Below are 121,835 nucleotides of genomic sequence, written 5' to 3'. Positions count from 1 at the left end.
TTAAGAGTTTAATAAAAAGCAATCCAATCGCAACAACAAATTTATTTTTTATTCTCGTAACCAGTTTTGGTCTACAAGACAATCATCAGACTAAAGGTTCCAGATGACATGAGCCAGTTCACAGAGAAGTGCCCAGCAGTTGTGACAAGTACCAGTAGGTACGACTCACCAGCTCTGTGAACTGGCTGCTCTTGTCATCTGAAACCACTGGCCTGAAGGTATAGACTGAAACTGGTTACCAGACTAAAAAATAAATAAGTTATTGCAAATTGGGCTGCTGTTTATTAAAATTTATGTGTAAAGTTGTAAACTGATTTAGTGTTAATTCTCAAACCACCTCAGCAGAACCCTCTATCCAAAAGGCCCCAGTGGAAACTAACACATGACTGTGGACAACACATTCTTCAGATTCTGAAGGATGTAAGATCTATTTCTTTTACAACTAGAATAATTTATCAGATTGAGGAAGTATCCATTACACCATGGGAATCACCAGCACTTAATTATTGGTGTGTGTGTGTGTGTGTTTTGGGGAGGGGGGAAGGGGAGAAAGAGGGGGGCGAGAGACAGTAGATAGGGTATAGATCACAATGGGGTCCAAACAGGAGATCCCCCTGGAAAAAGTTGAAAAAATCAGGATGTAATACCACTTTTGAAGCATTTTGAGTGCCTAAGACCATATATTTCAGTTGTGCTTAAAACTCTTAGTGTGCCAATTTAAGCCTGGATTAAAATGTATGTTGTGACCACAGAGTATAAAGGTAGCAGACAAAGACATCTACATTTTTAAATACTATATTAGACTGATTATTGAAACCAGTTTAAGAAAGTGGAAATAAACCACCAAAAAGAAAAACAATGTATTTCATAGTTTAAAGTACAGCCCCATGGTTTTGAAAAATGGTAGAGGCAGGAAGCCTATCATTTTGCAAGAGTACCCCCTAAAAATTCACTATGCATAGTTTTCTTTTACTGAGTAAAGCAGGCAAAGCTGCAGCAGGTGAGTTGCTAGTTTATAATAAACTTCTGTGTTGGGAAGAATCGAGAAAAAATAATATCTGTAGAACATAAAAGGCTATGTGCTATATTTGGGACATCTTAAAAACAGTTGATAAATTCCTATAAAGTATGTATTCTACTATGTTGAAGTGATAAAATTGAGTAAATTGGAATACATTTGGTAAGAAATACAGTGTAACTTCGATTTTACATTCTGATTTTATGTTCTCCGATTTTACATTTTTCACGATTCTACACTGTAAATTCATAGCCCCTGTGAAAAACCCAAGACCCATAAGATCAATGCTAACCATGGACCTTGCCATTGGTGAGCAGGCTTGTGTGCCTCAACGATACAGATAGCCGTACCCTAGGTGCAACCACAACGGAGGGGTATCTGTTGAGAGGCCAGACAAACGTGTGGTTCCTGAAGAGGGGCAGCAGCTTTTTCAGTAGTTGCAGGGGCAACAGTCTGGATGATTGACTGATCTGGCCCTGTAACACTAACCAAAACGGCCTTGCTGTTGTGGTACTGCGAACGGCTGAAAGCAAGGGGAAACTACAGCCGTAATTTTTCCCGAGGGCATGCAGCTTTACTGTATGATTAAATGATGGTGGCATTCTCTTGGGTAAAATATTCCGGAGGTAAAATAGTCCCCCATTCGGATCTCCGGGCGGGGACTACTCAGGAGGACGTCGTTATCAGGAGAAAGAAAACTGGCGTTCTACAGATCGGAGCGTGGATGTCAGATCCCTTAATCGGGCAGGTAGGTCAGAAAATTTAAAATGAGAAATGGATAGGTTAAAGTTAGATATAGTGGGAATTAGTGAAGTTCGGTGGCAGGAGGAACAAGACTTTTGGTCAGGCGAATACAGGGTTATAAATACAAAATCAAATAGGGGTAGTAGGTTTAATAATGAATAAAAAAATAGGAGTGCGGGTAAGCTACTACAAACAGCATAGTGAACGCATTATTGTGCCCAAGATAGACATGAAGCCCATGCCTACTACAGTAGTACAAGTTTATATGCCAACTAGCTCTCCAGATGATGAAGAAATTGATGAAATGTATGATGAGATAAAAGAAATTATGCACATAGTGAAGGGAGACGAAAATTTAATAGTCATGGGTGACTGGAATTCGACAGTAGGAAAAGGAAGAGAAGGAAACGTAGTAGGTGAATATGGATTGGGGCTAAGAAGTGAAAAAGGAAGCCGCCTGGTAGAATTTTGCACAGAGCATAACTTAATCATAGCTAACACTTGGTTCAAGAATCATGAAAGAAGGTTGTATACATGGAAGAACCCTGGAGATACTAAAAGGTTTCAGATAGATTATATAATGGTAAGACAGAGATTTAGGAACCAGATTTTAAATTGTAAGACATTTGCAGGGGCAGATGTGGACTCTGACCACAATCTATTGGTTATGAACTGTAGATTAAAACTGAAGAAACTGCAAAAAGGTGGGAATTTAAGGAGATGGGACCTGGATAAACTGAAAGAACCAGATGAATTGGGGAGAAGAGGAGTTTGTGGCAGAACTTGACTAGAAGAAGGGATCGGTTGGTAGGACATGTTCTGAGGCATCAAAGGATCACCAATTTGGTACTGGAGGGCAGCGTGGAGGGTAAAAATTGTAGAGGTAGACCAAGAGATGAATACACTAAGCAGATTCAGAAGGATGTAGGCTGCAGTATGTACTGGGAGATGAAGAAGCTTGCACAGCATAGAGTAGCATGGAGAGCTGCATCAAACCAGTCTCAGGACTGAAGACCACAACAACAACACGATTTATCTTGATTCTAAGTTCTCACTTGATGTCTCACTTGACTTCATGCTGTTTTCTCCCTATTGATATTAGATGTGACTGATCAAGCTATAAGTGACACACAAGGCAGATGTATTGCACCACAGGTGGTGGCAGAGTTAATGGAATATTTTAGGCCATTTTGGAGGAAATGATGATGTAATCCATGATCAGTGTTGCCAACAAAACTTGCAACATTTAGCTCTACTGTGCAGTTATGATACAACTACTGCTAGGTTGCAATGGTAATGGAAAAACAAGACAGTCGACGTGAAGTTTTCCGGATTGAGGAAATACGAACAGGCCCAGCCACCCCCTTTTCTTGTGACACTTATAAATGAGTTTCATCTTTCTGTATGTATTTCCAATGTATTGTATTCAGCAAAAATATCAATCATCAACCTCTTAAATTCAGACACAGAGTCTCAAAGAATATGCTTGGTCATAATCAAGGAAAGTCCTCCACTTCCGGCTTGTGAACTTTTACTGAATGGTGACTTCTTAAGCCACCCAATAGCCAGTGCAGCCTCCACACCACACTAACTCATGCAAAAGGAGCTCACCTACTGGATGTGTGGACAGGAGTAGTGACCCTTCAATGACGGGAGTACAGGTAGAGGGGGAAGCGTTTTGTGGAGTGCTGAAAATATACTTTTCGTGCAGATGTGCTATGACAGAGATTTAATATGAAAGTAGAACAAGGGTTTTGCGATAAGGCATTTTAAAGACTTTCATGTTCAAATCTGAAAACACAGTTGCAAAAACTACATACACTATCCACATATAAACTTTGCACCACAGACACCACATACTGTAGATTGTAAGGATTGGCAGCAGTGATAGAGGGCATGAACCGAAACTGTAGCACCTGAGCTTTCTTTCACATCTATATTTTACACAGTGCGCTGAAATTCAGAGCAGACTTGTAATAAGCTTATAATGTCAACTGGGGAAGGAAACTCATTTTTTCATGTCTCTGTTTCTCTCATCAAGCCTAAAATAAAACTTTAAATGGTGGTGAGCATATGAAGTGTAGCTTGTACGAAAAGCATTAAACAGTAACAGCAATTGGACAAAGTTTGTTATTAAGCAGATGTTTGCATTTATGCTTATGGTTTAACCACGTAGCTGTTGTGATGTTTTTGGTTTACGAGGGTCACTCCAAAAGAAATGCACACTATTTTTGTAAAAATACAGTTTTCATTCTGCATGTGTGAAAGTTTTACAGTGTGTAGATACATCCTTCCCGCTTGTTTTCAAACTTAGTTCAACCTGTTCCCATGAGTGGCGCCGTCACAGCATGTCTTCAAGATGGCTGCTTCACTTGACGTTAATCAGAAGCAATGTGCTGTTATAAAATTACTGTGCTGTGAAAATGAGACAGTGGGAAACATCCACAAGAGGTGGAAGAAGGTGTATGGAGGTGCTGCTGTCGATTGCAGTACAGTTGTCGATGGGCAAGCAGGTTGCGTGATGAAAGCGGGCACGGCAATATTGAGGATTGTCCTCGCAGCGGCAGGTCTCGTACTGCATACACTCCAGACAATGTGCAGAGAGTTAACGAATTGGTGACTGCTGACAGACGCATCACAGTGAACAAATTGTCACATTACGTTGGGATGGGGGAAGGAAGTGTTTGCAGAATACTGAAAGTGTTGGCATTAAAAGAGGTTTGTGCCAGGTGGGTTCCCAGGATGTTGGCAGTGCCTCACAAAGAAACGAGAAAAACAGTATGCAGTGAACTTTTGGAACAGTACAAGAATGGTGGAGGTGAATTTCTTGGAAGAATTGTGACAGGTGATGAAACATGGCTCCATCATTTTTCACCAGAGATGAAGAGGCAATCAATGGAGTGGCATCATGCAAATTCACCCAAGAAAAAAAAAAAAAAAAAATTCAAAACCAACACTGAAACAGCGGCTTTACAATCCTGACCTGGCTCCATGTGACTATCATCTCTTTGGGAAACTGAAAGACTCTCTTCGTGGAACAAGGTTTGAAGATGATGACTCCCTTGTGCACACTGCCAAACAGTGTTTCCAACAGGTTGGTCCAGAATTTTACTGTGCGTGTATACAGGCGCTGGTTCCAAGATGGTGTAAGGCAGTTGAGAGGGATGGAAATTATGTGGAGAAATGAAAATATTGTTCCTAAAGGATGTATCTACAAACTGTAAAACTTTCAAACATTTAGAATAAAAGATGGATTTAAAAAAAAAAATAGTGTGCTTTTCTTTTGGACTGACCCTCGTAATTTAACATGTTCATCAATTTTTTCTGAGTGAGCACAAAGGATGATCACTCGAAAAAGAGTGTTTTGAGTGTATCATTTGTGGTTGTAACATGTCGGAAAATAGCTCGATTACCTCGTAGACAAATACCAGTTTCAACTTTTTGATGAGTTTTTACTTGCTGTTACACATCTGTTACTTTTTAAATACTGATGAAATTCATTACCCAAATTATTGTAGAAACATTGTATTGTACATTTAATTTTTTTCACTTGGCAGATTTTATACAAAGTATTGGAGAGGATTGCAATTTTTAATCATATATGCCAATTACATGTAGTTTTGCTTGTATTTTGTGAGTTTTAACATTTTACTCAATTCTGCAATTTCCTCAATTTCATGTTTTTAAAGTCTGGATTGCTCGAAAAGGTAAAACATGGATTTCACTGTATTTACTTACCATTACTCCTTTGCCTTTCGAGAAGTAAGATATTGATTGCATTAACTCTCTTCATAGCAATTCCTTTTGATACGTGCACTGGTTGTAACTTTATTACTATTCCAGCACCAGACTGGAAGTGATTGTCATGTGGCATTCGATTTAGCCATCTGCCTCCTGGCCACCCTTCCTTCAAGCTTACAGTACAACCAAGCAGATTAGTACTTTACCCCCGTCCTTCATCACTCGTAGTTGTACCAACACAGTTCTTTGAAACTTATTTTTAGTGGATAATAATGATTTGATTTACTGGCACGTTAGCAAATCCTGCAAACCATTAATTTTTACCAAGCAAGAGCTTTTATAATGTCTAATTAGTTAAGCTTGAATATGTTTGTTCAACAATGTCATTTTTGTCAACCCCCATCGGTGGTAACGCCACACATCACACAAAGAATATACCAGTTTACCTCTAATTATGTAAAACTTTTTTTTTATAATTTTGTGTACAAATTCATCCCACACTCAAAGTTGTTATTGCCCAAAAAGAAGTGGTCACAATTATACACGTTGCTGGCCACTTAAACTGTAATGCAACAAAGACAGCATGCAACAGACAACAAACTAGCACAAAGTATACTTTAATGCTTGGATATGCAGATGATTGGCGTTCCAGTGCAGCTGCACAAATCAGGTGGAAAAGTGCCATCTTCATCCCGTATATGACAAAATATTTCACCTTGTGTTTCTCATTCAGAAATCTTATTGAAATGAAATGCTTTTTGTGAGGAGTAGGAGGAGGAGGAGCCTCTACTAGCCTCAGAGTTTGACAACAGCATGATCACAGCCTATCAAGATTGCAATTTCTTATTCTGTGATATTGTTGCTTGTGTTGATTGGGATTGCATGAGTGTCACACTGAATGTAGAACTGATGGGTTTCGAAAGGCTTGTAGGGTGTGCACAGAATAATGTGACTGGTAGATGCCAGTCAGCATGGCACACATGGGAAGAGCAGTCGTCGTGAGGGTTGTGGGCAGGTGCTGTAGGTGAAATGTCGAGTGCTGGAGGGGAAGTGACATTCTAAACTCAAGCCTACACTCACATTTTTTTATAAATGGCAAATGAAGCCCCATAATGCCCTCACCTGAATGGTGATCACTTAAAAACATCTTCTGTCACCTCTGCTTTGGTTAAAATCTAAAAAAATTCCACTGAAAATGCAACAAAAGCAGCAATTTATTTTTGCCTGGCTTGTAAATCAATTGTAAGTTTCAGATAAACATCATGAGTGGCAAATTTTGAGTAAAACACAGTTTTCTCTTGTTGCCATGTTAAAATGAGCTTTTTTTGGCAAAACAAAATGGAGTTTACACAATGTCACCTCACTAATGTGTTGTTCAGGCTCAATTGTGAGCGAATTCTGAAACAGTGGTTTATTAAATTTATAGCACGAGACTTAGGAAAAGTAAGGCCAATAGCTTATGAAAAAGCACATCCTCTGTACAAAAATAGACACTTGCCAAATCTCATTTCAATATCTCAAATGAGTGTATTATGTAAGATCAATTTTCACGAGATTGGTGACAGAGACCTTCACCCAAGAAAAATTCAATATGTTAGCTAAGTTTTGTATACAGCCATAACGTAACAAGCACCAAAAACAAAATCATAGTGACCCCCTATTTTTCATTGCAAACTTTTTCTAATTCCGGGCAGTGTTGTACTTTCACAAATATAACAGTAACTATGGCCAGTAATGAAATGATGATCATGTCATCATGAAGGTGACATAGAAAGCTACAAGTAACACAAAAATGAAGTTTTTCAAACAAATAGTTTCTGTAAAATAGTTTGAGAAATGTTGCAGTGTGTGCACCTAGATTCTGTCACCGGCCATCCAAAAGCAGGTAAACGATGTCAACCTCCCCCTCCGGACAAATGAATGAACTTTCCTAGTGCTTCTGATGAATACTGATCAGTGTGCAGCAGCCACCATATCCTCCTGCACATACTCTACTTCATGTAGAATCTCAATAACCCAGCACAACCAGCACTTGAGGGGACTGATATACCGTTCACTCACTTGTGCAGGATCATATAACCACGTCATTTACCATGAGTAAGGAAATGGGCTTGTTTGCAGCTAGAGCGTCTATACAGAAAGTGCAACAATGTCTGGAATACCACTGACTGACACCATGGGGACTATCGTTGCAGCTTCCTTTGTTGTGGCAACAGTGGTGTGGCCAATGACAACATAGAAATGGCATGAAGTCATCTTTTCCAACAAGTTCCAGTTCTGCATAAAACACCATAATGAACGAATCCATATGCGGAGTCTCCAAGGAGAACAAACATTGTCACATCATTCATCATTGCCATATGGGCTCGGCACCTGGTATAATGGTATGAGTGCTGAACTTGATGTCCTTTGGCTCATTTAGTCTGTAATATTTTTGATGTGTGAAGGCCAGTGGCTGTGCCCTTTGTGTAAGATCTCCATGATGTTACCTTTAAACAAGATTATGCAAGACCACACGTTGCCCATGCTGTCCTGACCAATACAGAGGCTGTTAGACTGCTGCCCTGGCCAGCACATTCTCCAGATCTCTCACTCATTGAAAACTTCTGGTCATAGGCTGCCAAGAACCTTAGACTGATGAACTCTGCCATTGAGTTCAAGCAGCATGGAAGGGCAAACTGCGTCTGCCAACGGAGGTCAGTTAAACTCAGTGCTCAGCCGCAATATCATACCACGTATACTCCCAAATTATCTAAGAATTTAAAAACATATCCTCCCTACTGTATATCCACTATAATTAAAATTTCTTATTCTTCCCACTGTTGCAATCTGAATGGCCAGTAAAATAAAGCTTTCATCAGAAGACACAGCAGACCTCCACCCTGCCTTCAAGTGAACTCTCGCTTGAGACCACTGACATTGCAAATGGCAGTGGTTCGGGGTCAGTGGAATGCACATTGCAAGGTGTCTGGCTCAGAGATATCCTTGAAGTAATCTATTTATAACAGTGTGTTGTGGTGCTGACTGCTGCTGCAGATGCACTATGATGCCCAAGAGCCATATGCTAAGCACAATGGTCTTCCCCATCAGTAGGTGCCACGTGGCTGTCTAGAGCCCAGTTTTCCAGCAATCGTACATTCTTGTGGCCACTGCTACCAGCAAATATGTACAGTGGCTGCATTCCTGTCAAATCTTTTCTACAATATCGCAGAAGAATCATCCAGCTTCTTTTAGCCCTATTACATTGCTTTCAAACTCAGTTGAGCTGCTGATAATGGGATCTTTGTCCCCTTAAAGGCATTCTTGATTAACATCAACTCACCACAGCCAATCTCAGCATGTATGTAAAGCAAACCTATTCAGCCTCCTCATAGTGGCGCTACTACTGCCACTCTTATGTGACTGATGTGAAATTTGAATAGACATCATCTTTCACGTGTAGAAACACACCTATCAACTTTCGTTTGTCATACAGCTCCCTCGTGTTGCAATTTTTTTTTTTTCATCCCCCCATCAGTGTAATTGTTTCTAGCAACAGATGCACATGGCAAAATTTGTGATAAAAGCTTCACCACTACTGGAATACAAAAATTGCTACTATCATTTATCGTGCTGAATGTCATGTAGCTTTCTTTTTAGAAGCCCTAGTGAAACACTCAGCATGTTTTTTTCTCTTAGCTTGTGACCTATTTTCATTCCAATATGCTGTGAAATCTGAGTAGGGTTTGCCCCAAAAATTTCAAAGGTAAAAGTCTCTAGGGAATGGGAAAGGCTACAGTGATGTGTTTTTATAGGGAAGAGTGGTTGGTGTGTGATGGCTAACAAATGCAACTTGGCTCATTCGCCTCTGGGTAGTGACAAAATGAGGATCACATATTGTGCATAGTGTATTTTGGTGACCCAATGAGATTCGAGATGCAGCAGTTAATTGGCAAGCGATATGCAATCAAATTTTTTGTTAAACTCTAAAAATTGGGCTCTGAAATAATGCACCTAATTCAGACAGCCTTCAGGAATGAAGCTACGTCCCAGCCGAGAATTTGAGAATGGCACAAGATGTTCTTGGAGGACTGAGAAAGTGTCGCTGAGTACGAGTGATTCAGGCATTTATCAGCATCCCAAAGGCTACAAATGTGGAGAAAGTGTGAAAAGCTTTCAACAGGGTTCTGCCTGAGCATAAGAATGATAGCAGATGACTGAATATGCTGAAATTGAATGTTTACTGCATTCTTAGAGACGAATTAAGGTTGAGAAAGGTGTGCGCAAATGGTCATAAAAGTACTGAGCGATGAACTGAAAAGGAAATTGGTGAGCTGAAGTGTTACAAGTAGTTTAGCACCACAAAAGCAAACCTAATTTTTTGGACATAACAGGCAATGACAAAACAGATTTTCACATTAAACCACTTTTCTTTATTTTGGTCAAAGTGCTGGACAAAATAATTGCTCTCCAACAGTTTTAATCTGGCGTTTAGGAAGAATATAATTTCACAATGTACAGGAAGGTGACCAGAACTGTAGTCTCTTAGAAAATGGGCAACAAGATACATGTACATCTAACAATTACCTTATGCTAGTTAAATACATGAGGAATGCTATTTCACCTTCCCCATAAAATATCATCATACATAATAACAGATTAAGAATATAATATCCACATTAAAAACAAGACTTCATAATTTTTTTGCTAGGAATTCAAATGTGTATGCCACCTTTGATTCTTATCCTTTTTTTTATGTTCAATTTGTCTTATTGACCTAAATGTGGTTCTAGAATATTGAGGGTATTCACAATATAATCAGCTATTTCTTCTGCATCACTACCATAGATTGATATAAATGTACTTGCAAACAGAACTAATGAAGAATTTGTATTTACAGGGAAGTGATGATGTATTCTATACACATTAAGGTGACAATTCATGGTATGGTGATATATAAATGGCAGCAGTATCATGTACACAAGGTGTAAAAGGGCACACGTTGGTGGAGCTGTCTTTTGTACTCAGGTGATTAATGTGGAAAGGTGTCCAAGATGATTACGGCTGCATGATGGGAATTAACAGACTTTGAATGCAAATGGTGGTTGAAGCTAGACACACGGGAATTCAACATACTGAGATCCTCAGTGTCAAGACTGTGCCGAGAATACCAAATTTCAGGCATTACCTCTCACCATGGACAATGGCCTCCACTTAACGAGTGAGAGCAGCAGCATTTGTGTAGAGTTGTCAATGCTAACAGACAAGCAAAACTGCGTGGAATATCTGCAGAAATCAATGTGGGGCAGTGAGGCAAAATTTGGCATTAATGGGCTATGGCAGCAGACAACCCATATGAGTGCTTTTGCTAAAAGCACATCGCCTGCAGCGTATCTCCTGACCTCCTGACCGCATCAGTCGGACCCCAGATGACTGGAAGACTGTGGCCTGATCAGGTGAGTACTGTTTTCAGTTGGAAAGAGCTGATGGTAGGGTTCAAGTATGACGCAACACAAGTTGTCAACAAGGCACTGTGCGACCTGGTGGTGGCTCCATTATGGCATGGGCTGTGTTTACACAGCAAGGACTTTTTCCCATGGTTCGACTGAACCAGTCGTTGACTGGAGCAGACAATTTGCAGCTGTTCATGGAATTCATGTTCCCAAACAACGATGGAAATTTGATGGATGACAGTGCCCCATGTCACTGGACCACAATTGATTGCGAACAGTTTGAAGAACATTCTGGATAACTTGAGCGAATTATTTTGCCATCCAGATCAACTGACCCAAATCCCACTGAACACTTATGGGACATAATCAAGAAGTCGCTTTGTGCATAATATCCTGCACTACCAACGCTTTCACAATTATAGATGACGATAGAGGCAGTATGGCTCCATATTTCTGCAGGAAACTTCCAACAAATTGCTAAGTCCATGCCACATCGATTCGCTGCACTACGCTGGGCAAAAGGAGGTCCGACTCGATATTAGGATGTATCCCATGACTTTCACCATTTTAGGGATACTAATCATTTCAGGTATATGGTGTATATCTGGATTTCAATGTAACATTGGTTATAATTTTGATACTTCCACAACTGTGAACAGTGTAGCACTTTTGTGCCTTTATAGAACATGCAGTCAATAAATAAGTGAATAAAAGTGGTCCTTGAAGGAAGGCTCATGAAGTGCAGTAACTCCATCCTGTCATTAGCCATGTAGACAGTTCTGTGATGATGTGGCCCAGTGATTTAATTTTGGTCATATATTGATACTATCCGAAATCATATTGCTGTCAAGTATTATTCAAGCACTTTGGTTACCAGGTCCGTCATATGGTATGTATGTTGATGCCCAACAAGAACATTGCCTTTTGAAATAACTTTTAAATTTTTAGTTGTGGCTCACAGTGGGTCAAGCCATCCAGTTGTCAACACTTAGTATTTTATGTGTCACATATCTTAAATTTAACTGTTTTGGTTTAGGCAATTGTGACGATTTTGTGTGGAGTGTCATGAGCTTGTGTTGTTTATGTGTGAAAGATGTAAACAGAATTTTTAAAAAACGAACAACACTTCAGAGTAGCAGATCTGTTCACACTTAATTTGGTGAACAGACATGAACTCATTACCTGCCTAGATGTGCCAGCCATTTTATTTTAACTATGTCAAAAACGCACGGTCTGTTTTAGAGCCAAAAATCTTATGTTGACTCAGTGTTCATTGTTACAGAGGAAATTAAGTGTTTCGCTGCATTACAACGTTACAAAAGTACTCTGGAAAGTATTCATGACTGGAAGTAGTGTGTCATTATTTAACAGTATGTTGATGAAATGCAATGTGTAGCAAAATGGTGTAAGAATTATGTTACATTTCCATTATTTTGATTACCAGCTTTATCTTTAAAAACTATATACATAGCCAAAATAAGTGGCTTCATAAAAACATCTCCCTTTCAGATGCAAGACCAATGAAATGAATTACAGAGAACTACCATTTCAATTAAGAAAAACTGGAAAAGATCTCACGGAAGTACGTATCAATTATAAAATCTGATTTTGGTTTGCTGAAGAGGATAGGGTGTTGTAGTGTTCAACACTACTGTTAAAGGCTTGTAGTAGTTTTCTGAGAAATATCTGGGAGCCTAATTGTGTTACTTTATCATACCAAGCATAGTCCCCCCCGCCTTGGAATCTAATGTACAGGTTTTCTTATAGTAGAATTATCAAGAACATCTGAAAATGATTGTGATTTTTCCAGAGTCACAGTTTTAAGCTATTCTGGAATTTATGTAGCCAAATGTGATTGGAAGCATTGTGTCTTTAGCAATTGCTGCATGACTTACATTTGTTTGGTTACCTGCTTATGTTAATCTGTCATTTTGCTCTGCATTAGTTTGGTATCATCCTACAGTGAAGTCTGGCACAAACCTTACTTCTTTGAACATGTCGTCATCAAGTTGCAGAAGAGGACCAGTCCAGCAACTAGTGTGTAGTATCAGTCATCAATTCCCTGGATATCCCTTTTCTTCCACACCACCACAGCATAAACATAGCTGTAGTATACTCAGCCAACGTTCATTTCCAGTTCCCAGAAGGATGCCCCTCCTCTGTACCGCTTAATCCCAGCAATAGGAGACCTTTTGTCTGTGGACCATCTAGACCTTTGAAGATCAGTAGGCTTCTTTCAGTTTAACATGACAGAGCAACTGTAGTGGACCCTGAAGAACTTGGTCATTTACTACAGTAGGTGTACTCTCAAACACTGCAAAGTAGTCCAGGGTGGAATAACAACAGTATTATGAAAAGGATAGATTGCTCATATATAGAGCAGAGATTGAGTTGCAGACTGGCACACCAAATAGACTGCTGTACACTTACGTAAGCTTTCAGCTAAAAGACCTTCCAGACAGACACACACACACACACACACACACACACATCATGTGTACTTTGTACAATATGTGATCCACAGGATAAATAAATAAATACAAATGCAATACAATACACACAAAAGATCGCTGTCTCTAGCCATTGTGGCCACTGAAGCCAGAGACAGTGGACTGTGTGTGTGTGTGTGTGTGTGTGTGTGTGTGTGTGTGTGTGTGTGTGTGTTTTGGAAGACCTTTCAGCTAAAAGCTTAAATGTACAGCAGTCTATTCGGTGTGCCAGTCTTCAACTCAACTTCTCCTGTATATGGTGAATAGCAACATATCCTTCTCATAATATTGTTTGTAAGTGTGCTTTCCTATGCTTATCTGTGGAGTGCAGCAGTTGGAAATAGAACATTCCATTTTCTGTAATAATACCAGTGAAATAACTCTCTTCGAAGAACTCAGCCATGTAATACAGCAAGTGTACCATCCTATGTTTATCTGTGGAATGCGTCAGTTGAATGTAGATCATGCCATCTCCTGTGATAATTGCCAATCAATGATCTTTTTTTTCAAATTTCTGAATTTGAAACTAATAACAAAAGTTAAAAATCACCTCTACAGATCATGCACTTGGGATGTCGCACACTTACAGACACCACTTCTTGGTGTCAAATGGTTCTTCCATGATACTTCCGTGAAATGGCTCTACATTGAGAGTGGTTGCTGGATAAACCAAAATTTTGTCTTTGGTATACCCTCAGATAATACTCATGATCACTGAATGTGGGGAAAATGTGAGTCAATGGAACAGGTCCTCCTGTACTACTCCATCTGCATTGTAGGGCATCTTGAACAATGGTACTGAAGACTGCTTTAGCCCCATCATATATGAACCATTTGTTTCCTCTTATTTTCTGGGGGTTGTTTTGTAGCAAATTTGGAAGTGTGTGCTTAATAAACATCTAGTAGAAAGCACCTGATTACCTGTTGGGAGAACAGATGGTTCCACCAGAGTGTGACCGACAAATTCAGCCTGCTACTTACATTAAACCTGGATTTTACCAGTAGGATTTTAATCCAGCCACAGTTAGTAGTGGTAGTAAAAATTTGCTGTTCCATCTCTAGCAATATGGGTACGGGAACATTAAAAAGTAACATTTTATGGCCTTTTATCTTAACTTGGTAGCCTTTTATTTGATACTTTCTGGATTTATTTGTATAAGAGTATAATTCAGGTCATTAAGTCAAATCAAAGTACTTAGTAATATCAATACCATAAAAAGTGTACTTGACATGATTCTGTGTGTACCTGCCTACAAAAAATACTCGGATAACTGTCATCCTTTAGAATATCAGATTTTTCTTGTATTGCCTTAAAATTTTGTTCTTGATTTATTTGTACATGATTGATGTGGGATACCTCTTGGGACTGGATAAAGCACTTAAAAAGAAGCAAAATATTTCATATATACATAGGGTCTTTTTTTTTTCTTAGTTACTGGCCCTGCTTTGTTGTTACAATGCATTACCACCTCCGTTTCCTCTGTAAGCAAGAACAGTTTTAAACCTGTGTTTCCCAGATAAATTACGGAACAGCAACGCCTTGGCCTGCTCAGTCTCCTGGTCTCAGTCCATTGTATCTTTATTTTGTGAGCATTTAATGAACGTAGTGTATTCAAGGCCTATTGCAAATGTTGGCATACCTTACCAGCATGTGCAATATGGATTTCGGCAGATCTAGCAGTTACCTGCAGTTATGAGAGTGAGTATGACAATCTATGATGTGGCATTTAGAAGGTTATGTTGGATCTAATGGTGGATTTTTTAGCATTTCGTTTAGCCATCAGACAATGTCATCTGGAAAGGAAAAAAAAATACCTGTATAACCAACCTGTGTATTTGGAAACAAATAGAAATGAAGCAATCACGTAAGAGCAAAGTGTAACTACAAGAATAAAAACAATTGACCATACGTATATCGGTATATAAACTTTTTTGTTTTTCTTTAAGTCCTCTATTCATTTCCCAGAGGTTTCCACATACTATATTTGACACCCTGAATGAAAAGAGCATTTTTTAAAAACTTCCCTCAGCCTCCTCTACTACAAAATTTCCATGCAGGCCGACGGTCACACGACTTTCCTTGGTCTGTAAGGTATGGGTCGCAGAGTACCCGAGGACATTAAAAAGAAACCAACAAGGTAATTACATTAGTTTGTAGGCTACACGCTGTCAGTTTCCTAGGCATATAGTGAAACGATTCTCTGAACTGTCAGTAGTAGTAGTAGTAGTAGCAGTAGTAGTAGTAGTAGTCAAGGAACAGAATACCGAGTATATGATACTGTAAGCATGCACGAGGCATCGGTTAAAAGATGTATACGGAAATCGGTTATTAGCGGAATGACAATAAAATCCAAGCCCACGTTCGGCAAGAGTCGCTAAAATGAGTACCACACAACTGGCTGACATCGGTCGTTTTCGTTGGGGTAGCCCGAGGGCTAGGTTTAAGGATGATAATTTGCTTTACAGTTTTCAAAGCCAACGAATAGGAATGCCAAATACAGGTTGTGGTTACAAATTAACCTATTCCGTAGCCTATGTTAGGTTTTGCGCCTTATTTAATCGGTCGATTTCAGACGAACGCCAATGTACCGTAACAGTCTTCGTTGCTTGTAAGTCGGCGAGTAAGAATCGATTCAAGTTTTATCGATGCAGTTCCAACAACCAATCAGTGGCCAAGACATGAGTGCTCAGTTTTGATATCGGATCAAATAGACAACCAGTTTCTTTCAAGTAATTGTGAAATCGTATTGGAGCTTGTCAGTTCACGTGTTAGTGATTCCTGCAATAACTCATATCATGTGGGGAATCACCAGCTTTTGTTGCTTTGAATTATCTGCTCGGGACTTTAGCAATGAGGTCGATAATATTAAATCAAAACCGTGATCAGTTTTAAAGTTATAAAAGTATGAAGCGGAACAAAAAAATGTTGTATACTTGTGGCCGTCGAAAACCTAACGGGAATTCAGATTAGACAATACACAACTGGCTTGGAGAGCAAAGAACGCTGAACTTTACTTAACCCTAGAACACTAAAGGGGGCCAAATGTTACCTCGCTACTAAATCATCGTAAAGTTAATTACTCCACATTTTATTCAAAGGAAGTAGTAATTTATATGTTATGCATTAGTTAATTACAATTATTATATTTCCAACGGTGTGTTACATACCAAATTAAGTACAAAATGTCCTGTTTTATACCTTACTGCAATCGTAAGCTTTGACGAGCGTTTAATACTCTAGGTTTAACAGAATCCATATACGACCACCCTCCCGTACAGCTATCTCAGGTTGTGTTTTTTTATCAGATTCCAAACCGCTCCACGTATTATATTTGGTCATACCTTTGCCCATACTTCGTTCTGCAAAGTCACTAAGTACACTTAGTCTTTCATATCGTGTGGATAAAGAAGAGAACATTCTCTAGAGAAGATTGTTAGAGCAAAAGAACGTTATCTGAGAAAGTTCTCAATTTGGCATGAATTTAAAAAATCGAAGCACATTCTCTTACGAGGCAGTTAATTCTCAATTGTGTTGTTACTACCACCCCTCCTCCTTGAGAAGGTTCCCAGTGAATGTCGTTTGCCGCGTCCGGCACAGAAAACACGCGTAATCTTACATTTCATTCAACCTGCTGAAACAGGCGAACTATTCAGTTTACTATGTTTCGATTTTACTTTTACGTGCGGTAACAATTTATTATGACGATTACGGATAGTTGTCAAAAAAGCATTTTGTTGCAGTGGTAGAGGATTTTCGATAGGCGGGGAACATTTATGTTTCTGAAGTTTGGTGAACACATTATGCGAACGAAATCTTAAGGTTACATGACATTTTTATCTACTCAAAACTGGAACTCTTGTCACAATTTTCTTATACGAGATAATTTTAATTAAATATGACGCATAATGGTCTACTCGCGGGTCAAGTACGTAAGCGGTCTCCCGTATGGTTTCGTTAAGAGAAGCAGATCGCTGGCTTTGTAATAAGCCTGTTATTAGTTTTTCTGATCCGCCTACTTTTTTCTAACATTACGCGATACCAAATTTAGGCCGTGAGAAAACATGATGAGCATCTGAAAATGTCAGTGACACAGCTGAGTACATTCTCAAGTAGAATATATTCTCCGATTCGTTTTATTCATACAAACCTGAGAATGTTCTCTGAAATTCGAAGAATAAAGTACATTCTCTATTTTATTCATACGACGCTTTTGTTACATAGCTTGAAGTTCTGAGCGTGACGTAAGCGTAATTATTCCGATTATTTGTTAAAAATCAGCAGAGTATTAAACCCCAAGATTAAACCAATGAGTTTACTTTCGCTGATAAATTGAGGAAAAGTATGTTTTACTTATTTGTACATCCAACCAGAACAAATGCGCGTCATCTGAAAAATGCACTGAGCCGAAAAGTTGGATGTTCGACAAGCCGGCCGTGCGATGTGCATCCACTGGCTGGCTGTGTCACTGGCTGCACTGTGTTTAGAGAAAACATGTAAACCCTTGATTCTTTAAAGTATCGAAAAATCCCATGTATAAAACAGCTTAAACATCTGATTATACACACATCAAAAATGTTTTGTATCCCCTCGATTCCTAGAGTTTCGGAACCTGTACAGAAAATTGGAATAGAGATCAACATAAGCATCATCTCCGCCCCTTTTATTACTCATGAAAACCACGCATTGCATGTTGTAACACCACACAGCGAGATCTCCAGAGATGGTGGTCCAGATTGCCGTAACACCGGTACCTCTAATACCCAATAGCACGTCCTCTTGCGTTGATGCATGCCTGTATTCGTCGTGGCATATTATCAACGAGTTCATCAAGGCACTCTTGGTCCAGATTGTCCCACTGCTCAACGGCGATTCGACGTAGATCCCTCAGAAAGGTTGGCGGGTCACGTCGTGCATAAACAGCCCTTCTCAATCTATCCCATGCATGTTTGATAGGGTTCATGTCTGAAGAACATGCTGGCCACTGTAGTTGAGCGATGTCGTTCACAAGATGTGCACGATGGGGGTGCGAATTGTCGTCCATGAAGACGAATACCTCGCTAACATGTTGTATTCGGTCAGAGGATGGCATTCACGTATCGTAACGCCGTTACGGCGCCTTCCATGACCACCAGCGGCGTACGTCGGCCCCACATAATGCTACCCCGAAACAGCAACGAACCTTCACCTTGCTGCAGTCGCTGGACAGTGTGTCTAAGGCGTTCAGCCTGACCGTGTTACATCCAAACACGTCTCCGACGACTGTCTGGTTGTAGGCATATGCGATACTCGTCGGTGAAGAGAACGTGATGTCAATCCTGAGCGGTCCATTTGGCATGTTGTTGGGCTCATCTGTACTGCGCGGCATGGTGTCGTTGTTGCAAAGATGGACCTCGACATGGACGTCGGGAGTGAAGTTAAGCATTATGTAGCTTACTGCACACAGTTAGAGTCGTAACACAACGCCCCGTGGCTGCACGAAAAGCATTATTCAACATGGTGGCGTTGCTGTCAGGGTCCCTCCGAGCCGTAATCCGTAGGTAGCAGTCATACGCTGCAGTAGTAGTCCTTGGGCAACCTGAGCGAGGTTTGTCATCCACAGTTCCTGTCTCTCTGGATCTCCTCCATGTCCGAACAACATCGCCTTGGTTCAGTCTGAGACGCCTGGGCACTTCCTTTGTTGAGAGCCCTTCTCGGCACAAAGTAACAATGCGGCCGCGATCGAACCGCGGTATTGACCGTGTAGGCATGGTTGAACTACAGACAACACGAGCCGTGTACCTTCTTCCTGGTGGAATGACTGGAACTGATCGGCTGTCGGACCTCCTCCGTCAAATAGGTGCTGCTCATGAATGGTTGTTTACATCTTTGGACGGGTTTAGTGACATCTCTGAACAGTGGAAATGAAACTCTTCGCTGGCCATCGTAAGAAAGGTATGGATTTGACTTGGAGTACTGTGATGAAGAGTATGTCCAGTCGTAAGGAAGGTGCAGATATTTCCATTTCCAGAGCCACTGCCGACAGCAGGGTGCGAGAGCACACAGACATCGTAAAGACTTTTCAAACTATTTCGCAGATTCATAGGATGAGGAATCATAAAATCGATTTAAAAGGATCCAACTATTTGGTTATTCACAACCAGGCAGAAGAAGCAAGACTGCGCAGTGTACTATTTAGTTGTGCACAATTCAGGCCAAAGGAGCAAGACTGTTATAATCCATAGTGCCGATCAAGATACTAACGAAAGAACATGTTTTTCACTAGCTCAATGCGTGCCTTGCTGTTGATATTCCAGTATCATCTCTGTTTGCAGTGTTGCCATGACAGTGTACGTTGCACTACAACAGACGAAATCAAATTGTCTTTAGATACGAATCTACTTGACACGGGCGTGGCGATGGTTGTGTACATGTTTGGAGGCCTCACAGTGAGTTCTCATATCCAGCGCCCCACTGCTCTGTGCAGCCATCTCAGAATTGACGGACACTCTTAACGATGAAAATGAGGGCCGTGACAAAGCAACGTTATATGAAGGACAAACACATTTATTTAGGGTATGGCTCATAACATCACAGTAAAAAACACATATCAAGTATGTTGGGTCTAAAATTAGTTCCCAGGAGGAGAACAGCGGAACAAAGTATGGCCACATGGAGCGAGGGCGTCGGGAGAGTGCCTCTCTGGCCTTCTACACTGTCTGCTCACTCTCCATACATGTGTCAGATCGTTTGGGTCGCCAACTGAAGCGATTCCATTTAGTACAGAATAAAGAGCTCGAATTGTATATAAAAATAGATGGTGATAAAGAAGTGATGAGAAAGTCTATGTGAAACTTACCAGTAGGGGCAATGTAACAGAGCAAGCTGTATAAAATTTCAGAGGTTTCAACCACTTCTTTTCGATTCACCGGTACTTTGAAAACTGTGTAATCCACTGCACATAGAGGTATATAGGATATAGTTAGAAGCCTTCGGTGCGACTATCAATTATTTTTCTTCTTCATCGTCATCTTTTTCCCTAGTTATTAATCTGAGTCTTCTGACTACCTACTACACACAAATCCCTTGATAAACGTGTTTACCTGTTCTAATATTCATCAAGTTGTACATCTTTTGCCAGCTACCGCTCCTTTCAGTGCCAGGTGCCTGTATAATGTCATTAATGTTGATAAGATATAGTGCGCTATTGCGGGAAGAGAACCTTGTGGCTAAAGAGAATTGTGTATTTGTGCAATACATTCGTTCATGTAAAGCTCGTGTGGTATTTCTAGACATTTATCGGTACTACAGCAGTAGGGCCAACTGCCTGCATTTCGTTGATCTGTATCTATCTGCGCCCTCAATTACCTCTCTTTCAGGGCCATTTTTTCCTACTATATAAAGTCTGGATTTTCATTATTAAATGCAGAGTGTGGAGGAATAACATCACGTCGATACGAAGTCATAAGGGATGTTAAATGCAAAAACAATATTGCATAGGATAATTGATTAATAACAGTTTCACGACCTTGGAAAGGTGTTACAAAAAGGTACGGCCAAACTTTCAGGAAACATTCCTCACACACAAAGAAAGAAAATGTTATGTGGACATGTGTCCGGAAACGCTTACTTTCCATGTTAGAGCTCATTTTATTACTTCTCTTCAAATCACATTAATCATGGAATGGAAACACACAGCAACAGAACGTACCAGCGTGACTTCAAACACTTTGTTACAGGAAATGTTCAAAATGTCCTCCGTTAGCGATGATACATGCATCCACCCTCCGTCGCATGGAATCCCTGATGCGCTGATGCAGCCCTGGAGAATGGCGTATAGTATCACAGCCGTCCACAATACGAGCACGAAGAGTCTCTACATTTGATACCGGGGTTGCGTAGACAAGAGCTTTCAAATGCTCCCTTAAATGAAAGTCAAGAGGGTTGAGGTCAGGAGAGCGTCGAGGCCATGGAATTGGTCCGCCTCTACCAATCCATCGGTCACCGAATCTGTTGTTGAGAAGTGTACGAACACTTCGACTGAAATGTGCAGGAGCTCCATCGTGCATGAACCACATGTTGTGTCGTACTTGTAAAGGCACATGTTCTAGCAGCACAGGTAGAGTATCCCGTATGAAATCATGATAACGTGCTCCATTGAGCGTAGGTGGAAGAACGAAACTAAAATGAGCTCTAACATGGAAATTAAGCGTTTCCGGACACATGTCCACATAACATCTTTTCTTTATTTGTGTGTGAGGAATGTTTCCTGAAAGTTTGGCCGTACCTTTTTGTAACACCCTGTATACGTTACAGAAATAATAAGTTTGATACATGGGACTAAATTCCTGTGCACACAAAAGTTCAAGCGCCTTCAAAGACATTCATTGCAGTAATAGATGTAAGAATTTTATTTTTTAAAAATATCCTTCGTAGGCATATGTGAAAAGACACACTCTCTCACGCAGAAAAAGAGGCTCTTTGTTCACTGCGACAGCCAGTTGCCCGGAACTTACTGACAGGAAGATTACGTAGCCACAAAATTATTCCAGTGATGAACTAGAAACATGCAGAAGCCTTTTCGTTACTTAAGTGAGGAAAGAATTGTGTCTGAGGTCTGGAAGCTAACGCTGGTGAAACAAAGATTTGGAATTGGATCTCAGTTCGGTAATATAATTTTTATGGGCTACTACCACTTCGTATTTACGAATAACAGCAAATCGGTCTGTTGTTTGGATTCCACAGTAAACATCCCACTCACTGACTTGGTGAGCTGGTTGTCGGATAGCAGGATGACTAGGTCAAATCGTTTCTATCTCAACTATTATATTTGTACAAAACTGAGATATTCTATCATTTACAGCACAACGGAATATACTGTTTGCCCGATACGATAACGGTACATAGTGGATTATACTGTGTATGACTATTATTACTAATGAAGTATCGCTTGGAGTGGTCGAAAATGTCTCACCACTTCTGACGGTGCAGTGTAGCACAGGTTGTTCCAAAGCCTTTGTGTCAAATGTCTATGGGTGACAGTAACGTCATGTGGAACAACTTTCATTGCAGACAAAATGTCAGCTGACGCTCTCCAGTGAAGCTAGGCATCCTTTAGTATTCGCCAGCCCTGGGGTGAAGAGAATTCTCGGAACTAGCAGAGCCTAACAACCACGTGTGCTGCATACTGCCTAACTCAGTAAACTGACAGTTACCTTCAACTTGAAAACCTTAAGAACAAGTGTCTCTAAGGGAAGAAAGATGTTTTAGAAGCGGACCAGGAACATTAATTTTGCTGGGCCTATCCCCTTTCGTTCGGAGCAGATGACTGGACTATAGGCAATAAATAAGGCATACACATGTCACAGAGTGCTTACTCCCTGCCACCTCTCATGGGAATAAGCAACACTAAAAGGGCGCCTAGAGTTGCCAGGGAGCATAGTTAACATTTCTTTTCTAGCAAAAGTTGGTCTCCGTGGCGTGATCTAACATCCCTAGACGTTTGATGCAAAGACTCTGAAACACCCTGCATTCCATCTCTTCGTGCAACCATGACCGGCCTCTTAAGGATAAGTCTATATTCCTTTTTTTTTTTTCTTTTCATTCAAACGTTGTTCGAGAATGCTGGACCATCAGGATTAAAAGGGTGGAGCGATTGACTGAGCTGAGCTTGGATCACACGTTTTACATAAAACATTTACTGCAACTTTTATTAAATTTAGCATTAACATGTTTCAACATCTCAAAGAAATATGAATTTAAGAACAAGTCAAGACTGTTTAAAAGACTTAATCTTTTACTTACATGGATCATTTAAAAAAACATTACAGCAAATAACCTCTCAACAAGACAGCTTTAACCGAAATGTCTTTCAATTATTTAAACAGATTTGACAGTAACGGTGAATTCAGAAAACACAATATTAGAAAAAAGAAAGGCTGGCACATAATGGAACAGTCAAAAAAATTCTTATCTGAAGAAAGAATTTATGCTTTAGTTATCAACAAACTGACGACTAATACTTAACTGTGCCGTATAACCCACAACGTCCTTGAGGAAGATATACTTTGGTTAAGACAAGCCGGAAAGTGCGGCTTAGTTGTAAAAGGGTAAACTAAAAACCAGGCAATACATACATGCAACCATAACTACCAAAGGAAACTTTTGATCATATGGTCCTCTTCCGTACATTAATACACAAACATAGGGAACGAAGCTGCTTAGAGACTGTTACATAAATCACAAGGAAAACAATTTTCGACACGTCCAATTATTATTAGAAAATGCTGTTATAATAAATACGGTACATTCATGATAATAGACTATAAGGCAAAACAACGTTAGCTTCCCTTGTTCACTAAGTGCTGTATCGGCGTCATTCTCCTTTTGACGTTTGGCACGAATTTAGCACATCGATTGTTTCAAGTAATAAAGAGAGAGGAAATCGAACCTGCAACAGACTATAATAAATAGCCGGTTATCACTGTTCTTAACATCAAGGCAATTCAATACTTTTTTCCTTTTACTTCAGCTGCTGACCAGCGTAAATATCAGCACACATCCCAGTAGCTGATAGTTAATCATGTGAGTGGAACTCAGTTTCAGAAAATAGCAAGCAGAAGCGACAGCGCCCAAAGAAACGCTATGTGCCTTAATACAGTTACACGGTCATTCGGCGGACTCATTGCAGCTCACAGCCGTCCAAGACGGAACTCAGCATGTATGACAGTACCTTTTAGCACATAGAGTAACCGCAGCCCATGCTCGCACACACGCCACACATTCTCATTCTTCCATCGTACAGGCCCAGCATGATACAGACGTCCAGTACGCAGTCTTTCAGAACATAAACTTAGACACATGCCAGGGCAGCTGCGGACGCCTGTTTACTAGACAAGCCGTCACAACTGTCTGCATCCTCCTCCCGCCCCGTACCGTCGCTGTCCATTTCCTCATTGCTGGCTTACAGATAAACATTCTTTCTGGCAGCGGTCTCGTAAATCGCCAACGTAGGTCATGCGTTGGAACAGTGCCAACCATAGTACAACCTATACTAAGTTATCTACACTCAGTTTTACACATATAGGTGAATCTTGGTTCACGATAAAAACTTTCTTTATGCGACATATTATTAACTTTTTAGGCCTCAAAAATAATTTTGGTGCAGATCGTGAACTTGTCGTTCCATTTACCGCATTGTGCAATGAAGCATGTGCTCTTCAGCATCGTACTCCACTGTGAATTGCTTCTTTTATGGTTTCTACAGTGCTGGTAAATCATGGCTTTAGCAGTGTTGGATAATGCATGGACATCCAACACCTCGTTGTCCATTTCTGGTATATACTTAACAACAACAGAATTCACCCAGCCTACCGGTTTCTGTGGTATTTTTTGTCAGGATTTACTCTCGGTCAAATGCGTTGAAATCAACATCTGACTTGATCCCTAGTGCTGAACATCTCCTGTAAATATGACCTTTCTGTGTCAAGCATTTAAACATGAACTGATGCACATTTCTTTAGGAACTAGTTTGCTAACTGCTTTCGACGTGGGAAGTCCACTGGCTGCAATGTGTGTACCTTTCAAGGATGATACGGATGGAATTACAGTGGGTGAATCGGAAACAACCTAAGACTTAGAATGCGCATTCTTTGGCGAAATAACTCAATACTGTGGACTGATTAGACTTCCTCTCGACACCCATAATGACAGGTGAGCTCACTGCAGTCTTAGACTGTTGCTGCTACTCGTATTTCAAAGGAGTCCAGCACAGTAACTTCATCTCATTCCTTTATTCACAGCGTCCATTACAGTTTCAGTTGCTGTTATACACACACGTTGCAGATTTTTCACAGCACAGATGGCATAAGAGTCTCTTATTCCCCGACATCCTCCCACCCCCGTTCAACCTCAAGGAGGATGACGTGTTGGACCAGTCGACAGATCTTGTGCCAACATCTGACTGCCAGAGAATGATGCATCTTATTTTGTTGTCTCTGCCGTACCGCACCTCTTCCGCCACTGTTCTCTTCCATAAATGCCATGGTTTGATATCCTCCTGAAGTAGAACGACTTCCCTAACTCTTGGTTTCATTCTTTATGGATGTCCCTTCACCTTGTGGTAGCTTCATAACATCAGGAGGTATTCGTTTTCCATCCTACACGAAATGTCCTCATTGACCTTTTGTCTTAGAACACCGTGGCAAGATCCCTCCTAGTTGCTGGTTCTGGCCCACATGGAATAGTTACTATTTTGGTACTATTTAAGAATTTAAGAAGTGGGCTGGCGTCAGTGCCACATTGCTCTCTCCATGAATGAAGGATCTCGAGTTTACTGTAGCTTCTATTCCTATCAAAATGGTGTTTACGACCTCTTCCTCCACCTGACAGCGACTAAGCACATACCTCAAGCAACACTCGAAGGAGCATATCATTTGTTCCCACCAGCTTCCGCACCAAACGGCCCTTGGTGGTATGTACCTCCAGGTGAGTCCATGGTGGACACAGTAATACTGTGCGTCAGTATGCTGGACAGTTTAGAAGACCTCAGACGTTTCTGTCTTGGCACATGGAATGTTGGAGCATTGTCTGAGTAAACAGTGAGCGGTAGGCTTCTCAATCCTGCAAAGTACTGTATGGCCATCAAAAATCTACCTGTGGACATACCGGTGACAACTTGAATGAGAATTTTACGTGTTGTGGCGCATGAGAATAGGACCATGTAGGATTTGTGTGTGTGTGTGTGTGTGTGTGTGTGTGTGTGTGTGTGTAATGGCCCAGCGAAATCAATGCTTGTTACTACAAATGGTCTTGCAGACTGAACACTGTTCATTGTCGGTGGAGCCTCCATTCCTTCATATCGACGGCTCCTCGCAGTTCCCTTAGAAGAATGCGTACGCTGAGATGGTGCAGTTTTACATGTGTGCGTTTGCTGAGAAGCTCCGTGAGATGATGAGGTCTGTCCAGGATAATGGGATGCTTCTCCTAGTTGGACAGAGCAGCGTATTGTACCACTGAGTTTGTAATGTTGAACAGGGGTTCGGTGATAGTAACCAGAGTGACATTTTCTGTATTTTGGCTTCTGACATTGATTTAGGTGGAGCAGTGATGTCCAATCGCCCTGACTGCTTGTCTTCTGAAAGCCATGGTGGACCACAGCAACAGATGTCAAGTGTTACTAGTAGATCTGCTTCTATTCCCCGTGAGAGATGATCTGCAGGATTTTGACTTCCAGGACAGTGTCTCCATTGACTAGGTGCAGTATAGGTAAGTGTCTCTGTCACCTGATTGCAAATGAATGTTTTCCATTTGCTTCGATCATTTCGTATCCATTCCAAGGTGACTGTTGAGTCGCTCTACAAAGTAGCTTTGTTGGCATCAAACCCTGTTTCCGGGCAGAACTAACAAAACAGTCATGCACCAACCAATGCGAAAAATCATTCCAAGCTAGGAAAGATTACTGTCTTGATTGGTGCCAAGCTGTTCTTCTTGCAAACAATATGTGCTGTGTAACTGACTTCAGTTGTAGTCTATACATGCAAAACAGTACCACAGGCTCTTTACGATGCATCACAGAACACATACATCTCTACAGTGTTACTTGTGTCTGCTTGAGTTTGCAAAAATCGACCCATATAGGAATGTGCAACGATGACAAATGAGGCCCAAGAGTGCCACCAATGTGCAAGATCTGTGAGCAAAACTTCCTTCCTTGCAAGAACCTCTCAGCCACGAGTTTTGGAAGTTGAGTTTATTATTAATCCCAATTGGTGTGAACAGACAAAGAAAGTCATAGAAGTGAATGATTGCTCGAAGAACATTTCTCTCGGTTACCAATTTGTCACTCAGGGCTTCAGCTGTTCTTTGGTAGTCAGTGGAAAGAAGAATCGTCTTGTGTTCCAACTGATTCCCAAGACTTGCGTTTTGGGATTGGTTTCAAAGCCTTTGGCATACCACATTGGCTTCAGTTCTTTCGAATTAGCCACCCATTTGGAAAGTGGGAGGCTTATTTGCAGAAAGAGGCTGTCGTATCATCACCGTCTCTCATACTAACTACAAAATCGTCCACGAATACAGAATTATCGATGAGTGCTATTTAGTCACTATTTAGTGTTGCTAGCCCCTTACTGTAGCTGACAAAAGTAATGGTCTTTACCAAGTCCAAATGGCAAACGCTTGAAGCAATATGTGATCCCGTCATCTGTGCTGGTGTCTGCACTATTCTCATCTTGTTCACCACGGTACCAAAAAACCTAGTCAGATCTCTGTCCTCTTCATTCAAGGTCAACTGAAGGAAGGGTTGGTCCACATCAAACACTAGTCCCATAGGAAGTTTGCGGAATCGTAGCAAGGTTGCGAGGATGCCTGGCAGTAAAGTTGTCCTGTTTCGAGGGCATCATTCAAAGACAGGAAGTCCTGATCGTGTGATGATGCATCAAACAAGTTCCTGTATTTGATGCTTCTACTGCTGTCTTTCTTCACTATGCAGTGTGGCAGGTAAAATACTGTGGTGTCCTCTGGTGCAACTTCAACTTGATCCCTCTTAATGTAATTTGATGTGATCCCATGATAAATGTACTTCAATTCTTCATTCCCTTGCAACTTGTTTTGTAATGAGTGGAGAAATGCTTCAGCAGCAGTGAGGCTGCTGGAGAAAAGTATATCCCCCTTCCGAGACAGGCATACAGCTCTGCGGCCAGTCTCTATGCAGTATGGCCCTCAGAACTCTTGCCAGATGGTGGTGCATGGGTGTGAATGCTCGCTCTTGATGCTCAGTTGTGCCGATTGTCTCCAAGTCCCAAAAACAGCACACTGACTCATCAGACACATCACTCAAGCTTACCTGACAGTTGCCTTACTAACTGAAGTACCAGTTCTGTTTCCAAAAAAATGGTTCAAATGGCTCTGAGCGCTATGGGACTCAACATCTTAGGTCATAAGTCCCCTAGAACTTAGAACTACTTAAACCTAACTAACCTAAGGACATCACACACACCAATGCCCGAGGCAGGATTCGAACCTGCGACCGTAGCAGTCCCGCGGTTCCGGACTGCAGCGCCAGAACCGCACGGCCACCGCGGCCGGCTTCTGTTTCCACTGAGAGCATAACCGAAGATTGTGGGAAAGGGAACCAATGAAGGTCATACTTTAATTGGTTGTTTCAAGTGTCGTGTTCCCGGTACAAACTACCAAATGGAAAGTAGGAATTAACTGCAACTTGCAATATTTACTCTGAAAACATGGTGAAACATAACTCAGCGTAATCACTCGTGTCCAGGTCCGTAGCCGAAGTTCATCTCCCGTAAGCACTATCACAACAACAGCGTCACGACTGAGAGGAGACCTGCTCCGTACTCCAGGAAGCCCACCAGACGACGCCCCCCTCAGGGCCGCGACGACGCGACTTAAACACGTGGGGTTGCATCCTGACTGGCTCCTTCGACTCCAGCGGTACGACTGCCGCATCCCTTGTAGCTCCCTCACTGTGAACACTTTGAGGTAAGCCACCCTGCTGCCACTGTAGCGTTGGCACACGGTGCTAGAGAAGGCGGTGGCCGCGTCTTACGTGAGGTGGCCGTGCTGTATGAACGCACCGCACAACACCAGGGTCACAACTTTCTAGCCGGCCGCGGTGGTCTAGCGGTTCTGGCGCTGCAGTCTGGAACCGCGGGACTGCTACGGTCGCAGGTTCGAATCCTGCCTCGGGCATGGGTGTGTGTAATGTCCTTAGGTTAGTTAGGTTTAAGTAGTTCTAAGTTCTAGGGGACTTATGACCTAAGATGTTGAGTCCCATAGTGCTCAGAGCCATTTGAACCACAACTTTCTATTATTAATCTGCGCCATTCAGAACTTCAATAGGAGGATGACACGCATAAAGCTGAAATACTAAACACCTTTTTCCAAAGCTGTTTCACAGAGGAAGACCACACTGCAGTTCCTTCTCTAAATCCTCGCACAAACGAAAAAATGGCTGACATCGAAATAAGTGTCCAATTAATAGAAAAGCAACTGAAATCACTCAACAGAGGAAAGTCCACTGGACCTGACGGGATACCAATACGACTCTACACAGAGTACGCGAAAGAACTTGCCCCTCTTCTAACAGCCGTCTACCGCAAGTCTCTAGAGGAACGAAAGGTTCCAAATGATTGGAAAAGAGCACAGGTAGTTCCAGTTTTCAAGAAGGGTCGTCGAGCAGATGCGCAAAACTATAGACCTATATCTCTGACATCGATCTGTTGTAGAATTTTAGAATATGTTTTTTGCTCGCGTATCATATCATTTCTGGAAACCCAGAATCTATTCTGTAGGAATCAAGATGGATTCCGGAAACAGCGATCGTGTGAGTCACAACTCGCTTTATTTGCTCATGAGATCCAGAAAATATTAGATATAGGCTCCCAGGTAGATGCCATTTTCCTTGACTTCCGGAAGGCGTTCGATACATTTCCGCACTGTCGCCTAATAAACAAAGTAAGAGCCTACGGAATATCAAACCAGCTGTGTGGCTGGATTGAAGAGTTTTTAGCAAACAGAACACAGCACGTTGTTCTCAATGGAGAGACGTCTACAGACGTTAAAGTAACCTCTGGCGTGCCACAGGGGAGTGTTATGGGACCATTGCTTTTCACAATATATATAAATGACCTAGTAGATAGTGTCGGAAGTTCCATGCGGCTTTTTGCGGATGATGCCGTAGTATACAGAGAAGTTGCAGAATTAGAAAATTGCAGCGGAATGCAAGAAGATCTGCAGCGGATAGGCACTTGGTGCAGGGAGTGGCAACTGACCGTTAACATAGACAAATGTAATGTATTGCGAATACATAGAAAGAAGGATCCTTTATTGTATGATTATATGATAGCGGAACAAACACTGGTAGCAGTTACTTCTGTAAAATATCTGGGAGTATGCGTGCGGAACGATTTGAAGTGGAATGATCATATAAAATTAATTGTTGGTAAGGCGGGTACCAGGTTGAGATTCATTGGGAGAGTCCTTAGAAAATGTAGTCCATCAACAAAGGAGGTGGAGCTACAGAACACTCGTTCGACCTATACTTGAGTATTGCTCATCAGTGTGGGATCCGTACCAGGTTGGGTTGACACAGGAGATAGAGAAGATCCAAAGAAGAGCGGCGCGTTTCGTCACAGGGTTGTTTGGTAAGCGTGATAGCGTTACGGAGATGTATAGCAAACTCAAGTGGCAGACTCTGCAAGAGAGGCGCTCTGCATCGCGGTGTAGCTTGCTGTCCAGGTTTCGAGAGGGTGCGCTTCTGAATAAGGTATCGAATATATTGCTTCCCCCTATTTATACCTCCCGAGGAGATCACGAATGTAAAATTGGAGAGATTCGAGCGCGCACGGAGGCTTTCCGGCAGTCGTTCTTCCCGCGAACCATACGCGACTGGAAGAGGAAAGGGAGGTAATGACAGTGGCACGTAAAATGCCCTCCGCGACACACCGTTGGGTGGCTCGCGGAGTATAAATGTAGATGTAGATGTAGGTAGATCCTCAGTACCTCCTCTTAGCTATGCCAGCCGTGTACCCTCAGCCGTGTACCCTCTCTCAAGGCCGTATCTCCTACATCTTGTGGTACCGTCGGTTGATGAAAGAATTTGTTGCTACTATCGAAAGCTGTAACTGAATGTGGGGGTTGGTAGAGTATCCCATCATATCAAAAAAATTCTTTCTCCTTGACAGGGATGATTTGGAGGGTGACACAAATGTCTTTAACTCCTAAGTTCTTGTTCCAGTGGCACTGAGATAGAAAGATTCGATCAGCGAAGGTAGATAAAACTTGACTGATTCCCTGCGTCTAGGATGGTACGCGTCAGCTAACTCCTACCAGTTGGTCCTCGAATACTGACACGAGCAATTTATAAGAGTGTAAAGTTAGAAGTCGTCGTTTCAGTCTTGTTGGCTGTCGTGAGGTGGTTTTACAGATGGAAGTCTAGCGCACAGCCTTACACCTCGCACAGGATGCCTTTCCCGGTTTTTTTTTTTTTCTGACCGTGTCTAAGGCATAGAAAGTGGAGGTTCATTTTCAAATGGTTTAAATGGCTCTGAGCACTATGGGACTTAACATCTGAGGTCATCAGTCCCCTAAAACTTAGAACTAATTAAACCTAACTAACCTAAGGACATCACACACATCCATGCCCGAGGCAGGATTCGAACCTGCGACCGTAGCGGTCGTGCGGTTCCAGACTGAAGCGCCTAGAACCGCTCGACCACACCGGCCGGCGTTTCATTTTCTTTAGGGTATCTATTCTATTCTGCAAGCTCGCAACCTTTTGGCAATCTTGGCTCCAGTGCCGCCTTTCTTCGCAATACACACATCATGGGTCTGAATTTTGTAGTTTCTTCTTCTAGTCACCCTTCATTTTAACCTTGGTGTGAAGGGCAGAAGCAGTGCGTACATAATTCTCTTGCGGAACAGTGTCTACAAGTATCCTGCATGCGATGATGGCTCCACCTCTTCGTTGACAAACTCCAATGCTTGTGTGAGACCCCCTTTCCGGATCATTGGTCTTCTTGCTTGGATAAACCAGTTTCTGCAAATTTCTTCTGGGTGATGCCCTAGTGGTAAGTTCCTGTGGGACCAAACTGCTGAGGTCATCGGCCCCTAGGCTTACACACTACTTAGTCTAAGTTAAACTAACAGGCTAAGGACTAAACCCACACCCATGCCCGAGGGAGGATTCGAACCTCCGACGGGGGAAGTCGCGCAAACAGTGGCATGGCGCCATAGACCACACGGCTATCCCACCCGACTTTCTTCTGCGAATGCGCGTAGAAGTTTGAGGGCAAGCACACCCCCATAAGAGTCCTCATCCTCCCCTAATGATCGTAGCGCTTGAATTCTCTTATGGCAGTCAGTGTAGGTGGTGTTGAGAGGCTCTGGACTGCCTGAAGTCGGCGCGTTAAGGTTCTCCAAGAAGTGAAAGTGGATTTGGATGATTTTATTCATATCCCCATATTCAGATTTCAGAATTTGATTCGTTTGTTCATGTGTGTCTGCTGTAACAGCAATCCCATCGTCGCACGCTAAGGCCATTCATTACGCAACAACGGCGACGCAATGTCAGAAGAGAAAAAATGTTCCGTGTTTGCTGCAGAGACAGTTCTGTTGCGGCATGGATTACAGGTGCGTTACAGTATGTGACTGAAATGGCCCATCAACTGGAAACGTACTCCAGAGTTGAAATACACGGCACAGTATGATGCTTGTGGGCAGAACGTCTAAACTGCACTCAAATTCACCGTGAAATTTTAACGGTGTGGGGACAGAATACTGTGTCGTGCCCAGCCGTATTGAAATGGTGTCAACAATCTGAGCAAGGCTGCACAGACTTGGGTGATGCTGATCAGGAAAGAAGGCCATTGACGCTGACATCGATCACAGACGACGATGTCCAGCCAAATCGAGAAACTGTTTCGCAGCAACTACAGGTTTTCCGGAGATGAGGACGTTTGCACGCGGTTCTCGAATGGCACCGTGACCAAGAAGCAGATTTCTGTCGTCGAGGAACTGAACTGTTGGTAGCACGTTCCGAATGTTGTTGACAAAGACCCGGTGACTATGTTGAAAAATAGTATCTTGTATATGTGTCGCTCTGAAGTGTAGTACAACATTCAATAAAAGTTACTTTGTTCGTCATAATAATGTTTAAATCTCTAGAAATTCTTCCAATCCATCTGTGGCATGAATTATCAAACCCATTATGCTAACTACTTAAGCCCCATCTTATTCTATTATTTGCTCCTGTGAACGTGTACGCGTTATGCAGGTCTTGGAGTCACTCACGTCCATCTAGAAAGTGCACTACTGGCCATTAAAATTGCTACACCAAGAAGAAATGCAGATGATAAACGGGTATTCATTGGACAAATATATTATACTAGAACTGACATGTGATTACATTTTCGCGCCATTTGGGTGCATAGAGCCTGAGGAATCAGTACCCAGAACAACCACCTCTGACCGTAATAACGGCCTTGATACGCCTGGACATTGAGTCAAACAGAGCTTGGATGGCGTGTACAAGTACAGCTGCCCACGCAGATTCAACACGATACCACAGTTCATCAAGAGTAGTGACTGACGTATTGTGACGAGCCAATTGCTCGGCCACCATTGACCAGACGTTTTCAGTTGGTGAGGGATCTGGAGAATGTGCTGGCCAGGGCAGCAGTCGAACATTTTCTGTGTCCAGAAAGGCCCGTACAGGACCTGCAACATGCGGTCGTGCATTATCCTGCTGAAATGTATGGTTTCGCAGGGATCGAATGATGCCGGCCGAAGTGGCCGTGCGGTTAAAGGCGCTGCAGTCTGGAACCGCGAGACCGCTACGGTCGCAGGTTCGAATCCTGCCTCGGGCATGGATGTTTGTGATGTCCTTAGGTTAGTTAGGTTTAACTAGTTCTAAGTTCTAGGGGACTAATGACCTCAGCAGTTGAGTCCCATAGTGCTCAGAGCCATTTGAACCATTTGGATAGAATGAAGGGTAGAGCCATGGGTCGTAACACATCTGAAATGTAACGTCCACTGTTCAAAGTGCCGTCAATGCGAACAAGAGGTGACCGAGACATGTAACCAATGGCACCCCATACCATCATGTCGGGTGATACGCCAGTATGGCGATGACGAATACACGCTTCCAATGTGCGTTCACCGCGATGTCGCAAAACACGGATGCGACCATCATGATGCTGTAAACAGAACCTGGATTCATCCGAAAAAGGACGTTTTGTTATTCGTGCACCCTGGTTCGTCGTTGAGTACACCATCGCAGGCGCTCTTGTCTGTGATGCAGCGTCAAGGGTAACCGCAGCCATGGTCTCCGAGATGATAGCCCATGCTGCTGCAAACGTCGTCGAACTGCTCGTGCAGATGGTTGTTGTCTTGCAAACGTCCCCATCTGTTGACTCAGGGATCGAGACGTGGCTGCACGACCCGTTACAGCCATGCGGATAAGATGCCTGTCATCTCGACTGCTACTGATACGAGGCCGTTGGGATCCAGCACAGCGTTCCGTATTACCCTCCTGAACCCACCGATTCCATATTCTGCTAACAGTCATTGGATCTGGACCAACGGGAGCAGCAATGTCGTGATACGATAAACCGCAATCGCGATCGGCTACAAAACGACCTTTATCAAAGTCGGAAACGTGATGGTACGCATTTCTCCTCCTTACACGAGGCATCAGAACAACGTTTCACCAGGAAACGCCGGTCAACTGCTGTTTGTGTATGAGAAATCGATTGGAAACTTTCCTCATGTCAGTACGTTGTAGGTGTCGCCACCGGCGCCAACCTTGTGTGAATGCTCTGAAAAGCTGATCATTTGCATATCACAGCATCTTCTTCCTGTCGGTTAAATTTCGCATCTGTAACACTTCATCTTCGTGGTGTAGCAATTTTAATGGGCAGTAGGGTATTTACTGAGGTTAACGAAGGCGATGTTGGCCTGATGTATTCGACGATGCCCTTTAGCTACACTGTCTAAAGGATCGTCCAAAGAAATACCAAATTGAGATCAGCCTGAAGATGCCTAAATAAGGCGAAACGCGTAGTTGATAAAAAAAAAACTTAAATTCCAAGCCGGCCGCAGTGACCGTGCGGTTCTAGGCGCTTCAGTCCGGAACCGCGGGACTGCTACGGTCGCATGTTCGAATCCTGCCTCGGGCATGGATGTGTGTGATGTCCTTAGGTTAGTTAGGTTTAAGTAGTTCTAAGTTCTAGGGGACTGATGACCTAACATGTTAAGTCCCATAGTGCTCAGAGCCATTTGAACCATTTTTTTTTAAATTCCAACAAAGATTGTTTTCAACTAATAATAGTGCTAAATCTCTTTTTGAAGCTCTCTTGTAAGTCTCAAGACAAGCCTGTACAGTACATAAGTGAGGTTGAGAGAAAAAAGGCAAAAGGTCATTTCAGCTGTTCCGTCAAAATCGAGTCAGTGGGAAGCATTTTTAGCGTTTATTCGTGTTCTTTCTGAGTAAACTCCATATAATTGCTGACTATTAGCCCACGGTCTTGCCTCGTTCAATACGTGGGTTCTCGTCAGATCCTCAAACTTAGGGTACGCCATGTGCTGTTGACTGCTTGGAGGAGGGATGGTGGTGTAAGTTTCCTGATCACCAGACTCTGCGCCAGCGCCCTGAATTAAATTCCAGGAATCTCCGCGCTGTCTCATGAAGTGAAGGTAATCTGGGATGTTAAGCTCGGAGGCGTCTTTGGCACTATCGAGAGTAGTAGGCTATGTGCCGGCACTGGGTTCTACCCTCTCCCTTCTCTCATCAACCGTCTACACAAACACACATCCATTACAGTCTCCTTCAGTTATCGGAGACACTTCACTCTTCGCGAATGAAAGGTGACACTGAGCACGAAGGACAGATAAACCTGTCCAATTAGGCGTCTGACACTGAATGTCGGAGTATGCTGGCAAACAATGCCATACGACTTTACTCTCATGACTCCTTAAACAGAAAACACAGTTTGCAAACAGCTAATAAATGATTCTTCTCAAACTGATTGTCACCGCGCGAGGTGGTTCAGTGGTTACCACACTGGTCTCGCATTCGGGAGGACGACAACTCAAATCCACGTCCGACTATCCAGATTTAGATTTTTAGTGGTTTCCCCAAAATCTTTCGAGGCAAATGCCAGGGTAGTTCCAAAAATGGTCACAGCCGACTTCAGTCACCGTGCTTTCGCAATCCGAGCTTGTGCTCCGTCTCTAATGACCTCGTTGTCGACTGGACGTTAAACTCTATTCTTCCTTCTCTTAACTTAAAAGAGAGAAAAGGAGAAGGAGGAAGAATAAGAAATAGAGGGGGGGGGGGGGAGTTGGAAGAAATTGCATATACAAGTTAAGCGTAAATCACCACACTTAAAATAATAAAGGTAGCTTAAGTTGAATGTCAAAGAAAGTAATGTAAATAAATGGTCAGTGTGTTGGCACTTTTCACTGGGGGACTATTACAGTCGTCAACTAACTAGCAAGCTTTGCCACAGATGACAGAGGTGGGCTGCCAGCAGCTCGTGGTCTTGCGATTAGCACTGCTGACTCTTGATAACGGCCCCTCGAATTTGATTCCCGACCGGGTAGGGGATTTTCTTCGCTCGGGACTGAGTGTTTGTCTTGTCTTCATTTCATCATCAACGACGCGCAATTCGCCGAATTGGCATCAGATAAAAGAAGACTTGCACTAAGCAGCCGAACATCCCGGATTGAGTCTCCTGGACAATAATGCCACACCATCATTTCATTTGTGGGTTAACTGCGGCTGGGCTAAGAGCAAGAAAATCGAGGAAAACTGAATTGGTGTTGTTTTGAGTAGACTGTTCCATTGAAATATTTTTAGGCAGTATTTTCTACTACCGAATAAGTATTTGATGTTTCGCTACTCTCATAAAACCACTGAACACTGCACATTATTAATGTCATTGCGCTCTGACCGTCAGCAGTGGAATCTGCTATCGAGTATGGAACTCAAATTTTATTGAATTCAGTTTCCGGTACAGAGAGTCTCCCATATGCCTTGCTTATCAAAATAAAAAATGTCTCAATCAAGTGTTGTTTAGCTACGTTGGGAACATTAACCAGCACGACTGCCTTTCTTGTAATTATGTTCCTTATAATTTTGTTCCTTAGGAAGACAATTTTTTAAAAAAATTCTTTTTTAATTTTTTCAAAATTCTTTTTTAAGTAGCACTCTGTATTTTTTCAGTAATCCACTTCCTTTCCTCAAGACCCGTTCAAAAATGTATCAGAGTGTACAATTCACGTAAACGTGACGTTATTACAAATGGAACATAATCTTGACTCTGACTTCCCCGTACTAGCGCACAGTGCAGGTAGCCGGAGTAACGTAACCCATCCACTTGCTGGCGATGACAGTAAACAAACGGAGACGCAAGGAAAATGGGTACCAGTCGTTTATTCCCATTTATCTTCACCACCCCAAACGATTGCATTTTTACCTACTCTTCGTTGGTGTACACTGAGTCAAAGTCAGCTCTGTGTTACGTTTTTAATAACGTCAAGTGCACGTGAACGATACACTGCGGTAAGTTTTTGAACAGCTCTTGAAGAAAGAAAGTGGATTATCGAATAAAAAAAATGCAGCGTGCTACTTGAAAAAGACGTACTGCCTTTCATATCTTCGTAACGAAAAGTCACAAGAAAAGCAGTTATTGTGGTTACGTTTCTCTGGTAGACATTTGTTTGATACATTTTTCATTTTGCTTCTGGACAAAAAGTAATGAAGAGTGGTCAAAATAAATGGGACACCCTCTACAGATTACACTGAGATGACAAAAGTCACGGGATATCTTCTAATACCGTGTCGGATCTCCTTCCGCTCGGCGTTGTGCAGTAACTCGCTATAGCATGGACTCAACAAGCCATTGGAAACTCCCTGCAGAAATATTGAGTCCTCTCCATAATTGCAAAAATGATGCCGGTGCAGGATACTGTGCACGAATGACCTCTCGATTCTGTCCCATAAAAGTTAGATGGGACTCACGTCCGTCGATCTGATATGGCCAAATCATTCGCTTGAACTATCCAGTACATTGTTCAAACTAATCGCGAACAATTGTGGCCCAGTGAGATGATGCATTGCCAACCACAAAAATTCCATCGTTGTGAAGTCCATGAATGGCTGCAATGGCCTCCAACGTGCCGGTCATAACCATTTCCAGTCAGTGATCGGTTCAGGTGAACCAGAGGATCTGGTCCACACTACCACCACCAGCTTGCACAGTGCCTTGTTGACAATTTGGGTCCGTGGGTTTGTGGAACCTGCGTCACTCTCGAATCCTGCCATCAGCTCTTACCAACTGAAATCGGGACTCATCTGACCAGGCCACGTTTTTCCAGTAGTCTAGGGTCGAACCGATATGCTCACGAGACCAGGAGAGGCGCTGCAAACGATGTCGTGCTGTTAGCGAAGGCACTCGCGTCAGTCGTCTGCTGCCATAGCCCACTGACGCCAAATTTCGCCTCACTGTCCTAACGGATACGTTTGTTGTACCTGCCACATTTATTTCTGTGGTTATATGACGCAGTGTTGCTTGTCTGTTAGCACGACAACTCTACGCAAACGTCGCTGCTCTCTGTCGTTAAGTGAAGGCCGTCGGCCACTGCGTTGTCCGTGGTGAGAGGTAACGCCTGAAATTAGGTATCTCGGTGCACTCTTGACACTGTGGATCTAGGAATGCTGAATTACCTAACGATTTCCGAAATGGAACGTCCCATGCGTGTAGCTCCAACTACCGTTCCGCGTTCAAAGTTTGCTAATTCCCGTCGTGCCGCCATAATCATGTCGGAAACCTTTTCACACGAATCACTGTATTACAAATGACAGCTCCGACAAAGCACTGCCCTTTTATACCTTTTTTTTCATATCGCTACCCCATGAGTTGTGTCACCTCAGTGTATATGGTCGATAAAGTACTGCATGCAATGCAGAGTCTACTAAAATACGCACGATTTTTAATTTTTACTTTAACAGAATCACTACACCGTATCGGTACACCGAGATAAAGACTTTTTCCTGGCGTCTTTCCTCGTTTCAAGTGGCATTTGAAGTTTAAGTAAACATATTTTATGTGTGACCGGAAAAAGAAAAAAAGCGGAGGGAAGGGGAAAAAATAAACATGGATATATCCAGCATGACGTTAAAATTAGCGGCATTTGTGTCAGAGGTGACTGGCATTAACTGTAGCCTGATCTCTCTGTTGTTACATGCAGTAATCTTTTTAATACGCGTTGTTCTAGCTATAACAAATAAATGGTCAAATTAATTTTCTGAAACATGAAAGAGGACTCCCTTAAAATTCAGACAGTGGAATAATCTTCTAAGCCAACGATATAAAGGAGCGATTCCCGTTTTGATACCAGTGTACGCCTGCAACTAATACTAGATGTACGTTTTAAAAGAGGATGGTGTTTTATTCTGATGGAGAAGTACTACGACGCATTGATATGAGGCCAGCAAAAAAATAATACCAATATCGAGATATCGTTTCTCTTCAATTTATGAGACATAACGAACACACAAAATAAATCAGCTAGCCAACAATGCGTAGAATGTTGGAGATGTTTCATTAAAATTCCCTTCCTAAGTAGGGGCTGGCAAACATCCGCAAATGTTTTCCACGGTATACGTATCGCCTATGAAAGTGCAAGTCACTGTCTGCTAGTTAACTGATGTACACGCAGACGCAAGCGAAAGCAAGTGTATGTGTGCGCGCGCGAGAGTTCCTATGTGTGTAAGCGCGCTCTTTTGGAATGTCAGCGACACGTCCCATTGCTGATAAGGAGATAAGCAAGAGCGTTCCACTTCCCGAGTTTTTTGGTCACAAACCTATCACCTGCTTTCGAGTTGAGAACGCAGAGGTCATTATCTTTCCCAGTGCAAACAGTTTTATCGGTAAAAAAAAGAGAGTTTAACGTTGCAGTTACAGCGTCGTTAGCTGCTGCCTTTGTAAATGATAAGGCCACAGCGCTATAAAAGTCGTGTTTCTCTGCTAGCAGAACGTCCCTCCCAAATGTGGTGCTCCTGCGAGTCACAACTGGACTCTCGCTACCTGGAACACTAAATCCGAAGCGTACATCTTAGACAGTTAAACTTCCACCGTTTCGCATTTGCTTCTACGTCGATTTGTTTCCTACTGGTCAGATACTTAGTTTTCACGGTATGGCGAATATTTATGAACGATGCGTGAAAGAGCACAGCCACATTTTTATTATTCTTTCATGTGGATGGGGTGTTCAATTCTATGGAAAAACGCAATTTTTTCCGTAGTTCTTACTGTCTTATTTCGAAATTTGTTTCAACAATAAAAAAAAACATTCGTTATAGACGTTCCTTTTTACTTAAAATTATACATTTCGTCTCAGTACGACAAAGCCAGCAACTGTCAAGTTTTGATCCACCCCGTATAGTGGAACCTTATCGAATTTATAAAACGGGCATTTAATTTCTGGAAAATAATCCAGTACCATCATTTATAAGACTTGTTTGTTGTGAACCTATTATTAGTACTCATGGCCAATCAATATAATGCCGTCCCGTCGTCAGATGGGACCACAATTTAAAAAAAAAAAAATGTTCATATGTTACAGATTGGCCTGTGTGTCTTCATCTAATAAACATCTAACCAGATGCATACTTCAGCCTTAATACGTAAAATCTCGCATGTAAAATAACCTCTTTGCGGATGGTACATTCGTAAAATTTCTGTCGTCACAGAGGGTTTTTTTCTGTGAGACCGTTCTGGATGCGTACGGACATGTTCCTCGACCATGTTTCATGCACACAGGGGATCACTGGAATAGCATTAAATAAACGATCAAAATCACTAATGTAATTATTTACTACGATGTCCTCGCTTTTAACTAAAATACTTTTTTTGTATATCGAAATTTCTTTTCAAAATGTGTAAGATGTTTATTTTATTATTCGGTATGGACCCAATAAGACCACCCAAGGTACGATCCATCAATGTTATTTTTGACTGTTGGCCTTCCTTTGTGTCCAAATTTGTTTCATCTTTTCAGAATGAAGTCTCTTTCTTTCATCAGGCCACGGTGTTCCAGTCCGTTTTCTAATTTCCCTTTGACCGACTTTCCAAGCAAATATCTTTTGCCTGAACGTTTTTCTGTCTGTAACGTCTGCCTGAGTTATACCGGCTTCTTTAAGATACTCCCTAATCGCAGCGATCCATTTAATTGGCTCAGTTTTGGCCTTACTTCTGTTTTCATAGAATTCTACTATTTGTTTTGTCAACCTAGTGGGCGCCATTTTTTTAATGTGCCCATAAAATTAAGTCTCCGTTTTCTCATGTCACCATGTATGTCTGTGTATTCTTCTATTTCCTGGTTACTTCTCAGTCTACAAGTTTCTCCATCAGTAATTTCGGGACCTAATATTTTCCTAATAATATTTCTTTCTTTCTTTTGAATTTCTTCAGTATCCCTATTTCTATTTAAAATTAAAGTTTCTGCTCCATAAAGACATTCGTGTTTGATTACAATGCTGTAATGCTTAAGTTTACTGAACTTAGAAAGTGATTTTTTATTATAAATATTATGTGTTAATCAGAATGCAGTTGTCATTTTTTGACAGCGATCATCGTTTTCAGCTTTTTTCAGACCGTTTTCATGTATGATTTCCTCCAAGTATTTAACTGAGAAACCCTTTTCATTTTTCCATATTTTGTGTTCAAAAACTTTGGTGCTTGTTAGTTGCAAGTCATATGTTCAATTTTTTCGAATGATAATTGTAGTACAACTTTTTCCGCAACTTCTTTAAGAATTTCAATTTGTGTTTGAGTTGTGGTAACATCCCTAGTTAAAATCGCCAGATCATCTACAAAGTCGAGGCAATCTACTCTAATATTATTTCTGCCTAACTTTATTGATTGATCTATATTTTGACTCGACTTTTGTTCTCGCCATTCTGTAATCACCTTTTCCAAAACACAGTTAAACAATAATGGGGAGAGTCCATCTCCCTGTCTAACACCAGTCTTTATATCAAATGGTTCAGAAATTTCTCCCATGAATTTAACTTTAGAGCTAGTGTCAGTTAACGTTTCCTTAATCACAGTTTTATTATCTAGCCCCTGCTCCTCTTTATTTATTTATTTGTTGTTCCGTGGGACTAAATTAAGGAGAAGTCTCTATGGTCATGGAACGAGTCAATACATGAAATTAAAACACGATAGTAGAAACAAATAAAATGAAATACAAGAAACGTATTCAGGCGACAATTCGTAAGTTTAAATAAAGAAAATCAACAATGTAACAATGGAATTTGCTTAATTTTTCAGCTCTTCCAGGAGCTCCTCGACAGAATAGAAGGAGTGAGCCATGAGGAAACTCTTCAGTTTGGACTTAAAAGCGTTTGGGCTACTGCTAAGATTTTTGAGTTCTTGTGGTAGCTTATTGAAAATGGATGCAGCAGAATAGTGCACTCCTTTCTGCACAAGAGTCAAGGAAGTGCATTCCACATGCAGATTTGATTTCTGCCTAGTATTAACTGAGTGAAAGCTGCTAACTCTTGGGAATAAGCTAATATTGCTAACAACAAACGACATTAAAGAAAATATATACTGTGAGGGCAATGTCAGAATTCCCAGACTATTGAATAGGGGTCGACAAGAGGTTCTCGAACTTACACTACATATAGCTCGAACAGCTCATTTTTGAGCCAAAAATACCCTTTTTTGAATCAGAAGAATTACCCCAAAAAATAATACCATACGACATAAGCGTATGAAAATATGTGAAGTAGACTACTTTTCGTGTTGAACTGTCACTTATTTCAGATACTGTTCTAATGGTAAATAAAGCAGCATTTAGTTTCTGAACAAGATCCTGAACATGGGCTTTCCACAACAGCTTACCATCCATACGAGCGCCTAGGAACTTGAACTGTTCCGTCTCGCTTATAATATGCCCATTCTATCTGATCAAAATATCTGTTCTTGTTGAATTGTGAGTTAGAAACTGTAAAAACCGACTCTTACTGTGATTTAGCATCAAATTATTTTCCACAAGCCACGAACTTAATTCATGAACTACATTATTTGATAATGTTTCAATATTACACACAAGATCCTTTACTACCAAGCTGGTGTCATCAGCAAACAGAAATATTTTTGAATCACCTGTAATACTAGAAGGCATATCATTTATATAAATAAGAAACAGCAGTGGCCCCAGCACCGACCCTTGGGGAATGCCCCACAGTGCCCCATTGGGACTGAACATCACTACCACTCTCAATATTGCGGAGAATTACCTTCTGATTTCCGTTCTTTAAGTAAGAGGCGAACCAGATGTAAGCTACTCCCGTTACTCCATAATGGTTCAACTTCTGTAGTAATATTTTGTGGTCAACATAGTCAAAAGCCTTCGTTAAATCAAAGAAAACACCTAGCGTTCGCAACCTTTTATTTAATCCGTCCAAAACCTCACAGAGAAAAGAGAATATAGCATTTCCAGTTGTTAAACCAATTCTAAAACCAAACTGTACATTTGACAGCAAATTATGTGAATTTAAATGCTCCAGTAACCTTGTACATTCAACCTTCTCGATAACTTTAGCAAACACCGATGGAATAGAAATAGGACTATAATTGTCAACATTATCCCTGTCTCCCGTTTTATAAAGTGGCTTCACTACCGAATACTTTAATCGGTCAGAAAACCGACAACTCCTAAAGGAAAAGTTACAGATATGGCTAAGTACTGGGCTAACATACATAGAACAATACTTCAGTATTCTGCTAGATACCCCGTCATATCCATGAAAGTTCTTAGTCTTTAGTGATTTAATTATTAACTCAATCTCCTTCTTGTCAGTATCATGGAGGAGCATTTCAGGTAACAGTCTCGGAAAACTTTTTTCTACGAGCGCTATATGATTCCCTGTTGGGACTAGATTTCTATTTAGTTCACCTGTTATACTCAGAAAGTGATTATTAAATACTGTACATATATGCGACTTACCAGTAACACGGACATTCCCACTACGCACTGATTCTATATCCTCGACCTGTCTCTGCAGACCAGCCACTTCCTTTACGACTGACCGTATGGTTTTAATTTTATCCTGAGACTTAGCTATTCTATCTGCATACCACATCCTTTTTGCCTTCCTAATAACATTTTTAAGCACCTTACAATACTGTTTGTAATGGGCTGCTGCATTTAGATTTTGACTGTTTCTAACGTTTTGATATAATTGCCACTTTGTTCTACAGGATATTCTTATCCCTCTAGTCAGCCACCCAGTCTGCCTGTTTGTGCTAGTACCCTGTTTTGAACGTTCTAACGGAAAGCAACTTTCAAAGAGCATGAGAAAAGTCTTGAGGAAAGCATTATATTTATCGTCTACTATATCAGCACTATAAACATCTTGCCACTCTTGTTCCTTGATAATGTTTACAAAGGTCTCTACAGCAACTGGATCAGCTTTCCTAAAAAGTTGATAACTGTAATGAGTTGCAGCACAAAAATCTTTTAGAGTTAAAACTTGTGCATCACGATCTGAAAGGCCATTCACTAATTTGCTAACAGAATGTCCTTCTAGTAACGAGGAATGAACAAAAATGTTGTCTATGGTTGTTCTACTGTTCCCTTGCACTCTCGTTGGAAAGAATACGGTTTGCATAAGATTATATGAATTAAGGAGGTCTACCAGCATCCTTTTCCTTGCACAATCACTTATACAATTAATATTTAAAATATGGAAAATATTGGAAAGAGATTCACTAATGTACATACAATATTGTTGCCATGAACACTTTGGTGCCTAAGGATTAGTTTTAAACTAAGAATTTGTTCCGGACAGGATCTGTTTGGTCTAAGTAAGGCCTGCTTGGTACTCACCAATTTTAGGTTCTAATTGTTCTTGGGCTCGATCAAGTAAACAATGCGAGAGAATTTTGTAAGTGACCGGGAAAAGAGAGATTCCTCAGTAATTATAAACATTGATTCTATCCCCTTTTTTACACAATGGATGAATTAGGGCAGTTTTCCAATCCTCAGGTATTTTCTCAGTTTGCAGCTCTGTTCTGTTAATTGAGTGATCTCGTTTTATAGTGCTGATTTTAGTAGTTCTGCAATTATACCGTCTTCTCCGGATCCCTTATAGTTTTTCAGTCTCTTAATTTGTTTAATTATTTCGATTTCGCCAGGTTCTTTAGAGTTAGGGTTGGTGTTCAGATGTTCAGATGTGTGTGAAATCTTATGGGACTTAACTGTTAAGGTCATCAGTCCCTAAGCTTACACACTACTTAACCTAAATTATCCTAAGGACAAACACACACTCACCCATGCCCGAGGGAGGACTCGAACCTCCGCCTGGACCAGCCGCACAGTCCATGACTGCAGCGCCCTAGACCGTTAGGGTTGGTGTTATTAGTTTGCTGTGTTTGGAATTTATTCGCTGGTTCTGGACAGTTTAATAGTTTTTCAAAATAAGTATCAAGTACCTTGCGATTTCCTGGTTGTTAAGAGCCAAACAGCCATTTTAGTTTTTGAAGCAAAGAGTTTGAGGTTGATAACCAATTAGTTTTATTTTGAATGTTTTATAAAAGTTTCTTGTATTGTTCTTTTGGAAGTCTTTTTCGATTTCTAAAAGATTGGCATTTTCGTAGTTTCCTATAGTCTGTAGAATTAATTTAGGTGTTTCTTTTTATACAGTTAGAAAGGTGTTGTACGTAGTTTCAGTTTTGTTACTATTCCAATTTTTTAATGCCTCATGCCTAGTCTTAACTGATGTGTCACAATCCGCTTTCCATCAAGGGAGTTTTTGTTTCTTTCGAAGGGGAATTAAATTTTGTCCTGTTGTGATGAAATTTTCTTTTAACCTTGCCAATTGTTGTATTATTTTTTGTCAAGTTCGCTCGTTAGAGTAGGGGTTATTTTAGCAGTGTCAAATTTTGGGATAACGTTTTTGGTTTTGAAATGTTTTTGAGGTTGAAGTTTTAATTTTATTCAGATTAAATAATGGTCAGAATCTGTATTAGCCCCTTTTCTAACTTGGACAATTAAAATTTCTTTGTAGTTGGGGTATGAAATTGCGATATGATCCATTTGAAATTCCCCAGTAAATGTATTGGGTACTCGCCAAGTTTTTTATTTTATGTAGAAGGGTTCTTTTTAAAATGTGTTGACATGATTTTAAGGTTAAAATTTTTGCACGTTTCAACAAGTCTTTGGCCATTTTGGTTTGTTCATTTATGCGCAGGAAATCTACCCACCGTTTTCTTATATTTTTCGCTTCACCTAGACGAGCATTAAAATCACCCACTAAAATTTTAAAATGGTTTGAGGGAATTTTCGAAATGATGATTTCTAACGCTTCCCTAGCTTCATTAACTTCTTTGGGTTTTTTACGGTTATCCTCATTGACTGGAATATGGGTATTAATTAAAGCGTATGCCTTATTTGCGCATTTAAGAGAAATTGTCATTAGTCTATTATTAATGGGTTTTATCTCCGTTATTGAATTTAAAATATTTTTTTAGACTGCAGAAACAACTCGCAGATGTGGTGTATTATTAAGTATTCTTTTATCAGTTTTACTTTTAAGAAGACGATAATTACCGAACTCCATTGTGTTATTGTCCGTCATTCGCGTTTCTTGAAGTGCCAAAATTTGACTGTTCTGTTTATCTCCAAGTTTATGAAGTTTGCCTGACTGCAAAAGCGTTTGTATGTTAAGTGTTGCAATAAATGTATTTGGTTTTGTTTTAAATTGGCTAGAGGACTACGACTTCCTCTGTTGAATCACGCTGCATTTTAATCTGGCCGCCCCAGAATCCGAGAGACCAGTTGCGCCGTAATACTGGCGGTGGATTTACCACCTGGGGTAATACTGTGATTATCAAAATGCTCCATGATGATTGTACCTGGAATCAAGAGGGGTTGAAAAGACTCGCTGAGTGAACTCAGAGTGTTAAGACTGGAAGGATTAATTCCAAAAAATAAATTTCAGCCACACCGCTGGTGAACAGACACTGACCACTTTGCCGCTTGCTACAAGACAGACGCAATGTGGATTTGGTTTTATTTTGCCTTAGTCAACGACTGCTTATTCTGTATTCGTAGCTAGTCCATCTGATGGAATGTCCACAATCCGCCACCTGTGACCTGTCAAATAGGCTATGCAATGTCGGCTTCATAGACATTTAGTTACAAAGTCTTGAAACCTGGCGTGTAAGATGTTAATACTGTTATTTTTCGGAGAAAGATAACCTTGAAAACAATAAAAGTGAGCTTGCACTCATAGGCCTCAAGAAAATTTCGTTAGATTCGTCGGGATATTTATAGTAAGACCTTCCCCTACAGACATCTCACGTATTAATACACGTAGTGGAATGTACATACGGGCTCACCCTGTATTGTTCGCAGCGTCATTCACACATTCCTAAGGACTGTACGCTGCCACGACACATATGTCGTGAAGATGATTCTTGCTGTTATTATCCTCTTTACTGATGTTATATTCGAGAATGGAGAGTGAGAGAGAGAACTTGGTACGGTGGGAGCTCATTCATCTAACTGCTTAAATCGAATACAACGTGTGGTTAGTAAGAGACTTGCATACGGACAATTGAAAGCTGAGTGTGACTGAATCATTGTGATTCAGCTTTTCCTTAATTTTCCTTAACCATTCCACACAAATACCGATTCTTTTCCCTATATTTGTCCAACTGAAGTAATGTAATTAACAAAATACGCAGTAGAGCGTATGTTTGATGCTATGTAATTGTAATGGATTAGTATCTGGATAATGACGACGAAACGCAAGTTAGAAAAAATAGTATCGGTAGATATCGGTCTGGGATCGGAAGTTCATGACAAGCTGTGCCTCAGAAACGTTTCAGTTATTTTGTAGCATTGTATGATGTTACGACTGTTTCTTACAATGAGGCCACACGGCAGTTGGATTTTTGAAATTTTTTATAATTATGGTACGTGAAGGTCAAATCTCAAATATAAATCGCCAAAAGCAGTTCGACGCCACAGTCAAAAATTCTCGATTAAATGGACTACTTTTCCGAGCATCTTTTCTCTGTTGAATATAGGATCGTTTTTCGATGGGCCACGCGGTTCTGTGGTAGAATGCTCGCGTCATATATGGGAAGCCTGTATTCAGTTCCCGGCCGATGAAAATTTTTAAATAAAGGTGAATGTTCTGTCACCATTTGCTTTAATCGTAAAATAAATAAAGGCGGTAAAAACTCGGTTGCACTGTAGAGTGATAATCGCTGTATTGCTAGTTCGAATCTTGTTTCGGTCATTATTTTTCTGATTTACTTCCATTCGGTTTGGATACCTATGTCATTTAAATATAAAATTTGTCAGATATATGCTAATAGACACATATGTAATCGACATTTTCTTATTAAAAATACACATCTTCTCATTTCCAATTACGTATCTCACACAAAATTCAAGTTTTCACTGCAAATAAAAAATCTTAATTCCCGACCTTTCATATAAGATTGTAATAAAATTTGTTTAAATTTAAAAAAATTACAGACTACTGTTTTCATCTTTATGTTTTTCCAAGTAGTTGTTCGCACAACATGAACCTTTGTTTAAAAATTTGCAGCCGGCCGAAGTGGCCGTGCGGTTAAAGGCGCTGCAGTCTCGAACCGCAAGACCGCTACGGTCGCAGGTTCGAATCCTGCCTCGGGCATGGATGTTTGTGATGTCCTTAGGTTAGTTAGGTTTAACTAGTTCTAAGTTCTAGGGGACTAATGACCTCAGCAGTTGAGTCCCATAGTGCTCAGAGCCATTTGAACCATTTTTTAAAAATTTGCATCAGCCAGGAATCAAACGTGGCCCACCCAGCGACTAGACAAGCATTCTGCTCATCGAAAAATCGTCCTAGATTTAGTAAATTAAATATGCTGAGAAAACTACAAAGTCGACTTTCTCGAGAATATCTGAGCGTTACATCGAACGGATTTGGTAGATTGATATTTGAGTTCTCGATAACACGTACCATAAATATAAAATAACTGGCCACGTATCAGTAGGACCCGCACTGTGAGGGTTCCGTACAAACTTAGCTACGCATATAGACAGTTCATCCTTCCCAGGAATCGAGAGTCTCAGGATTTTTGCTTGTTATCGACACTGAAACCGGCAAGATATTGGTCCCGGGAATTCTAAGACTTCCGATAATGTTTTAATTTGAAGTTCGAAGTCGGTCAACAAATGATGAGTTTTTTTTCGTGTGGAATAATTGTAAATTAACGATTTTCTAATTGTTTCCTCTACTTGTACTATGAAACCTTGCTTCTCCGAAATTTCATGATCCTAGGACAACGGGAAGAACGATATGGTTTTAATAAGGGAGTTTGCGAATATTAAAATATGTGGCATAAATGGCGGTGCCTTTTGATTGCATTGACTTCGAAGTTTCAATTTCTTACACCGCCAAAGAACCATAAACCTCAGTAGGCGACATAAATGTCAAGCTGATACGTCAGCCCGTTCCTAAGAAAAACTGGCCTTGAGAGGTCGAGCAGACAGTCAGACAAAATGGCAGAATTTGTTTCTATGATGTAATTGCGATTTACAGTTTTCGGATTTTTTCTTTTGGTTGCACTGTGAAACCTTCGCATTTGCCAGATTTCGTGATTCTACGCCAACGGGAAGTGCCTTATAGGTCTTGATGGTTGAGTTTGTGAGTGTTAAAAGATGTGATGTACACTGAAGAGCCAAATAAGCAGGCCCCACCTGCCTAATATCGTGTAGGGTCCCCGCGAGCACGCAGAAGTGCCGCGATACGAAGTGGCATGGGCTCGACTAATGTCTGAAGTAGAGCTGGAGGGTACTGACACCATGAATCCTGCAGGGCTGTCCATAAATCCGTAAGAGTAGGAGGGGGTGGAGATCTCTTCTGAACAGCACGTTACAAGGCATCCCAGATATGCTCAGTATGGTCTGGGGAATTTGGTGGCCAGTGGAAGCGTTTAAACTCAGAAGAGTGTTCCTGGGACCACTGCAGCAATTCTGGACGTGTGGGTTGTCGCATTGTCCTGCTGGAATTGGCCAAGTCCGTCGGAATGCACAATGGACATGAATGAATGCAGATGATCAGACAGGATGCTTACGTACGTGTCACCTGTCAGAGTCGTATCTAGACATATCACGGGTCCCATATCACTCCAACTGCACACGCCCCACACAATTGCAGAGCCTCCACCAGCTTGAACAGTCCCCTGCTGATATGCAGGGTCCATGGATTCATGAGGTTGTCACCATAACCGTACACTTTCATCCGCTCGATACAATTTGAAACGAGAGTCGTCCAACTAGGCAACAAGTATCAGTCATCAACAGGGCAATGTCGGTGTAGACGGGCCCAGGCGATGCGTAAAGCTTTGTGTCGTGCGGTCATCAACGGTGCACGAGTGCCCCTTCGGCTTCGAAAGCCCATATCGATGATGCTTCACTAACAGTTTTGCACGCTGACACTTGCTGATGGCCCCGCACTGAAATCTGCTGCAATTTGTGGAAGGGTTGCATTTCTGTCATGTTGAACGATTCTCTTCAGTCGTCGTTGGTCCCTTTCTTGCAGGATCTTTTTCCGGCCGCAACGATGTTGGAGATTTGATGTGTTACCGAATTAATGATATTTACGGTACACTCGTGAAATGGTCGTACGGAAAAATCTCCACTTCATCGCTACCTCGGAGATACTGTGTCCCATCGCTCTTGCGCGGACTATAACACCCCGTTGGAACTCACTTAAATCTTGATAACGTGCCATTGTACTCGTAGAAGCGGTAACCAATCTAACAGCTGCGGCAGACACTTGTAGTCTTCTACAGGCGTTGCCGACCGCCTGTTTACATAACTCTGTATTTGAATACACATGCCTACACCAGTTCCTTTGGCGCTTCATTGTAAATGACCAAATCTTTTAATTGCATTGACTTAGAATCTTCAGGTTTTAGAGCACCAAGAGACCGTAGACCTTAGTATGAGACAAATTTCAACGTGCTATGTCCACCCCTTCCTGAGAAAAAGGCGTCTTGTCAGACGGCGGACAGAGACAGTCGCATAACAAATGGTAAGAAATTTTTTTGTGTGATATAGTTACACTTTAACGATTTCGATTTTTTTTTCTTTACTTGTACTGTTAAACCTTGCTTCTTGCCAACTTCCGTGATTCTAGGCCAACGGGAAGTACCATACGTTTTGAAGAGTGAGTTTGCGAGCATCAAAATATGTGGCATAGATAGCCTTATCTTTTGATTGCATTGACTTAGAACCTTAAATTATTTTACACAGGTACGGGGCCATAGACCTTAGTATGTGACATAAATTTCAACTTGATATGTCGACCGTTTCTGAGAAAAAGGGTTCTTAACATATGGACAGACAGACGGACAACAAAGTTATCCATAGGGGTTTCGTCTGTGCCAGTTGAGGTACGAAACCCAAAAAATTACAAAAATCCAATTTCCGTGTCGTCTTCTTGTAAGTGCACACTTACCTCTAATCTCTTATTCCGCTAGCCTCCGTACAGAGATACATCGATGAGCCAAAATATCATGTCCACCTGCTTAATAGGGTGTTCTTCCACTTTTCAAACACAGTGCAATGGAGATTCTTCTTGGTACGGATTCGACAAGTTCTTAACAGGATTCCAGAACTGTATGGCACCGGATGTCTACCCATAGGTCAATCAATTCGCGCAAATTACGGGATGGTGGTTTACGGGCACGCAGCTGGCGCCCTGTACATGCTGGGGTACAGGTCAGGCACATTTGCTAGCCAAGACATCAATGTGAGATCGCTGTAGCACCATTCTGACCTTGCAACACGAACAGGTATACAGTTATCCTGCTGGAAGGTATCATCGCAACAGAGGTAGACATCAAGCATAAAGCGATGCAGGTGGTCCGAAATAACGTTCACGTAGTTCACTGCTGTCATGATACCTTCGATTACCACCACAGTTCCCATGGAAGGCCAACTGAATGTACCCCATAGCACAGTTCTGCCTTCACCGGCCCGTGTCTGTGGCGTAGATCTGCTTCGTGAAGCCATTCGCTTGGATGACGGCGTGTAAGAAGCCAACTATCGAACTGATGTATCAAGAAATGCGATTCATTCGACAGGCGACGCGTTTCTATTGATTCTCGGCGGAAACTCAGTGATGCTGTGCCCACTGCAGTCATAACTGAAGATGTCATTGCGTCAACACCGGAACACTAAGGGGCCGTGTGATATAGAGCTCCACGTTCAACAATGGCCCTTGAACGGTGTGCTCCGAAACACTTGTGCCTGCACTAGCATTGTACTCTGTCGTCAGATCTGCCACAGATCGCTGCCGATCCTGGATTACACAGTGGGGGATCCTCCGACTCTAGGTTTTGTGATGACTCGTTGTCGTCCGACACAATACGGCCTACTCGTTGTTTCACCATCCTTCAGCGACTTTCCGTAGGTGCTCACGACACTAGTACGCCAACAAGTGGCCAGATTCGCCATTCCAAAGATTCTCAATAAAAGACATCATATTTACGCCAGTGTTACAGTCGCTGGCGTAAATATGATGTCTTTTATAAAGTTCTACATGACTGTGAATCCCAGGTATAAAAAGTTAATCAAAGATTCTCGTTTCCAGGCGCAGCGCCACAACAATGTGCCCTATGTCAGAACCGTTTATATCAGTGGATTTCCGCGTATCTTCACTACAATGGCTGTCCATTCGTCTCTCTTCCGCTTACATTCTGTCTTTGCTGCGTCACGTGCCCGTAACACCACCAGGCGGAATTCGACCTCGCGGTGGACAGTTGTTATAATGTTTCGGCTCATCAGTGTACAGCTTATCAGTATTATTGGTTTCATTTACTATTCTTTTCGCGCAATGAGCGAGTGTTACTGTCTGTGTACATGCACCTAATCTCTCTTATTTCATTCTCATGATCCCCACAAGAGATATACGATGGTGGCAGCACAATGGTCGCACAGTTCTCTTCGATCACAAGTTCTCTACATTTACTCAACAGTATTTCGCGAGAACTACGACGTCTTTCTTGCAAGGTTCCCGGGGATTTCTGTAGCACAGCAATGTTTCTTTGTTTGTCTTTTTTTGTTTATTATTCTGCATTAAGAAATTTGCCAGTGACAAATGAGTTAGATCATATCTGTAGCTCGTCCTCATATGTATTGCAAACAGAATGTCATCAGCGTGTTATGTCCTTAGAATCCTATCATCAGTGTGTAACATGCAGTGTCTTTTAGTTACATATTATTCATATGTACACTCAATTCTTAGCTATTATGAACACAATTTTCAAACTCCAAAAAAGAGCTACAAAAATATTAATCAAAAATGCTAGTCAAGCTCATTGTAAAGATCTGTTCAGAACACAGGAGATTTTAACTGCTCCATGTGAATACATTTACCAGTCAGTTGTACACGTCAAAAATAACACTGGTAATTGCTGCACAAACAGCTCTGTCCATGACCATGCAACAAGAGATAGACTCAACTTACATTTACCAAGAAAAAATAAACATAAAACTCAAAACAGCATTTTCTACCAAGGAATAAAACTGTACAATAAATTACCAAAAGAGATTAAAGAAATTGCAAAAATACACTTATTTAAACAGGCAGCTAAAAAGTACCTGTTATGCAATACATTTTATACATTGAAGGATTACTTAGCTAAAACAGAGTAGGGGTTTGATAACAAATATTATACAAATAAATAATAATGATTATAAAATATCCAACACTCCACATAAAACCTTCGCTTTATGTTTTTTTCCTCCTTTTTTTCCTTTCTAGAAATACTTACCCCCAAGCTATCCATGGCACAATACTAACACCTCTTCCTCTTTCTGAGCACAAAATCTCACTCATTATGGAGGGATGCTGACTCAGTTTTTTCAGGATAGCAAATTGGATGTTGCAGTACAGAAAATGGCCCAGAGATCACCAGTGTGTGTGTGTGTGTGTGTGTGTGTGTATGTGTGTTTGTGTAGTGAGTGAAGTGTTGTGAAACAATGTGTGTATAATGTGTGCAGTCACTGATAGTGAGAAACGACTGAACAATGTGGCATTAGATTATTTAATAAGTTATTTGTAAAAAAGTACTGTATACCAGTAGTAAATCTAATGATTCTCTCTAACTAGAAGTCTGTAAATATATGTGTATACGAATTAGCTTATTTTAAATTGATCTAAATTTTTAAATACTTCGACATGTCCTATATCCTTGTAAAAACAGATCTATGGATGAATAAAGCTGCTGCTACTACTACTACTACTACTACTACTACTACTACTACTACATGACAGTGCAGAAGCGAATTTGAGGCCTATGGTTCGGTATAGACCGCATCACCAAAGAATTCCAAAGCAAATATATGACGCAAACAGCTACTGCAATCGCTGCTGGCCCATAGTCTGGCGCTATCGACGAAAACCGTGTCAGAGTCTCCCCTTTGTGCCTGGCTGCGAAACCGGGTCGTCGTTTAATAGCGCGTGCCGTAATCCTCTCGCGGCGCCCTCCTCTCTGCTCACTTCGACGTACCGCTCCAACTGCCGCGCGGGCCCCATGGGCTTGCCCAGCGTGCTTTCACCTCTTTCATCTTCAGTGCAAACCCTCTGCATCGTCAGCCTAGGACTTCCTACCCTTCATTACTTGTTTGATTTCTTTATTTCTAACAATCGCACTTCTGAACATGTCTCCGTGGAGTATCTCTTGAGTAGGGCAGGTTTACATTTTTACGTTAGTTACTGGGTGGTTATAATTAAAGTGCAGCTACTCACAGAGGTCGAGTGTGGGCTGTAATTATCGTAAGGCAGCGAATCTTGGTAGATATTATCATGCTTTAATGATGAACCGAGCTACGCTGGAAAAAAAATAGTACCAATTTTGGCCACCAGGTGCAAATCTGGCGCTGCGAATACAAGTAAGACGTATGGAAATATTTCCATATGTAATGCCGGCCGCGGTGGTCTCGCGGTTCTAGGCGCGCAGTCCGGAACCGTGCGACTGCTACGGTCGCAGGTTCGAATCCTGCCTCGGGCATGGATGTGTGTGATGTCCTTAGGTTAGTTAGGTTTAAGTAGTTCTAAGTTCTAGGGGACTGATGACCACAGCAGTTGAGTCCCATAGTGCTCAGAGCCATTTGAACCATATGTAATGGCGTAGGAACAGGACGTGGGGAGAAAAGGTCAAACAGGTGAGAAAGGAGTAATGTTGATTTTTTTACTAACCACCACTTAACAATTTGTTCAATATGAGCACCTGAGACATCGACGAGATGCTGAACAGCACCATACTTGCACCTCGTAGCCAAAATCGGAACTATTTTTTTCCAGCGTTAATCGGTTGCACTCTAATGCACTAGCATATTTATGAAATTTCTCTAACATACGATGATTACAGCACACACTGGATCTCCATGAGTAGCTGCACTTTAATTACAAACAAGCGGTACTAGTGAGCAACCAATCGCCCATTCATCTCAATATCATTTTCGTCATAATAGCATTATCATTAGTTAAATGATAAATTGAAGTCACAGAAAACCCATGCGACTATGGCTACCACCTACTGCAACAAGTTTTCCTTTCGTCACAACGCATTTTATACTGAGTACACCACGCAGGATGCGAGTGACACTTTTTGTAGGAAACCAATATCTCCGCATGCAGGCCACCATCACTGCATGCGGCTCCAGTCCGCAGCACGAACCATGTGGTAGGTCACATCTTGGTTTTGGTGGAGAAATAACGAAACGACACAGGAGTAGCTTTGGAAAGAAGGCCGAGAAAACTGTTGTGTCAACAGCAGCTATCCACAGAGCTATTAACACACTGAAACTGAAACCTTACAGAGGGCCGGCCGAGGTGGCCGACCGGTTCTAGGCGCTACAGTCTGGAACCGCGCGACCGCTACGGTCGCAAGTTCGAATCCTGCCTCGGGCATGGATGTGTGTGATGTCCTTAGGTTAGTTAGGTCTCAGTAGTTCTAAGTTCTAGGGGACTGATGACCTCAGAAGTTAAGTCCCGTAGTGCTCAGAGCCATTTGAACCATTTGAACCTTACAGAGTAACAGCAGTGACCCAGTGACTGATTCATATACATGATTTGATCAAAAGCAACTGTTTATTGACATTAACATGTAGTGTATCCAGCCTTTGCCTTTAAGATACCTTGGAGTCTGCTGGGGACAGTTTCAGTGAGGTGTCTCATGTCTGTAGAGGAATGGCAGCCCGTTCTTCCAGAGAATGTGTGATATTGGACACTGGAGCCTGGAGCGAGGTCGATTGTCCCAAAGGTGTTACATTTGGTTCAGGTCGGGTCTCTGGCAGGCCGGTCCATTTTAGGAATGTTATTCTCCACAGACCACTGCCTCGAAGATGATGCTTCATGGTACTATGCATTGTCAAGCTGACACAAACTGTCGTCGTCTCCAAACTGTTTTGGCCGGCCGTGGTGGCCGAGCGGTTCTAGGCGCTACAGTCTGGAACCGCGCGACCCCTACGGTCGCAGGTTCGAATCCTGCCTCGGGCATGGATGGTTGTGATGTCCTTAGGTTAGTTAGGTTTAAGTAGTTCTAAGTTCTAGGGGACTGATGACCTTAGGAGTTAAGTCCCATAGTGCTCAGAGCCATTTCATTTTCCAAACTGTTTTGCTACTGTAAGCGTTACACACTGCTGTAAAACGTCATCATATCCTTCCGTTTTTTTGCGTTTTTTTAAGCACAATAAGGAAACCATACACCAAACACGAAAACCACCCCCATACTGTAACACCACCTCCTCCGTACTTCACTGCTGGGACTACACATGATGGAAGGTAACGTTCTCCAGACGGTACAACGTGACTGATCGCTCTGAATCACCTGTTTCCAGTCATCCACCGTCCAATGCCATCCCTCTTTACACCACCCCAGGTGTCGATTAATTTCCTAAGCACAGTTATAGTTTTAGCTGGACCACTGGTAGCGCTCTGGAACTCAGGAGTGATTCCTTCCTCTGATTTCATCCTATTTTTTTACAACAAACCTCTATGGTACCTGTCTATCAGTACATGAGGCCTGACTGGCGTTGGTTTGTCTGTGGCTGCTCCTCTGCGCTTCCACTTCCCAATAGTATCACCAGCAGTCAACTTGGGGCAGCTGTAGAAGCGTTGAAATGTTCCTGGTGGATTTGTTATTCAGGTGACCTCCAGTGACTGGTCCACATTCGAAGTCATTGAGCTCTTATGACCGATCCATTTTGTTGTTCCTGCTCCTCTACTGACGACACAGTACTCATCGCATCTTTTTATGCTGGTGGGTCTGCCTCTCGTGACATCTAGTGATCAATCTCGCATTACATAGGCCTGTTCGGATCTATTCATCAGATAGTGTAGTTGAAATGTCATGTAGTCTATGAATTGGGCAAACCATGCGCTTAAGGGCAGAGGGTCGCTAATTCTTGATTTGCACTGCACTGCACATACCTCTTTCTCAAAGATGCCTGCTCAAGGGCACTATACCACTAGTGGACGAAAATAGGGTAAACCGCAGTGGGAATGTGGACCCAGACCTACCCATCTAATAAGTATCAGCAAATACTGATCATCACCACGTCACAGTCCTTGCCTGTCTTTAGTTGAACATTCTGGATGCAGAAATAACGCAATCTGGGGAAAACAGAAACGTTTAACAGCTTGGCCCCATCTGAGGCTGGCTGCCTGCACTCTGTCAATGACCCTTTATCGCAATTCGTTTGGTGAATACTGCCTTGAATTCCAGTCGATGAAGATCGCTATTTCTGTTGACGTCTCTCACAGCAACTGGAGTCATATTCCAAAACATATGCTGGTGTGCTGTGTATAGATGGGGGAAGTGAAATGCAGAATCGCTGGTTTGCTTGAGATACTTTTGTGCAGCAATATTGTGGCAACCACATACACAACTTTTGTGTCAATAGCTTTAACCCTTTTTATTTCTGTTTGTTATTTTATCTAGTATGCACTTCAGCAATGTTGAACTGAATCAACGTCGGGTAATGCAGCCTTTTCTAAACAAATTAAAGTTGTTTGTAAAATAGTGCGCGAATAGTACTAATCTGTTCCAGTTGTTATATGATTTTCAAAATGACATGGTTCCGACGGTAATGAGATCCAGATCCAGATGAGCCCCAAAATAAACAGAATGCCATGTAATCAAAAGTATTTTATCCTTTCCGCATCACAGACGAGTGCTGTAGACAGAGTGATCTCCTTTGCGCAACGACAGGCAGTAACACCACTCACATAGCGGCGCCAGAGTTGAGAACTAGTTATTCTGGTGAGTCGATGTTCATTCACATAATCATGTGTGTGAATGCCGCTGTTGAAATAACTCGGCGCGATAAATAGGGGACATCCAAAGCACACCGAGGTCAACTGCTTACAGTTTCATACGGAATTCGGGATTTGACGAAACGTCACAACTGGACATGGTCGGTTCGGCTACACATTTGCACCTAAGAGCCAGTCGAATGCTGTAAAATACGTTCTGACAATCTGGCGGTCTTTCATCGCCATCGTCTAGAAAGAAAACAGCGCATTTCCAGTAATTGTTAATAGGGCCATGAACCTTTGTCGAGATGGTTTCACCATATGTACCAGTGATGCAGTCTTTCATCCCAGCTGTTCAGTCAATACATCGAAGTAGCAATAACGGAAATAAAAGAAAGATTCAGGAGTGGATTAAATGTCAGAATGAAAGGATATCAAAGATAAGATTAGCTGATGATACTGCTGTTCTTAATGAACGTAAAGAAGAACTACCAAAACTGTTGAATGGGATGAACAGTCTAACGAGTACAAAATATGGATTGAGGGTAAACCGAAGACAGACGAAAGTAATGAGAAGCTGCAGAAATGAGACTAGCGAGGAAACATCAAAAGTGATTATAAAAAAGTAGACAAAGTTTAGACTTCTAACATTAACTGAACTTTCCGTCGGTGCTTGGTAGAACATGATAATAATATTAAAAAGGAAAACACTTCCTAATGTTCTGCAAACTTATAGTAATTTGATCACGACACGGCTTTCTGCTTCTCAGGCCATCTTGTTACCTGAGGATAGCTTGGAAAACGAAAGCCGGCTCGTGTCAAAATAAGTATAATTTTGTAGAACATTAGGAAATGTTATTCTTTTTAATATTAAGTCTTTTGCTACCTTGGATACAAAATAACCCATGATGGACGGAGCTTGGAGGACATAAAAAGGAGACTAATACAGGCAAAGATGGCATTCCTGTCCAAAGGAAACCTAGGGGTATCAAACATAGACCTTAATACGAGGAAGAAATCTCTGAGATTGTACATTTGTATGATAGTGAATGATGGACTGTGGGAAAATCGGAACAGAAGAGAATCGTAGCGTTTGAGATGTGGTGCTACAGAAGAGTGCTGAAAATTAGGTGGACTGGTAGGGTAAGAGATTAGGAGGTTCTCCTCAGCATCGGTGAAGAAAGGATCTTACGGGAAACACTGACAAGAAGAAGGGACAGTATGATAGGACCTGCGTTAAGACAACAGGGAATAACTACTACGGCACCAGAGGAAGCTGTAGAGGATAAAAACTGTATAGGAAGATAGATATTGGAACGTAGCCAACAAAGATTGGAGGACGTTGGATGCAAATGTTACTCTGAGGGAAAGAGGTTTGCACGCCAGTCACAAGGCTGATGCCTCAAAAAAATAACTGTGCGGGGTTTACCCTTAACACTTACCATACGACAAGTACCAGGTGCTGACTGCCCTTTAGACCGCCGTGACGACACAGGGGCAATATGTTGCGCACTATACCGAATTACGGGGTACTGTTTCGTTCTTCGATGAATATTTACTAGTATGGATATTGTCTGGTGGGGGGTAGCTAATCACAGTGAAAATAAAATGTGAAGAAGCTGCAGTGCAGCCCTGTAGAAAGGACTGTCTAAAATGCAGTACTTTGTACAAAAGTAGTACACATTATATGATGAAATGCTTCAAATGTCAGCTACCTTGCAACCTTCAGTCGCCGGTATTCTATAAAAGATATTTTTTCAATCATTTCAGGAGTGGAACACAGCTGGACGTCCAACATGTTTTCTCGCGTCTGTAATGTTGGTACAACTTGTGTTTAATTTGTGTTGTCGTCAAGTTTTTAAGGGAATATTATTCACTTGAGAGCTCGTGTTTTCCAAAGGTTCAAAATGGTTCAAATGGCTCTGAGCACTATGGGACTCAACATCTGTGGTCATAAGTCCCCTAGAACTTAGAACTACTTAAACCTAACTAACCTAAGGACATCACACACATCCATGCCCGAGGCAGGATTCGAACCTGCGACCGTAGCAGTTGCGCGGTTCCTGACTGAGCGCCTAGAACCGCTAGACCACCGCGGCCGGCTTTCCAAAGGTCGTCATTATCATTATTAATTCGCTTCACTTGATAAAACAAATGTTCAAATATGTATGTACTCCTAAGAGACCAAACTGCTTAGGTCGTCGGTCCCTAGACTTACACACTACTTACACTAACTTACGCTAAGAACAACACAAAAACCCAAGCACGAGGGGGGACTTGAACTTCCGGCGGGAGGGGCCGCGCAAATCGTGACATGGCGTCTCAAACCACGCGGCCACTCTTCTTGGCGCTTGATGAAACAATGCTGTACAAAGTAATATGTAACATCATCTCTCGGAGCCTGACTCTAATTATCGAGCAGCTTTCCTATCTTTTACCCAGTCTCATCTAAACTGAAGACGTCGTTGTCAACAGATAAACACTGAAAATGTATCTGAGCTGTTTCATAAATGACGGTATGTCTGAGGGAACCGTGACCTCTTTTGGTATCATAAATGAAAAACACTGTCTAGATCAGTATTTTTAATAATAAAAATGTTAATCCAGATCGCGTTTATTATTCATTACTTGAGACGTTTCTCGTTGGTGGGCAAGGCGAAAAGTTATCGGCTGGGCGCTGAGGTATCGTTTATATCAATGATATTTTGTTTTTGTTGTAATGGTACTTGGTACGCAATAATGTAGCTCAAGTGTAAACTTGATCTGCGTAATAATTTTATTCCTACGGCTTTTCAGTACAGTTATATCGTATTCGTTTGGTTAAAAAAAAATGAATAACGTGCTGCCGTAAAATTCTGTTTCTTTGTATGCCCATTTGTTGTTGTGGATGGATGGATTTGAGCACTAGACAGCATGGCCATGACTGCCCTGTCGTAAGATTGTACTGTGGGTAAGGAGGACTCACTGGCTGTAGACCAGTAAACCTGTACCAGAAAAGTGAAGTCGATTTCGTTTACTGGAAAACTTTTTTATTTGGGATGGAAAAGATAAAACAAACATGCAAATGTTGTGCAAGACTTCTGACTATCAGCTGGATAGTGAACTTGCCCAGAAAAACATTTTTTATAAGGGAAAACTGAGGAACTGCAAGTGCATGTTTTTTAAACATTAATCGTAGACATTGTATTCTGCATCCTGTGAGTCGTACCTTTACCAGTACTAAAAGAAATATGCATCTGGAAGACATTTTAAGTCCAACGAGGAAGTTTGGACGCGTTGGGCCCTTATCTGGCAAGCATTCAAGGATCACACTTCGCGGATGGGACCTATCACTGCACGAAGTACAATTATTTCAAATAGATTACGTCGAAAACAAAGTGCGTTTTTTATATAATAATACTATCTTTCATAGCCGGGCTAAGATACTTTCATTTTTAACGAAATGACTGCTATACAAAATAAAAGCACCAGGATAAAATAATAACTTTTCGCAGGAGGCTTCCAGTGGAGACCTTCCAACATCAGACGGCTTGTAACTTCCTTGGGGAAACGAACTGGGTCCTCCAGAAAGCATTTTTAAGTTCAACTATTTAGTTCACCTGTTATACTCAGAAAGTGATTATTAAATACTGTACATATATGCGACTTATCAGTAACACGGACATTCCCACTACGCACTGATTCTATATCCTCGACCTGTCTCTGCAGACCAGCCACTTCCTTTACGACTGACCGTATGGTTTTAATTTTATCCTGAGACTTAGCTATTCTATCTGCATACCACATACTTTTTGCCTTCCTAATAACATTTTTAAGCACCTTACAATACTATTTGTAATGGGCTGCTGCATTTAGATTTTGACTGCTTCTAACGTTTTGATATAATTGCCACTTTGTTCTACAGGATATTCTTATCCCTCTAGTCAGCCACCCAGTCCAACGAGGAAGTTTGGACGCGTTGGGCCCTTATCTGGCAAGCATTCAAGGATCACACTTCGCGGATGGGACCTATCACTGCACGAAGTACAATTATTTCAAATAGACTACGTCGAAAACAAAGTGCGTTTTTTATATAATAATACTATCTTTCATAGCCGGGCTAAGATACTTTCATTTTTAACGAAATGACTGCTATACAAAATAAAAGCACCAGGATAAAATAATAACTTTTCGCAGGAGGCTTCCAGTGGAGACCTTCCAACATCAGACGGCTTGTAACTTCCTTGGGGAAACGAACTGGGTCCTCCAGAAAGCATTTTTAAGTTCAACTGTTAGACAGAAGTAGAGGGAAACCTGCAAAATCATTTCTTGCGAATACATATTGCATGTCTCAGAACTGTAGCGCATTTTGTTTTTATTTATTCGTGTAAAACCTTTCAGTTCAGTAACAGTGAATTAGTCTATATGCGTGCAGGCTCACAGATTAATTAGGGTCATTAAAGTAAAGAGAAAGACATGTAATGATGCTTAAATTCCGAAAAGAAGAGGACAAATAACTTTACTGAGCAAATACAAACCGGAAATACAAGGAGATTATCATCTTGCGCTTCTTGACGGAACATTTCCACCTCAACATCAGAATTTGGCTATCAGAGGGAAAAGAAGTTATGGAATAAAGTTTCGGATTGCCATCGTGAGCGCATCGGCCTGGGTAAAATCCAAAATTACTCTGCAGCGTCTCATGCAGTGACTGCTCATTGATGGTGACTCGTCCATCAGACAGGACGTTAAGTTAACGCCAATCGAAGGGATTGGGCCATAGCGATGTGTTTCTTTCTGTTCCTAACTCTTCCGTCATCAACGACCAACATACGTAGCATTCACTGCATTGCTCATGGTCTAATGGCTAGCTTCGCTGCCTCTGAATCACGGGGCCCCAGGTTCGGTTCCCGTCGGGGTTTGGGATTTTCTCTGCCCGGGGACTGGGTATTCGTGTTGTCATCATCATTCGTGACAGTGGTTCGACTGGACTGTGTAAAAATTGGGACTCTGTACAGGTGGTGATGACCGCGCCTTTGAGCGCCCCACAAACTAAACATCATCACTGCATGTACACGCAAACATCACAGACATTTATTAAAGAAAACACGTGAACACTTTATTTGCTACATTCACAGCCTTCGAAAAAAGTCATAAATACACTAACAGAAAGAAAAATCGCAGCACCAAAAAATAATTAATCTTGAGTAATGCAATTACAGAAATACATCTGTTTACCTAACATATTTTGATGACTGACATTACAAGATCACAGCGTAATGTAAGCGTGAGATAAGCGATTGCAAATGTGAACTCCTGGTACACTGACAACGAGTGTAACCGCCAAGACGTTGAATGCAAGCATGCAAACGTGTATGCATTGTGTTGTACAGGTCTCGGAGGTCAGTTTGTGGAATGGAGTTCCAAGGCTGTTACACTTGGTCGATCAATACAGGGACGGTTAATGCTATTTGTGAATGACTCTGGAATTGTTGTCCGATGATGTCCCATATGTGCTACACTGGAGACAGATTCGGTGATCGAGCAAGCCGAGGCAACACGTCGACACTCTGTAGAGCATGTTGCGTTACAACAGCGGTAAGTGGCCTAGCGTTATCCTGTTGGAAAATAGCCCCTGGAATACTGTTCACGAATGGCTCCAAAACAGGTCGAATCACCTGACAAACATACAAATTTGCGTCAGGGTGCGTGGGATAACCACCAGAGTGTTCCCGTTGTCATACGAAATCGCATTCCAAGCCTTAACTCCAGGTGCAGATCCAGCATATGGACAGGTTGGCTCCAGGCCCTCAACTGGCCTCCTTCTAACCAATACACGGCCATCACTGGTATCGAGAACCAGCTTTCACCAGAAAACACAGCAGACCTCCACTCTGCCCTCCATTGAGCTCTCGCTTGACGCCACTGAAGTCGCAAAAGCAGTGGTTTGTGGTCAGTGGACTGCACGCTAATTGCGCCTGGTGCGGAGCTGTCCTTAAAGTAACCGAATTGCAACACGTCGTTGTGTCATTGTGGTGCTAACTGCTGCTCAGATTGCTGCTGCGGGTGCAGTACGATGAACCAGGGCCATATGCCGAATACGATGTTCTTCCCTCTCGGTGGTGTTACGTAGACGTCCGGAGTCCGGTCTTCTTGAGACCATACATTCTCCTCAATCTCGGTGCAACCAGCCATATACAGTGGATACATTCCTGCCAAGTCTTTCTGCAATATTGCAAAAAAATGGCTCTGAGCTCTATGGGACTTAACATCTGATGTCACCAGTCCCCTAGGCTTAGAACTACTTAAACCTAACTAACCTAAGGACGTAACACACATTCATGCCCGAAGCAGGATTCGAACCTGCGACCGTAGCAATTGCGCGGTTCCGGACTGAAGCGCCTAGGACCGCTCGGTCACCTGGCCGGCTGCAATATTGCAAAAGAAAAATCCAGCTTCTCATGGACCTATTACACGACAGCGTTCAGAGTCAGTGAAGTGTTGATAACGGCGCCTTTGACACCTTAAAGGCATTCTTGACTAACATCAACTCACCGTGCCCAACTTCGAGAGTAACTAACGCTCACGACGGTTACAGTGTGAACTTAAAGCAAACATGATTTCAAATGGTTCAAATGGCTCTGAGAACTATGGAACTTAACACCTGAGGTCATCAGTCCCCTAGAACTTAGAACTACTTAAACCTAACTAACCTAAGGATATCACACACGTCCATGCCCGAGGCAGGATTCGAACCTGCGACCGTAACAATCGCGCGGTTCCGGACTGAAGCGCCTAGAACCGCTCGGCCACCGAGGCCGGCCAAACGTGATTTGCATCCTCATAACGGTACTACTAGCGCCCCTCTTATGAGACTGGCACGAAATTTTAATAAACGCCATCTTTCATATGTAGAAACATGCATACCAGCTTTCGTTTATGTCGACAAGTCCTTCATTGTGTTACGATTTTTTTCTTGTCAGTGTATGCGCAAAGAAAGAAATGTATCAGTCAAAAGACTATCCTCATGGCTCTGAGCAAACAGTGTCTCATGGTTTTACATATGTTGTCACAAGACATATTTCAAACGTTTTGTACCCCGCTTTGTGACCTCTTTGTACAATCTCGACTATTCCTTATAAGAGTTTACCAAGATTTTGGTTAGTATTGTGCATAGGATATTTCATCTTCATTGTGGACACACTAGTTATTTGGGCCACCGAAGAGCGAGACCGAATGGTAGTAAAACTTTTTCAAAAATTGATAGCGCTATTCGCAAAACAATTCAAAAACATTTTAAAAATGGTTTATTTTCCCGCAGAGTCACATATAATTTCAGCAAGAAATTACTGGTTTCAGCCAACACAGGTGATCTCCCGATATTAAGAGGAAAGCCGCAGTTTACACTAGGTAAATTTGAGATAACCACACTTGCCCGGAAAATAAACCATTTTCAAACAACATTTCACCAATCACTGACGCTTCCGTGTTACGAAAGACAGTTGCTGTCGAGATGTTAGACACGTGAAAGTTTTAACTCACTGAGTTTTATGGACTGGCCTAGGGTAGGACAAGCGGCTGGGCCGACCCCGGCAGGTGAGCCGCCGCCCAAGGCCAGAGCGAGTGAGGGGGGCGGAAGCTGGGTTTTACCAGAGTCCGAGGGAGTGACAGCAAGGCGGCTGGATGAAGGAGCTGCCTCCAAAGATGGCAACGTTCGCAGTGAGACAGAATACGTTACTCTGAAGTACTTTGTAATTCAGTATTAATTCGATGTTTCATCGTAGTGCATATCCAATCGGATGAGAAACAGTGTAGACAAGAAGAGAATAGAACCTTTCTAAATGTGATGCTACAGAATAATGCTGAAGATTAAATGGGTAGAGCACGTAACTAATTTTAATAGTTTCCACAGTGAAACATTGTCTCAAAATATAGTAGAAAACCCAAAGACATTCTGGTCGTATGTAAAGTACACCAGTGGCAAAAAACAGTCAATACCGTCACTGCGCGATAGGGATGGAAATGTTGCCGATGATGGTGTCACTGAAGCGGAGTTACTAAATACAATTTTCCGTGATTCCTTCACCAAAGAAGACGAAGTAAATATTCCAGAATTCGAAACCAGAACGGCTGTTAGCATGAGTGACATAAAAGTAGATATCTTAGGTGTTGCGAAACAAATCACTTAAGAAAGACAATTCTTCCGGTCCAGATGGTATACCAATCAGATTCCTTTCAGAGTATGCAGACACAATAGCGGCTTTCTTAGCAATCATATACAACTGCTCCCTTGACGAAAGGTCTGTTCTTAAAGACTGGAGAGTAGCACAGGTCACACCAATATTTAAGAAAGGAAATAGGAGTAACCCATTGAATTACAGACCCATATCACTGACCTCAATTTGCAATAGGATTTTGGAACATATACTGTACCCGAGCATTATGAATCACCTTGAAGAAAATGACTTCTTGATACATAACCAACACGGATTCAGAAAATTTCGTTCTTGTGCAACACAGCTAGCTCTTTATTCCCATGAAGTAATGAGTGCTGTCGACAAGGGATCTCAGATCAATTCCATATTCCTAGGTTTCCAGAAGGCTTTTATTACCGTTCCTCACAAGCGACTATAAATCAAATTGCGTGCATATGGAGTATCGCCTCAGTTGTGTGACTGAATTCGTGATTCCCTCTCAGAGAGGTCACAGTTCATAGTGATAGACGGTAAATCATCGAGCAGAACAGAAGTGATATCTGTTGTTCCGTAAGGTAGTGTCATACGCCCTCTGCTGTCCCTGATTTACATAAATGATCTAGGTGATAATCTGAACAGCCCCCTTAGATTGTTTGCAGATGACGCTGTAATTTACCGTCTCGTAAAATCATCAGACGATCGATTCAAATTACAAAATGATCTAGAGAGAATTTCTGTATGCTGCGATAAGTGGCAATTGCCATTAAACAAAGAAAAGTGCGCGGTCATCCACATGGGTACTAAAAGAAATCCGATAAATTTTGGAAATACGATAAACCGCACAAATCTAGGGGCTGTCAGTTCAACTAAATACCTAGTAATTACAATTACGAGCAACTTAAATTGGAAAGACCACTCAGATAATATTGTGGGGAAGGCGAAACAAAAGACTGCGCTTTGTTGGCAGAACACTTAGAAGATGCGACAAAACCACTAAAGAGGCAGCCTACATTACACTTGTCCGTCCTCTGCTGGAATATTGCTGCGCGGTATGGGATCCTTACCAGGTAGGATTGACGGAGGACATCGATAAAGTGCAAAGAAGGGCAGCTCGTTTCGTGTTATGGCGCAATAGGGGTGAGAGTGTCACTGATATGATACGCGAGTTGGGGTGGCAGTCACTGAAACAAAGGCGGTTTTCTTTACGGCGAGTTCTATTTACGAAATTTCAGACACCAACTTTCTCTTCCGAATACGAAAATATTTTGTTGACACCCACCTACGCAGGGAGAAATGATCATTATAATAAAATAAGAGAAATCAGAGATCTAGGTGTTCCTTTTTCCCACGCGCCATTCGAGAGTGTAATAGTAGAGAAGTAGTATGAAAATGGTTCGATGAACCCTCTTCCATGCACTTAAGTGTGAACTGCAGAGTAACCATGTAGATGTAGAAAGAGGAGGTACTGGGTTGGGTTGTTTGGGGGAAGAGACCAAACAGCGAGATCATCGGTCTCATCGGATTAGGTTGGTTGGTTGGTTTGGGGAAGGAGACCAGACAGCGCGGTCATCGGTCTCATCGGATTAGGGAAGGATGGGGAAGGAAGTCGGCCGTGCCCTTTCAGAGGAACCATCCCGGCATTTGCCTGGAGTGATTTAGGGAAATCACGGAAAACCTAAATCAGGATGGCCGGACGCGGGATTGAACCGTCGTCCTCCCGAATGCGAGTCCAGTGTCTAACCACTGCGCCACCTCGCTCGGTCATCGGATTAGGGAAGGACGGGTAAGGAAGTCTGCCATGCCCTTGCAAAGGAACCATCCCAGTATTTGCCTGGAGCGATTTAGGGAAATCACGGAAAACCTAAATCAGGATGGCCGGACGCGGGATTAAACCGTCGTTCTCCCGAATTAGAGTCCAATGTGCTAACCACTGCACCATCTCGCTCGGTCTGAGGAGGTACTGAATAGAATTGGGGAGAAGAGGAATTTGTGGCACAACTTGACTAGAAGAAGGAATCGGTTAGTAGGACAAGTTCTGAGGCATCAAGGGATCACCAATTTAATATTGGAGGGAAGCGTGGAGGGTAAAAATCGTAGAGGGAGACCAAGAGATGGATACACTAAGCAGATTCAGAAGGACGTAGGTTGCAGTAGTTATTCGGAGATGAAGAGACTTGCACATGATAGAGTAGCATGGAGAAGTGCATCAAACTAGTCTCTAAGACTGAAGACCACAAAAAACATATCCAACCATATCACCATACACTCAGCACTGAGGTGCATTTATTGTAACATTAGTAATATAATTATCACAACAATTACAGAAGTTAGGTGGTCACAGTAAGAGAACGCTCTTACAATAGTCACTGAAAATTATTAAATTTTGAAAAGTCAGTACGACCGTGACAAACAAGATGTTGGATAATAGCGTAGCACTACAGCTATTATGACAGAAATCTACGCATTTGTACATACTATATTTAATGCATTACAATGTATTTTAAATATTTTTAATTGTGTAAATGTTTCAGATCGTCATATTCCCTACAGTCACACAACAAATGAATGCAGTACAGCATTTCTCATAATGTCTCCATGTTACATTTGTCTGGGCTGTTAATTGTTTTCTGATTTATATAACTGAAAGTTAATGCGTCTGGGTAATAAAAACACTTGAAACTTAAAAATGATAAATTGTTCATATGATTTGATACCATCACTAGCTAGAGCATGAAAAGACTTATCAATTGAGCGGATCAAATTTATCGCTTCGTATGTTTTAACGTGTGTATTTATTTTTTTGTCATATGCAAGTGTACGTAAGATCCACGTTTTAAATGTTTGTATCTAAACCTTTATAAGTCGAATATTGTGTTTGGTCTAATTGGAACCGGAAGAGAAATAGCTTGTATTTAAGTCATATGTCAAGTCAAGAAATTATTATTATCCAAATGATGGTCTGTTTTGTGTTATTTTAAGTAAGTTGGGCAATTTTGGTGGGGGACGCTAGATCCCATTGGCTCGAGAAGACTGTCTCTCAGGCATTCTAGGTAGTGGAGTCGCTGTTGGGAAAGACATTCGGGATCCGGCAGTGGATTCGGAAGTCAGAATTCGGGTAGAGCAGTGTTCAGGTAACGCTTCGAGGAGCTGATAGTGCGGCAAAGTGTTGGTTTCTGGGCGGCAAGCGCCGTGTGAATACTCTAAAATTCTCTCATGCTTTGATAAACTCTGAGTCAAGCGGGACCTTGGTTCTCAGAGTTAGCGGGAATTTCCAACAGTTCACGAAGATCATGGGATGTGCATTATAGAACTTTAACTTTATTTACTTGCTGTTTTGGATCGACATAGTGGTCTATATTAGTATATGAGTTGGCGATTATTTGTGTCAAGTTCAGAAGTGTAGAACTTTGGTCTTTTCGCGGACTAGTGACGATTCAGTGATATCTGGGGAACCTTCCACAATTCTAGGTACGCATTCACACAAGCTTTACTGAAGTAGAATATTTTATTATTTTATTTCTTGTTAAATTGAATTATTGTAGGACCACCATTCCTACGTTTTTCTCTGAAATGATTTACTGGATCAGTTTGTTCAACATAAACTTGTGGTGTCGTGTGTATCCTTTTATCAGTAGATAATTACCCTTTTCGTTGTTGCATTTCATTCCAACGTGTTATGTTTTAAAAATTCGCATAACTTTCCAAAACTTAGACTATTTGACTGTACGATCGCAGACTGTAACTATTTCTTCAGCTAAATTAACTAATGAGTATGAAAGCAGATCTGTACAGCTCCACCCTCGAACTACACTCCTGGAAATGGAAAAAAGAACACATTGACACCGGTGTGTCAGACCCACCATACTTGCTCCGGACACTGCGAGAGGGCTGTACAAGCAATGACACACGCACGGCACAGCGGACACACCAGGAACCGCGGTGTTGGCCGTCGAATGGCGCTAGCTGCGCAGCATTTGTGCACCGCCGCCGTCAGTGTCAGCCAGTTTGCCGTGGCATACGGAGCTCCATCGCAGTCTTTAACATTGGTAGCATGCCGCGACAGCGTGGACGTGAACCGTATGTGCAGTTGACGGACTTTGAGCGAGGGCGTATAGTGGGCATGCGGGAGGCCGGGTGGACGTACCGCCGAATTGCTCAACACGTGGGGCGTGGGGTCTCCACAGTACATCGATGTTGTCGCCAGTGGTCGGCGGAAGGTGCACGTGCCCGTCGACCTGGGACCGGACCGCAGCGACGCACGGATGCACGCCAAGACCGTAGGATCCTACGCAGTGCCGTAGGGGACCGCACCGCCACTTCCCAGCAAATTAGGGACACTGTTGCTCCTGGGGTATCGGCGAGGACCATTCGCAACCGTCTCCATGAAGCTGGGCTACGGTCCCGCACACCGTTAGGCCGTCTTCCGCTCACGCCCCAACATCGTGCAGCCCGCCTCCAGTGGTGTCGCGACAGGCGTGAATGGAGGGACGAATGGAGACGTTTCGTCTTCAGCGATGAGAGTCGCTTCTGCCTTGGTGCCAATGATGGTCGTATACGTGTTTGGCGCCGTGCAGGTGAGCGCCACAATCAGGACTGCATACGACCAAGGCACACAGGGCCAACACCCGGCATCATGGTGTGGGGAGCGATCTCCTACACTGGCCGTACACCACTGGTGATCGTCGAGGGGACACTGAATAGTGCACGGTACATCCAAACCGTCATCGAACCCATCGTTCTACCATTCCTAGACCGGCAAGGGAACTTGCTGTTCCAACAGGACAATGCACGTCCGCATGTATCCCGTGCCACCCAACGTGCTCTAGAAGGTGTAAGTCAACTACCCTGGCCAGCAAGATCTCCGGATCTGTCCCCCATTGAGCATGTTTGGGACTGGATGAAGCGTCGTCTCACGCGGTCTGCACGTCCAGCACGAACGCTGGTCCAACTGAGGCGCTAGGTGGAAATGGCATGGCAAGCCGTTCCACAGGACTACATCCAGCATCTCTACGATCGTCTCCATGGGAGAATAGCAGCCTGCATTGCTGCGAAAGGTGGATATACACTGTACTAGTGCCGACATTGTGCATGCTCTGTTGCCTGTGTCTATGTGCCTGTGGTTCTGTCAGTGTGATCATGTGATGTATCTGACCCCAGGAATGTGTCAATAAAGTTTCCCCTTCCTGGGACAATGAATTCACGGTGTTCTTGTTTCAATTTCCAGGAGTGTATATTGAACCACAGTTGCAAATAAAGCCGTGAATCCCTTCATCACGACTATTGCTAAATCTTGTCGCATGCATTTTCTTGACTAAAAAGCCTTCGTACCGGGAAGTCGCATCCAGCATGACCGTAACGTCGTTCTTTCCAAAATCAAGGGCTGATGGACTCCCATAACACCAATAAGGGTGAGAGAAGACTATTTTTTAATTATTTACAGTTTCTAAAATTTATTGAACTACAAGTGATGTGTTTTATCCTACAAAATTATGACGTTAGCCGTCTTGCGGAAAGTATTTGTAATAACAAATTGTTTACAAACGCCCCATGCGTCGTTCTGTTTTCTGCCACGGATCGCTTCCCACAGGAAGCAACAGATATTAACCTGACCTTCGCTTTCTGACGGTGACCTTTTTTAGGGTTAAGAGTAGCAGATTTTTGCATGAAATTAACTGAGGTGTCAGTTGTGCCTTAAAGCCTAGTACAAGCGAATGAAATATCACTAGAGATAACTGTGAGCAGTACCTTATGAGATATCACTTTAATTTTATGAAGTAGTTTTCAAGCTTTTCTCAGACTCAGTAAGGCTTATATAATCGTACTCAGAGCGTTATGCTAGGAGCTGGAGGCTGCTTCAGCGGCGTTAAAAACTCACTGGTCTGTCGTTGGCATTACCTTTCAGTCACTTATATTGACACTATCCGCTGAGACTAAATATTTATTTCATTACTTTGTTAACATCCTTTGTCACGAGATACAGAACAGCATCCAGCCTGTACCGTACAGCCGGCCGCGGTGGTCTCGCGGTTCTAGGCGCGCAGTCCGGAACCGTGCGACTGCTACGGTCGCAGGTTCGAATCCTGCCTCGGGCATGGATGTGTGTGATGTCCTTAGGTTAGTTAGGTTTAAGTAGTTCTAAGTTCTAGGGGACTGATGACCACAGCAGTTGAGTCCCATAGTGCTCAGAGCCATTTTGTACCGTACAGCCGAGATACAGGGTGACAATTACAGAACTGTATGAAATAAAATCGTCATAACTTCTGAACGGTTTGCGTTAGCACGTTCAAACTGCACGGTTGGCCACGAGGCATGATGGGAATTAGTAAGCGCGTGCATGGTTTGGTTCAGCCACGAAGCCCACTTTTGATTGGAAGGGTTCGTCAATAAGCAAATTGGCGCATTTTGGGGACAGAGAATCCGCACTTCGCGGTCGAGAAGTCTCTTCAAACTCAACAGGTGACTGTGCACAGTCACGGAATAATCGGTGCGATATTCCTCGATGGCACGGTGACTACCGAACGGTACGCGAAGGTTTTCGAAGAGGATTTCATCTCCATTATCCAAAGTGACCCTGATTTCGTCAAGATGTGGTTCATGCAAGACGGAGCTCGACCCCATCGAAGCAGGATAGTGTTTGATCTCCTGGAGGAGCACTTTGGGGACCGCATTTTGGCTCTGGGGTGCCCAGAGGCCACTGTCATTAGCCTCGATTGGCCATCGTATTCCCCCGATCTGGACACATGCGACTCCTTTTTGTGGGCTATATTAAAGACACGGTGTACATATTATGTTTATAATATACCCGGTATTTCAGTCTTCGGACGTCCTTCCACACATTTCCTTCACGTCACCTTTACGAAATTTGATGTACGGTGAAAGTGTTTAACAGGCTGCCCATCATCCTTATTATTAACTGTCGGTCTGATCTCACAAGAGCACGCACACGTTCGACGTTTTCGTCGGTGTTTTAAGTTGAAGGTCTCGTTTAGCGAGATTCATCTTCAAAGTTTTCTCGACGCTTCGAAAATGATTTGTCCCAGCGAAAAACTTGTGCTCTTGATAAGGAATGTCCTCCATTAGTCTGTCTCAACTTTTCACAGGACATACTCGCGGATTCCCCTAGTTTAACACAAAACTTGATGGCATAACTTTGTTCCATTTTCGTAACACACAACAAAAACGCAACTTCACTGAAGGCGCTCTCAAAAATCATGTGATGGCTGTACGGAGCTGAAACTCGGACTGAGCATCTGGAAGGAATGAAGATACTGGTCTACACAAGTAGAACAACAAAGTGTTGCCAGATCGCTCGCAGTGCCGTCAGTCTCTTTACTTTCGTTACACACCTCGTATGCTGGCACCATTTTCCGCAAAGGTCATCCGTTAACACAGGAAAAGTAAAACTACGCTTGTATAACGTCTTAGATTCCAAGAAATTCAGCTTCCATATCTCTCCCGTATGAATCGCTTGTGGACTTTGTCATGTTATTTGTTTCTGTGCGTAATCAGAATGAACTTTCGATTAATTCGACAATGAATAAAGGACATCGTTGTGGTATGGTAAGAAAAATGTCATACTATTCTAATTTCAATGGTCACACATTTGTTAAATGAACGTCGAGGGAGAGGATAACGTTTTGTCGACAGAGAATAATTAAAGACGGCACATTGGAGCAGTTGTTTCAAGAATGGAGGAAGGTATCAACATCTGACATAACACAGGAACTGTCCCGATACACGTATACAGTATTTTACGATCAGCCATGAGCGATGCGCGTCACTGTACCTGATCAGGATTGTACAACGACGTGCCATGAGTTTGTGCTGTGAAGCACTTGTCCCCTACCCGCTTTCAGCTGTACCGCGACTGCTAACTGTCCTCTTTCATAGAGCACGCAGGCCTACTACTGCTAATGACGTCACTACTGAAAAGTTCGACAGGCATCCCATCTGTAGGAGCAACACAATCCTGTATTTGTTGAAATCGGCAAAATCGGCGACATTCCCCAGTCTCCCAGTCATTGCGTGCCCTTCGCGAAAACATTTTTACTGCGTAGGGAGGTCGACAAAAGGTTATGATTGACCAGTGGATGTTGGAAAGCTACAACAAATCTCTGTTACGTATTTGGCTATATGCGCTACTTTCGCGTTGTTCTGATACACACAATAAAAAGAAGACGACGCTACAAAAGTGCAGGAGAAATCGGAGAACGTACCAGTAAGGTATCCTACATTCAAATCGTCGCAGACGGAAGAAACGGACACGCTTAGAGCCATACATAAATGTGTAAAACAGGAACCACTCTAATGAACTAATTTTATTGAAAATTTGCACTTTTTTTGTAGCAACACGACTCCCGTTTCGATTAAGGATGCAGCCTATATTACTTTAGACAAAGCTTAAATCAGTAGTTCTTAACTTACACGCTGGTTCGTAAGCCCTACAACATATAGTACTTGACACCAGTAGTTAAAGCTGAATATGAATATATCAGTACTGCTAATAACAACGAAAGCATAATCTGAAACTCGTGAACATTAAGAAACTCAACGCTGATAAGCTCGCCGTTGAGAGCCCGTAGCCCGTATACTCCCCCCCCCCCCCCCCCCCTCCTCCCACCGCCCGGCCGACACCGCCACACACACACACACACACACACACACACACAAACACACAAGCGCGCGCGCTTCCGCTTGCGCAATTGTGTGTCACCGCTAGAAACCACCTACGCTTAAACGTCATAATGGTAATTTTATGCTGTCTGCTCACGGAAAGTAGCATGCGTAACAATGGGAGGATCGTCGAGTTGTATTTGCTTTTCGAATAATCACGTCTTTTACGAATCTGTGTGAATGATAGCAGAAACCATAGCAGTTATTATTATATGTGCATTTATGCTTTCAGCACCGTAAGGAGACAACTGAGAGTGCTTCGACATTCACATTTTGAAGTAATATATATCTATAGTGAAGGCAGGAAAAGTGCGGGTGAGAAAATTACACGTGTTGCACTAATAAACGTCTTCAGAAGAGTGAGCTGGGTTCATTCTGAAAAATATATCTCACTAAATATTCTTATTACTTTACTTGTACTATTTGTCACATATCCTTTTCTAAAACTGAAGTAGTCCTATAAATAACCAGCTGCTTACAAATGCTGCATGATGTAGTTCTCTGTTAACGTTCTCCACCAATATGGCCTTGTTGGTGTAGTAGTTTACTTGATGTGACGAACACAAATACCAAAAGTGCACAATTTGTTTCACCTGATTGTGGGATGACTAAATGCTGAAAAAAATTATGGACCATCTACTGCCGCTTTAGTATTTCGATTTAAATCAACGCCTGCCGTGAGACTTAACCTTACAAAAAACGTATCATCGTATGCAATATACTACGTCCTGCTTCCATAAGACTTTGTGGAAGGTTTCATTGTAACCATGGACAGAGGGCAGAATATGGTGGCCAGCAAAAGTTCACTGCCACCTGTCCGTCCTTAATGGTAGTTTCCATTGAAAATTCTTCAATCTATCATATCCAACCGACTACCCCTACATCAAGCGCCACCTCACTTGCAAGTCTTAGCAATCTCGCCTACGCAGAGGGTATAACTACTACATCCTTTCTGCCATGGAAAATTGTCCAATGCAATCTTCGCCGTAGAATATCTGTAGACTTTGGAAGAATAGAGAAGATAACAACAGAATGTACCTTTTGATCTGTAACTTAGACGATCTTTGGTTTATTCAGAGATGCAGCACATAATTTCAGCAAAGGCTTGCTATACTGGTGTCCTGAATCATACTTACTACAAGGTGACTCAAAAGAACGGAAAATTTTGGAATGGAGGGTAATGGATGAGCACAGTTTCTTTGCACATATTTAGGTATGTCAGTTGTCGAATGTCACATGCTTTTTATTTCTTGAATATTACGCCCTATAGATGAGGTCTCCCTCGGCGCACACGCTCCTGCAGCCTGATAGGAATGTTTTTTATGCATGGCTCGACCTAACATTTCAATAGGAATCCATATTTCATTCATGTTCTTGCTTTAAGTTCTTCGGTGGTAGCAGGTCGAGTATGGTAAATCGCGCTTTTAAGACGGACCCAGAAGAAAAACAACACGCTGTCAGCTGAGGCGATCTTGGGGGCCATGCAGTGTCACCGTGCCTCGAAATGAAACGGTAACCAAACAATAGTCGCACATATCCCATTGATATCCATGCCATATGTGCCGTTACTCCGTCATGACGAAACCAACTGTTGCCAGGAAAATGAGACAGTTCATGCGCAAATTTATGTCATGGCAACGTACCGAACAGACGCTACAGTGGTTGCTCACCCATCACCATCTTCAAATGATGGGAGACCTATAACGCCAATCGATGACATGGCGGACCAAACAGGTGTGCAGTGGACGCTCGTGTAGCTGACGTGGATTTTGTTGAGATCAATAGCGAAAATTCTGTCTGTTGACAAAGTCACCGAGCTGGACATCCACAAGTTGTTAATGAAATTGTCGTCGTCGCGCACTTCCGCTAATATGCGTTCAGAAAATTGTCTACTCACCAGGTTGACGTCGCTGAACGATCTGCAGCTTGTACGAATGGAACTTTAAATCCACTCTCAGTATTCGTTGAACACTCAAGTGATGCAACTGTAGGGACTCTGCGTGACGAACAGAGCGCTGTGAGCTTCTTACGAAAGCAGTTCGCACAGCCTCGATATTATCTCCCTTATGAGTGGTTCGGGGTCTCCTTGCAGGTTGGCTTCTTCACTGCACAATCCGTAGCTTCAGAACTGCGGACCCAGGTGTTGATTGTATGCCGTCCGATGTTGAAATAACTCCGAAATTCTCGATGCGCGGCCTCCAAATGGCTCTGAACGCTATGGGACTTGACATCTATCAGTCACCTAGACTTAGAACTGCTTAAACCTAACCAACCTAAGGACATTACACACATCCATGCCCGAGGCAGGATTCGACCCTGTGACCGCAGCAACAGCGCGGTTCCGGACTAAAGCGCCTAGAACCGCTCGGTCACATCGGCCGGCTGCGCGGCCTCCACACTTGCAATCTTGTAATAAGTTTTTACCGCAAAGTCACGCTGCACACCGTTTCATTGCATCAGGTTTCCTGTTTACTAAATAGGAAGACAGTGCGAGCAGCATTCTATATATCATTCGGTGCCAGCTACGTCGCAGTGTTGCCACAACACGTTGCAAAATTGCCTATTAATTTGTGTTACCTTCTATGTTCAATACTGCACATGAGGCAAAGGCGAGCGTTCATTTAAGAATACAGATAATAATATGAGGATCATAATCTACAATTTAGTTAATAACATGAATTAATTCTAGCTGAAGTTCATCCAAACATTGTAAAATAGGGTCTGTTTAGCTTCTCTATCACTCACGCTCTTCGAGAATGTATTAAATGTAATTGCTGGTTGCAATACTCGTTCGAGTAGCGCATTTTATGGTGTTAATCTGTGGACGTGCTGTACATAACATTATACTGTGGCTTAATGCGAAATGTCCCGTAACGAGATGTGAAGAGTCGATGACGTTCACCTTTCAGTAGTGATTTGCGTGTGCATTTATCACAATCGGACAGCAGCCACGCCATCTCAATCATTTTCCTACAGTGCATTAGAATGTGAGCTTCGCCCCTCCCCCACCCCAATGTATTAAGTGCATGAAAGTGATCTGAGGGCACTCACCCATAATAATTTTTAACGACCTGAATACTTACTTACTGCAACAGCCCGTCACCGCCAACGTATCTATTGGCATACGTATCCACGCTGCACAAGGAGGTTAGTCCGTAGCCGGAATGTCATCTTATACAACAATGTTATATTTTGGTCATGAAAACTAGCCAACGTGTGGCAGAACGAATTCTGAAAATTCTACATTATCGCGTTGCCATTTATCTTCAGATAAGTTTGCGTTTGTGCAGTTATGTGCTATCCAGTGAAAAATTGTGATAATGGTATTTTCAAGCAGCAAAGCAGCAGATCTTGGCACGCATAACAGTGAAAGCAACATCGAGCTGTTTTTAATTTTCGTTAATTGTACCTATGACAATATTACGGAAGTAAAAGAAGGAGCAGGTGGAGTTGGGATGGGAGATACGACACTGCGGGATGAATTTGACAGTGCTCTGAAAGAACTAACAGTAAGTGGAAACGAGGCCCCTGGAGGAGACGACATTCCCTGAGAATTATTGGGAATCTGCGGAGAGCCAGACAAGATAATATTATTCCACCCTGGTGTACAAGACAGGCGAAATACCCACAGACTTCAGAAATAATATAATAATTCCAGTTCCAAAGAAGGCAAGTGCTGACAGGTGTGAATCAGCCTAATAAGTCATCATTACAAAATAGTGACACGAATTAATTACAGATGAATGGAGGGAACTATTAGAGGTCAACCTTGGGGAAGATCAGTTTGTGTTCCGAAGCAATGTGGGAAAACGCGAGGCTATCCTAACCTTACGACTTACCTTAGAAGAAGACTGAAGAAAGGCAAACCTACGTTTAAAGCATTTGTAGATTTAGAGAAAGTTTTTGACAGAGTTTACTGGACTACGCTCTTTGAAATTTTGGAGGTAAGAGGGATAAATTAAGGAGCGGAAACTTATTTACAATTGTACAGAAACCAGACTGTAGTTAAAGATTCGGACATGAAAAGGAAGCTATAGTTGAGAAGGGCGTGAGACAGGGTTCTAGCCTACCCTGATGTTAATCTATACATTGAGCAAGCTGTGAAGGGAACTAAGGACAAAATTGGAGAGGGAATTAAAGTTCATGACGAAGAAATAAAAATTCTAAGGTTTGCTATGACACTGTGATTCGTCAGGAATGGCTGAGGAGTTAGAAGAGGAATAGAACGGAATGGATAGGAACTGAAGAAAATAGGAGAAATAAAAATTCTAAGGTTTGCCGGTGTCATTGTAATTCTGTCAGGGACGGTTAAAGAGGTGGAAGAGCAATAGGGAATGGAAGGTATAAGATCAAACTCAACGATAGTAAAACACGGGTAATGGAATGTAGTCAAATTAAATCAGGTGATACTGATAGGACCAGGTGATACTGATAGAATTAGGTTACCATAAAATGAGGTGAACAGAAACAGTTCAAATGGTTCAAATGGCTCTAAGCACTATGGGATCTAAGCACTATAGGACTTAACATCTGAAGTCATCAATCCCCTAGACTTAGAACTACTTAAACCTAACTAACCTAAGGATATGACACATCCATATCCGAGGCAGGATTCGAACCTGCGACCGCAGGAGCAGCGCGTTTCCGGACTCAAGTGCCTAGAACCGCTCGGTCACAGCGGCCGGCTAGAAACAGTTATAAGATACTAAATAGATACAGTTATAAGATACTAAAAAAAGTAAAACAAGGGTGATGGAATGTAGCCGATTTAAATAAGGCGACGATGAGGGAATTAGATTGGAATGTGAGACACTGAAAGTAGTAGATGAATTTTGTTTGTTTGAGCAGAAAGTAACTGCTGATGACCGAATCAGGAAAGATATAAAATACAGACTGACAACAGCGAGAAAAGCGTGTCTGGAAAAGAGGAATATATTAACATCTAACATTAATTGGGAAATCTTTTCCGAAGGTATTTGTCTAGAATGTAGCCTCGTTAGGAAGTGAAACATGGATTATAGGCAATTCAGATAAGAAGAAGCTTTTGAAATTTAGTGCTGTAGAAGAACGCTGAAAATTAGATGGGCCGATAGATCGAATTGCATACAAGGCGATACTGAATCGAATGGGGAAAAAGTAATTTATGGCCTACCTGGACTAAAAGAAGCGTCCGGTTGATAGACGCATTCCATCCTCAGGAATCAAGAAATTATCAATTTGGCAATGGAAGGAAATGTGTAATGGGGGGGGAGAAGGAGGGGAAATTGTTGAGGGAGACGAAGGGTTAAATACCGTAAGAGGGTTCAAACGGATGTATGTTGCGGTAGCTATGTTGAGATGAAAGAGGTTTGCTCACGTAGAGTTGCATCAAACCAGACTCAGAAATTATTTATTGCATGGGATCCAGACTTCTGAATTTTCATCTGAGTAACGGAATTGCATGAGGTCCAGACTTCTCATATTTGAATTGAGTAACGTAAATACGCTGCTGAGAGGGTGCGATGAGCAATGACGTTCATGTTTTGAAGTACGATGCCTACACCGTCAAAAAAAAAAAAAAAAAATGGCTCTGAGCACTATGCGACTTAACTTCTGAGGTCATCAGTCGCCTAGAACATAGAACTAATTAAACCTAACTAACCTAAGGACATTACACACATCCATGCCCGAGGCAGGATTCGAACCTGCGACCGTAGCGGTCGCTCGGTTCCAGACTGTAGCGCCTAGAACCGCGCGGCCACTCCGGCCGACCCTACACCATCAGATGCAATGACTACTTAGTGGCAGGACAATTTGAAAAGATTTCTGTCTGAGTTCTTATTACGAAAGGGGCCAACCAATGGCAGATGAGGAAGGAAGAAAGGAAACTTCTGGAATAATAAAGAAAACTTCCAAATTATTCCAATAAAACTGAATAGTGAAGCGTCCCTTAAGGACCTAAGGAGAGTGGTTTGGAGCGTTAAAAGAGCTCGCACACAAGAACGACGATGTACACTATACAGGCAGCTACTAGGGCTTCTGCCGTTAGTACAATTTAGTACTCATCCACTGCTGCTTACCTCTGATATGAGCCACTCTGATACTGATATTATAAGAACTGGATTCTCTACGTAAGACAGCTACAGTTCTGGAGATGTGTAATGAGATAAGTACACAACTTCAGCAGAGTCATTCAGGCGACGACGGTACTTTGGGTGAAAGTGAAATGTCGGTGGTTTCATCACACCAGGTCGCAATAACCAATCTACAACCATTTTATTTTAATAGCAAACAAAGATTGCTCTACATATAACAATGAAGCAGCCAATTAAATAACACATTATTGCTTACGGCTACATTTCTGCTTAAAGTTAAGAGGTTCGCGCGAAAAGAAGACGAGCTTATGGTTTAAAATACGTGGTCCTGGTCCTTAGAAAGATGTGGGAGGAAATCGGTTCTAGACAAATCGAAGGGAACGTTGTGGCCTACGTTTGAAGTGATTGGTAAAAACTACGAAAAATCTAAATCAGCTTGAATCTGTGCTTCCGGAATACTTGGCCAGTTTCTTAACCACTGCGTCGTATCGCGCAGCGCTGTTTCAGGCGAGACAAATCGCGCTTGTATTGACATCAGTTTGCAGTTTATTTAATGTATATTGCATCAAACACAGTACATTAATGGAGGGAAATTATTAGTGGCAGAGGAACTATGAGCACAACTGCGGCAAGCTATAGTTAGAAATACTGCTTATCACTACTTCATACATAAACACTATACAACTGAAAGTATCTAAATATACACTTGTAACTACAGCAAAAAGGCTCCTTTACCTTTATTGTACTCTGCACCTGTACAGACAAACTTCCGATCAAGTGAATACACAATTTACTGGTAATATGAATCCCTTCCCCGAAGAGAGTTTGGACCTTTAAACTATAGAGCAACATCGACCTCTGATTTGAGAGTCCTTAAGAACCAAATTGATTAAAAATAGAAAACAGTGCTTCTTTTGTGTAGGAGCTAGCGTGTCTCCCAGTGATTAAGCAAACTGCGGTGCACACGAATAACCATTCACCTCCCCAAATGAGTGGCCAGGTCGATAAATCGCTTTGGTGCTCAACTCACGTGCAGCCAGTTCGAAATATTTTGATCCCTAGAATACGGCTGATAGTGCAGGGATACACCAAGGACACGTTGTGTCATACAGTTTCTTATTCACGCTTGTCCTAAACTACAGCCCAGATATCGTCACATTGTTCCACACTGAATGAGAGACAGAACTCATTTATAGAAAATGTAACGTAATCCAGGCACAGAAGCCATGTGTTAATTTTATGCTCATGAATACTCGGTTTCTGGGTGTCTTGATTCAGTGGCTGATGCCAGTGTTTCAATCTGATTTCCCTTGCTCTGTGAATATAACTGCTTAATTATTCAAGCAGCTCATCTTTTGGGCTCATCAAGCTGGGAAGGGAAGTTCCTGTTCCAGATAATGCTGACTGCAAAAACCCAGAACCTCTGCCTATCCCCCTTGAAGCTGTAAGCGGGGAGACTAGACGCTTAACCTCCCGAAGACACGAAGGTAGTTAGCGGAAACATAGAAGTCACGTATATTTTGGCAGCGTACATTGCCTCCAACATCAGGTGATCCATGCTCCAGAGGTGTGTAAAATGTCAACAGAGTTTAAAATCACATAATATTTATTTGTTAGAATAAAAAGGCTGAGAAGGAAAAGAAAGGCACTGCGATTCTAGTGGAAAATACGAAGTAATGGGTCTTAATGACACTGCAAAATTACTGTGTAGAAGTAAGGTTAAAAGAATAAGAAAAAATATATGTTGACTGCATTATAGTAGGCACCAAAAAATTGGGCACCAATTTACTCTGTCGGCGACGTATCAAACGTAACAGGTGTCCCTGATTAAATTCATAAGGATAAAGTATGACACATAGATAAATACTTATTTTGAATTGCATGTACCATATTCACGTTTTTGTGTACATACATACTTACTGTTACGCTGTAGAAGTCCCAAGAAGTCAATCTGGAATTTTCTCTGGACTGTTTTTGGTGACTGTGCCTCCAGGCACCAGAGGACACATTGGGCTCTCTCCTATTTCGGGTACATGTTGCCTGCAAGTGGTGTCCGATTCCTCTGTTGTTACGTCACTAGCCCCTGTTACAAACAAAGTGACAGTAAGTATGTACATACACAAAAACTTAAAAATGTCACTTGCAGTACAAGATAAAAAGTATTTGTCTATATGTCATATTTTATACTTTATGAATGGATAGACTGTAAGGTAGCTATAATTTCGCACCTTACAATAACTCATCCACAAACTTTGTCGTGATCTAAAAACACAATTAAGTATCATGTGATAGGTTGTACATCGTATATATGAATATATAAAGGAGGCTGACATTGTCACGTACGCCTAGTAGATAACTGTTAACGCTTATTGCATGAAAAGTGACGGAGTGTCTTTATTATCATACTGGTAGAGGTAGGAACGACAGAGGGAATGAAACGGCAGGAAGAACTCAAGCGTGGGTGGAAGGCCCGCAGAGGTGTTGGTCCTGCTTAAACACAGGAAGCAGCTTGACGGACGTCGTGGCACCTGAGCTCTGGAGCACAATAGGGTGACGGCTGGCCGCTATTGTAGAAGGGGAGGGAAGGATAACCGGATAACACTTCCGAAAGCTGAAAATCTTGGACGCAGGTGAGAGGAACGAAGAAGCAGAACCTCGGAAACCAAACAGGCTGGGTTATTTCCAAGGATTTTTACTCAGAAGCGTACCATTGTACGACTATAGGTTTTTCCTCGCAAACTTTCGGCGCTGGACGACAAAAGACTAAAATATGGTTGGTCGGCGTTCGGAAGAATCTGTAGAGAGGAATAAATTCCGCGGTTTCGGGAATATGATTCGTTTTCGGAATTACGTTGGTGGGGAGCCAAGCCTTGCTGGGAAGCCAGCGCTGCAGAGACGTGGTCTTCCGTTGTGAGCGTCCGTGTGTGACTGTCACTCGATATCAGCTTTTGTTGGTACAGACGGACTTGCTGTCTTTGCCCTCAGGAGATTTTTAGAACAGTTAGGCACTGAAGTGTTGCGAACCTATACGATTGTGGACTTGACCTCCGGGTTGGAAGTCGTCGTTGGGTACGCAGCGTTCAGTAATTCAGAGCACTTCTTCTGCCTATACTTACGTTGAGACATTATCTGAACTCCGTACTTGTGGCTGGGAATTCGCGTTTCTCGTCTGTACAATACAGAGAGGAGAAGACAGTATTAGAGTATGTTAGTCAGAGGACCGCCTTCTACCGCCCTAGTGTTTGAAAGAGTTTATTTGTGGCTAGAGTTCTTCCATCGTCGTAGACGCGTACGAGAACCATCAAAAAATGGTTCAAATGGCTCTGAGCACTATGGGACTTAACATCTGAGGTCATCAGTCCCCTAGAACTTAGAACTACTTAAACCTAACCAACCTAAGGACGGCACACACATCCATGCCCGAGGCAGAATTCGAACCTGCGACCGTAGCAGTCGCGCGGTTCCAGACTGAAGGCCTAGAACCGCTCGGCCACCAAGAACCATCACTTCGACGCACCGGACACGGGACATACGGTGAAATCGCAAATTGCTTCGGCTTATTAGGGCTATAAAAGCTAAACAGTTGTGATCACGTTAGGTTCCACACCACCATAGATCATCTTTGAAAGTAGTGTCTTCTAGTGTTCGGTATGTAGATGATGTCAGTCATTTCGCGTTATTGATATTAGACTGCGCAGTCATAATAAGGGGCAGAGTAGGGCAATTGATTAGTAATTTTACTTAGGAAATGGAAACTTTGTAATCTAAAGGTTTTTCTTTTAAAATCTACAATAAATATATAAGCAGGAACAACGTTTATCTTTTAGTAGGATTAGTTGCCTTCATTATTCATTTAGGTTTACATTGTAATTTATTGAATTAAGAGATCCTGAGATCTGCTTCAGGGGTTAGTCAGACAGGGCCAAATCTTCATTTTAGCGTTTATTATTCTCCGTTGCGCACATTCATTTTTACATCCGCCTGGAGTCGCATCTTGGAAGACTGCTGGGGCACCCGCTACATATAGATGAAATTACCGAAAGCTGACAGGGAGAGCTCAGGTGCTTTTGTAGTACGTGACGGTAAACTTATGAGCACGCTATTTGCTGGCGAAAAACGTTTCTAACCAGCTCAGAGATTGAAATGTAAGGCGAACTATGACAGATAAGCCATTTTAACAGTGAATTTGATACGGGAACAGCTACAGAGAAAACCGAAACAATGATCTTCCGAAGCAAACGTTAAGTGAGTGAAAATTGTGGCTAGTAATAAAACTTTTGCACAAATTTAGAACTTAAATGTGTACGCTGTCACGTAACAGACAAGTAAATCACGAGACACAGTTGTTTCAGGAGTGCAGTCTCGCTGAATCATGTTCGCCATCGACTGCACTATTCAGAAGTCTAAAATTTCAACAGTGGAAATTGTAATAACTAGCATGTTCGCAATAGATTGAGCTATTTAAAGGTCTAAATTGCAGTTGTGGAAATTATAATAAATAGTATAGATGATGACGAAGATGACATCATTTAAAAAACAAATCACGGGAGTGTACTTTCTGCCACATATGTCTTGTGAAATGACTACGGCGAAAAAATCAGAAAAGTTAGAACTGGTAGGCAGGTTTACGTCTTCCACCCCTTATACACAAATGAAACAGAGAACTTTAACAGTTTTAAATTCACTCTGGGGACAACCAACAAATGCCGGAGTGCAACGTTATGCATAGTTATTTTAACATCACTGCTGCTGCAAACATGAAAAAAATTAAACTCCAGTAGCGTCGCAAATTAAGCGAATAAAAGAAAGACACATGCTGTTCTTGGGGCATATAAAACTGCGTGGCCATAAAAAAGCTTTAATAATCGTATTTGGTGGATTTTCTTTCTCACCGAGTACGTGGTATGAATATAAGCTGTTTAAAAGCACCAGCAAATTGAGAATCTCTCGAAAACGCGTCGTTTTAGCTACGATTTCTTATAATAAAATGACGAGAAACTGTATGTCGGCAGGTAAAGGCTTCCTGTAGTTGATGTTTTAAAGATATAATTTGTGTGCTACCAAAGTATATCGTTTCAGTGCTACGGCACAATGGAGATCTATCAAAAGTGATGTCTTTTTGGTACAATTTGTATATTAAATATCAAATAATGAGAGTTGTAGATACAGTCTTTAGACAGTGTATGCAATATACACAGGCCTGGTTGCGCTCTCTAGAGCTGAAACACAGCTGATAGCGACGTGTAGACATGAGTTGTGGAGAGGGATAGAACGTTCGCGTGCACCTCCTCACTTTTTTTTTTTTTAGCTTCTGTTTTCTAAAAGATTTGGATCTTCGTTATTCATTTAATAGAAGTATTATCTCAAAAGTCGACATTATTTCTTGCAAATATTGTTTTTTCTGCAATTCATTTTGCAAACGGCAACGGTTGGAATGTTTCTCCAGTGGCCAGAAATCTTAACGTAACAGCCAGTCTATGTCTGAAGGAAACATAGGTTACACATTGTCAGTTTCTCATATTGCGAAACTTTCTGTAAAATATGTATACCTATCTATGGTTTACGGTCTGCCTCGAGTTTGTAATTTGCCGGTAAGTACCTTTTGTAACTACGGTGAGAAGCTTAAAAAACTCCTCTTCTTCTCGAATGAAATTACGAAACGAATCTCGATCTTGAAATGTAAGTGGTAAAGTATTTACTAGTTATTAGTTATTGATTAGTTATTTCAAATGGTAGTCAATGCAACATCGAGAATATATTTGTTGTGCATGCTCAAAGTTATATTGGATACTACACCTTAACTTTATTCAATTTACAACCGAAAATAGAATAATAAATTCAACTGAGTTAACGTATAACTTCTACTAGTGTGTATCTCAGACCTTTGTACGTATACAGCATTATATAGTGGTCCTCTATCAGCATTTCGATGTTCAACCCATCGGCGATTCCATCTTCTCCGCTCTGCTTCGATAATCGCTATTAGAATTAACGCAGCTACTTCACGCACGTGAATTTCGTAAGGAAACGGCATGGTTTGGGAGCTAAGTAAAGCCGACAACAGCTGCTGGAGAGCACTGAAAGCGCAAATCACGTTAACCAGCTCGTCCCACGTAACGACGGCGCTGTCTCGTGGGACTGGTTGTCCAACTTGCCACTCTTCGTCGGACGTCATCTATCTCGTCTGTTACTCTAAACCGGTAAAGGTACCAGAGCGACGAACGATACTCTAGAACGAGAGTTTTGGAGCTACGTGTGTCGCGGATGGGTTAAAATTCTAATGTTTTTTTTTTTTTTTTTGCTGTTTTCAGAGGCATATGTCAAACAGCGTAATCTAACGGTGAAGGATATCTTTGCCAGTTTACACGCAATACGCTACATATATTTAGAATCAACTGCCTTTGCCTCCAGCCAATCGTTGACACTCTGCAGATTTTTCTGTGTTTTGTTATAGTTCTCTGGAGCTGTAATCCTTCTTGAACACAGCATTGTCAGCGAACAACTTCACAAAGCTTCCTGCGGTATCCACCACACCATTTATATATTTTGTAAACAGTAATCCTTTAAAAACGCATTTGTGGTACACCTGAAGATAACTTTACATTTCTGGATTTTGTCCCTTTAATAACGACATATTGAGTTTATCTGCAGCGAAGTCTTGAATTGAAAAACAAATCTGGCCTGATAGTCGGTAAGCTCATAATTCGCTAAACGACAGTGCGAAACTGATATCGAAAGAACATCGTTATTCATCTTTAGAGAATCTGTTGGCTCTGCACATGCACGTTGTGCTAGAACTGAATCTAAAGACAAACTAGTACAGTGGAGTGCGAAACTTAAGGACGAGAGCAACTTTCACGTGATTCACCTCTGCCAAGAAACATGCTCAATGAAACTTGCATAATGGATAGAAATAATTGCTGGGTATACAGGGTGTTACAAAAAGGTACGGCCAGACTTTCAGGAACCATTCCTCACACACAAAGAAAGAAAATATGTTATGTGGACATTTGTCGGGAAACGCTCACTTTCCGTGTTAGAGCTCATTTTATTACTTCTCTTCAGATCACATTAATCATGGAATGGAAACACACAGCAACAGAACGTACCAGCGTGACTTCAAACACTTTGTTACAGGAAATGTTCAAAATGTCCTCCGTTAGCGAGGATACATGCATCCACCCTCCGTCGCATGGAATCCCTGATGCGCTGATGCAGCCCTGGAGAATGGCGTATTGTATCAGAGCCGTCCACAATACGAGCACGAAGAGTCTCTACATTTGGTACCGGGGTTGTGTAGACAAGAGCTTTCAAATGCCCCCATAAATGAAAGTCAAGAGGGTTGAGGTCAGGAGAGCGTGGAGGCCATGTAATTGGTCCGCCTCTACCAATCCATCGGTCACCGAGTCTGTTGTTGAGAAGCGTACGAACACTTCGACTGAAATGTGCAGGAGCTCCATCGTGCATGAACCACATGTTGTGTCATACTTGTAAAGGCACATGTTCTAGCACCACAGGTAGAGTATCCCGTATGAAATCATGGCGGTGAATCGAGGAAGTACAGTACATACTGACGAAACTAAAATGAGCTCTAACATGGAAATTAAGCGTTTCCGGACACATGTCCACATAACATCTTTTCTTTATTCGTGTGTGAGGAATGTTTCCTAGCCGGCCGAAGTTCTAGGGGACTAATGACCTCAGAAGTTCAGTCCCATAGTGCTCAGAACCATTTGAATGTTTCCTGAAAGTTTGGCCGTACCTTTTTGTAACACCCTGTATTACGGAAGATAACTAAAAGTAATACCGTAATGAGACGAACAGAAGTGGCACTTTTATTCAAAGACTGTCTTTACGTTGAAGTCAACGCGATTTGTGGTGGCCACCCGGACAGTGGACAGTACAAATGGTCGGGCTGGCGGGGGAGGGGTATGGTTCTTAATACACCACCACAGACGGTAACATGCCACGTGCCCCCGTGAGGGCCACAGGGTTGGTAAGGAGTTATTCTTGTGGGGGAGGGCGTTACGGTTCTCCTGCAGCGCGGTTCACAACTGCTGAATCTTCGTTGGTGCATGTGCTCGAGCTGCAGTACATCTCTCCAACGCATCCCATAAGTGCTCGATGGGATGTAAGCCGGGTGAACGGACAGGTCAGTCCATTCGCCGAATATCCTCTCGTTCCAGACCTCCTCTACATGCGCTGTTGGAATCGGTCGCGCATTGTTAGCAATAAAAAAAAGAACTCAGCACCTGTTGCAGTCCAGAAAAGATGCACGTGACGGAAGGATTGCAGAGTCGCAATAACCCTGACGGCGAATGTGCCAAAGATTTGTATAGCATACCCTCATACGGTGAAAGATGGGGACACGTATTGCACCCAGCAAGACTGTAGAACATGATCGTTCTGTTGGTCCACATGTTATGGTGTGTGTGTGTGTGTGGGGGGGGGGGGGGGGGAGGTCGTAATACTGTATGACTCTTTGAACACGGTAAACTCAACGGTCTACGATATTCGATATTGTGACACTGTTCTCCTCTCCACGTGCGACATTTCTGTAACGACATGTTCTCTCAAAAAAAAAACCACACAAGTGTTCCGTCAGATCTTGATACGATGTCGAAGTGGTTCGAAGACTAGAATCTCGTTCTCACTGCTCAGAAATATAAAACTACAGTATCAGTAAGTCACAATTTGAATCCGTCAAGAAACAGAAATACTTGTGGGTAACAATTTTTGGGTATATGAAATTGAACGATCACATAGGTTCAGTCGTAGGTAAAACAAGTGGCAGGATTCATTGGCAGGATATTAGGAAAATACGGGGTGTTCAAAAAGTCTTTCCGCAGTGCCGTATGATTGTTAGCCGCGCGTGCCGTATGCCGCAGTGAATATACCGAAATCAAACTCAGTGACATACAAGTTATTTCTTTTTCTTCTTCTTCTTCACGGGTGGATCTCTTAGGACCACGGATAATCAACATTTGTTGGCCTTCATTTTCGCCCAGTATTCCTTCATAAGCAACGAATGAGCTAGCTTTCTTTGCGTAGGCCACATATGTCGGTTAGTTTTTCTATCTTCTTCTTCAAAACCCCGTGTGTTTGTGATTTTTCTGATTTCATTTCTGTCATGTAGATTTGGAGACCCTAATTCTCTCAGGTCTTTTTCCGTCTGTTTGTACCAGTTCAGTCTTGTAGTTTTTTCTTTAAAAACGTATGGATTTTGTGCGTTAACCTGTTTGAGTTATTTATTTATTGCATATTCATTTTTACTTGCAGATTTTCATATTAAATGTTAAAAGTGTCCCCCCTGTTGTTGAATACACAATTCAATTCGTCTAATCATGTTTCCAAACACAAGTTGTAACATTTCTTCTGTAACAGAAGCAGTGAACGTGGATATTACAGTTTTCAATTCCTCGATGGATTTTGGACGGTTTTATAGTCAGTTGCTTTCCCTGCACCTCAGAAGAAAAAGTCAGGTGGTGTTAGATCAGGCGATCGTTGACGCTGAAGTCTCTGTGAAATTATGCGACCAGCAAAACCATCAGCAAGCAGTGACATTGAAACGCGAGCTGTATACGCGGTTGCAACATCTTGTTGAAAGTAACCTTTAGTATTTCAGTTAAACACAAGTTCTCCTATGAATTGGTACAGAATATCACTGCAGTATCGTTGTGCGTTTATCGTTTCTTTGAAAAATATGAGACCCACAATCCGACGTCTAGAAATTGCAATCCAAACTCCTACTTTCACAGAATGAAGTGGTTCCTCATGAATACACAATGGATTTGCAGTACTCTACATGCGAGAATTTTGCGAGTTCACGTACCAGGATAAATAAAACCACGCCTTATCAGTCAAAAACGTTTCATTAAGAATATCCCTTCCATTTTGTTGAACGAAATCTTTGAACCAGTGACAATAATGCTGTCTCTTGACATGATCAGTATTTTTCAGTTCTTGTATGGGATAAGTTCTAATTTCTTTCCTTACAGCTGTGTGGCCGTTCCGACACTAACATCGACTGCCTGGGAGAATTTTCTTACTGACTTGTTCGGAGTCATGGACATTTAATCGGAAATATCCTCAGACAAAACGCTAGGGCCGCGCGGGATTAGCCGAGCGGTCTCAGGCGCTGCAGTCATGGACTGTGCGACTGGTCCCGGCGGAGGTTCAAATCCTCCCTCGGGCATGGATGTGTGTGTTTGTCCTTAGGATAATTTAGGTTAAGTAGTATGTAAGCTTAGGGACTGATGACCTTAGCAGTTAAGTCCCATAAGAAACTTCCTGGCAGATTAAAACTGTGTGCCCGACCGAGACTCGAACTCGGGACCTTTGCCTTTCGCGGGCAAGTGCTCTACCAACTGAGCTACCGAAGCACGACTCACGCCCGGTACTCACAGCTTTACTTCTGCCAGTACCTCGTCTCCTACCTTCCAAACTTTACAGAAGCTCTCCTGCGAACCTTGCAGAACTAGCACTCCTGAAAGAAAGGATATTGCGGAGACATGGCTTAGCCACAGCCTGGGGGATGTTTCCAGAATGAGATTTTCACTCTGCAGCGGAGTGTGCGCTGATATGAAACTTCCTGGCAGATTAAAACTGTGTGCCCGACCGAGACTCGAACTCGGGACCTTTGCCTTTCGCGGGCAAGTGCTCTACCAACTGAGCTACCGAAGCACGACTCACGCCCGCGAAAGGCAAGGGTCCCGAGTTCGAGTCTCGGTCGGGCACACAGTTTTAATCTGCCAGGAAGTTTCATATCAGCGCACACTCCGCTGCAGAGTGAAAATCTCATTCTGGAAACATCCCCCAGGCTGTGGCTAAGCCATGTCTCCGCAATATCCTTTCTTTCAGGAGTGCTAGTTCTGCAAGGTTCGCAGGAGAGCTTCTGTAAAGTTTGGAAGGTAGGAGACGAGGTACTGGCAGAAGTAAAGCTGTGAGTACCGGGTGTGAGTCGTGCTTCGGTAGCTCAGATGGTAGAGCACTTGCCCGCGAAAGGCAAAGGTCCCGAGTTCGAGTCTCGGTCGGGCACACAGTTTTAATCTGCCAGGAAGTTTCATATCAGCGCACACTCCGCTGCAGAGTGAAAATCTCATTCTGGAAGTCCCATAAGATTTCACACGCATTTGAACATTTTACAGTCTGGAGCCGCGCGACCGCTACGGCCGCAGGTTCGAATCCTGCCTCGGGCATGGATGTGTGTGGTGTCCTTAGGTTAGTTAGGTTTAAGTAGTTCTAAGTTCTAGGGGACTGATGAGCTCAGAAGTCAAGTCGCATAGTGCTCAGAGCCATTTGAACCATTTGAAAACGCTAGGGCGACCACTTCTCGGTGCATCTCTCAGTGAACCCGTACTTCAAAATTTGTTAATCAAATCTCGCACAGTATCGCGATGTGGGAGTGTTGTCTCCAGGAAAACTGAATTAAATGTTTGACGAACTGAAATTGTGTATTTACCGCCAGCTTTGAACACTTATTCGACTAAAAACACACGTTCTTCAATGGTTAGCAATTTAACAGTGACAAAAACGAAACAAACGAACAAAGGAACTAAACTTAAACGTTCACGTCAACAAGTAACGACACACACCAGCGATACTAGTGACGCTGCCTGAGATAAACGAAACAGTGGAATGTTGGGAGAGTCTACTTGAAGGGAAGTAACCCAGGCAGGCGAACAATCATACGGCACTCGCGGCTAACAATCATACGGCACTGCGGTGAGACTTTTTGAGCACCCCGTATAATGAATCTACAAAGAAGATTGCTTGCAATGCACACACTCACCGCCCCCCTCCAGCCCCTCTGTTCATATGCGACTGGAACGGGAAGGAGCACTAAAAGTGGTACTCTCTGCCATGCATTTAACAGTGGTTTCCGAAGTATAGATATATATGTAGGCGTAAATCTAGAGCCTCTGACTCATTGATATATGTCCTACTATATATTTGAGTAATAAAGAATAAAATCCATGTTTACAGTCGTGGCATAAGAAGCAGTACTACAGAGCCATCTGACACAAAGTCTTTCTCTTCGAGGAAGGCAGTGGTATAATGTAGTGGGCGAAACAGCCTGACGTGTGTCTCCTCCGAGACGCGCCTGCCCCGCACACAAAAGGAACCGCTTAAGTGTTTGCCGGCGCTGTCCAGCTTTTGCGGAGCCCGAGACGAGGACGAAGCAGACGGAACACGGGAACCGGTCTATCCCGCTAGGCTTTGTTCTGAATGGTTCAGAGTGAGCAGAAGGGGTTCGCCGGAGTAGCACCCTTTCGACACGAGAAAAGCATATTGCTGCGCTCGACCCAGTGAACACGGGAAACCGATACAGGAAGCGCCGGTCTCTACAGCTGGGAGACCAGCCCGAGTTTTCTCTAAAAAGTTGTACTTAGAAAACACGTCGCAAGCTGGAATCTTGCAGGACACTGAGCGCAGTGGGCGCGTGCGCAGCAATGGAAGTTCAGCTTCCTGGAACTTGGGACTGGAAGAAAGAGATGGACCTGGAGGAATTTCCTGTTGGCTGATGCTAACGTTCCGCCAGCCAATGACAAGACATGACACATGATTTCCGTGCTGTGCCAATACAGGGGAGGGGAGACGACGAACAATACCAGGAACTTGGGAGTTGAAGAGATTTTTCCGGGTATTCTCTTTTGATGATCTTCAGCTTCTCGTGGTGTGCTGGGCTCTGACTTCTGTGGTTGATCCACCTAGTTTCCGGACTTCTGACTGATCCTCTCATCTCGCTAACGGCTCTGATATCATTTAGAGCTCGTCTCTGGACTACGCACCTGCACTGATTATTCCCAGATTCCCTGTCGACTTACACTTGCTCCATGTAACGATAACTGCCTTTCCAGCCACTGTTGGATTTTGGTTACAGTCCAGTGCTCGTGTGACTGACTTCGCCTTTTATGAAGCCAGCCTTCTCTTTTCCATCTGATGCTGCTTGTGCACGTTAATTCCCAACGCCGATTCGAGTTTTGACTGCGATTCATTAACGCCGCCTGTGTTATACGGTCTCACAGATCTCGGTCAGCGAATGATGCCCTCGTAGTGCGCTACCTGTAGTGGACGCGCAGGCTCCGTAGCGACCGCTAGAAGGAAACCGTACCAATCCTCTCCGGCCTATACAAAGGAGAGAAGGCCGCTCCCCGAAGGCCGGTGACAAACGCGCTCTTCAGCCCGTGCGAGAGGCAGAGGTGCGAGGGGAACTCGCCACCTACGGCCATTTTGAACCAACGATTTTTTGGTCCAACTCGAATACTCTTGGAGTGCACGTGTGTAAAGCCGAGTTTCCACAGGCATCTATTTCTCACACGTGCATCCCCCCAACACCACTTGCGCATGTCAACTTACATGTGGAAACACCCTACTCGCTTTCTGACATGGAAACTTATGCGTAGCTTACGACAGTTAAAAGGCTTTTAACTACCTTGCACGAAGTCGCTTCCCCCACCATCGTCTACGAGCTTCAGAACTGGCTCTAGATGGATCTGCTCTCAGTCTATTCTAGTTCGTTCGATAGTACAGATCTAGGAACGTTAATGTACGGAAAAGTTAACGTCTTGCCAGAACGATGGGATTAGTTTTCAACCAAATAAATAAATATTATTTAAAGTGGCAAAACGTTCTTAAACAGTGTGATAAGAATATCATTCTAGCATACAGCAACTCTTTATAATCACTTAAAGTTATTTATCGTTTGAAGTGACAAAATGTGTTAAAAAGTATTGCATGTGATTGTGTGACTTTACTGAGATTTATATTATTGCAGAACAGTCAGCAATGTAAAGCTTTTATTTCAATATAATGTTGATAATTTTTTGCTTTGGTCTCTGAGCGGAAATATCGCCGTGAAATGGAAATTTATTTGTGGCGTTAGAGATGCAAAACTACTTTTGAACGTATTACAATCCTATCTAAATATAAGAGTGTTTGTACTGGCCCTATCACTGAGAAATGACTAATTTGCACAGTGGTACAGAGTTTGGTTACAAGTTTAAATACAATACCGCTAAAACAAAAGTATATTTACAGCACCTGTTACTCATCAGATCTTGGGCTAACTCTTACAATAAAAACGAAGCTGAACTGTGGGTACAAAAGACGTTATTTTTCGATGTATCCTCAGTTTGTTACAGATGACATCAAAATTTAGAAATTATGCTCTCGGAATGTAATACGGAAAACGTAGTGACTACAGTTGCTAGATACTGCAATGTTACTTGTAATTTAATGCGAGCTGGTACGGGATATAGCATGCTTGTAGGCTTATTAGACTTTTATACAGATCCAGAAACTTGGCTCAAAAAGATTTCAGAACTGGTTTCACTCGTTCGAAAATGATTTTCGAACGAAATGTCGTTTTGCTCTAGTCCGTTCGAAAGTACAGCTCTAGGATCGTTTATGTACTGAAAAGTTAACGTCATGCCACAATGATGGGATTATCACATTTTATGTTCCCAAACGTGATGCCCATTTACATATACAAAACCTGTGAGTCCGGTTTTCTTTTGTCAGCGTCACTATAAGCTCTTCGGCTAAAAGTTGCACAGCTCCGGTACGAATAATTTCACTTGTCACCATCGTAAAAGTAGTGGTAGCAGTTTTTCAACTAAGGCGTGTGGAAACGCTCATGTAAGGGCAGTGGTGGGGGGATGCACGTGTAAGAAATTCATGCCTGTCGAAACCAGGCTTGAATCAGCAACCAACCTCGACGTGAGTGTGTCTGTCAAATCAACGATTTATAGGTTGTACCGAATGTGGAGTTTTAAGTTTCGAGTGTGCTGGACAGTGCGCATGTCCAAAAACGAAGGACAGTGGCTGCTTCTGCTAAGATTGGAAGTAAACCTATTCTGACCGTGCTCACTCCTATTATAGAAATGGATCTTGTGCTTTGGTGTCTTCATAGTCTTTATTGTGTTGTTTGCTTTGTTTTTTGTGACGCACGGAAAAGTTACATAAGGTGCTGGTTTTTTTTCCAGCTAGTATTCTCCTACAAGAGAGGCAAAATATTTACGCTTTACAGAGAAAAAGCCTACACTAACACACAAACTGTTGTCACTGACGTAACTACGTAGGCTTCCGCGGCCGGTATCATGATGCCCTGAGAAAGGCTGGCTGTTACAGTGCGGTCGAAACGTCGGTTTTATATCCACTTCTCTTCTCTCCATATAGAAACTGACTGTATGTGCAGGCTAATCTCAGGAACTGCTATAGGGATTTTGGTACAGTTTTGACTAACAGATATACTGATTCACGAAGCAGGCTAACTTATAAATATTTCGTACAAATTGCCTGAATTACGATTAATTAAAGTTAAGTTGTGAAAACGATGCCAATGCCACCAACCAAACAGCCGTCATTGACATCTACATCTATGTGATTACTCTGCTATTCACAATAAAGTGCCTGGCAGAGGTTTCAATGAACCACCTTCAAGCTGTCTCTCTACCGTTCCACTCTCGAACGGCCCGCGGGAAAAACGAGCACTTAAACTTTTCTGTGCGAGCCCTGATTGCTCTTATTTTATCGTGATGGCCATTTCTCCCTATGTAGGAGGGTGCCAACAGAATGTTTTCGCAATCAGAGGAGAAAATTGGTGATTGAAATTTCATGAGAAGATCCCTTCGCAACTAAAGACGCCTTTGTTTTAATGATTGCCACTCCAATTCACGTATCATGTCTGTGGCACTATCTCCCATCGCCATAACTCGAGAGAGCAACAGTTTCTTGAGAGCGCAGCTAGCGAGGGATATCTTGCATGACATTTGTTGGTCTAACGGAGGTTTTCGGTCATCGGGCTGGCTGCCTCTGTAATAAAAACCCGAGTTTAATATTAAACGATGAACTTGAAAGGGTGTTATGTGACGTCAGTCCAGACCAAATCACGAGAGCAATGACGAACACAATGAACGAAAAAAGAGAAGTAGTAGGTTCGGGGATCGAATCCTACCTGGGTCACTTATTTCACTGCCTGTTTTAACCTAGCATCCACCTCTCAATGATGTGGAGATAAGCATTTCGAAATATTACTACAATTTCAAACTGCTAGTTTCTGCTTCCCTCAAATTATCAGTCGCTGTTTGCACTCTTAATTCATTGCAAATTTTACGAACAGCGGGCACTGAGTCATTCAGCTTTGACGAATTGTAATACATATGGCAAATAAGGGAAAGATAATCACCTCATTGTCAGGATGTGATGTGAGACTCACCATTTGAAATAATCAAATATTTTTAACCAATAGCTTTCTTGCAATTGTTTGAGACCAGTTGCATAGGGAGGAAATAAGAGAATCCAAAATATGTGGTATTTTATTTTTTACGCTACAGGTAAAACGTTTACCGAAAAACTACTTCTGTAACTTCAGCAATTTTACTTCGTTTGCATACAGCGCGTTCTTCCAGCAGAACAGCAGATGACACAAATTTAAGCTTCCTGCCTTCCTTGAATCAAACTGAGGTGATGACACGAGTTTTTGCGTAGCACGGCGAGGAACTCTGCCATCAAGAGTACACTACAAAGAGTTGTGGTAATGAGCGTAAGCAATGCATCACAGTGCGTGCTAAGCTTCACAAGTTGTGAGGTAGGCGAACCAAAGACTGCGTTTTATTGGCAGAACACTTAGAAAATGCAACAGATCTACTAAAGGGACTGTATACACTACGCTTGTCCGTCCTCTTTTGGAGTACTGGCACATGGTGTGGAATCCTTACCAGACAGGAACAGCGAAGTACATCGAAAAATTTCAAAACAGGGCAGCACGTTTTGTACTATCGAGAAATAGGGGAGAGAGTGTCACGAACATGACAAGGGATTCGGAGTGGACACCATTTAAAAAAAGGCCTTTCTCGTTGCGGCAGGATCTTCTCACGAAATTTCAGTCACCAACTTTCTCCTCCGTATTTGAAAACATTTTACTGACGGCGACCTGCATAGGGAGAAACGATCATCATAACAAAATAAGGCAAGTAAGAGTTTGCACGGTAAGATATAGGCGTTCGTTTTTCCGCGCGCTGTTTGAGAGTGGAATAATAGAAAATTTTATAAAGAGGGCCAGTTAGCCCTCTGCTAGACACTTAAGTGTTATTTGCAGAGTATCCATGTAGATGTAGAAGAGGAGTGTTGTGACATGAGATAAACATGTATATCACTCTTGTTTTTTTCTAATTTTTTCTTCCATTTCTGACACCTCAGCCAGTATCCGATAAACATTGAATCACTCACTCACACTAACACACACATATATACTCATGATTCGCATACAGCATTTACACTGGTTGTAAACATATCACTTACATAACGATGTGCTCCCATTATTCCCATTAGATGTCACTACAAATAAATGCCAATTCAATATGGGACACATAACATTCGTGCCCCCAGACAAACGTCTTGCTGTGCGCTGCCTACACCGCGTAAGTTATATGAACATGATTATATTCAGTTATTTAGCGTTGTTCTGTGAAATTTATTAATGACTCTATTGAGTTGCCCGCAAACAATATCCCCTACGCCACTTAAGTTGTCTGACCATAGATACTTAATGCTACTCTTTCGAAGCCGGGCCGGTCGCTAGGGGTGTAGAATTGAAGTATTTTATAGAGTGACACGGAACAACACTCGAAAGAACTTTAATCATGTATTAACATCGCTTGATCCTACACTTCGATACTACATTTCGATTTTTTCCTAAAAAGGATAGCTCATAACCTCACTTTCACCATTCAGATGTCAAATTGCACAGCACACATCTTTCACAACACACGTCGTTTTGGCGCTAACATGTAAACGAAAATGACCACTCGAAACAGATGAGACTGAGCGCAGGAATGAAACGCCAGTGGCACTGCGGTAGACTCGATTGTCTCGAGTAGTCATTTGAGACAAGAAAGTCGATCATATAAAAGAGGCTTAAAGATCAACGACCATCCGCTGCAGCCCGACTACCGTCAAAGCCATTCGCCTCCGTCGCCGAAAGCTGACTCGAGGCATTGGTAAAGTCGCCGGCCGTAGATAACCCACCCGTGCCGTGTCTGCACACTCATAGTGACCCTGGGACCATTTACTAACGATGTTCTTATTTTCCTTAATTGTTTTAACAAATTAGTTGTTGTGCTATCTTTTGAGATCAGTTCTAAGTAATTCGACGCGCAATGCATATCCACTTTAGTGGTAACATTCCATTTGATCGAGAGTGATCAACTCTGACGCCCAGCTAAAGAGAACTTCATTAAATTTTACGATTTTGCATATCGCTTTTGGATTTTTATCCGTTTACCACCAACGTGGAGCTCGGAATCTTGCGAGTGACCACAATAAACTTACATGTAACCAGAATATCATCAGAGTACAGGGTGTCATCTGCAGCTGCAGAAAGCTTAGCTCGCTAGAGTACACGTGATGTAGGCGTAAGCCTGTCGCCTATAAAACTGCACTTCACACGCTGCGGGGTGTGTGGCTAGCAGCTCACAGCCGCAACCGTGGGTTCCCGACACCTGCTCTGCACGGCGTGTGTTCCGCGAGGGCAACCAAGGACGACGCCCAGCTCTGGACGGCCGCCATCCGACACTGTGACTCGCAAGGTAGAACTGCAAACTTCTCGTTGCAATTTTATGCAAAAAACACTTCGGCGTTCCATTTTTTGTATTTATTTATTTACCGTTTGGCACAGACACTTGAATATGTATGGGACACTGGGCATGTAAATGACTCCGGCTGAGGAGCTGAGAAACAGGTACATCAAGATTTATGTAAATTAGCTACAAAACAGATATAAAATATGCAGTAAAATGAACAGCATAATGTGCAACGCAATGGACTGTAAAATGGCCAATAAAAACAAGCTGTAAAAAGAGCCAATAAAACGGAACAATAAAGTGAAAATTAAGATGAGCAGTTGAATGAACATTAAAATCAACAATAAAAAGAATATTAAAATGAACGATAACGTAAGTAATAAAAAGAACAATAGAATGAACAATAAAGTTACACTAAGAAAGTTAACACTGGATTAAGAAAGTTGGACAGCAAGCATAATCCTTAAATATTAATGTCTAAGCCATTCAGACTGGGAATTGCAACATATTCACTTCAAATAGATTTTTTTTCCTAGTTCTGGGTACGCTCTGATGTTGCAGTCACTCACAGTATGGTCCATTGTCTGGCGCAGAGATCCACAGTCAAGCTGAGGAGTGGACGTTTTGCACCATTGTACAGAAAGTCCTGGCAAATTCCATGTGATGTTCGAGTACCGCTAAGAGCTTTCCATTGTCGCAGGGAAGTTGGACCCAGAGGGTCTTTGTTTAGCATCGGAAGTGGGCCAGTGAGTCGTCAAATTATCAGCCCTCCAGTTTGTCCGCCACTGCGCATTGAAATTCAAGTCTGTGCCTAATAGTTGCAGTGAGGGTTGCTTGGACCTCAACTTTTCCAGTAATATGTGAGATTTGTCTTTCTGGGTCACTTTGAATTCTGTTCGGTTGATGGACTAACAAGCCTTTTCTGCGGTGCGGAGGTGGCGCACTGTAGCTCAGCACGGGTAAGCTTTACAGGTGTGCACTTTTGATGTCCCAGCTGATAATACGCATTTAGTTGTGTAGTTTGACGCCTAGTTTCATTACTTGGCTACTAGTCGACTACACACAGAGGAACAGTATTACGCGACAGAGTACACAGTTCATAGGATAGAACCTCATAGTGTGGAAACAAATTCTCCCCACCTGCTGCCGCACAATTCGTTCAGGATATATTTGCGTGCCTTCACTCTACCTGTCGTTATTTCTGTGTATCCAGTGCGACGCCAGGGTACATAGGGAAATTGATAGTGGGGAAGCATATTATTGTCGAAGTATACGTTAGAACATTTTGTGGCTTCCCTACATGTTGTTTCCGTTTTACTTGTGCCGACAGACTCCAGTCAAGTGTAGAATTTTCCAGCAATACGTGTCCCCTGGGTGGTGCTAAAAAACACTCACATCGAGCTACAAAGCTGCAGTCAGAATTCAAGGCAGCCAGACCACCAGTGACCACTTGCGGGTCTAACTTGCTTTCAAACACTTGGGCTGATTAATACGACGAGTATGAAGAAGTCAGACTTCTAAGTCTGTGCTGAGAATGGAGATGGGCAGCATAACCTGGATCTCGCAACTGAATGTAGAGAGGCTTAGTAGTTCTAACAGTCAGACTCATTCACAAATTTTTAATGGGAAATCAAGTTGACGTAACCATCCTTCGGGAAATGCACGGAGGAAATGAAGAGCAACAGATGTCCAGAGACACGATCCAGGGCTATGATCTATTAGGAGCTGTGGATCACTGACATTATGGATTCGCAGCCCACGTGAGGAGGAATATCGAAAACACATTCCCGTTCACATTTTCAGTGGACTGTATCCAACAAGTAGTCACGAAAATTGGTGGTGGAAAACGTATATAAGACCCCTCGAACAATATAGCCACAGAACGTTGTTTGCGATTGCTAAATCAGGTTCAAATGGTTCAAATGGCTCTAAGCACTATGGGACTTCACATCTGAGGTCATCAGTCCCCTAGACTTAGAACTACTTAAACCTAACTAACATAAGGGCATCACACACATCCATGCCCGCGGTAGGATTCGAACCTGCGACCGTAGCAGCAGCGCGGTTCCGGATTGAAGTGCCTAGAACCGCTCGGCTATGGCGGCGGGTGCTAAATCAGGAAAACTGGATCTGGCGAGAACTAAATCACGAACTAAAACACGAAAACTAGATTTGGCGTCATATATTCACAACTATTGGACAGTTAGTCAGAAAAGTCATGCGTAGGGACAGAATAAAAAGGTCTACTGGAAGAAGCTCAATGTGGTTTAAGTATGGGCAAACGTACAAGCGAAGCAATTCTGACATTACTAAGATCGCTCCTGCTACTAAGACTTGGAATCATCAGGTGACGGAGATAAGCTAACTGATGTATTTCTAAAATTTTTATATTTTTAATATCAAATCTTTTATTTGTTTTGATCGCAATAAAACATTGCTTTACAATTGATCAGCAGCGTTGTGGTTCGTAATGGAAAGCAAATTGAGGAAAACTCAGGGTACCTTGTTAGCATTTATGGATAGAGAAAAAATTTTCAGCAAAGTAAACATGTGGTTCCCGTAGATGAGTAGCAAGCCTTTTCAGCAGTTGCAGAGGCATAGTCTGGATGATTGATTGATCTGGCCTTGTGACACCAACCAAAATGGCCTTGCTGTGCTGGTACTGAGAACCACTGAAAGCAATGGGAAACTACAGCCATAATTTTTCCAGAGGGCACACAACTCTACTGTATGGTTAAATTGCATAAAATATTTCGGAGGTAAAACAGTACCCAATTCTGACTTCCAGGTGGGGACGACTCAGGAGGATGTCGCCATCAGGAGAAACAAAACTGGCTTTCTATGGATCGGAGCGTTGGACATTATATCCCTTAATCGGGCAAGTAGGCTAGAAAATTTAAAAAGAGAAATGGGTGGGTTGAAGTTAGATTTGGTGGGAATTAGTGAAGATCGGTGGCAGGACGAGCAAGACTTCTGGTCAGGTGAATACAGGGTTATAAATACTAAATCAAGAGGGATAAAACAGGAGAACGTTTAATAATGGATAAGAAAACAGAATGCGGGTAAGCTACTGAGAACAGCTAGTGAACGCATTATCATAGGCAAGGTAGACACAAAGCCCACACACATACCACATTAGCACAAGTTTATATGACAACTAGCTCCGCAGATGATGAAGAGATTGAAGAAATATATGCTGAGGTAAGAGAAAGTTAGTTAAGGGAGATTGAAATTTAATTGCGACAGAGGACTGGGATTCGATAGTAGGAAAACGAAGAGAAGGAAAAGTAATAGGTGAATGTGGACGGAGGCAAAAGAATGAAAGAGGAAACTGCACAGAGCATAAATTAATCAACGCTCACACGTGGTTTAAGAATCATGAAAGAAGTTTCTATGCGTGGAAGAGACCTGGAGCCACCGGAAGATTGCATTGTGGCCCAGGAGCAATCCTTGGGTCTCACAGGAGCTACTGAATTTAATTGACCAAAGGAGAAAATATAAAAATGGAACAAATGAAGCTGGTGAAAGACAACACAAAAGTCTAAAAAATGAGATTGAAGGGAAGTGCAAAATGACTAAGCAGGAATGGTTGGAGTACAACTGTAATAGTTTAGAAGCAGATTTCACAAGGAAACGATAGGCCTAGGTGCCACCTACAGGAAAATTAAAGATGTCTTTGGAGAAAAGAGAAACAGTTGTGTGAATGTCAAGGGCTCAGACAGAAAACCGGTACTACACAGAGAAGGGAAAGCTGAATGGTGGAAGGAGTACATAGAGGGATTACACATGGAAGATAAACTTGAAGGCAGTACTATACTCGTAGAAAGAGAAGAGAATGTAGATGAAGACATGATACTACGAGAAGAATTTGACAGAGCATTGAAAGGCCTAAGTCCAAACTAGACCGCTAGAGTAGACGACATACCGTCAGAACTACTGATAAAGATGATAAAACTATTACATTTGGTGTCCAAGATAATGAGACAGGTGAAACACCCTCATATTTCAAGAAGAATATATAATTCCAATTCCAAAGAACGTAGATGCTGAATGGTGCGAATATTTCCGAACTGTCAGTTTAATAAGAGAATGGAAAAACTCGTACACGCTGACCTCGGGGCAGATCAGTTTGGGGTCCTAGAAATGTTGGAACACTAGAGCCAATATTGATCCTACGACGTATCTTAGAAGATAGGTTAAGGAAACGCAAACTTTTGTTGATAGCATTAGTAGACCTAGAGAGAGCTTTCGATAATGTTAACTGGAATACGCTTTTTGAAATTCTAAAGGTAGCAGGGAAAAAATAGAGAGCAAAAGGTTATGCAGAACATGTACAGAAACCAGATGGTAGTTATAAGAGTCGAGGGGAGTCGAGGGTATGAAAGAAAAGCAGTAGTTGAGAAGGAAGTGAGACAGGCTTATATTTTGTTCAATCTTCACCGTGAGCAAGCAGTAGAGGAAACCAATGAAAAATTTGGAGCTGGAATTAAGTTCGGGGATAAGAAATAGAAACTTTGATGTTTCCCGATGATAATTTTTGTCAGAGACAGTAGGACTTTGAAGAGCAGTTGAACGAAATAGACAACGTCTTGAAAGAAAGATATAAGATGAACAAAAGCAAAACAATGATAATGGAATGCAGTCGAATTAAATCAGGTGATGTGAGGGAATTAGATGAGGGAACGAGACATTAAAAGCAGTCGATAAGTTTTGGTATTTGGGCAGCAAAGTAACTGATGATGGCCGAAGTAGATAATATAAAATGTAGATGGCAATGGCGGGAAAGGCGTTTCTGAAGAAGAGAAATGCGTCAAAATGGAATACAGATGTGTTAGGGAATTTTTTCTGGAGGTATTTGGAGTGTAGCAATGTATGGAAGTAAAAGATACGCGGAAAACAGTTTAGACAAGAAGAATAGAAGCTTTTGAAGGATGCTGAAGATTAGATAGATAGATCGCGTAACTAATGAGGAGGCACAGAATAGAACTGGGGAGAAAAGAAATCTGTGGCACAACTTGACTTATAGAAGGAATAGGTTCATACGTAAAATTGTAGAGGGAAACCAAGAGAGGAATACAGTAAGCTCATTCAGGAGTTATTCGGAGATGAAGAGACTTGCTTGTGATAGAGTAGCATGGAGAGCTAGATCAAACCAGTCTTCGGGCCGAAGACCATAACAACAACAAAAATGTGAAATAACATGTTCACAATCCCCAGAAGATTGGGGCTAAAGCACATAGACAGACGATCAATTATGCTACATGCAAAATACAAGTTGAAATTATTAAATTTATGTATGCATATAGTGGGGAAAATCATCTGATAAATAATCGTTGAAATTCATGGTGAAAACGTTCAGCGGACCTTTTTTTTTCTTTTTTTTTCACAGTGCTAGCAGTTTCGGTCATGACAAGTTTCAAGCTTAGCAGGCGTAAATTGCAGGAATGGTACACCATGATATAAACGACTACAAGTTGGTGTTGCAGGCCAGCCTTATGGTGACAATTGCTTTGTACAATTATTATAGTGCTGAAAATTTTATTGACTATGATTGGCTTGCAACAGCAACTGGTAATCCTTTATACCATGGTGAAACATTCCTGCCATTTACACCCGCCAAGCCTGAAAATGTTCTACGATCGAAACTCGTAGCACTGTGCAAAACAAAAGACAATTGAATTTCAACAGAATTATTAAGCGTGGAAGGTGCAGAAGGATAGGTTCTGTTAAGAAGATCTATGGCAGGGTAGCAACTTATCATCACTACTGCTCAACTTTTGCGTAAAAAAGTCAGCGAAGAAAGTGAAGGAAGAATTTAAGGAGATGAACAAAAATGCAAAGTGAACAGATCCCACGTTAAGGTTCGCAGACAACATTTAAGGATGAGTTAGACGATCTGTTGAAAAGCACGGGCAACGTATTCATTACAGAATATAGCTTAAGGATAAAGAAAGCAAAGCAGAGACAAAGATCAAGAAAGGAGAACATCGTCGAAATCAGAAACGCTATAGTAGTGGAAGATATGTTAGAACTATAGTAGGAAGGAACTTACAAAGGATGGTCGAAGAAAGTAAGGTATTAGAAGTAGGCTGGAGAATGCTTTCTTCCGTAAATGAGCTCTATTGATTGGTACGGGAATGCGGAATTAATTTCTGAATGTGTGTATCCGGAGCGCGTATCCCAGGAGATGAGCCAGACAGTCCCCTTCGACAGACCCGTCGAGAGGCGATCGTCGACATCTCTGAAAATTTCAGTCCATCCGCGAAGACTTGTCGGTGCACATATTTCTGAATACGACCAGGGGGTACATCACCCCTACGTAACAGGACTGAAGCTGATGTCTAAAGAAAACAGGGAAGGTAGGCAAGAACGCTAGTCGGGTTTTCAAATGATATCCTTAACAGATACTAAACAGTGGGTAATAGCAAAAGGAAAATCACTATATTTCTACTCAAAGATTCTCTCGCGGAGTTACTGGTGTCAACTTTCCAACAGGGAAACTCAAATGCTTTCTTCGGTATCCGCGTGTCTATCATCTACATATCGCAGAGATAAGATTAGATTAACGCGCAAATAGTTGTTCCATCCAAAGTCTTCCGTGTCCAGAACAAAGAGCACATCCATTAAAACGGGATGACCAGCAGTACCCTCTACTTCGTATCTCACAAGAACCCACACAGCTTAAAGAAAGTGCAGACGACTGATGACGTGCACAATGCAGAGCTGAATCACGTTGTGTAACAGTAGGCAACACACTTGTTCTGAACGAGTTAGAAGGAACAAACTGCCTTTAATTTTCTCATTTCCTTTCACATCAGGAACTAATGTGTGTTTATGGAATATCGTCTTAGTTATGTGACTGGATTTGTGATTTCCTGTCAGAGAGGTCTCAGTGAGTAGTAATTGACAGAAAGTCATCGAGTAAAACAGAAGTGATTTCTGGCGTTCTACAACGTAGTGTTATAGGCCCTTTGCTGTTCCTTATCTATGTAAACGATTTGGAAGACAATATGAGCAGCCGTCTTAGGTTGTTTGCAGATGACGCTGACGTTTATCGACTAATAAAGTCATCAGAAGATCAAAACAAATTGCAAAACAATTTAGAAAAGATATCTGAACTGTGCGAAAATTGGCAGTTGACCCAAAATTACGAAAAGTGTGAGGTCATCCACATGAGTCCTAAAAGGAATTCGTTAAACTTCGGTTACACGATAAATCAGTCTAATCTAAAAGCCGTAAATACAACTAAATACCTAGGTATTACAATTACGAACAACTTAAATTGGAAGGAACACATAGAAAATGTTGTGGGGATATAATCAAAGACTGTGTTTTATTGGCAGGACACTTAGAAAATGTAACAGATCTACTAAGGAGAGCCGGCCGCGGTGGCCGTGTGGTTCTAGGCGCTGTAGTCCGGAACCGCGGGACTGCTATGGTCGCAGGTTCAAATCCTGCCTCGGGCATGGATGTGTGTGATGTCCTTAGGTTAGTCATTCTCCTCCGAATGCGAAAATATTTTGTTGACACTGACCTACATAGGTAGAAACGATCACCACGATAAAATAATGGAAATCAGAGCTCGTAGGGAAAGATATAGGTGTTCGTTCTTTCCGCGCGCCATACGAGATTGGAATAACAGAGAATTGTGAAGGTGGTTCGATGAACCCTCTGCCAGGCACTTAAATGTGATTTGCAGAGTATCCATGTAGATGTAGATGTTTGTAGATGTAGATATAATGCATTGTGATTTGACACAGTGTAACAGAGTAATGTAATATTTCACTGTTAATCATTGTTACTCTCTTGAGGTTCATTTCGGGACAGTTTATCCGGAATGGATACACCAATGTTTTTGTCTGGTTTAGTTTCGTCAGTGCAATGTATGTAATGAGCACCATGTCGACGGAAGCTTAAACGTGCTTTTCTTTTTCTCAGATTTCTGTGTTTATGACACGAAATCTCTTTATGCACTCGGCATCACCTCCTCTGGGGCGATAAACCTTGTGCACCGCTTCGCTTGTCATAAAAGATGCCAAGCGCGTAAGTGCGGCAATTCTTCTACAGCGATGAATGAACAGACTCGTGTAACAGCCAGCCATTAATTCGATACCAAGTTTATGATTCACTTTAGTTACTGCTTCATTGGATCCAATTCAAGTTTCGCAATCATATTCTTGGCTTCTGCCCAAGCAAAGGCAACAACAGAGGCCGTGGGCTGCTCTCTTTTCCTATAGAGACGTTTTCCATTGCACAACTGTGTACCTGGCCAGTATGTTCGGTGTTTCGCAAACAGCGATCCAGTTTGACTTCGTTTGACCGTAACAGTTTACCCCTAGACGTCTTCAAGAAAATAACGTGGACCTTTTAGACTGTCAGCTTAGCCTGCTGTCCTGGTACATCGGGTTAAAATGATGTGAGAAAGATAAAGCAAATTTTCCTGGATTGTTTCATTCCGGAATAACACCACAACTGACGGCTTCTGGGTAATTTTCCACGGTGTTCACAAACAGATATTTAACTTTTTATAAAATTTAAAGATGCTTGTGATATAACGGACCAGTCCACAATGCTCATTTCAAATACTTTACCACCAACCTACAATAAACTACTACAGTCATCGTCTCAGTGAAGTATGTCCTTTATTTATTATGACATTGTGCCGTGAATCAGACTTCGGATCCGAGCAATTTTTCGCCCAAAGTTGGAAGAAATATAATAAAACAAGCACACTTTTCAGTCTCCATTTGCATATTCTGTCAATTACTTTGAAACATGGAAAACACACCTTATTGCAACGACACTGAAAGAGAGAAATGATTCTACAGAAAAACGAAAAGTGATATAATCCAGTTATTTTCACGTATCGTACCTCCTTTTCATTCAGAGGAGTACGTGCACATTAATTTAGATGACATGATAAACACACAGGTATTTCTTGACGTTCGTCATTCAACCAAGAATTTTAAATTTTATTTGCGTTAGTTGCAAGAGAAAGTATACTGCACTCGATTTAACTAAGTATCTTACAATTTTATCAGGTAACGCCGAATGCTTTTTAACAGCGCTAGAAACTTTAGGTAGCGCTTTTTTACTATTTTTATTTTATTTATGTTAGGGACTAAAAACCCATGAAGTCGAGGTCGCACACGAAATCTTCCTTATTTGAATTTATTACTAGTTTCGGCTTACAATCTAGCCATCTTCAGATCATAAAACATTCGCAATTGGTGTTGGTGCCATAACGGCTCCCCAGATCGTTTATTCTTTCTTAAAATGACAAATCCGTACACGACATAGTTAAAAAACCTTTCCATCATTCGTGGCCAGTGTAACTGAACAATGGTTATAGCAGAAAGGCTTATATCGTCAAAATTTCGTAAGTGACAATCAGTATCTACATTATCTCGTAATATAGATTATCATACACATGTTGTTTTAACGGGATTACTCATCGTTCAATTACACTGCCCACGAACGATGAAGAGCTATTTCTAACTATGTCATGTATGGATGTCGTCATTTTAAGAAAGATTGTAACCATGTGTGAAATCCTAATGACACCCATACTAATCAAGAATGTTTTACCATCTGAAGATGACTAGATTGTTAGCCGAAACTAGTAATTCGACCTAAGAAAGATGATTTCATGCGCGATCTTGACTTCATGAATTTTCAGTCCGTAACATAAATAAAAGATTTACAACAGACAGCATATCTCCTGTTTGACAATGTCAACAGACCTGATCGTTAGGTATTGCTTGGTACTAACTTGTCAAAATTAATGGACTATTCAGTCTAGAAATAAATGCGTGATCTCATTTGAAAAATATAATGACTTTCCATATGCCACCAAATTTAAAAAAAAATTAATATTTTTAAAAATTCTAAACTTAGCTTACCCATTTTAGAGGTGGCTGTCTGATTTTCAATGGTGTTTTCAATTGGAGAATAAATTTTTATTGAATAAATGTGTATTTTCTGTTTTTTTTCCAGATGAACTAAATCGTGAATACGAAGACGCTATTTATCTTGTTTACCGAACTAAATTAGCTACCCGCATATTGTTTCAGCGCCACCGGGTCGGCACTTGCTTCGAGTAGCGCTACGAAACTCTTTCCTAAATTGTTTGGTAATTAATAGTGATACTTCCCCGTTCCTAGCCCAGGTTCTTCGTCAAGTATACAGGGTAAGTCACCTAACGTTACCGCTGGATATATTTCGTAAACCACATCAAATACTGACGAATCGATTCCACAGACCGAACGTGAGGAGAGGGGCTAGTGTAATTGGTTAATACAAACCATAAAAAAATGAACGGAAGTATGTTTTTTAACACAAACCGACGTTTTTTTAAATGGAACCCCGTTAGTTTTGTTAGCACATCTGAACATATAAACAAATACGTAATCAGTGCCGTTTGTTGCATTGTAAAATGTTAATTACATCCGGAGATATTGTAACCTAAAGTTGACACTTGAGTACCACTCCTCCGCTGTTCGATCGTGTGTATCAGAGAGCACCGAATTACGTAGGGATCCAAAGGGAACGGTGATGGACCTTAGGTACAGAAGAGACTGGAACAGCACATTAAGTCCACATTCTAACACCTTTTTATTGGTCTTTTTCACTGACGCACATGTACATTACCATGAGGGGTGAGGTACACGTACACACGTGGTTTCCGTTTTCAATTACGGAGTGGAATAGAGTGTGTCCCAACATGTCAGGCCAATAGATGTTCAATGTGGTGGCCATCATGTGCTGCACACAATTTCAATCTCTGATGTAATGAATGTCGTACGCGCCGCAGTACATCTGGTGTAATGTCGCCGCAGGCTGCCACAATACATTGTTTCATATCCTCTGGGGTTGTAGGCACATCACGGTACACATTCTCCTTTAACGTACCCCACAGAAAGAAGTCCAGAGGTGTAAGATCAGGAGAACGGGCTGGCTAATTTATGCGTCCTCCACGTCCTATGAAACGCCCGTCGAACGTGTACCTCACCCCTCATGGTAATGTACATGTGCGTCAGTGAAAAAGACCAATAAAAAGGTGTTAGCATGTGGACGTAATGTGCTATTCCAGTCTCTTCTGTACCTAAGATCCATCACCGTTCCCTTTGGATCCCTACGCAATTCGGTGCTCTCCGATACACACGATCGAACAGCGGAGGAGTGGTACTCAAGCGTCAACTTTAGGTTACAATATCTCCGGATGTAATTAACATTTTACAATGCAACAAACGGCACTGATTACGTATTTGTTTATATGTTCCGATGTGCTAACAAAACTAACGGGGTTCCATTTAAAAAAACGTCGGTTTGTGTTAAAAAACATACTTCCGTTCATTTTTTTATGGTTTGTATTAACCAATTACACTAGCCCCTCTCCTCACGTTCGGTCTGTGGAATCGATTCGTCAGTATTTGATGTGATTTACGAAATACATCCAGCGGTAATGTTAGGTGACTCATCCTGTATAGTACACGCAGTTATGTTCCTATACAATCACGTGAAGAGTTCGCTTTACGATACTCAACCCGACAAGGCAGGGATTCCGCAATTCGGAAAGAAGGCGCAGTCTCCTACGAGGCTTCGAGACTGTTCATAACTGCTCGAGCACATTTCTTCATTATTGTGTCCAGTTTTATTTCGAACATCTGCCGTAAAGAAATGGACCATACTGAACCGTACTGTGTTAATTAGTAAAAGTTTTGTCATCAGTCAATTACAGCTTCTTTTTCTTTTTCCTTTATCCTGTACCTGCATAAGTCGGCCTCGTTAGCATTGGATGTGGCATTATGAATGTCAGTCAGATGCCATTCCTGTCGCCACCCCTGTACCGCGCCCATCTCCCCCCCCCCCCCCCCCCCTCCTCCTCCACCTTTCTGCCGAGACGGAATTTCCGTAGTGTTATCCATGTGAAAGTGTGCGAACGTTTTCTGAATGTTTGCGGTTCGTATAACTAATGCGGAACATTGGTAACAGCTCGGTATTCACATACCCGGGTGGGGTAAACCACATAAAAACCACATCCTGGATGGCCGGCACACCGACTCTCGTTAATGTGGTGAGCCGGCACTCCTGCTCGAATACCGGCAGCGACGTGCGAACAAGCGTAGCTTTCAGTCAGCTACATACTACTACATACTAGAGGCTTCACTGTTTTCTCAGAGACTGTTGTACTATTGACGGCATTACACTCTAGAACACAGGTGGGCAACCGGCGGCGCGCTTGTTGCATCCGGACCGCGATGATTTCAGTCCGACACGCGGAAGAAATTCGACAAAAACGAAATGACGCACAAGTATTGTGCCCTGGCCGGGGTGCATTTTCGGATACTTCTGCTGACGCTCGACTCATGACGCTGACCAGTGAATATTTTAGTCATTCCTCGGGTGTACAATGCTGTTTCGCCGCCGCTGGAAGCAGCAAGAAGAAACACGTTTCCGGTCTGTGAGCGAAGTTAAGGCCGTGTGCTCATGTGAAGGTGGAGAATGGTGAAAACAGCTCATTGCCTTGAAGGGGTGCGGGGAGAAATATTTTCGTCTCTGCATCAGTGCTACAACAACCACTCACATGTTATTTATTGCTTGCACATTGATAGCTAGCAAATGGTAGTAGGCGACGATGGCACGAAAATTACCGATTTTTGTCGCAAAATATGCCGATCTGAACGAGGGAGCAGGGACCATTATTTGCGGAATTGTTATCTGCTGTCTGTTCATGCCTAAAGTTCTATGATTATTCATTTCGTGCAAGTGTTTCCGTGCATATTTACTGAATTTATACGCAAAATGCTTTGCATTTAGAAGAGAAAAGTAGACGTTAATATCGCTAATTTCAATAACTATCTGTTATGAAAGAATCTCGTAGGAATAGGGACTGTTCTACGAAACACATTGCGCAGAAACAGTCTACAAGACAACTACGGAACAACAAAATTAAAATTATGGTTTCCGATTTGGACAAGCGATTTTGTCGCAGACGCTTTGGTTTTGGCCTAATGCGCTAGGAGCGCTGCTGTCGCGTCATGTGACGGAGCGGCCCACGAGCTCAAATAAGTATGTGATCAGGCCCGCAGCTCGCCAACGGCTGCCCATACCTGCTCTAGAGCAGGGGTTCCCAAACCTTTACCCTGACGGAGCACTCTGAGAAACGTGGTTCTCGTATATAATACCTCATTTTTTTTGTTAATTTTTTTAAATGAAGAAAACTGGTTTTATTCAGTGATTGCTTCAACTTCAAATCAGACCTAGTAATATGAAATCATGATAAATATTTAAAAAATTAGCTAACATCGTCAACAGTCGAAAAAAACCTCCACATTACTAATAAATTTTTGCGGAGCACTTATTCATTTATCGTGGAACACCAGTGTTCTGCGGAATACAGTCTGGAAAACCCTTCTCTGATAACGCTCTGTAACCGGAGGCAACCAACATCATCATCTGTCTTTTTGCTTTCATCGGCGACCATCGTTCCCTTGCGTTAACAATGAATCTAAACACAAATTTTTATGAAATAATACATACTGCAGCACTCACTAGTTACTAACCTTTCATTAGCGCGATGCGTTTCGACAGCATGCTGCCATCATCAGGTGCATTTAGTTACTTTTACATTGTAATTAATATTGTGCATTTACAGTTACTGTTACACTGCAATTAATATGCAGTATTAATTACAATGAAAAGCAACCATAAATGCATCTAAAAATGGCGGTATGATGCTGAAATGCGCCGTGCTAATAAAATACTAGTAACAAGTGACTGTTGCAGTATACATTATTTCATATAAATCTTACAGTACAGTTGCAGCCCTCAAATAACAGCCATATAAAATGCATAAATTTCAGCCGAAGAAAAATATTTCATTTTTGCTCACAATAGGCCCTGAACAATCATTATTGTTTCAGAGATTCAGACTTACCGTATAAGTGAATGTTTATAATGACATAATAGAACACGTCTCGGAGCTCCCGTAGCTTCGCGCTACGTCACACTCGCGGCCGCAGCCGGAATGCACGCGCCATTGGCGATTCGAAGCACTCGAGACAAATTACGTGACGTGTTGCTCCGCGGAGTTAATTATAAATGTTTATTGGCGGACCTAGCTTATTTCTCTTCACTGTCACACTGTCCAGTCAGTCTAAACAAGGATCGCCAGCCTCGCTTATATCCGCGACTCACTGTTCAAATTCCACTACTCCAAAGTCCACCATTAAAAGCCCTGTAGCAAACCACCCACTCTAAGAAAGATTCCGAGATCCGATGATTGCACGGGAATATGTTAGCCGCTAACAGTTCCTACACCGCCTCTGACTTGCTCCTAACAACTCCTGCTGATAGTCTGCACACAATAAAACAGGAATACATGTCATACTCATCAGGCGAAGAACCACAAAAGAGCACCAGAGTCAGATTTCCAAGAAAATGAATGTAATTTATTGGCTTGAATGAAAACCTTTCCAAGTCCGATTCGTTCTGTAAACACCACTGTCCAGCTAGCTACCTGGCTCTCTGGCTGCCTGTTGCGCGCCTTCACATTCGCTAAAGGGTCAACTGAAGAATGGGATACAACCCGTCGGCTTTGACCAATGACGTCATAGTTTACTCATAGAGATTATTGTTTTTATTTTTGAGCCATAGATAATAAATCAGTTGTCTTATGTGGTGAGGCGTCATTATTGCAAATTGAAATAAATGAATGTATTTTTAAAAGACAGGGGTAGATATTGTGTACGATTTTTGTCGCTTTTATTATATTTAAATGATTTGTTGATTCCAAGTCATTCGGTACTTATTTTCATTCTTAGTGAGTATGAGGTATTTCGAAAGAATTGTTTTTCATTCTGGACAATTTTTCCTTTTTGATTTTCGTTCGTACCTATGGATTTATCTATTCCTGTGAATATGGAAGACTTGAAGCAGGGTTCGTCAACTGCTGTACGGAATACAAATTGTACAGTTGTTTTTCTTCGCCTTCGCTAGCAGTAGTGTTACCACGACGTTTTTCAGTCGATACTAGTACTATCAAAGGCGAAAAGAACGATTTACGAAAAGTGACCTATATGGGTCAACTGAAGAATAGGATACTAGTGCAGCAAAGACGAAAAATGCGACATGCGTATCATTGGCATTCTGTACCTCAGTTGAATTGCGAGGGTAGTATACTGTTCTTCAGTCGACCTATACAGACCAACTGAAGTACGGGATGCAAATCTTATATACGTAGCTATTTTTCACTGACTCGTGGTTCAGCTGAGGTCAGGATGCCAATGTTACATACGTCGATTTTTCCGCCTACGTTAGCATTAGTATGGTATTCTTCAGTTGACTTATGTAGGACATTGAAGTAAGAGATGCAAATTTTACGTACGTCAGTTTTTCAGTCTTCGCTAGTACTAGTATCAACTGAAGAAAAGATGTTAGTAGTAGCGGAGGCGAAAAAAGCAACACCTGTAAAATTTGTATCCCGTAATTCAACTGACATCTATAGGTAAACTGAAGAATAGGATACAGGTGCTAGCGAAGGCGGAAAGGTCGACGTACGTTAAATTTGTATCCCGTACTGCAGTTGACGTATACAGCTCAACTGAAGTTCAGGATACAATTCATATATGTCACAACTGACGCACTGCATCCTAATGTTACTTCTGTCCCATTTTTTTTCCCTTTCTTCTTTCCACTAGTATCGGACTCTTCAGTTGAGCTGCATAGGTCAGCTGAAGAATAGGATACTAGGACTCAAAAAAGCGATATACTTAATATTATGTTCGAAATATGAATGTTCGTGATATATATCTACTACCTGTTTTCTCTCTCCTGCATTCCTTTGTTTCTCAATATTCGTCTTTGCTGTTAGAAATGTGCAAAACTTCATCTCTGGTAACTTCTGATGTCATTAGTGAAAGCCGACGGGTTGTATCCCACTCTTCAGTAATCCCAAAACAGCTACACGCGCCTAAGCCACCGGAAATTTCAACGCGGAACCCAAGCCCGCGCACAAGAACACGCTTCAGCATCTCTCAGTTTTCCGTGCTGCAAGAAATTACTCAGTTGATCACGAAGGTGTCCCTTGTATCTGAAACACAGTAGGAGGACACCAGCTCCGCCCCTGAGAGCACACCACTTCCGAATCCCACCAGCGCCGTCAGCCGCCTAGTCGATATCGCGAGTTCCAGATCGCTACACGAAATTACGTAATATTCTGGAAATTCAGCCAATCGGAATCAGGCGCACAACGTTGGTATCTTCACTGGCGATATCCTGCTCCCACTTGAAGCGCTTCTCTAAGGTGCTGTTTCCAAAGGACTGTTACAAGTTTTATACTTTCGGGCATATCCGAAAGAACAGACACCATATCCATATAAGTATATAATTCCGGCAATACCGGCCATGACCTTCTTCTGTGCGAATGCACACATATTACCCGAACTCTCACAGGACTTGGTAAGAATGTCTTCCACGAGTAATGATTGTGTTGGGTAGGGACGCTACGAATGTAGTGTGTGGACATACAAGGTGAGAATGTGGGTCTCGCGGGAGGCGTGCGCGAGATAGCCCCTGCAGTCGCACTACTTTCTGTGCCCTCGGTGGCTCATATGGATGTTTGCCGGCACGGTAGCTGAGCGTGTTCGGTCAGAGGGTTAGCTGCCTTCTGTAATAAAAAACTGAGTGGAAGGATCAGCAAACGAACTTGACCGGATGTCATGTGACGTCCGCAACTACCAAATAAAACGATCAACAACGAATAAAAAAAATGGATAGAGCGTCTGCCATGTAAGCAGCAATCCCGGGTTCGAGTCCCGGTCGGGGCACACATTTTCACCTGTCCCCGTTGATATAAATCAACGCCCGTCAGCAGCTGAAGGTATTAATATATAATTCTAATTTGTTACAAGTTTCTCTCCAATGGGTATTGTAAACACCAGCCGTCGAAGGAAAGTCACTCGACATTGAGCCCGCGTGTGCCTAGACCACTACCCCCTTACTTGCAGAAAACAGATATGCAACAGCCGAAATTTATGGAATAATTTTATTACGCTACCACTTTCGGTGGCTCATTGGCACCCTCTTCAGCCCTCTATAGACGAAACGAGATACAGTATCCAGTCGTTTGTGGTTACTAAACGAACCACTATGTCAATCTGGTTTCCGTAGATACTTTCACAACAGACGTGGACACTTCACACATCTGACGTCGGTCGTTAAATGTGTGAAGTATCCACGATTAGTGTGAAAGTTGCCTTACTGAGCACAAGCGACTAGATGGCTCATCTCGTTTCGTGTGTAGGGGCCTGAGGATGGTGTCAATGAGGACGGAAACTGGTAGCGTAATAACATTTTTTCATAAATTTACGGTTGTTTCCTGCAAGTCATCGATCAGCGGTAGTAAAAAAAAAATGTTCAAATGTGTGTGAAATCTTATGGGACTTAACTGCTAAGGTCATCAGTCCCTAAGCTTACACACTATTTAACCTAAATTATCCTAAGGACAAATACACACACATGCCCGAGGGAGGACTCGAACCTCCGCCGGGACCAGCCGCACAGTCCATGACTGCAGCGCGTTAGACAGCGATCAGCGGTAGTCCCATTCTTCCATTTATACAAGTCAGAATTACAGAAACTATCCATTTAGGAGGGTTAGGGAATGACCGACCCATCAACTCGTGTCTGAAGAAAGCCTCCTTCTCCGTGAAACCGACTTCGGCGTAGACAGCATCCGCAGGAAGAGCACACAGTCATGGCGAGGAAATGAAGTGTTCCAGTGGTACAAAACTCACAGAATAAAAATAAAGAAATGAGACAAAATGACTTACTTTGAATATCACTGTTCCGTCGATGACAGTAGCGCAAAGGATTATCTTCTTTTCCTTCCGTGCCCGACCGTTGATTCAGTGTCGTATGTAGAGCTGCTTAAGAATCTCTTTGCAAGAGTTGCTTGCCATTATTCCTACTTAGTTTATCTGTGATCCATACAACTAATAAAAAGAAGTTTCAGAGGTGCCGCTGACCGACCACGGACCATCTCAACTAGCACTCTTAGGTTCATGGAACGCGCGGCAACCCTTCTTTTCGCGTAGTGTCGACCCGCAAGTAGTCGTGCAGTCGACTAATCAGTGTCACCAAAAACTCTCCGATGCTGCTGTACGTGGGGTGACTCGCGTTGCGTAGCAGCCAGACGGTGCCTGTTGCCAGAGGGGCAGCGCGCCGCTGATAGGCAACTGCGGCCGTGTAAACACCGCGAGGTCGCGACCGCCGGCGGTCCACGACCGCACTGGCGCTGTCCACTGCCCGGTGGCGTGGCGATAGCACTCGCACCCTGCGATTTCTCCTTTGCGTTCCATTCCTTCCATATATACTAAAAAAAATCACAGTACAAAGAAGGAGATGTGCGACATGGACGGAAGTTGGTAGGCGTGTTTCTATATCTGAAAGATGATATCTATTAAAATTTCGCACCAGTTGCTAAGTGACGCGCTGCAGTTTGCTTCAGATACGCGCTGCAACGGTCCTTTGAGACTGGACGTGGTGAGTTGATGTTAATCAAGGCTGCCTTTAAGGCGACAAAAACGCCATAATCAACACATCACCGGTTGCAACAAGTCGTGTAACAGGCCTACGAGAAACTGGATGTTCCTTCTGCGATACTGCAGAAACACTTGGAGGGAATGTAAGCACTGTAGGTGATTAATGGGAGCGGTGGTCACGAGAATGTACGGTCGCAAGAAGACGGGGCTCAGGGCGGTCACGTGGCACTACCGAGAGGGAAGACCATCGTGTTCGACGAATGGCTCTGGCGCATCGTACTGCATCTGCAGCAACAATTCGAGCGGCAGTTGGCATCAATGTTATGCAACGGACTGTTACAAATCTCTTACTTCAACGACATTTCCGAGACAGACGCCCTGTAGCGTGCCTGCCACTGACCCCGAACCACCGCCGTTTGCGATTTCAGTGGCGTCAAGCGAGAGCTAACTGGAGGGCAGGGTGGAGGCCTGTTGTGTTTTCTGATGAAAGTTGGTTCTGCATAGGGGCCCGTGATGGCCGTGTGTTGAGGATCCGCACTCAACCTGTCTGCGTGCTAAACACATTGGACCAACACTTGGAGTTATGGTCTGGGGCGCGATTTCGTATGACAGCATGAGCATGGTTATTCCACGCACCCTGACTGCAAATTTGTGCGTCAATCTGACGATTCGCCCTGTTGTGCTGCCATTCATAAATAGCATTCCATGGGGTATTTTCCAGCAGTATAAAGCTCCCTCACATACCGCTGTTGTAACTGAACATGCTCTACAGAATGTCGACTTGTTGCGTTGTCCTGCTGGGCCATCAGATCTAAATGGTTCAAATGGCTCTAAGCACTATGGGGCTTAACATCTGAGGTCATCAGTCCCCTATAACTTAGAACTACTTAAACCTAACTAACCTAAGGACATCACACACATCCATGCCCGAGGCAGGATTCGAACCTGCGACCGTAGCAGGCGCGTGGTTCCGGACTGAAGCGCCTAGAACCGCTCGACCACAGGGCCTACTCGATCACCAGATCTGTCTCCGATCGAGAACATGTGGGACATCATCGGACGACAACTCCAGCGTCATTCACAAACAGCATTGCCGTCCCTGTATTGACCGACCAACTGCAATAGGCATGGGACTCCATCGTTTGCATGCTTACATTCAACATTTTGGCGGTACACAGGTTATTAATGTACCAGCGTGTCACATTTGGAGTCGTTTATATCGCGGTTAAATTGGCCTGTGATCTTCTAATGTTAATTATTTAAATATGTTACCTAGACAAATGTATTCCCTAAATTTAATACTGTACATTAATTATATCTTCGTGTCGTGATTTTTTCCGTCATTTTTTTTTCTGCTTAAGCTGAGTCCAACGTTCCGTGGAGCATAGATCTCCAGTACCGGTGAGCAAAGAGATGCGGTCGAGGTAACCCTTTCCTTGTCTTTGTTAATTATCATCCGCATATGCTTGTAATCTAGTCAATGAAACTAAGTAAACTACATATATTTGGATGACCATAAGAGAGACTACGAAGAAAGTAAAAACGAGGGCAGGGCTGGAACACAAAATACGGCGCGCCCTTGCCGCATTTAAAGAACATCCCAGCCGTAGTCTGAAGTTACTATGGAAAACCACATACTTTCTAAGTGAGATATTTAGAAAGCACCAGCGTAAAATACCGGGAGTGAAAGGTTATCTACAACTTCAGCAGAAACCAGATTGCTGTTACAAAGAGTTGAAGGACATGAAAGGGAAGCAGTAATTGGGAAGCTAGCGAGACAGGGTTGTGGCCTATTCTCTGTGTTATGCAATCTGTGCATTGAACAAGCAGTGAAGAAAAGCAAGATGTTCGGAAAGCGAATTAAAGTTCAGCAAGAAGATATAAAAAATGTTAAGATTTCCTCGATGACACTGTAATTGTGTCAGGGATGGCTAAGAACTCGAAAGAACATTTAAAGGGAACGGACAGTGTCTTAAAACGTAGTTACAATACGAAAATCAACGAAAGAAAAGCAAGGGTAATGGAGTGCGGTGAAATTAAAAAATGAAATCCTAAAAGTAGGAGACGAGTTTTGCTATTTTGGTAGTAAAAGAACTGACGCAGTCCGAAGAAGAGAATTTCCGAACTGCACGCTGGAAATAACAAGAAGGTCGTTTCTGAAAAAGTGATTTGTTGACATCAAAGATAAATATCGCTGTTAGGAAGACTTTCCTGATGATATTTGTATGCTGTGTAAAAATGAAATGTGCATACGGCACTGTGGGCTAGGAGTCCCCTATGGAATTTTGGACACCTGTTGCAAGTCTTTTGATTTGACGCCATTTCGGCGACTTGCGCTTCGATGATGATGAAATGATAAGGGGGAAAACACACACACACACACACACACACACACACACACACACACACACACACACACACTGATCTGGCTGGGGAAATTCCCTGACCCAGCCGGTAATCGAACTCGCGGCCTCGTGAGCCGAGAGTCAGCAACGATAATCGTAAGGCCACGTTCTGGTCACCTATGGAATTTAGTCTTACAGGAAAGTGAAACATGGACGATAAACAGTCAAACAGAACGAGATTAGAGGTTTCTGGAAGATGGTACTATAGAAGAATGCTGAAGATTGGATGGGTAGATCTTATAACTAATGAACAGGTGCCGAACAGAGTCGAGAACAAAAGAAATTTATTCGTCGGTTTGACTAAAAGAAGAGTTCGGCTAATAGGACACATCCTGAGGCATCAAGAAATCGTCAGTTTAGTAATGAGGGTATTGTGGATGACGGTGGAGGGAGACCAAGGCTTGCATACAGTAGGTAGCTTCAAATGGCTGTACGTTGCAGTAGTTATACGGAGGTGAAGAGCCTGGCGTGGACTGATGAATCAAAGCAGTCTTCATAATGAGGGTCACAACAACAGCCATGCGAAAAGAAATATACTAGAAATAAGGCATTTTTAAACTTGGTTATTACCGGGGAAAATTAAATCTGGTATAAGATTTCCGTCTTTTCTGATAATCATTGCACTCTTATACTCACATGATTCCTTGACGCAATTCACTGGCGATCACGCCCCCCCCCCCCCCACCTTTCTCTGTATTAAGCCCTAATTGTCTACAATACATCAGACGCTATTCTATCCTCTCGCCAAGTCCGTAAAAGCCGAAAATAAATAAATATTTCTCATTCCATGTACATCGTATTTCTCTATTTCTATTCCCCTGCCAACGCCAAACAGCGCGTTCTAAATCTCTTTTCTTTCTTCCTGAGGTATCGCGTCATGTTTCACGATCTCGTCGTCAAAAGGCCTACAAACAGTAATAGAAAACGAAGACCTGATAGCACTTTCGCCAGAAAAATACTTTCCTTTGTTTATATCTTTCGCTGGATGTTTGAGAATGTAAAATGTTCCCTGCATCTCATGCAAATGTACAGATCATGACCATAATACCGGACATCAGGGTCGCTGCATACCTAAGCAAGTAACGACGTTTGATCGTCACATCCGCTGAGCGT

At 42.3% G+C, this 121,835-nt stretch overlaps 1 long non-coding RNA gene across 1 annotated transcript; it reads right to left on the bottom strand.

Annotated features, from left to right (window-relative positions):
• Nucleotides 1–15,092: 15,092 nt before the first annotated feature.
• Nucleotides 15,093–117,979, bottom strand: LOC126236483 (uncharacterized). The gene is made up of 3 exons (XR_007544922.1): nt 117,607–117,979; nt 83,109–83,271; nt 15,093–15,218 (listed from the first exon to the last, which is right to left on the bottom strand). It is a non-coding gene; the product is annotated as an uncharacterized LOC126236483 (long non-coding RNA).
• Nucleotides 117,980–121,835: the final 3,856 nt, after the last annotated feature.

This window comes from Schistocerca nitens, chromosome 2 (genome assembly GCF_023898315.1).
Source record: "Schistocerca nitens isolate TAMUIC-IGC-003100 chromosome 2, iqSchNite1.1, whole genome shotgun sequence".
NCBI classification, from domain to species: Eukaryota; Metazoa; Arthropoda; class Insecta; order Orthoptera; family Acrididae; genus Schistocerca; species Schistocerca nitens.
Note: the sequence above shows the minus strand (reverse complement) of the source record. Positions and strands in the feature narration are given on the sequence as shown.